Here is a 144,179-nt window from a genome sequence, read left to right on the forward strand (position 1 = left end):
TTAATCAATGCATCCAACAAGAAGGTGAAACAATTGACCAGTATTATGTCAGATTATTAGAATATTTTAATAACCACTGTGGAATGCAGGTTCCCGAAGATCAAACACAAGATTCCTCATATGAACAGCAGTTAAAGAATGCATTTTTAAAAGGCAGTAGCATGCCTATAAGCAGTTTTATTACAAAACACATGGTAGACCATCGTACAAGCAGATTACAATCATTATTTGAATATGCTAGGCATGCTGAAAGGCATTTTAATAGCAACAAGAAAAAGAAAGCTCAAGTATTTTCTTTAGAAGATGGAGCAGAAGTTTATGTAGTACAGTCTGGGAAAAAAAGGCAAGAAAAACACGCAGGGAAACAAACAATCTGATCAATGATCAGAGGACTTTGAAGGGCGGAAGAAAAGGGGAGAGTGTTTTAAATGTGGTAAAAAGGGACATTTGGCAAGGGATTGCAAGTAAAACAAGAAGGCAACAACGGAAGATAAGGAGGGTGAGGACTGACTGTATGGCAGTCATGAATCACTAAAAAGGGCTAGTGAAGAAAGGACAAATGAGAATGTGATAGAAGGAGTAGAGGAAGTGCAGGAAGTAAGTGACAATAAAGAAAATGAGATATTAGATCTAGCTTTATTGAGCTTGGAGCTCTATTTAGCAGACATAAAACCAGAAGTTACACTCTTGGTAGAAGGGAGGGAAGTAAAATTCTTGTGTGACTCAGGGGCATCGCGAACCCTGATACATCCCTCCAAACTACCAGAAGACACAGAGTCACCTGATTATAAACTGGTCAAAGCAGCTAATGGACAGCTGTATCGGGAGCCTCTCTCCCATAACATTGCAATAACTGATCCTGTTTCAGGATTGACACAAAGAAGCAAAATGGCAGTTTCTGCAAAATGTCCAGTAAACCTCTTGAGCAGAGACCTTATTCAGCTATTTGGTATAGCAGTAGTCCCAACCATGCAGGGTATGGAAGCACAGCGACAAATGGATACCTTTGCAGTGCAATCAGAGGGTGAAATGTTTTATTGGTACAGCCAGGACTTGGTTACGACTGGTCCAGGGACTGTGATAAGGAGTTAATGAATGTAGCCATCAGCAAGTTCCCCTCCCTTGACATTGATAAGCAATGTCTGTTGCACTGTACCCTGTATTATTGTAACACACCAGGACCTGATAAAGAATATGAGCAAAAGTTATTTAAGAATCATGCAAACAGATTGATATTATGTAACCTGTACTGGGACACAGAAGGGAACAGTGTAGCCAGCTGTTCATTGCCACAGGAGTTCTCTGCACTCTATAAATCTAATTGATTACCACACATTAGCTTAACCAAAAAGAGAAATATAGAATGGGCAGACCTAGGAGAAAAAGTCACGAGATGGGAGAAACAGACAGAACTAGAGCTGTTAGAACAAGGAATACAAGTACAGAGGTTGAATTGGATAACTCAGACCAACCCAGCTGTACACTTGCAGTCTAGCAAGGACAGCTGATTGACACTCCTATTAAAGGAGGAAGAGAATGCCTTATGAGACATACCAGAGACTCTCTGGTTGTCAGGGAAATCAGATGTAGGACTCATTCATATAGCGGGACCATGGCCGGCCTTAGGCATAGGTGAACTAGGCGACCACCTAGGGTGCCATAAAGGCCGGCCTTGTAAAGGGCGCAATTTTTTACTTTATTTATTTTTTTTTATTTTAATTAATTTACTCTTTTCTTTCTTCTTGGTGCCTGCTTGAGGGCACCAGAACCATAGAGCAAAGGGGGTTGGTGAGTGCCCTCCCACTACTACAGCATTGTGGTTTTAGCGATTTTTCCTTTAATGGGAATCATGCGTATACATGCCAACGTCGATGTAAATTCATTTTGCAGACGCACAAAATTTAATTAGTTTTGTTAAGAGGGGTTTAAGTTCGTGTGTGCTTGTTTGGCCGTTCGGTTTGGAAAGAAGGTAAGTGTATGTGTGTGCAATTTAAACTGTTCACTTCTGTATGCATGAGAAAGCGTGTGTGTGTGTGTGTGTGTGTGTGTGTGTGTGTGTGTGTGTGTGTGTGTGTGTGTGTGTGTGTGTATATGGAATTTAAGTTAGCCATTCTGTTTGAGATAAAGTGCATGTGTGTGTGTTACTGTATGTGAGAGAGAGAGAGTATGTCTGCATGTGTACAATTTAAACTAGTGGTTCCATTCATTTCTGTATGAGAGACAGTGTGTGTGTTGTATGAAAGAGTAGGAGTGTGTGGAATTTGAACTAGCTGTCAGTTGTATGAAAGAGAAAGTATGTGCGTGTTGCTATGAGACAGAGTAGCTGCTTGTCTGTTGCATAACTGGTGTTTTATGTTGATACCTGGATGGTTGGAAAAAGTGGCTGAAATACACAGAAGGTGATACACCTATGGAACAGATGCATGATTTCAGTCTTTACTATCTGATCATAGTTTTATCTGATCATAGTTTTATGTTCCAGTGACTGTTTCTTTTATACCAAACCACCATATAGCCACATTGTTGTGCTGCAATACTTGTAAAATATGAATGATAGTGGCTGTTCGTTTCTGCATGGTGCAATTCAAAGAGCATATTTATTCACAGGTTGCCCTTCAGGAAATTGTCAGTATGATTTTTTGTTAGCCACATTGTTGTGCTGCAGTAGTTGTAAAATATGAATTATAGTGGCTGTTCATTTCTGCATGGTGCAATTCAAAGAGCATATTTATTCACAGGTTGACCTTCAAGAAATTGTCAGTATGATTTTTTTTGTTGGCTTCTGTAGAAAAGAGTATGCATTCTTAAATGGCAAACAGCTAAATGGTGTTTTTATTGAAATAGCTGGTAAGTCTGAAACCAGAACTTACCATAATTAAAAAATTAAAGGGTGCAAGAAAGAAGACCTGTTCTGAGTGAAAGTAAAAGTTATAAATTGTCCAAGTAGACAAGTAATTGGGGAATCTGGAGCATGAATGTAAAGTATCAGAAATATAAAGCATAAGATACTTAATAGTTCATTTGTACAACTTTGTAAGTACCCCCACAGGTCTGCCAAGATCTAGGGAAAGACAAGTGTCATTTACCTGAACACACCTACCATTGTTTTATACATGTGCGATAGGGTAGACTGTTTGTTTAGCAAATTGCTATCTGTGCTTATGCTATTTTATTTCAATACCTGCAATATGCGCACTGATAGGTTTGAACAGTGTTTATGGCAACTGGTGAGAAACAGCCAAGTAATGGAACACTGGAATGGCTAGGGGTAGGGGGTTGCTGCAGGAGGGTCTGTTCGGTGTGATGGTGATCCATTGCCTAGGGCCCTATTTGACCATGATCTAGCTCTGGTATTTAAAGTAGGAATACATACACAAAGGTAGTTAACTCATTTGCACCTAGAGCTCTTAGCCAGTTTGTGCAACAGATTAGCTAATAAGTGTGTTGAGGTATCTTTTCTTCTATGCATTTAAATAATTTTGAAACTGCTCCGGCTCTGCATTATGTAAGTGAAACTGATCCAGTTCTTTTTTATGCACCTGGAACTGCTTCGGCTCTATTTTATGCAACTTAAACTGCTCTGGCTCTGTTTTATGCACCTGGAACTGCTCCGGCTCTGTTTTATGTATCTAAAACTGGTGTGTGTGTGTGTGTGTTATGCAACTGCATGCAGATCTGTTTGTATGCATCTGAAACTGTGTGTGTGTGTGTGTGTGTGTGTGTGTGTGTGTGTGTGTGTGTGTGTATAGATATATATATATATATATATATATATATATATATATATATATATATATATATATATATATATATATATATATATATATATATATATATATATATATATATATATATATATATATATATATATATATATATAAGAAATCTCTGGGACACTGCAACCTCAGTCTTCTGGGATAAAACCTGGTAATCAGTCACTAATGGTTGTACAGTGCATCCGTTATTAGTGTCTTGATAAGCCTGGTACTTTAATGACTCTGCAGTTATGAATGGTAAAGTTTTTAAAAATGCTTCAAATATGTACATAAAAGTCCTTCCCAACACAGGTACACTTCATGTGTATTATTTCTTAGGGGCAGGACATTAAAATCAACAATATAATATCTGTGAACCATTTGATTCCAGAACTTTACGAGGTGGGAAAAATTTACTTTTTAAAGGTTTGTTTCTTGATGAAATTCCACAAAAGAGACCTTATCCTCTAGTGTTGCTGCATGGTCATCCCCCTTGGTGATCTACATCATACATATATCTGAGACTGTACTTGGGAGGCATGTACCCTTTGTGAAAAGTTGTACAAACTCTGTAGTTGTTTATCAGTAAAATGTAACAAAGGAGAAAAATGTGAAAAGCTTTACAAAACTTGTAGATATTATTTCAGTAAATATGCAGCAAAGATGTGAAAGATAATGAAAAAAATTGATGCAGCTAAACTTTGAAAAGTGTTAGTTCCTAAAAAAAGATTGATTACCTTAACTGATTTGGAACTTTCTGGTTATTTAAACCACGGTGCTTTGGATGTTGTTTGGATTCAGAATTTTAAATTTACAGGAAGTGGTATCACTGCCCAGTAGTGTGAACATTGTTTCTAGATGATTATCACTGTTGAAGTGATACCTTTCTCCCATATGGGAAAAAGGGGTTGTGGATGGATAGATGATATCATTTGAAGGTGAGCATCATTCAGTATAAAACAAGCACACACACACACACACACACACACACACACACACTTATCACTAAAATAGGTGTTTTGTAGAAAGTAAGTGTGCTAGGACTTCTCCTCGAGATTTTTTTCAGGTCACATGACTCTGCCCTAAAAGTTCAGTGGAGCAGGCTAGTTCATTGTGCTTTAGGATGGGAAGCATTAAACAAATATTTTCATGAGTTTAGATGAGAGCAGACAATAGTTGTTGCCTAGATCAGTTAATTAACATCTAAACATTTTGCCTGTCAGTCTTTTCAACCACTAAATCGGCAGATAGATTATAGTTAGTAGTATAACCGGCTATCCTGAATATGCAAGAATGGACTGGCAAGTAGCAGTGGTAGAGTGTTACTATAAATGAGGGACGGGATATTGTCATTTAAAGGGTATTGTGGCACTGAAAAGGTATTAACCCACTCGTGGAAATCATTGTGTATATCAATATAGTAGTCTTAAGCAAGACACAGTCACTGCTGGTACAACAGCACTAAAAAGCGTAGGCTGATAGTGAAGTGTGTGAAATCCTGTGAAGCCACTGACCACAGCCTAGATAGTATTCATTTGCTAAATGTTCTTAAGGCCAAGCACATGTAATTTTAGGTAGTAATACAGTTTGTTGGGTTGCCCTGACACACTGCAGACCATTGTTTGAAGATGATGAGGGTGTATGTGAAGCTGCAACAGGTGATGGGATTGTCTCTTCCTTGATCTGGTGTACTGATGGATGATGCACTCCTTCCTTGCCTTCATTTCTAGCAATTTCTTTGAACAACTTCTTACCAGCCAGTGTTCTAATTCAGTACAGATGAAACTGTAAAACAGCCTGCAGGTGTCAGTGTAAACAGGTGGGTCTACTTCAGACATGGTTTTTGCCTTCAGGATCACAGCCCTTAATCAGTCACCTTCTACACCGATGGTGTTTCATCAAACCTGGTAACATCGGTGTTGATGCTGTCAGTGCAAGGCATTTCAGCTGTTCCAGCAGATGGGGTCAGGCTTTCAGGACTAGGATTGGAACCAATCTTGTCAGCTTAGCCCATTGTTATAACATGCAGCATTTTCCATTGTGTTACCTTCCATTATATTACTATTATATCAGTTTGTACCATTGATCTCAGTCTGTGTGACAAATATATTGTACTTTGGTAGCAATTTTAGCTGTTTTATATTTGTCTATAGTGTGATATTCCCTGCTGTTAAGATAGCTTTCCATTTTTAGTTTCTATTTAGTGTTGTGTGATAACTTAAGAATTGTAGTCGTATGTTTGCCATTTCCTACTCCCATGTGGCTTAACTGGGCACTCAGTTATATTATGCAAGAATAGCCATGTGGTGATCTTGGTTCTATTTTAAGAATAGGGAGGCTGGCTCCCTGGTTTTTAGATTGTAGTTGAATACAGTGTTTGAGTCCACATATATACTTTTGGGGGGCAAAGGAACTGAAATTGAATTGTGTATTAACATTATGTATACTTAACAAGCACGGGAGGAACTAAGTCAGTTTTTAAATGTTATAAATCTGATTGCATGGCTTAAACCTCTATAGCTATTACATTTCATTGTGTTGCATGATACAGTACTTGAGTCAATGTGGTAGTTAAGAACTGCCCTTCCAGTGGAACAAGTTGAAAGGTAATCTTATGTCAAATTGTAACTGAGATGCATGATAAATAGAACTGAATCCTAAGTATAAAGAAATATATTTTCATCACACTGATCAGCTTAGATGGACTTTAGTATGCTGCAAGGAAGTGTTCCACCTTCACCACTTTGTTCTACATTGGCAGGTACGGTTGACAACTATGGAGGGTTTTTGACTCTTATTCTTAGGAAAGCAATTTCCATGGACTGCCTTTCTACTGAAATACCACTTTATTGTTTAATGAAGTCGTGTTCCAACCTAAATAGATATGCTGATAAGTTTGTTAGAGGTGATGGACAGCTATTGGCATATGTAAAAGGTGAACATACATGTCCAAACTGTAAAACTGTTGTGTTCAACCATTAGTAAACCTCTTTGCTGTCCCTTATTCTGTCTGACAGAACAGATTGCTGTCAAACTCATGTATTGTAAACTACATTTATGTTATATATTTGATTAAGGTCAGTAAGTGCCCAGTGTCTGTTGTACATGTTGGTCAGTGATGTGCTGGTGTACTGTGGCTGGTGTTTAAAGAATGCCTCCTTTGTTACACTATGACAAAGCATTCACTGATTTTCATGCATTTAAAAAATTGAAAGAAATGACTGGAGTGGCTTTTGTAGGAGTGACCTACATACGGGCGTGGCTCAAGTAGGGGCATTACTTGAGAATGGTGTGGGTGGGGCTTAAGGGGAGCCACAGCACTACTTCACCTAGAGCGCCATTTCACCTAAGGCCGGCCCTGAGCGGGACCAGTTACTATCACGCCAAAATCAGCATTCAGACCACAAAAAAGACAATATCCCTTAAGAAAAGATGCAGAGGCAGGGATAAAACCTATTATAGCAGCCTTACTTAAAGGGGGAATACTGGTAGAATCTCCCGATTCACCATGTAACACACCCTTATTTCCAGTTAAAAAAGCCAACGGAGAATGGCGTATGGTCCAGGACTTACAAGCTGTAAATGATGCAGTAATATCAAGGGCACCCACGGTGCCAGACCCACACACCCTGTTGAATGATTTGAAACCTCAACAAAAGTATTTTTCTGTGGTAGACATCAGCAATGCGTTCTTTTCGATACCGATACACCCTGACAGCCAATATTGATTTGCATTCACATTTCAGGGGAAAAGGTACACATATACGTGACTACCACAGGGATATTGTGAAAGTCCAATGATAATGCTCACAAGAAATGGCAAGCAACTTGGCGGGATTCACCCCACCAAGAGGCAGTCAGATTTTACTTTATGTTGATGACATCTTGCTGGCAGCCCCCACCCAGCAGGATTGTAGAGAAGATACCATAGCACTTCTACGATTTTTAGCTGCTGAAGGACATAAGGTAAATAAAAGTAAACTGCAGCTTTGGAAAAAATCAAGTCAAATACCTGGCATATGTGATATCCAAGGAAGGTGGAATATTAGATGAGGACAGAAAAATAGCAATTTTGCAAGCACCAAAACCCACTTCCAAGAAGGAAATGATGTCCTTCTTGGGTACAACTAATTTTTGCCGGAGCTGGATTCCAAACTATGTCTTGGAATCTGCACCTCTGACTGACCTTATATATCAAAAGCCTATGGCAGCACAGGATTTGTTACAATGGACACCAGAGGCAGAATCTGCCTTCTGTAAATGAAAGCAGTTAATAGTGTCCTCATTAGTTCTGGGATTGCCAAACTACCATAAACGATTTTTTCCAAACTGTAGATTGTAAGCAGGGTTACATGACATCAGTATTAACACAACAACATGGGGATAAGCAATGGCCCATTGTTTACTATTCATCACAACTAGACCCAGTGGCATGGTCCTTACCCCACTGTGTACAAGCAGTAGTTGCAACTGCAATGGCAGTACAAGCTTCGGCCTCAGTATTCTTATTCCACCCTCTCACTTTGAGAGTACCTCATGCAGTCGTGATTATTTTACTACAGGAAAAGGTAGCATATCTTTCCCCTGCTAGGCATCTTTCCTGTATGACTATACTTTTGAGCCAACCTCATATGACAATTGAACAATGTACAACTTTGAACCCTTTTACTCTGCTCCCGATCCCTGCAGATAGCACACCACACAGCTGCTTGCAGGTAATTGAGCAAAAGACACTACCCAGAAAAGATCTCATGGATGTCCCCTTGGATGATGCCGAGGTGACATACTACGTGGATGGTTCGTGCAAAAGGGGTCCTGCAGGACAGAACCTAGTAGGATATGCAGTAGTCTCTGATACTGGGATTATAGAAGCAAAACCTTTACCACAGAACTTATCTGCACAGGCAGCAGAATTGATTGCTCTGACACGGGCATGTACCTTAGCAAAGGGTAAATGTGTAAACATTTTTACTGATAGCCAGTATGCTTTTTCTACTGTACATGTTTTTGCGCAACAGTGGAAAAAATGGGGAATGATAACATCTACTGGCAAACCTATAAATCATGCACAGTTTATTTTAGATCTTTAAGAATCTATTCAGTTACCTCAGAAAATAGCCATTTGTAAATGCACAGCTCACACCAAGCAACAAGATAGAATTTCAAAAGGTAATGCGAGAGCTGATACAGCTGCAAAACAAGCAGCCACAGAAGTATTTATTTTAAATGAGGAATTACAACCCTCTGTGATTTTAGATTTAGAAATGTTAAAAACAATGCAGACACTTACTATGCAAGCTGAAAAACAACGATGGATAAAACGAGGAACAATCCTCGAAAAGGGGCTGTACATCTCTAGAGAGGGAAAACCGATACTACCCTCTAATTTGTTCTGATATGCAGCTTTGTTGAGCCATGGGCAGTGTCATGTCTCAACAGGGGGGATGGTACAGCTGGTGAACCAGGTGTTCACAGCATACGGATTTACAAACTACTCTAAAAAATTTTGTTTGATGTATCAGATTTGTAACAAACATCATGCACAAGGGGCAATAAAGCCCAAACAAGGGAGCTTCCTTGCACCACCATATCCATTTCACTCTATCTGTATGGATTTCATAGAATTGAACAAATGTGAAAATAAGAAGTATTGTCTTGTTATTGTAGATATGTTTTCCAGATGGGTGGAAGCCTTTCCAACCAAAAATCCAGATGCAGTCACAGCGGCAAAAGTTCTTGTCAAAGAAATCATTCCCAGATTCAATATTCCGGAAAGAATCTACAGTGACAATGGTACACATTTTGTAAATCAGCCCATACAACAGTTGAGTAAGCATTTTGGTATTTCTTTAAAAAATCATTGTGCATACCATCCACAATCTGCAGGGCTAGTTGAAAGGCATAATGGTATACTAAAAACAAATTGAGAAAATTAATAGCTGAGACAGGGAAAAACTTGTTATACTGTTTGCCCCTGGCACTGTTGAGCATGAGAACTGTCCCTACAGCAAAAGGATTGACTCCTTTTGGAAAATTATTTGGAAGGGCTTATTACACACCCCAGTGGAAACTTCTCATGTCATCAGACCAGGAAACTGATTTCACACTAGCTGAATATATGAAAAAGTTGTTGAGTTCTAAACATCTGTTGCAGTTAAATTGTTTCAAACAGAAAACAGACCGAGACATCAGAAGTGGCAGTGACACCCGGAGAGTGGGTGCGGATCAAAAACTTCAAGAGGAAGAATTGGTCATCACCAAGGTGGGAAGGTCCCTACCAGGTGCTTCTTTCGACACCCACTGCAGTCAAGATAGCAGAATGAGCTTTGTGGGTACACCTGATGCACTGCAAGCGGGTTAAGAACTTTGAGTTGGACAAAAATCCTACCTCTCCATCGGGGCCCTCAGCACAAAGTCTGGCTACAAAGGGGGGTCAAATCAATAGGATTGATCCATCTCAACCAGAGTGAAGAAACCATTGGTGCTGAAGGTCCTATTAGGGCAGAGAGTAAGAACACGTGTCCAAAGTGAAAATGATGGAATCCAGAAAGATCCAAATACACCTACTTGGAAGAGTCTAAGAAAACAGAAATGCAGAACAACTGTTTCCACAACCGTTTCCACAAAAGTATTGCATAACCATCCTGTTGACTGTATTAGTGACAATAATCTTTTTGTTGTGGCCATTCCTTTTTCCAGCCACACAAACTGAACTAAACAAGCGTGAGTGGCACCCGAACTTTAACACTTACCAGGCAATCAAATATGTGTATGCTGAAACTTTCAACGTTTCGAATTGCTGGATTTGCACAGCTTTACCAACAGCATATGGGGGGTTACTGTTAACTTCAGTTCCCCTAGGAGCCAACAAGACCTGGGAAAACCTAATTCATGATACATTAGACGTCACATCACAAGATAAAGTAGCATTGCACTTGTCTGTTCGACAGAAGGGAACTGTGTGTTTTTACAAAAATCATATGTTTCAGGTGGGTTGGAGCAATTGCAATGTGACTATTCCCTATAGATGCTACACTAAACCTGATAACACCAGATCCTATTGCAACACGAGCTATGATACATTCTTTGAACTGATGCATAGGACAACTGAAGAAGTAAAACATAATGCTGATCTTTATAAGCAACTGTCTATAATTGACAAAAAAATGTTTCATGCAGAGCCAGGGCATAGTAAAGTTACTACTAAAGTAGAAGATTTTTACTTTGTATGCGGCAGAAAGGCATATAAATGGTTACCTGAGAATTGGTCCGGCAGTTGTTTTTTGGGCTACCTGGTTCCGGCCATATGACACACAGCAGTTTTACCTCAAGGGAGAATTCTAAATGTTTGAGAGGTCAAGAAACCTGTCAACCCAGTGGGGAAAATCAATGCACGCTGGAAAAACCATCATGCTGTGGGCAATAGACTGACACACATGGACTTGAGTGATACTGTTATATCGTGGACAGGTGTAATGCCAGCATATGGAGCAACAAAATCAATCTGGGAACTGAGAAAATTGTCTAAGCTTCTCGAAATAATGAGTAATGCAACCTTTTCCGCCCTAGAGTTGGTGACTGATGAACTGAATGCCATGAGAACAGTAGTGCTTCAAAATCGCATGGCTCTTGACCTCACCCTAGTGGCGAGAGGAGGTACGTGCGCTTTAATCCAGGTGGAGTGCTGTTCATATATTCCTGACCACAAACACGAGATAGACAACCATCTCGAGGTGATTCAGCAGGTGGCGGCTATGACCAAACCAGGACCAAATCCATTGACGGACTTTTTCCAGAAATTGTTTGGGGGGTGGGGCAGTGTCTTGATGAACATTCTGATTGCCATCTGTGTAGGAGTAATCCTACTGGTGGTATGTGTGTGCTGTTTTATAGACATTTCAGTTTCAGAAAACTTATACCAAGATGCTGAACTTGAATCGCTAAAAAACTGAAAATGCTTTCATGAGCTTAAACTGAATGACTCTCTTAACTGCAAATCCTGAGCAGGAAGAGGTTAGAGGAAGAGAAAAAAAACTGTTTATGCTTGTCTTGAAAGTAGAATAAAAGTATTAAAAGGGGGAAAATGTTAGAAAAATATGTAATAGTAATATGTATGCTTAGTGCATTTGAGGTTTAAAAGGGTTAATACATTTATTCTGTTCACACTGCATGAATCTGCACAGCTATTAGAAACTTAACAAGAAGCATTTCATTTTTGCTAATGTCATGAAATTTAACAAAGAGATATTCATTTCTGCTTATGCTATGAGAAAGTGTGCAGCTGTTAGAAGCTTTGATAAAGGAAATAATAGACGCTTGAAAGTATAAACCATAGTCAGCACTACTTGCAACAAAGTTAGAAATGTACCTTGAATCTAGACAAAATGTAACACATGTATTAGAACTGCACAATTGAGGAATAGAAAAGTTAAAACAGGCTAAAATAAGCCCAAGGCCAGGTTGTTTTTCTCAAAATGTTTTGCAAGCTAGAAAATAATCTTAACTAGTCAGCAATAAGTCTAGCAACATTTTCTGTAGAACACACAGAAAGCTGTATCCAACTATGTCAGCAATAGAATATTAACATTTTCTGTGAGACATGAAGAGAACTGTATAAGAATAACATACTGATCACCAGAAAATCAAACAAACCTTGTGCCTACATGCTTTGTCTCCTTGCTGTAAGTAATAAAGGGTGCCTTGCTTGAACCTAACGTGTATTGGTCTTTGAAGTTTTTTCCTTTGACATGTACAATCCCATTTTTTTCATTACCTTTTATTCCAGTTTGCGTGATGTGGTGTGGTGCTCAGCTCCGCTGAAAATGATTAATGAATGTAATTGGCAATTACTATGTTTTGTTTAATCCACCTGTTTTAATTAAGAGTTGCGTGGAGTGGTGGGTTAATGAAGTGTGCTGCAGGTGTGATGGGCTCAAGTTTGAAACATGGCAGAGGTGTTTATTTTCTACATGTGTCTTACAATGTTAGAAACACATATAGTCATTATAGCTCTAGCTAGTTGAGATGAGTGAAGCTGCACAACTCGTCGTGTCGTGGAGCTCCGAGATAAAAACATATAAAGAAAAGAAAAAAATGGGAGATAGGAAAGTGGTGAAATGAGGGCAAGCGGGGGAAAAACATGAAAGGTAGGGAGGAATGTGCAGGAAGGGTGTAGGAAAGAACCATAACTATCCATTTCTTGTACAGCAACAACTGCATACTTGTCAACCCATCTGGACCAAACTGCATGTGTCCAGTGTGCATGTGTGTGATGGACAATTTTATTTTATTTTTTTTGAGAAAGGTGTCCTTTTTTTTTTTTTTTTTTAAGGTGAGAGTGGAATATTTGTGGAGGGACATCGGTACATGTGGGGGAGGTAAATTGGGAAGATGAGGATGCATTTGCAAACAGTCAAGACATGGTTGGCATGTGACACATGATGGGGTGAACACCTTGGATAGGGAGGGTGTTGTGGAATTCAAGTCCCATGAGCCTACAGATGGTAGCAGCATGACTCACTTCCCCACCCATGGGACTGTCAACACTGCTGCTTCACTTCCCCATGGGTGGTAGTGCTGGAGGTTGTGCATCAGGGTGAGGCTGCCCCACCAGGTTGGCCAGCATGTCCTCAATCCAGCACAGGTGGCTACCATAGCCATGGAGGACTATCCTGAGCACCAAGTCCAGCAGCTCAGCCAAGTGACAACTCCTTTTCCACCACTGTTCCCAGAGGGGGGCCCAGCCCCATCCTGTAGGGTGGCACCACCCGATGTCATAGGTATTGCAGGGGCAGCAGAGGGGGTCATCACCAGTCTGGGTCCCAGATGTGCTGGGACCTGGTGCCACAGCCAGTTGAGGCAAGGTTACAGGATTAGCTGGATCCAGCCTAACTTAGCATGCTGTGGTAATTGAGGTATAGCAGCAAAGTGATGTTAGCTATGAACAAATCATTGTTAGTATTAACAGCATGGAACATCATAGTAATGAACTCAAATACATAGCAATGTATATTATGTATGACACAACATGAAATAACAGAACAGTCAGTATCTTAACAGCATGCCAGTAACAGGTAAAGCACAAGGTCAACCACAGGGTAAATTTAGCAAGATATGTTAATATGACAGCATAATAACACATAACAATAATAAACTGCATAAGGCCAACAAAACGGTTATTTTAAGAAGATATGTCAGTATGAAAGCATAATACCGCATAACAATAATAAACCACATTTCCCAAAATTTAGCTATTTTAACAAAATATGTTAATAGTAAACCATAATAATGCATAACAATATTAAATACATGCAGGTAAGGGGTGGGGAGAGACAGAAAACAGTCCATTAGTGACATTGCAGATTATATCTCTGAAAACAGTGGTAATATTAACTGTACAGGTGTGTAATATCAGTTTTGTGTACAGTGACTACAAGCCTTCTGTAGGTGATATGGCATGAATATTCATCTCAAGCTGTTTCATGGGACAGTATGGGCCAAGCAATAGCAAATGCAGGTACACAACTTGACAGAACACTTGCAGATCATATGGACTTATATAACTACCAAGGAGATATATAAGCAGGTTTGGTAAGCCTTTGCATTCCAAGTAAAAATGTCTGTGGTAATCTTATGACAGACAGATTATTTATTTTATTTTATTTTACATTTGTTGACCGTGTTAGTCTGACTGAGCCTAGTGGCTCATTTTCAGTGGAGACCTGGGGAGAAAAGCTCCACAATGAAATAAAATTTAATGGTAAATCAGAAATAGGAATTAGGAAGATGGCAATCTGGTAGCAGCACTTCTGTACAGCTCTCTCATCTCACTCCTATTTCTGACAGGAATTTTCTGAAATAAGGAACAAATCAAGGATATTTTTATAGTCAAATGAACATTAATACTTTGGAGTATCTACAGAAGAAATGTTACTGCTCGGCAACAAAATTTTCCTGTCAAAAAAGCTAATAGAAAATCAGCATCATTATCAACTAATTCAGTATGAGTCACCTCAAGAACTCAGCACAGGAACGTTCCTTAAAAAAGGAATTACATTCTCTTATCTCAAACATCCAGGCACTTACAACTAAAATTGACAAGATGGACAACAAAATAGATTCCTTTAAAGAGAAGTGCACACAACAACTAGAACATCTCCAAGAAATGTTCACACAGCAGAAAGGGCAAATTTCAATCATGGAGCAGTCCCTAAATGACATTGATTCCAGACTTTTACAAGAAGAACAACAAACAGAACTTCTACTACAGCAAAATACATATTTGATGGTTAAGTTTGATGATATGGAAAATCATTTAAGAAGGAACAACATCCAGATATATGGTTTGCCAGAAAAAGTTGAAAGGGACAATATAATAAACTTCCTCACTACTTGGATTCCAACTGTACTGAAATTGCCTGAAGCCCTTTCATATGGGATAGAACGTACACACAGATCTCTAACAGTTACAAGAAATGCTACTCTAATCAAAAATAAACCAAGATCAATAATTGTGAGACTCTACTCAACACAAGACAAATAACTTATTCTTAAAAATGCCTGGACAAACTCACCAATCAAATACAATGGTGTATTAATCAGATTTGATAATGACTATTCAGCAAAAGTATTTTCCAAAAGAAAAGAATTTCTGCCAGTTATAAAAATCCTAAAGAAGAAACAATTAAAAGTCCACCTTTTGTTTCCAGCAAGGCTTAAAATCTTCTTACCCGAAGGACCAAAAATATTTGAATCAGTGGACCTAGCAATAAATACCTCTCCAACAAAAACATATTAACACAAGAAGAGTCTATGGACAGGACAAATAGTAATCCAAAAAGAAATGCAGAAATAAATAACTGGAAGGCTATAGAACAGAAGAAGAAGAAGTAGAAAAAAAAACTAAAGGACAAATAAATCTTTTGTGAAACATATTTAAATGTTTTAATTACTGTTATAAGAGCAAAGAATATATTCTGGTAAACAACATACTCCAATAACAGGTACCTTTCTTATTTTTTTTCCTATTAATATACTTGTTCTTTTAAAATATATCTGAACTTAAATCAAAATGAACAAATTACTAATAATCATTACAATCTAAGTAAACATACTATAATAATATGCTTAACTTACTTCATATATTTAACACTCTCCAGTAATGAAATTCATTTGATAAAATATATAAAATATCATCTAATATCAGATATATGAACAAGGCAGACTTGAACATGTATACCTCTTATGCTGTGGGCTTGCCCTGACACAGAGATCTCTGATTTTCGGGTCATTCACATAGTCACATTGCCATAAAACTGTTTTGCTATGGTAATTGAATGTTTGTGTTGATGTACATTACTCAAATTATATGGATGTGTGTTATACATATGTCTTACTCTAAGAATATACACAGTTTATTGGTATGGGGCTCATCCCGTGGCTTTTCACTGTTATAGGAACATGTAACAAACCCCTTACATTGATAGAGTGGTGCATTTTAATAACAATTAAAAAAAAAAAAAAAAAAGAGAGAGATAGAGAAACAGAATCTCTCGGATAACATTGTTGTTCAGGGATTTGTTTAGTCATAGTATTGTAGAAGTCAGATGCATTAAACTAAAGTGTTGTACTTGGATTTAATTGCTGCACTGTGGATTTGTCATGTAGATGGTTGCAGATATGGAGTGTGCATCTGTGAATGTTGTTGCTTGGCAGCACGAGATTTACCATCATCATTAAAGAGAAAACCACTTTATCCTTCCCGCTTCATCCTCCAGGCATTGGACTGGCTCACACAGTTACAGTCGCACAGAAGCACATCAAATTTACATAGTGTACACTCTCAGATTACCACAAAGTCAAGGAAAAGTGACGTTAATTTCAAACATGACTTCTTTACCTAGATTAATACCATAACTACTACACAGCTATAAAACATGGAGAAATGTTCAACACCTAAGTAAATCAAACATTCATATATTAGAAAACATTACATAAGAAATTAGATAATCTATTTAGTCTATGTTGTGGTGTGATGCCTCAGTAGCAAGCACTGCCCAAATCTCACCCACGGCATTTTGTGTTACTCTGAAATATAGAAAATTCATCCGATCTGCCAGTAATGATAATGAATATTTATTTTATAAGTGATACACCACGTTTCTATATAAATAAGTAAATGTTACGTGAATAAACATTTCTGATCGGAAGTTTCATCATCACAAAACTAAAATTAGATAAATAGAAATGCCATACGCCGCATTTGCAACGGCTTATATATCTATCTACATATATATATATATATATATATATATATATATATATATATATATATATATATATCTATGGAACCCTATCACATGGTCGACAGGCCAAATGATCGACTTTCATTTGGTCGACAGTTCATTTGGTCGACAAGCAGTTTTATGTGGGGGGCTTCACCCTCCACACCCAATGTGGGGGCTGTGCCCCACACCCCCTAACTATATATATATCAACTCCAGGGTTGCACAACATTGGGGAGGGGGGCAAATCTGCCTGTCGACCAAATGAATTGTCGACCAAATAAAAGTCGATCAAATGGCTTGTCGACCATCTCAGGTAGACCTATATATATATATATATATATATATATATATATATATATATATATATATATATATATATATATTTATAGGGGGGAACTGACAGTTCATATGCTGCATTTGCAACAGATGCACACAGAATACTCAAACAGCATTTGAAAAGTTGATAACCCTAAGAATCATGCGCCACATTGCATTATATAACGTTAAACATGCACAGTTCCATTATCCCACAAATGCAATATGTTATAGGTGTATAACATTTTCACTCACAGTTACATTGCAATTAGTATATAACATCACTTTTGCACACAGAATACGTGCATGCCTTTGATCAAAATCAGAAACCATGAACGTTGTGCAGGAAAACTCTTTTTGTTCATGATAATGCTGAGCTGAAATGGGGCAGACGTAAAACATAATGATTGCTGAATGGAAAGTTCTCTCATGAAGAATGGTTTTGGAAGTTTACATTTTTGATGAGCATTTTTATTATCATTTGTTCTCCACTTGTTTGTTGGGAAGATCAGCCTAATGCTTATATATGTTTATGTATCCCTAGCTCCTGTGTATGTTGTTTGAGGAGGGTTACTGGGCTTGGGAAACACAATGACTTATGCACTTTAAACAGAGAGATGATAGATTGAATGGATTGTTTAAGACAACTTGCACCTATTACTGCTCCTTGAAACATAGACCATATTAGAGATATACTCGTTTAAAGCTTCACAGCTCTATCAAAGCCACAGTATCAAGTCCTGCCCCAGATCTGCCTCACGCTTAGCATCATGACAGTGTCAATAAACACCCCCAGCCAATTACTCACTAATATACACTATTTACATGAATATTCATCTGAAACCTAGGCAAAGATGCAAGCTGATTAAGTTATGGGCAAATTGCAGTATAATAGAAAAACACAATAAACCAACTTTATTTACACACAGAATGTTATTCTTTCATTATTAATTTCAAAGCCACATAAGTCCTTGACTCAAGTCACAAACCTCAGAAATAATCCTTCCTCTACTACTGTTTACAGAAGAAGTTTGTATTAAAGTAACATAAGTAAATAACAACACTCCATTATATTCTTCTATTGACAACATCATTCACGTTTTGAACAATAAATCTTACTGGATTTATTTACCTTCACTATGAATTTCAGCTAAATTACCAAGATCTTATAATGACAAAAAGCTAGAGTTTCGTCTTGTTTCATTTGAAAGACCATCCATACTATTAGAGATATAACATATAATTCTAAAATAGGAACAGTACTTACATTATACATTGGTTATATGAGATGAGAAAACATTTTGTTAAAGTAAACAAGAAGAAACTATTGGGGCTTATAGTTAAGACTGCTTGTTGGTTTCATGAATAAGTAAGGCACCTGTTAAAAATAGAAGTATCTCATTTCTGAAATGCAGACAGTCATTACTATCATCATAACACAGTAGTGATTTACTATAAAAGATGTTTCGGACAAAGCAGATTAAATAATAAAAAAAAAAGAACAGAGGTGCCTTATAGTTCTGAAATGCTTCAAGGAGCTCTCCATGGCAAAGAAACCTTATAAAATATTACAGACTGAATGTGGTAATCAGCTGCTTCAGAGCTCATAGGCACAGAAAAAATTAATACAAAGTCAATTATATTTGATTAACAATCTGAAATTTGCAATGATGTTGTTGAAGGAAATATGAAACAAATTTGACAACCTATTGTGCAAATGTAATAACCTGATACTTGAAAATTGGATCTCTAGAAATTATTTTAAGTAATATTGTAAAATTGTTTAATGAACATATACAGTACTGTCACTATCTTAGAAATTATCTTAATTGTACAAAGAAACATCACATCATAACCAAATCTGAAGTAAGGTTACAAGACATATTGCACAAAGATAATATGAAATAATATAATTTGAAATTGGGAGGATTACAGTAATATTACATAACATATATACGTTCAGGATTGGTGCTTTTGTTCATAATGATTTCTTGATCTTTAAGAGAAAATTCTTATGTATTAATAACTGAATGGTTAACATGAGTCTTTGAAAACAATTCTAAGAAACATTGCATATTGTTTGCTGTATATTCACTATGTTACTGAATATTTTGAAATATTTTCACTTTAACAAGCAAATATGACATGGAATCTTAAAGAGAAGTCAAGCATAAAAATTCTAAATACTTTGATAGAAATATTAATTAAAATAGAAATACACATCTGTTTCATCTAAGATTTCAGTATGAAAGGAGGACTATTATAAATTATCAAAATGTTTAGCAACCTGTCTTAGAGTTTGAATATCTTTAGATATAAGGTTTTCTAATTATGAATGGAACTAAGTGCAAGTTAATACTTTGGATGAAGAAATAACATGAATACACTAGCCACATAATCATCTTAAGATTACAACAACCATGACATTAAATAATATGTGGCATGTAAAAATTTAACCTAGATCAGATGTATTAAGCACTATGTAATATTTAGACATGTAAATAACTTTACATTTTCTGTTTTATATATATATATATATATATATATATATATATATATATATATACTTATTAGCTGATTATATAGTTTTACTAAGATCTATATGTATTGTTTCATAAAGTTATGAGATCTAGAGAGATGGACTTAAACACTATTCACAGAACAAAAATGTTTGCTTGGGTAGTACAACTACTCAAGCAAAGAGGTATTTTATCTCATAGATATATGAAAGGAGTTTTTCATTTAGAAGTCACACATTTAGCAATTTATTCATTTTTTATTCAATGTTTTGGTATCTATCAGAAATACATAACAGTTCTACTTAAAAAGTATTTAATTTCATATTATACTAATTCTACCAAGAGTCAAAAATGTATTCATATACTATTAAACAAAATCCAACTTAATAGGAAAACATGAAATGTTTATCCATAAATGTTAATGGTCTGAATTATAGTAATAAAAGGAGAAGTCTATTTAAATATATAAATCTATACAAGCCACAATTACTATTCCTACAAGAGACACACTTACTAGATAAAGACATAAATAGCTTAAATATAAATAATTACACAGTTCTAGTAAGCTCCCAATATAAACAGAAAAAAAGAGGAGTAGCTATATTACTCCGTGATATAATTATATCACCCAGAATAATCAAAATACATCAAGACACATCTGGTATGCTTTGTTTGGCATCTATAGAATTAAATAGGAAAATATGTACATTGATTAATTTATACTGGATACCAGGACTAGGAACTGCAACAGTTAAACATCATTTTGAAGACATAATACATTTATCTAAAGGTAGTCTGATAATAGCAGTCAATTTTATTTGTATAACGGAAGATAAATATACAGATTCAAAAAGCAAAAGAAAAAAACAACCTATATCAAAGGCGCTATAAAAGTTTATATATGCAGCATGTATAAAAGATATAAGTTATTATGCAGATCCAGATTTCATTAATTTACTCATGTTATTCCTTCAGACACAAGACTAATTCTAGAATAGATAGGATATATGTATCCAATGATTTAATAACAAAAATTGACAAAATTAAAATTATAAATTGTCCTGTATCAGATCATAACTTACTAGTCTTTGAAATAGAACTTACACCTACATACACAAAACCCATTACAAGAATACCCTCTTATATCACAAAACTAACAGACTTCAAATATTTTTTGAAAAAGAAATTAAAACATTCCTTGAACTGAACATTACAAAAGATATCTCAGAAATATATATATGGGATTCAATAAAAGCATTTATATACGGGAAAATATTATCCTGGTACATAAATAAAAGGAAAATATGGAATAAAAATATGCTAGTATTACAAAACAAAGCAGACAAACTGAAATTAAGGATTCAAAAAGGAGACATTGACCTTGAGCAAGAACTAATACAAACTAACAACAAATATGCAGATATACTACATCATAAGATTATGATTAATTTGGAAACAATAAAATTAAACTCTTATTCCACAAATCCAGCACACCAAAGACAATTAGCCAACAGAACAAAAAAAATCAAATTCAAACAAATAAAAGAATAATATATTCCTAATACTAAGAAAAATGTTACATAACTAGATATTTTAGAAGCATTTAGACTTCAATATAACTCTAATAATTCTACAAACTCTCAAGATGCATCCTCCAAAGATAGAATTAAATATCTAAAAAATAAAATTTCCACTAGACTAAACCAAGAACAAATAGATATTATAAGTAAACCAATTACTATGACAGAACTGAAAACACAAATCAAAAAACTTAAGATGAATAAAGCACCCGGCCCAGACAATATGTTACCAGAAATGTATAAATTAATACCCATTCAAGCTATATCTTTACTCTTGAAAGTATATACCATAGTAAACCAAGATATAATTATCCCACCCTCCTGGAAATACTCATTGATATCTCCAATAATAAAATTAGGCAAAAATGAAAAACAATGCTCATCATATAGACCAATAACTCTAGTAAAATTAGATTATAAAATGTTTATGGCAATATGCACAGGCAGGATCAAATGCATTCTCCCTATGTTAATTCATGAAGACCAGACAGGCTTCATTAAAGGAAGAAGTACGTATGACAATCTTAAAAGAATACTATCACTAATTGATTATAGTAAACATACAAACTCAGATTTAAACATAATCTCCCTAGACATTAACAAAGCCTTTCATTCAGTTAAATGAAACTTCCTAGCACTAGTTTTAAAAGAATATAAATTTCCCACAACTTTTAACACACTCATCCAGACATTATATAAAGACTCTATTGCATATGTCAAATTAGGTTCGCAGAGATCAGGTCCCATACAAATAAAGAAAGGAACTAAACAAGGTTGTCCCCTATCACCACTACTATTTGCATTACTTATCAAACCCTTTGCAAATCAGATAAGATCAGATAATAGTATTAAAGGCATACACATTAATAAAATGTTAAATCTTAAAATACAACTTTTTGTGGATGGCATTCTTCTAACCATTACAGACACTTTGCAAGCTTTGTTCAATGACATAAGCAACTTTCAAAGTGTTTCAGGTTTACAGTTTAATGAAAACAAAACAAAAATCATACTATGTAATGCTAAAAAGAAATATTTGAATAAAAAAATTCTAAATATTTAGCAGTAGATAATAAAGTACAATACCTAGGTATAAATTTATTTGACGATTTAACTGAATCACTTATATACAACTATAAAAAAAATATTGGGTAAAATACAACAAACAATATCTAACTGGAATAAATATTTTCTTACAATGGCAGATAGATTATATCTTATTAAATCAGTTGTATTTCCCAAGATATTATATTAAAACAAAGCTTTTCCATACCGCCTCCCAAATATATCATTAAAAAGTATAACAAAATAATATTAAACTTCTTATGGTATCCAAACAAACCATGGATTGCATTAAATAAACACTTAGGAAACTGGGAGGATGGTGGAATTAATTTACCAGATACTGACACATACATTACATCTTCTTTCATTAAAAATATAACTTTATGGTCAAGTGCCTACTACCTACCTATTTGGAAACAAATACACAAACAGATTTATATAGAAAATAGTCACAGATATATACAAGACCAATTCGCTTTTGTTACATCACCCCTAGTCTGGGTGATAAAGCATCACCTAATGAGGAAGAATAATACTAACAAATTGCCATCAAAATATAAGAGCACTACATTATTAATATGCAAAACATACATAAACAAAGTTCCAAATATAAAATCTTTTTTTTTACTTTTCCCATAGCCTTTACACCTACTATCTTTGATACATTCCAAATTCAAAAAATTAGTTTTTTCAAAAAAGGCTCCATAAGATTTTGTTACCAGTTGACAGAACAAGGGAAAACACTAACTAATGAACAAATAATTAGTAAATATAATTTAAATAGTGATTACTGGGTACTACTGCAGAATTTGAAAGAATATATTTTAAACAATACTGAACAAATGCAATCATCAGTCAGACAGAATGTACCAAATTTTGTCGATTATTTTATTATAATCACAACTCAACTTATCAAGGAGGTGGTTATCTGTCTAAAAGTTATAAAATTATTAAAAAAACAAAAATCTACATTGTAGACACTTACTGGGACTATTACACACAAATAAACAATCATCCACCTACTGAAGCAGAAAAAAAGAGCATTTTAAAATCCCCAAAACAGTCAACACTTTCTTTATACTGGCAACTGTTCACCTGGAGATATTTGCACAGACATTATCATACTCCACACAAACTAGCCAAAATATTTGCTAGTGAGGATCAATGTTGGAGATGTCAGATTAAGACAAGAGCAGACTGGCAACATATATTTTATGAATGTAAATGTCTAACTTTGTATTGGAATAACATCAATTATTTTTTCCAGCTTGTTTTCAATGATAATTATCAATTAACAAAGTCAATGATTTTATTTAATTCTCCCATTCCGGACTGTGTACCTAAAAAAGACTTTGAGATCTTTTGGTCTTTGATGGCAGTAGCACGCAAAATCATCACTATTCACTGGAAAAGTGCAACTTCTCCCACGTTTAAGGAATTTAAAAATATTTCTGTAACAGTTGGACATATGGAAATATCCACATTAAAAAGTAGAACTACCAGACTTACATCATTATACAACTATTGGATGAAAATATTGGAAATGTTTGAGAAAATGGACAAAAATAATGATCAAACATTTCATACTGCACAAAGTGATTAAAAATATTCATTGTTTTCTGCTTTACAGATACCATTATATATAGTTATGCATAGTTTTGTAGTTTATAGGTTATAAAATTGTATATATGTTACATATCTTCTATTCATACAATGTTTATCAAGTTATATTTATAAAAAAATAATAAAATTATTAAATGTAAAAGAAATAGGAAATAGATACAAGTAAAAAACTAGCATTCACCAGCTACATACAAAATGAGTAAAGATTTTACAATGTTGGTTGATAATGAGTATATATATATATATATATATATATATATATATATATATATATAAATATATATATATATATATATATATATATATATATATATATATATATATTTATTTATATAGGTAGTACAATATTTGTGCATACAAAATTTATAAGACATTCAAGCTAATAAGGTTTCAATGAGGGAGAGAGTATAGGGACAAAAGTGAGGAGTATGTGAGATAGTAAAAGGAGGTAGAAAGGCTAATACTAGAATGTAGGTTGTTAGGGAAAGGGGTAGTAAGTTTATGCAAGAAAAGAGGGAAGCTGATAAGTTATACAGGAGGAAAGTAAGAAAGAGGGGAAAGGAGCTAAAAAAAGGACTATGATGTATGGAAAGTAGCTTAGGGAGGATGAGTGCAGTGGCAGGACCAGATAGTTTTCAAATATTCTCTAGATGCTGTTTTGAATTGATAAGGTTGTTTAAGAGATGTAATTTCTAAAGGAAGTTTGTTGCAGGATATGGCAGGGTTGTAACTGTAGAGGGTGCAACCAGTTTTGGTCTTGGGTTTATATATTTGTAACAGATCTTGGTCAGAGCTATGCAGAAGTCTAGTGGGGGATATTTAGAGATAATAGGGGTAAGGCTAGGACAGAAAGAGTGCTGGTAAAGGATTGAGTGAATAATCTGTAGTTGAGATTGTAGGAGCTGATAGGGTAATTCCAGCCTGTCTAGTTGTTTTAGAGAAAGACAATGATGAGACTGTTAAGTAAGGTTTGCAGCAAATTTAGCCACTTTATTGTAGGTAGATTTGAGTTTGGTTAGGAGTGAGGAGTTCAGATTGGTAAAGATTTGACAGCTGTACAATAGACTAGGAAGGTGGTATGCTTGTGATGGGACTGTTATTGCCTTGGAAGTTAAGTACTTTTTATTTTGGTATAGGAGTCCCAGTTTTTGGTGTGTCTTTTTAATATAATTAGAAACATGTAAATCAAACTTAAGTTGGTCATCAATTGTGACACTTAGTAGTTTTGTACTTGGTTCAACAGTGATAGTAGTGTTATTGCTGGAGAGTATAGTAAAAGTAGATTTTAGATTTGAGAGATTTTTGGGGAGAAAGAGTAACAGCTTAGTTTTCTTAAGGTTGAGGATTAGTTTGTTGCTACAGAGCCAGGATTCAACAGAGGAAAAGGATGCTTGGGTTTGAGAGTAGAGATCAGTGGGAGTGTCAGACATGGTGATGACTGTATAGTTGTCAGCATATTGAATAAGTAATAACTGTGGACAGGAGGTATGTAGTACATTAGTGAAAATATTAAATAGTAGTGGACCAAGGATAGATCCCTGGGGGACTCCCATTATTACTGGGAGGGAAGGGGATAAAGCAGAAAGCCATTTGACATATTGAAGGCAGTCAGAGATAGCTGGAAAACCAGTAAATAGTAGAAGATGAGAAATTAAGGTTAGCCAGTTTGGCCAGAAGAAGAGGGTGGGAGACTGTGTCAAAGGCCTTGGAGAGGTCCAGGAATAGACAGGAGACCAGTTTATTGTTATCTTGAGCAAGAGATATGGTGTTTAAGAAAGATATTAGTGCAGTTGTGGTGCTATGTTTGGGGGGAAACCACGTTGTGTGGGTGTAAGTAGGTTTTCCTGAAGTAAGTATTGCATAACTTGTTTATGGATACATTTTTCCAAAATTTTTGAGAGATGGGACAAGATTGCAATTGGCATGAAATTAGAGATGTTGGTGGAGTTACCACTTACCCCCCCCCTTAACACTCCCCTTCCAAAAATCAAATTACCTCCCTTCCTATCTACCACCCCAAATGAAAAATTCAAGCATCTGCTCATCAACTATTCCCCATACATAGATCCTTACTTCTGGCAAGTGATATTCTTCCTAACCCTGCTCCCTGTCTAAAAACACCAATCACAAATACAGCCCCCCCAAAACCCTTCTAACCACACTTCTTTAAAGAAACATATATTCCTCTACTGTCTGAATCTTAGAAGTGTCCTTAATAAGGTTAGTGAATTCCATGCCTGGATAGCACATTACACCCGTGACATAATCACCCTAACAGAAACATGGTTGAAACCACACAACCAAGATAAAGACATCCTCCCATCTGGTTATAATATCCTTAGACTTGATAGACAAAAGAAAAAGGGTGGTGGAGTGGCTATAGTCTATTCTGACCATCTCACTCCCCTAAGCCCAGATAAACCTACTCCCTCATTCGCACCAGCTGAACTCCTATTGGCCATCTTTAAACACAACAACTTTACTACCATTACTGTTGCAGCTATATTCCTCCTGGGAACATCAGCATCCTAGAAAACATTCTCTCCTACCTCTCTCAGACCATCCACAATGAAACTATTCTCTTTGCGGACGTAAATATCGACTGGCTTTCTCTTCAAGCACCCAACTCAACTTCTTTCATTAACTTTTATGGCTTTGAGCAACTCATCTCTTCACCAATTCATACCAGCAAATCCAAACTCCCTACCTTTCTCCTAGACTGGATCTTAGTATTTCACCCCCAAACATACCATTCTCCTGAGACTCTACCAAATACCCTCAGTGATTAATCCCCTACAAGAGTCATCAGACATACACCTCACCTCACCAGGCCCCACAAGTACATAACTTCCCACAAACTTTCCATCTTCTGCCCAGAGACCTTCAAAGACCATCTCTCTAAGATTAACTGTTCACATCTAACCACTCACCCCCTTGACGAAGCTGTCCACTCATTCCATTTTACCTTCCTAAACATACAAAACCTCTCTTGCTCCTCTTTGCACAGTCAGAATAAACTCTAATATATTTCCCTGGCTAACTAACCCTACCCGTACCCTAATGAAAAACAGGAGACAGGATGTGTAAACTATGGACAAAAACTAAAATCCCTACTCATTTACTAAATCATAAAGAGCTCAAAAACCTGGTCAAAAAATATATCCATAAAGACAAAAAGGATTTTACACCCCCCCCCCCCCACCCAAAGGTCTGACCCAAAAAAATTCTGGAATTCTGTCTCATTTTGCACCTGGTAACCCTTCACCTCCTAACCCCTGCCCAAAAAACACTACAGAAGAAACTGTGACCATCTTCAACACCCATTTTATGAAATCTATAACTAAGATGCTTAACTCATTCCCCCCTACAAATTATACAAGCAACTTCTCAAATTCTACTTCTCCACCAAACCCGTCAAACTCTTTTACCTTCAAAACAGTTTCTAAAAACTACATAACATCCTTACTCTCAAAACATAAACCATGCTCTCCTTCAGTAGAAAATCTACCCTCCTATTTCCTACAGATTGCTGCTGAACCCCTAGCTCTCCCAGTATCTATCTTAATCAATCGCTCCAACTCAGAGTCCTATGTCCCCTCTTTATGGAAAGAATTTTACACCCTACCTATACATAATTAAATACAATATTAATTTCAATATGAGGTATTGTGACACTTGAGAGGCATGTTTGTGTACAGTTCATAAACTAAACATATGTCATGCCTTAGTTGCCAGGCATGGGAATATAATCTAATAGCTGTGACTGCAGGGGACATCCGCAAATAATGTAATATGCGAGTGCAGCAACTTAGTACAGACATGCAAGGAATACAGCCATACTGGAAGTAGACAGATTTATTTATGAATCAACAATGCTGGTGAACATGTTATTCTAACTGATTGTAAAACTCTGTAAAATCTAAACACAATATCTGCTCATAACATGGACTACCTCACTCATATACCTTTTGTTCATGAGGAGAGAAACATTATGAGCATTATGTAACTGATAGTGTACTGGAGACAACCTTGAACCATACTATGAGTTGAGCAATACAAGTTACACGACATTCTTTTTGCATTCTAGAACTATTGCAGTGTTATAATTGACTTCACTGACAGTAGAACACACATGTATGGAATACAACCATGCTGCATATATTAAAACTGCTTTACTGTAGTATCAGCAATACTGGTGAACATTTTGTATTGTTATTGCTTTGAAATATATGTGAAGTGCACACACAATATCTGCCCATGGAGTGGGCTACCTCACCCATATACCTTTATTACCTGAAGTAGGAGGAACAGAGAGCATTATGTGACCAAAAGTGGCCTGAAGACAGCCTTGGACAGTACAATGAGTTAACCAATACACTTTGCAAGCCATTAATTTTGCTTTCCACGGTAATTACAGTGTTATACTTGACTGCAGCAACCATACTATAGACAAGCAATGCATGCAGCTCTACTGCTGTTGTTATGACAACACAATCCTGCTGAACACCATTTTGCTTAATGTTATTGGTATTGTTTATTATTTATTGAATATCAGTTGGTATTGTTCATGTATTGCACTACAGCTCTAATTGCCCATTTATTGCACTACAGGTCTACCTGGCCATTTATTGTACTACATTTTTTCTTGTGTATACTTTATTGCAGTAAATGCTTAATATTTCTTGCTTATTGCACTACAGTTAGCATGCTACATCCATACTTACTACACTCACAGTGCAACCTGGCCAGGCACCCATCATGGGATTTGACATTGTGAGCCCTTTCAGCTGCAGCTGTTGGGAGAGAAGCACACCATTATGCATACCAGTTTTGCAGACATTCAGCTTGCATATTAGTAAAATAGAGGAAAAATTACTTACATATTTGCGGGGCATTCCCTGCTCTTGCCTATTAGACCCAGGTGTCCAAGGTTCCCCTCTTCCTCCTTTTCAGGTCATCATAATGGTGATGGCACTGTTCACCTGTGTGGGGTATGCTAGTAACACTGGTGAGTTCCCTGGCCAAATGGTTGTAGGCCTCCACCTTACACTCTGGGCCCTGAAATCCATGCTGCATAAGTCAGGGTTCATGTTTTTTAACAAGAAGCCCAACCATGACCCTGCACTTTTGAATACCACACCTCTGTGCCTCAAAGCACACAGCATCACAAATACCACCAGCCATACCAACAGTTGATTGAACTCCAATGACTGTTGCAGAATTCCTGCCTATTGAACTTAATATAGGCTTTCCCCCCTTTACACGTCATTCACCAATATTCAAAAAAGCACTACACTACTTACCAGCACACAAACCAGATCAGTGAAGCCAAGCAGTGTGAAAACTTGTAGAACTGTGGTTTTAACAAGGCATAGCACCACACAAACATTGTTAACATGTTTATGCGCAGCTTAGCATGAATGGGCAGTGCTTAGCAGAGCACAACAGTGCCAAAATTTACAATAGTTTCATAAAATTAAACAAAAATATTACATTCATTTATAGACATATTCTGTCTGTTATGGACTTGAACCCAGGCCCTATTACACATAAGACCATAACTCTACCCATGTAACTAGATGGATATTGTAAAAGTTAGCGTACCTTCACAATTACTACCAGTCTACCTGTTAGCGTTGCTGAGCACTAGGCCACACCAAGCAAACAAGCTTAAACACACCTATAAATAAATAATTAATTACATCTGGTTTGTATTTTTAGATGTCTGGCAGGTGTCAGCCATGTATGTATAAGCTCCACTTGGCTCTGCTGCACCTTGTGCCACACAAACAAAAAAAAAAAAAAGAAATAAAACAGAAAGAATTTAATTATGATAATTAATTACATCTGGTTCCTATTTTTAGATGTCTGCCAGGTGACAGTTGCCTATATGTGAGCACAGCTTGGCATTGCTGCACTCCATACTACACTGTGCAAACACGCAGTAAAAAAACGTAATTAAAAAAATAACACATCATAAAAATGACATATTATATAGTTTACACACTTGACAACATTACAACAGTGGTGGGGAGCTTTACAGAGAGCCTCACACTCATCTGTATCCATGGGTAGCTGCTGCACCTCTCCCTACACTGATTCAACATCCATGTTCCTTGGCTGTCGGTCAGCAGCGCACCTTCATTAATATGCATGGCGTGCTGCCAAGGGGAAACTGCAGCCATGTCCACAGATGCATTCCATGTAGGTTCTACACTGAGCCTACATGGATTTTATTAAATCCTGGGGATAGTGCAAGTAAACAAATATTTAGTGCTTCAACTAGAATGTGTGCATTTAATCCAACCCTTTATCTATTACCTCTATATCCAAGATTGGGAAGTTTGAGTGTGTGTGTGTGTGTGTGTGTGTGTGTGTGTGTGTGTGTGTGTGTGTGTGTGTGTGTGTGTGTGTGTGTGTGTAGTACAGTTTATGAATTTTCATGTAATATGTCTGTATTTTTATATTTTGATGTAAAATACTAATAACAAAAAAGTAATATACCTTACATCAACTTTTAAACTTGATGTATTAGAACTACTTTGCATAAAAATACACATATGAATGAATGTATAAATAATAAAAGAGATGCAAAACTGTTTAACAGACACTCTATCTTCTATCTGAATTGTCCGTTCTGGGGCATTATTTTCTGCTTTTATTATTACTGCAAAATGTTACATTTCAATGCTTTCCTTTATGTTAATGGTCAAAATACCCATTGCCATGATTATATTTTTGTGTTCCTTTTTCAAACTTCCTCAAATTCAGTTCTCAAGTAGCTCACGTAGGTGCTGAAAAAAATTACATATAGCACAGTTGTCTCTTACACTTCACTTGCCTTCGACCTGACTATTTGTGGCAGTCTGGACATTACCTCATTTTGTTTAATCTGTAGTCTTATTCTGAAAATTCACTACTTATTTTTTCATTTTGGCAAAATTGCTATCTCCTCTACAAGAAGCCATTCAGTATTCAGTGAGTATATATGCTGTGGTACTGGACAGGTAATGGAATTTATTTTTTTTTTTAAGTTAATTTTATGTAGAACTCCCTGCCTTGGTTCATTATTTTGGTAAGTTCATTTTAGCCTTTATTATATTTGTTCCTGTCTACTCTCATATATTCTGTTACTTGTACATATCTGAGAATGAATATTTTACAGCACAATATTATTTCTTTTTCTGTAGTAAAAGAAAAAAAAATAGATAAATAATAAATAAACAAGCTTGTCAACTTTCTCTGGGTTGAAATCATCTCACATACTGTGCCAAAGTGCTTAGTTTCTTCATGTGTCACAATCTCATTTAAATGCAAATAAGAAAGAAACTAAAGAAAGGCACACATCTCCAGGAGAAACAAATGACACTGCTGAACTGCAGTTTGGAAATAAGGTTAGCAGTAACCTACAGGTATGGCATCCAATTTGCCTGCTGATATTAAACTTTTTATTGCTAGGATGAAAAGCTTCAACTCACATAGGACAGACCTGTGTGTGAGCAAATAATTACTACAGCTAACATGTGGAAGTCTTCTTTATACTGGGGTAGAAAACTGCTGTTAAATTTAACTTATCTGTTATTCTTATGGGTAAAGATGTTCTCTCTCAGTGACAAACACAATTCTAAACAGACAGAAGCTATAAAGTTTGTCAGCAATATAAAAAGGATTTAGCCTTGGGATCACTGCAGTTTAGTAAATAAAGTTTTTTTTATCTATGGACGAATTTGCATGAGCCCGATGACTTGCCATCTAAATGATACCAAAGAAATGGTATCAGTAATGTACATATACTTTAGTTTATCATTATAAATAAAAGAAAACATGGAAGAGGATATTTTCATACCACATGTTTTTAATACAATATAATTGATGCAAGAAATTATTGCAATCTGACTCAGTGTTCATCAAAACTGGGTTGGTCATATGATTAATTGTGACAAAACATTTGATTATACACGCATTTAAAAATGGTTTGATAAAGAGTCAAACAGTAAAATTCTGAAATGATCTGTCTTATGAAATGTGATGTTAAGCTGAAAAACGTTATTTGAAGTAACACACTGGGCCGGATTCACGAAATCTCCGTGTAAGACTTAATATGTCTTACTCGGAGGCTGCAGTTGAACGGTATGACGTCAGCGTGCCGTGAATATTCATGAGGGCATGCTCACTCATCCGTAACTCTTACACGGACTGAGTAGGCAAGCAGGGGGCATGTCCGACTGCCGAGCAGTCTAAAAGTCCATGCCCCTGCAAGGTTTTAAAAAGCATAATGTCAACAGACAAGAGCAAGTTCGCTCAAATGTACTTGCACCCAACACTACACTCCCTGACACTGTAAACCCCCATCACAGTTATAAAATGTAAAATATTAATTTAATTTTTTAAAAATCCACGATATAGCTGCCCATATTTGTGCTTGTTTGCACGGGTGTGCCCATTGCTTAACCACAGTTAGCAATTGTGACATTGTAGAGCATATAAGAACTACTTATGCAAATTAATCCAAATAGCAATAGCGTAATGGTAGAGCGTATGCACAAAGAGAAGATATTCACGGTTTGAGTCCCACCACTCCCCTTCTTATTTATGTTTTAAATCAGTATTTGAAATAATACCAGACAAATATGATTAAAATTTTATTAAAAGCAGTGACATGGCCAATGTATCAGTGAACAAAATATATAGATATATAATAGCCTGCCGTTAAGCAATGTTTTACACAGCTAAAGACAGGTGTCCATAGTTTAATAGCGCTATACCCATCTAAACAGAGGTGCCCACAGTTTAATAGCGCTTTATCCAGATAAACAGAGTTGCCCATAGTTTAATAGCACGACACCCAGCTAAACAGAGTTGCCCATAGTGTAATAGCACTTTACCCAGTGCAATAGAGTTGCCCAACATTTAAAAACGCTTTACCCAGCGCAATGTGTTTGTGTGGACATGCGCGCCGAGCCAACCAGGGCACCGTAGGGCACAGGGGAGCAAGTAGAGCTAAGTTGCTTAAACGCAGCCACACCCCCTAGCCTGTCTAGACAGTATTAAAATAAAAGAATAACAAGGCTTGAATCCAGGATGCTTTGCATCATAATCAAAGTACAGAACCACTAAGCCATGACAACATAACGGAAACAGCCACTATTAACATACATAAACTTAGGAATGGTAGGTTAACCATTACTATGCAGGTCTGCAGTCAGCCGAGATGTTTACAAAATGGCCAATCACAAAAAAGTGTGGGAAATGCAGCATATTTAAGCCCCACAGGTGGGAATACACGCCATAACTGACTGTAGCTCACATCTGCAGTCAGAATGTCTGGTGTTGGAGAGGCAGTGCGCTTCCGAGCGCAGAGATGGGGCACCGAGGAGTGCAAATACATTGTTTGGCTCCTAGTCCATCTTCATGAGGCAAGACTCCTGCAGGGCCAGTTCCAAGGGATGGAGTACAAGGCAGAGGCTTGGAACCAGTTAGCTCGTGACCTCACCAGTGCCACAGGCGTTCCCCGGACTGGTGAGCAGGTCCGTCACCACCATGCGGACCAGAAGAGACAAAAGGAGGACCGCCTGAACCAGTGGAAACAGGAGGCCCGTGGGATGTGGGATGCCCCACAATTGAGTATGTAGCCATGGAATGCAGTATGTAAGGATTTAAAATGGAGTATGTATAACGGATAGGAATGTCTCAATATCCCTACATTTGCTTTTCAGTTGCAGGTGAACGTGTTACAAATCAGCAAGCCTATGAAGATAGGCTGTGCCACCAGGCAGGTTAGTGATTATTCTGCATGTATTGTTATATAAAATATGGGAGACAGCATGAAAGAAAGTGTTGTAGTCCAATAATACAGCCATAAAATGGACTGAATAAGTCCTCTGCATGTACTGTCAGATAAAAACGTTAGAGAGGTAGAAAAAGAGTGTAGTAACCCATTAAGAAAGGTAACAGATGTCTGGAATAATATCTCTGCAGGCACTGTCATATAAAATAATATGTAAGTGAGCCTGAAAAAAGAGTGTGCTAACCTATTAATAAAGGTATAATATGTCTTGAACATGTCTGCCATATATACCGTTAAAACAAATAAAGGAGTGAGCCTGTGGAAAAGTGTGTAATGTCATTAATAAAGGTCTAAAACCCAGAGTGTGTCTGTTTCACTTAGTATGAAATGTTGTTGTACCCTTGCATTATACAAATAGTAATGTGTTAGAAAGTGCTGGCAACCCAGAGTTCTGCAGTCCCATCTAAAGTGGGTGATGGAAGTGCTAGTAGCTGTGAAGTAAATATACAGTCCTCAAGTCAGTTACTGGCTGGCATGCATAAGTAAATCTGGCACATGAGTAGCATGCGAATATGTTCCCCAGAAATGTAAGTGTGCTTCAATAAATGCACAATTATAAGTGAAAATGTCATGTGAAAACATCCAGATATGTACATAAAGAAATATAAATGCAACCATGACATATGTAGCAGTAACATCTGCATCCTGGACAGTTAGTATGTGAGATATAGGTCAAGTATAGATTGAACTAGCCAGACCCATTACACAACCTAATGCATGGTGGCAAGTGTAATAATACATGTAGGGAATAGACACCTGCAGTCACTAGGAATGTAGTGTAGAGTAAAAGTGTTTATAAGATGTTAATGGTAGTTTTTTCTACACCCTACTGTTTGTGCATAAACCATGCAATTCCGCACTGCAATGGGTATGTGTAATCTTAAATATTTGTCGGGACATATGTCCTATTGTTCCATAAATATTTGCACCTATGTTGATGCATGTGTCCTGTTCAAACACCATGTTCATGGTGGCCTGTTGCTACCAATCATCCCTGCATGCAGCTGGAATAACCACTGTTGTTCAATATATGCATGTGTTATGTTTGCTGTTCAACTGTTGGAACTGTGGTGTGTTGGGTTAATGGGAATACAGCATGCTGTTACAACTAATCTGGAATGCTGGTGTTTATGTTGTAATGAAACACACCGAATCACAGAATGTATGGGAAGGCCAGTCCCAGCAGAGCCACCTGTCCTTCCTCAGTTGGCGAGTGCACCTGGCACCAGTGGCTCTGGTGCCCAGCCCGGACTCCACTCATCCATTGGTCCTGTGCCACCTTCAGGTGGAAGCGCTGCGGGGGATGGGGTTTGTCCCCCCCGTGCAAGCGTGGGCGGAGAAGGGCCACCCGTCACCCTTCGAAGGATCCGGGCTGTGGTGCGTAGGGAGATCCAGCGTTCAGTCACTGATCCCCTATGCCAGCTTGAGGCGAGAGTGGCGCATCTCACGGGTGAGCCTGCCAGTCCTACTCAGCCCCCAGCACAGCCACCCCCGGGGCTGTGAAGGTGCAGTGGTGACCGCCCATGGGTGGGGATCTCAGTTCCACTGTTACCATCTGTGGGCTCATGGGCTTGCGATTTCCAGACAACCTTCCCTGTCAATTGTGTTCACCCACCCCATGTGTCAAATTTCACCCCTGTATGTGTCTTGTTTGTCTTGTCTGTTTACCTCCCCAACCTACCTCCCCAAATATACCTATTTCCCCTACCTCACTTACCACTCTCACCTGAAAAAAAAAAAAAAAAAGTGCAGTCTGTACCCGAAAAAAAATTACGCTCCATACATAGCTTCCCATTTTGCACACATGTCCATAGGACATGTACACTGATAATTCTAATTGGCAGTGCAACAAACTATGTTGTCCTCACCCCTCTCTCAGGGGTGGAAGGACTCAAAACTCACCCCAAATTTTCAACATATGCACAGCTGTTGCTTTTAAAGAAATGGCCAGCTATGGGCCTTCCCTACACCCTTCCTGCACATCCCGAGCTTGTTTTCCTACTGTCTGTCCCTCTCTGTGCCCCCTTTTTTCACCACTTTCCTATCTCCCCATTTTCTTTTCTTTAAAAGAAATTAGCGCGGGGGTTAGCGGGAGTAAGCACTTTTAAGCAGTAGTTAGGGGGTGCTCGAGTGTGAGCTTGTGTGCGCTTAGCTAAGCATTGCTAAGCATCGCGCAAACCTGCACCAACCCACTTACAACTGCTTAAAAGTGCCTTAGTCACTCTGTATGACAAGGCCCTTGTATTGCTCAGCAGCAAAAAAAAAATACCCTTATCAGTCTTAAACCTGGGACCTTGGACTCACCAGTCTGCATGAAGTACCACTAAACCACAGCAGATAATTGCTGAAAGTAATTTATCTTGCATTACCATGAGCGAATGTAAAGGAAAAATAGGAATGGCAAAACACAAATCTTGTTCTGTGGGCCTTAACCAGCAGGTGTTGTTGAATTGCATGACATGACTGTGAAAAGAGAATCAGCCATGCTAGTAGGGAATAAGGTTACAGTGGCAGCTTACAAACCCCACATAGTATCAGAGCAGGATACACACTGGCATATTAGCATAGGTCACAGGCCAGACCTCCCAACAGTGACTGCTCTACAGTGATGACCCTGATTAGTAAACAAAAGTTAGCTGTGCCCCTCTGATTCCCTGTGAAATGTACTAACAGTAGGTAGAAAGGTGCTGAATCTCACTTAATAACAAATGTCAATAAGTGAGAATAGACACCGCTTGCACATCATAAAAGGTGTAGTAATAGAAATGGTCTGAATCACCCAAAGTCTGAACTGAAAAATGTCAGAACTATATCACAGGTGTATCCCAGTTATATGTACCTTTCCCTGAGGCTGTTGAAATATATACATGAGAGTATCTGAGGCCTGGAAGAGTCAGAAACACACAGGCATATCAGCTTGTCTGCTGTTACACACTCTGCAAATAGCTGTAGAATGAATCCCACAAGCATGCCCTTATGTAGAAGTACAACACAGAAATAGCAAAAGATGTAGCCATGTACTGCTAGCAACCACCTGTGACAATGCCATTGTTCAGGTGCTGAAAAGACTGCTGTGGTGCACAGTCAAAGAATACTAGGCTGACCTCTATCTAGCATCTGGATATGTCCACAGGTGGGAGCTACTCAGACAGACTACAAGCCTTCATAGACTTACAGGTACACAGCAACTCTGCATGTTCAGCAAGATAAACATCACATGATAATAAATAATGCACACTGCAGTTCTGCACCCCTACCCAAAGGTACTATATACCCGTGTAGTCAAGCACAACCAAGGGTGTAGGTAGGCATACACAGTACAGAAATATGTCCAGTCGTCCTGAGCAGACTGTGCTAATGCCAACACAAACAACAAACTGTTCAGATGTGAGTAACGTACTAATGACAGTATAGTAGTTCACAAACAGTGCATGTGCCTGATATTCATAATTGGTAGTACAACATACTTAGATATCATCACCACTCTCTCAGGGGTGGAAGGTTTCAAATATCCCACCTAATGTATTGCATATGCACAGCTGTTGCTGGAAAAGAAATGGGCAGCTATGGACATTCTCCACACCCATCGTGTACATCCCAAGCTAGTTTCCCTACTGTCTTCCCCTCTTTGAGCACCCTTTATCACCACATTCCTATCTCCCCATTTACTTTTCTGTCAAAGACATGGGCACGGGGGTTAGCGGGAGTGAGCACTTATAAACAGTAGTCAGCAGGTTTGCACAAGTGTGCGCATGTGTGCCTAGCTTAGCATTGCTAAGATATGATAAGCTCCGCCAAGCTTAGCTTACTATTGCTAACATAAAGTAAGCTAAGCTAAGATAGCTTAGTATTGCTAAAATACAATAAGCTAAGCTAAGCGTCAAGCAAACCCGCGCCAACTCGCTTACAACTGCTTAAAAGTGCATTTGTCACTCTGTATGACAAGGCCCTTGTATTGCTCAGCAGCAAAATAAAATACCCTTGTCAGTCTCAAACCGCACACCTTGGACTCATCAGTCTGCATGATGTACCACTAAGCCACAGCAGATACACAATAACTTGGTGCTGAAAGAAATATAACATGCCTTACAAGGAGTGCAGTTAAAGGGAAAATAGGAAAGCCATAGGAATACATTGCAATAAAGAAATATGACATGCATTACAAGGACTGAATGTAAAGGGAAAATAGCAAAGCCATAGGAATACATTGCAATAACTACTGTTGTATGCCAGTTAATTCCCTAATTCCAAAAGAAAGTACATACTCCCATGTATCCAGTGTTAGCATTAGGAGGTGTGAGTAAACTTACACACTGAGAAGAGTGTACTGGAAAAAGCAACAGTCAGGTTTCAGTACAACATGCATTTCACTGGCTACAACCCAGCTTCAGATATGAGACATATACCAACCTTCTGACTGACACAACAGTATCCACAGCAGACAAGCATGGTCCCCACCTTGCAAAACTGTAAGGCCTATGCCTACCTAACCTATTATTTTATAGCAGTGTCCTGAAATCACAGTGAGAACTGCAATTACCACACAGCAGGCTGCATGCAATTACTAAATGATGGGCACCAATTAGTGCAGAGGCCATCACATGCACAAGTGCAGATACCTACAAAAGCAGCCTGTACTTGCTGTCCACACATGCAATAATATCATTGCAGCAACTGGAGAGAGAGAGCGAGTGAGAGAGACAGACAGACAGACAGACAGACAAACAAACAAACAGAGGCAGTTGGAGACCAACCCAATAAATAACAACAAACAGAGGCAGTTGGAGAGACCAACCCAAAAAAAAAAAAAAAAAAAAAAAACAGAGGCGGTTGGAGACACCTACCAACCAAAAAAAAAATAAAACAAACAGAGGCAGTAGAAGACACCAACCTAAACAAATAATAAAAAAAAAAAAACATCAACAGGTACAACAGACTGTGGTGAGAATTACAAAGGTAAGGTATGTAACACAAATGTATTTGCTGGCATCCGAATGATGTGTATGTGGTAGCAGTCTGCATCTATATGTATATGTAGATGTGCATAGGGCAAGGGACATACTGCAACTGTTAGTGAAGTCTGGACATATATATGTATTTGAAGGTTGCTATGTGCACATATCTATGTAGGTTGTAGTGTGTGGCATTGAAAACAGCAAGCAGTGCAGGTATATGTCATGTGGTAGTTAAATGCTGTGGGACTGAGTTACAGCCAGTGAGGTCTGCTATGGCTATACGGGCTGAGGACAGCAAAATGCATTCTGCACAACACTGTGCAATATTATTACGTAATTGTATGTCTCACAACTGTTCCATAATTGATACTCCCACCATGAAAGGTGGGCAGTATATGTGCATATATGTGCATGTATATGTACAGCAGTGGCTGTTTACAAGTATGTGTGCATATATATATCTATATATATATATATATATATATATATATCTATATATATAGATATATATATATATATATATATATATAGATATATGTATATATACATATATAGATATATAGATATATACATATATAGATATATATATATATATAGATATATAGATATATACATATATAGATATATATAGAGATATATAGATATATACAGATATATATGGATATATATGAATATATATATATATATATATATATATATATATATATATATATATATATATATATATATATATATATATTTATATACACATATATGTATATAGATATATATAGATATGTATATATAGATATGTATATATAGAGTGATATATAAGTATATATATGTATATAAATATTTTTATATATATATAGTGAGAGAGGGAGACACATGGTCAGACGTATTGCAACAGGTACCTGGTGACCAAGGCATGGACTGAACACCAATGTTGATACTGCAGTGCCATACCCCATTCCAAAACACTTTACCCATTAACTACCAGATAGGTGGTTGCCTGACTAACACTGAAGGTGTCAGAAGGGAACATGGGACACAGGTGGACAGTAGCCTCCCCTTTGATATTCACAGTGCCACACTAGTCTTTTAATCTGTCTACGTGGTACGTGTAATCACAAATGATGTGTCATGTACAGAAATATAGGTCAGTGTTGCCCCATGTGGTATGTACCTCACATGACAACTACAGCAAGTGGAAAGGCCACAAACATACCTCACAAAGGGTAATACTGCACTGAAACACATACTCTATGCAGACTGACCCACATAACCACAGCTACAGTGCGTTGTATACCAGCCACCCAGAGGTTACCTCTGCCAAACATACAGAGGTATGCCACACCCATAGCAGTCAGACAACCACCATGTCAACACCTCACAATCCCACCGGGCAACTCTGCCTAGGTCCCAAGTCCCCACAACCTCACTAAACAGCACATGCTGGAGGGATAGGCTCCTATTGGCAAATATGCCATACTCTGGAGTAAACCACCCAGCATGAACAAACAAGGCTCCTCATTAGCAGATGTCAGACATACCCCTGATGATTGTCTGGGGGATAGGTAACACGCCCTGGGAATCACCTCTGTGTATCCGGTTGACTAGAGGAAGTGAAATCTAATTACATGTGTGTCACAGGCCAGGGTAGCATATGGTTAGGCTGCTGTAGGCCCCAGGGACAATAGCGTACTACCTACTTATGACACAATGCACACAGACATGTACACAGTGCAATACCTGCTATGTGAGGTGGAATGAGTGTGACAGTGAATGTGTGCAAGGTCTGTGATGGTGTGATAGCTAAGTGTGAGGTTGTTTCTGTCATGGTCGTTTGTGTCCTAAGTGTGAGGCCAGAGAAAGATGTGTCAGTTATTGGGATGCAGACATAGTAGGAAGGTATATGTTGTGACATAGTTAATTGTGTATGACTGTGGTGTCCCATCATAGGCTGAAGCAATACATGTATGCTCAGTAAGTGGTATTGCTGATGAATCCAGCCAACATTTGAACTGTTGTACCACCTGAAGCTGTAGGCCTAAACAGCACAGTATGGTGTATGTTCACATTCCCTGGTAACACTGTCTTGTGTGTTTCCTGTAGTCTGCACAGATTACATTCCTCAGGCATAGGTATCTGTAAGTAGGGGCACACAGTACTGTAAGGTACATAGCAAATGCTCATCTGTGTTAGCATACATTTGTGTGTTGTATGAATGTCTGATGTGTATGTAATGATGCCTGTACCATATCCGCAATCACATGCGTAATGCAGGGTTTGCATGTGTACCTAGCAACATGTATACTCTGTTACAGCAGTATGCCAGCTATATTAACAACTGTGCACATATGTTAGGTAGGGGTATGGCATCAACGACTAGGGTGGGTTACTGGTTATACTGTAACTGTACTTCACATTCATTGCAATGGATGACATATTTCTGCATGCATTAGCTTGATATGTACCCCCCTGGCAAGGCTGTGCATTGGATCCCAAACAGTGAGCCGAGTACTGGTGTATACTGGTGTGTCATATGGAGTGTGGCAGGCACTGTCAGCCAGTTGTGGGCTGAGCACTGATATGTGGTTCTGAATGTGTGTCTCCTCTGACAGACTAACAGATGCTATATATGGCAGTTAACTGATATCTGTACTGTATAATGTTAAGTGTGCCGCATGACTTGCTCACACATATCATTTACTTGTCTTCCAGGCTTATGGCTCATTACAGGAACCCCTGCTACACAGCTGCAGAGGAACAGGAAATCCACCACAGCCTGGTTCGTCACTATACCCTGCTGTTTTCAAGGGCCAGCCAGCACCAGCAGGAGCGTAGTGCACATGTGGCAAGAACTTGATCGTCGGGTAAATGACATAGGCATGCATAACCGGACATATGAGCAGGTACGCCATCACTGCAGTGATTTAATTAGACATGTCCCGCGGCATGCGTCTGATATCCACAGACAACAGATTGCCACAGGTGGTGGGGTGGCCATACATACCCCCCTCTCCAGAGTAGAGGAACTGCTGCTAAGTGTGGTGGCTCCTGGCCTACAGCAACAACAACATCACACATGTGTCGTCATGGAGGCCGGAGCCACCCAGCATGGTGACATGGAGCATGCAGGTAACATGCCCTAGCTGTAGACTACTGTTACCTGTATTGTTAGATTATGCATGTGTGAGATGTGTACTGTGTTTAGCAATTGTTCTGCCTGTTGTGTGCAATACTGATAATTTGAATAGTATCTGTACACCTATGCCTGTTGTTCTACTGTAGTTTAGCACACTCACAGTAGCAATGCCACAGTTGTGGCCACTGACAAACTGTGTCATATTCTTGCAGGTCCCTCTGGTGTGACAGCAGGGCAGACGTTACATGCTGGTGAGTGGAGTGTGTTAACACTTTAAACTTGGTATTGAACTGTGCATGTCATAGGTGAGGTGTAGGCCATGTACACATAACACACCTACGCATAATGCATGATGTGCATGTTTGCTGTGAGATGAGAAACATCTCAGTAATGTCAGTAGCTGCCTCAATCACATGCAATGCACAGAGCATCAGACACAAATGTGGCAACACTGTACTCCACATTGGATTGGCATAGTTGACACACATGTACACAACATAACACGTTTGTCATATGCAGTACACTTCAACATGCTACACATAGTGTAACCGGACACCCGCTGCCAGGTCACACTTCAGTATCCCACATGTCATCCATACATCACACATACTATACCTGAGGGGTAGGGGCCTAGCATGGGGCTGTGCAACACTCCTCAACACATAACACAGTCGTGTTAGGCAATGCTCCCTATTGGACACCTCACACACCTTTGTGCAACGTGGCTGTGTAATTGTGAACTTAGCCATGGCACTGCGGTTCAGGTACAGCATGCTAGGCGGTGGTCTAGCACACTTTAGTGGCCTTGAGTGACCACATGATGGATGATGATGATGGCTAATGGTACTACACCCCATACTGTTACAATGGCCATGTCCAGGATTGGTATCCCATCACGTATACATACACCACTCATCCCGTGTGTGTACATAGCATGCATGTGCTACACCTGTATCCACAATTATCTGCTAGAGACACAGACACTGCAATCAGACATGGAAATCCATGTGACACACAGATAACACATGCAGCCATGGTATGTATACCTGTGTGTGATGGTGCACAGGGCATTGCAGAGCTTATAATACTTGCACAGAAATGTTGTGTCCTTGTACACATTGTGTTCCAGGGTGTAGGCAATCACTGAACATGCACACACATGCACCACAGCCATGTACACTGTCATTAACTATGGCTGTCTACACTCACACTGCATGGACTTGATCAACACTTATTCTGCATGCTGACACGTGTGCGTGACTGTTTGCCTTGTGATACTGTCACCCACCTTCAACCAGTATTGAGTATGATTTGGATTTCTGTTGTGTGTGTGTATCTGTTGTAGTGAGGAGTGTGCATGTGTTCCTGTGTGCATGTGTTCCTATGTTCCTGTGTGCCTGTGTGCCTGTGTTCTTGTGTGCATGTGTGCATGTGTGCATCTGCAGACCGTAACGTGTGTTTCCTGTCTTTCTCTCACAGGTGTTGAGATAGGGCTTGGCGAAAGCAGCAGGCGACCTGATGCCACTGCCATGGATAGTGGTGATGATGACACATGTATTTTGGCACAGGGAGATTTGACAGGGTCTGTCGTTGGTCCACCAATCGACAGTACACAGTGTTCAACCCCATCTATGCACACACTCATACTGCCATTACATCCCTCACCACCAATGGCCATAGGGGAGGGACAGCATACAGCTGGCATTGACCAGGAGAGTGTGGTACCCATGGCACGTGCATCAACTCACAGCAGCTATAGCCGTAGACCCAGAACAGTACCACATAGGTGGAGGTCCAGGGGTTCTCGGGGGAGCACCACTGGACATATTGCCCCTGGCAGGCGTGCCCTCACAGGTCTTATGATGACCACTATGTTCCGGGCTGTAATGCAGGCTCAGGCACGTATGGAATGGTACACCAGGCAAGGACTTAGGGCACAGAGGGCACATAACACTGCTATCAATGACAGCATCCGTGACCTTGCCGGTGCCATCTGGACATACACCGAGGTCATTGATAAATGTTGGGGGGGAACAATAGATGCCCTCCACAACATGTCTTCCTTGAACCAGGACAGTGCGGGACGGTTGCCATGTTGACACGAATGCATGCCAGCAACAGCAACAGCAACAGCTGGCTGTGGTCCCGGACAGCCCGCAGCTCACAGCCACTCCTGTAGTGGCAGTACCAGCCCCAGCAATGCTGGGCTGGGCTGGCCTGTCCATTGTCCATCCCAGTAGACCACGTGCACATTGCTCTGGCCAGTCCCAGCAGGGACATCGGTCCAGTCATCATACCTCTGCCTCTGATGACAGTACCCAGTCAGGGTTGGTACCCGATATCGTCCGTAGCACCCCTGCCAGGCACAGGTACTGTGTCCGTGGCCAGAGACAGTGATCTGTACAGCCAAGCAGGTAGAGTCTGTTGCTGTCCCACAAACCACTGTATATGGCAGCCACATGGTGGAGCTGTGTGCATGCAGACACACACACATTAAGCAAACAACTAGGGCTCACACATACACACACATATTACATCGACATTGGTCCATGCTGTACTGTTGTCTCTCACACACACACACACACACACACACACACACACACACACACACACACACACACACACACACACACACACACACAAACACAGACATGTCAATTGGATGGGTTAATGTCAGGCTCTGGCAAACAACAAAACGCCCTGTGCATATGATGATACCTGTGCCGCCTCCTGTCATCTGCATTATTGACGGAGGGACAGGCTAACATGGTGCTGATGCACAGGGTGACACTATAGCAGTATAGCAATAATAGCGAGTTGTCAACAACGAAGTCTAACTACATCCTTGTAGGTATATCTGAGCAGACATTATGCATCAAAGCTCTGATTGTCAATGTAGCATTGTTTACACCACTGTTAGGTCTATGTATGTATTATCCACCCATGTGCCACTTGGCTGATGTGTGATGTGTTGCCAGCATGTATTCGCAAGTGGACAGTACGTATGTGATGTGTGCAGTACAGATTATCAAGTGTACATCTGTGAACATGGTGGGTGCGCACTGTCTGGATGTACGTGCATAGTGAACACATGGGACATGTGGCATACCCTGTCGTACACATTATTAACATCCCATTGCATCTTTCAATGGCCAGTATGCATTCTACTACAGTTATGTACTAACATGGGTAGACGTGTGTATGGCATGGGTTGACACTATGCTGCGGGTGATACCGTTAATATCAGTCAATGATTTGCAGTCTGGTAGTATACACAACCTCAACAGCATGACAATAAGCAATCATTGGATGATGTCCTGACAAATGACACACAGTAGTAGGGAACCCAGTATCAATTGGATCCTTCCGGTGCTACACTATAAGACTAACCAGTGGTGATGACCGCCACCCATTACTGTGACCACACATGTGTGTCATATAGCCCCCTTAGGTACATGCAGACACACTAGGGATGTGTCCATCCAAATCTGGGAATGCATGGAATGGCCTACAATGCATTCCCTGGATGGGATGCATATCCTACACAAGGGTATCATACAGACAGATACCTGTTGTGTGATACATGCTGTATAGCAGTAAGCCAACTATGGCATAGTCATACTCATGTACTATACATACTATCCCATCAGTACCACACAAGTGGTAGCCCTCAACATGTATGTCAGGTACCATTGTGTACATACAGTCCCATGTTATGTAATGTTTCCCTTGGTATCCACATATCCATAGGTATTGTGGAGTCCCAAGGTGTATCACAGACATTAGAGGCCTGAATGCATATCCACAAGGCAGTCGTACACCTATAAAGACTGTCCATTCTTGGAAGACTTTGTTGTGTATGACCATGTCTGATATATACCCCAGGCATATACCCTCACTCACACTACTCTTAAGTAACTGTCATGAGTGTGTGTGCCACAGATGACCTTGGCCACAGAACACGACAGTGGACAGCCGTGTCACAGACATACATATGTGACCTACAATCTGAGTAGCAGCAGCACAACCTGTCAATGGAAATAAATGTATTCATGTAGTACGCAGGCTTCACACCTATGTACTGATTGACGGGACATGTACGCATATATATTTGCCAAGCAGATACCTGATGTCTGCAATGCACTTACTGTTGTCATCATACTATGTCATACCATAGTAAAAGCAAAACCCACACTGTGTTGACCAACAGTGACACACAAGTCAGCATTTGCAGGATTTAAACCCCTACCTAACTATGTTATGATGCTAAGGAGAGGCACATTAACATGGTGCGCTATTTGCTTTACTGGCTGGTTTCTCTTCTCCTGCAGTATTTGTAGGATGGTGACATCATCAGACTTTCCAAAGAGGAATGTACTCTTTCAGTCTCCAAAAAGGGAACTCCTTTCAAAGACAATTGCACTCACAGTTTGCAGGATTCAAACCCCTACCTATGTTATGATACTAGAGAGTGACGCATTAACATGGCACGCTATTTGCTTTACTGGCTGGTTGCCCTTTTCCTGCTGTATTTGTAGGATGGTGACATCATCAGACTTTCCAAAGAGGAATGTACCTCTTTTGGTGTGTTTTCCCAGTCTCCGAAAAGGGAACACCTTTCAAAGTAAACTGCACGCATACACTTTGCAGGATTCAAACCCCTACCTAACTATGTTATGATACTGAAAAGAGACGCATTCACACGGCGTGCTATTTGCTTAACTGGCTGACTTCCCTTCTCCTGCTGTATTTATAGGATGGTGACATCATCAGACTGGACATGGTGATGTGTGTACACTTTGTTTTATGCCATTCTAGGAATGGTCCATGTGGGTCAGCAGGAGTCAACAGCTTGAATATGGCCTCAGTATCCTTACCTTGTGTGATCTATCTGTGGACACATTGACATTCCATCATATGTCAACACATATTTATGCACAGCTTCTTGGTTTTGTGGATACTACATGTGTCTGGGATGTTGATAAAGGGCTATTCAAAGTCTATGTGACACATGCGTAGATCTGTTCATTGATGTATGTCCTGGGTGGCTGCCTTGCAAACAGTCTAGCATGTTTGGGAACCATGATCTGCACATGAACATACCACAGTTGGTAGGGTTGTGTGTGTGTCAGCTTCCAATAGCTGTATTTATGACTGCAACCATGATGGACTCCATGACCTTGTAGATCAGACCTCATAGGTGTACTGGACGGTTTACTATTGAAAATGCGAACGGCACTTGGGCGACAGTCAGATAGTCGAACGTATAAGGTCGTAAACAAGGATGTCGAAGACAAAATAATCAATCTAGGAATGGTTTTAACATGGGTCGAGGTAGGTGTTCACTATTATTCCCTACTACAAACATCTTCCCTACCTTGACCCATGTTAAAACCGTTCCTAGATTGATTATTATGTCTTCGACATCCGTGTTTACGACCTTATACGTTCGACTATCCGACTGTCGCCCAAGTGCCGTTCGCATTTTTAATAGTAAACTGTACTGGACTTGACTTCCCATGGTGTGTTGTGCACCAACACTTGTGGGGAGTGCCATATGTAGCTGTGACACATTCAACGGTTCCACATCCTGTGTAGGGGGTGCGGCTCAGCTGACTGTTCAGGTGCATGATCTGTTTGTTCTGTAGTTTGTGCATGACACATATTGGGAATCAATGTATTCCACCTGCTGCCATGCTTTTGGCATTGGGGGTAGCTGTTCATCCATTCTACATGTGATATCTCCTGGTATGATGATGTGGACTATTGTCAGTGGGGGATGGGTATGTACATATGGGTCTGTCTGTCATGATGTCGGCATTGACACTCAGGTACAGTTGGCCCTATCTCGGGACATATATGGGTGTACATTGATATTTATGACATAGCTGAAGGAGGTGTCATGATTCAGTCTGGACTCCTTCTCAGCTCCTCTTTACGAAACACTAATGAACATGAGCACTAATCCCTGTTATACCCTTTTACATGCTTAACACCCTACTGATCCTTTGTGATCAGGCTACAGAGTATGTCATGATAATATCCTGGCATGTCCAGGGGTCAGTTTTGTGTGTACACTTCAGTCCAGCTGGTGGATATTGTGATATTGTCACAATGTCACATCTGCCTCATGTACACAGACAACCCTCTCCTCCTCCCGACAAACTCAGATATATGTGTGAGATGCACCTATATAGACATACAGGGAGCTGAACTCTCTCGACCCATGACTGGCACAGTCTATCAGGTGGTGAAGGTAACCACACACACCACATATCAGTCTCACATATCCACTAGCAACAGCACTCAAACCACATTAGCACACATTGACATACTCGGATGCTGTAAATGTACTCTACCTAAGCAGCAGAGACCTCCAAAGCAGACACACACACCTGCTACCCCACTACAATACCCACATATCACAAAGGTAACAATGTCAGTGTGCCACACAGTCACTGCCCTTCGGGCTAATCAACACACCTAATACACTTGTGATAGGCGATACTTATGTTCAGACACACTGACATACCACTCACCAGCCCTGACAAGGGAATAGTCACTGTGGGCTGTCTGTTGGGTGCCAGGATCTGCCGCATAACACAGGCAGTCAGGTCACTCCAAAGCAAGTACAAGACTGGTACCATCATTGTCCATGCTGGTGTGTGTAACCTCAGACGTTACTCCCTGGACCACATGACATGATACATGGAGGTACACTCTGATCATGTAGCCCAGGCCAGTATGACCCTGACTTTATCTAGCATCTTACACCCACCAGTTATGATGTCACAGTATACGGACACACATATCATATTTAACAGTTGGCTAACAAATTTGTTTCATTCAAAGGGGATACAGTGTCTGTCAGCATATGGTGACATGCTCAACATGCCACATAGCCTCACTATGGACAGCTTGCACCTGTCACCCTTGGACTTTGGTATGCTGGCTAAGGCTCTTGCTACCACCAGAGTGCCTTTTTTAAGCAGGGCTCAGAAGACAAACCCACCGCCATAGACATTACAGGTTAAATGAAACTAAGGGTAATGCTGCTCAACAACAGTTGTGTTAACCTCATATTGTGGCCACTCAGGACTCTCCTCAGTATGGAGGGGAGCAATATCTGTGCACTGACAGACACCTGATTCAGGCTCACTTATGCACACCAGCACTACCAGGTTATGTTTCATACCATGCTGTATGACAACAAGACTTGGAACAGACAACACAACTAGGGGGAGTATCCATATACATCACAGATACACACACCTCCAGGTTAGTAGCACTGCACAAAGCATCACAGACCATACATATACAACTACCATTGTGCAATACTGCATTTCAGTTTGTTGCCTGCTACAGAACACACTACCAAACTCAGGAACCACACTCGGCTTTTGTGGGAACTATGGAGAATATGAAGATCTCCACAGACACCATTATATTGTGTGACTTCATATACACACATATTGACTGGAGATACTACTCAAGCCCTGACAACCTCACCCAACAGTCACTACAATTTGTGGACTCATATGCTTTGGCACAACCAGTCAGCACAGCCATAAGGGGGAAAACATATTGGACCTGCTCATCACCAACATGGGGAATCTATGTTCCACACCAGCGATATACCTCTCATTGGTAAGATCAGAACATACATGTATCTCACGGGACATATATATACCCTCTACACAGTCATCCTGGGTAATCTTGGTGAACTTCTCATGAGCCAACATCTCACTTCACCGAAGCAAGGTGGTATCCTTCAGAGATACTGAGACAGTGGCATATACGGCTCACACTGCTGCATCCTTTACATACACATTCTATGGACACCTAGTGGACTGCACGGATTGTGCTATCCCAAATAACAACAAGACCCACTACTACAATGGCAGGGGACCTGTCTGGTAGACCCCAGACATTAATAAGCTGTCCAACGTCAGGAGGACGCTACTACATGATAGAGCACAATCCCAGACTGGGAAGGCTTCTGTGATCTGTACTAGCAGACAGCTACAATCACTCATGGACTTTTCTTAGGGCTGCTTCTACCAGACAATTGCACCTGACACGTAGGACTATAACACGGCCTTCTTCAGTTATGTCAGGAACCTGGGTGGACACTCACTGATATGCTGTGAGTTACTGCATACTGACTAAACCTACCCTGAACCCACTGGCATTGCCTACATCCTGGCAAACAGGTTCAGTGCAGATGTTGCCCACCCATCCCCCCTAAGGAGCAACTATCCATCCCAACAGAGTATAACCTCCCTGACATCACACAGTAACAGGTGAGTGCTGCCCTCCCCACAGCGTACATAACAGTATCAGTGTGACCAGATGGTGTCCCACCCTGCATCATACACGAGCATCATGACAAACGCAACCCTCACATTACATCACTGTTCAATATCAGAGTTACCACAGGATATGTACCCAAGGAATGGCATACTGCGACAGTGGTCCTGCTCCACAGAGCTGGTGCCACAATGGACCACAGACAATATTGCCCTATAAGCCTATGTAGCCTGTTCTGCAAAGCTATGGAGCATATTGTCATAGGACTCCTACATATAGACATCGGGAACCTACAGACACTGTGTCCTACTCATTTCAGCATTGTTGTGGGCAGATCGTGCCTCTTGAACCTGTAGATATTCTTTAAATGGCTAACATGTCCATCGATTGGTGTGTTGTCCCCCTTGTGGGAGTGCCATATGTAGCTGTGACACATTCAACGGTTCCAATCCTGTGTGGGGTGGGCTCAGCTGACTGTTCAGGTGCATGATCTGTTTGTTCTGTTTTTTTGCATGACACATATTGGGAATCAATGTATTCCCCCTGCTGCCATGCTTTTGGCATTGGGGTAGCTGTTCATCCATTCTACATGTGATATCTCCTGGTATGATGATGTGGACTATTGTCAGTGGGGATGGGGAAATAGGGGTTTCTGTATGATGGGCATTGACACTCAGGTACAGTTGGCCCTACCCCTTTGGGTGTACATTGATATTTATGACATAGCTGAAGGAGGTGTCATGATTCAGTCTGGACCCCTTTCCAGCTCCTTTTTAAAAAACCCCAATGAACATGAGCACTAATCCCTGTTATACCACTTTAACACCCTACTGATCCTTTGTGATCAGGCTACAGAGTATGTCATGATAATATCCTGGCATGTCCGGGGGTTTTTGTGTACTTTTCAGTCCAGCTGGGGGATATTGTGATATTGCACAATGTCACATCTGCCTCATGTACACAGACAACCCTCCCCTCCCCCCGACAAACTCAGATATATGTGTGAGATGCACCTAAAAGACATACGGGGGAGCTGAACTCCCCGACCCATGACTGGCACAGTCTATCATGGTGAAGGTAACCACACACCCCAATATCAGTCTCACATATCCCTAAACAGCACTCAAACCACATTGAAAATTACTCCGGATGCTGTAAATGTACTCTCCTAAGCAGCAGAGACCTCCAAAGCAGACACACACCCCCACAAAACCCCACTATCACAAAATACAATGTCAGTGTGCCACACAGTCACTCCCCCGGGCAAAACAACACACCTAATACACTTGTATAGGCGACTTATGTTCAGACACACTGCATACCACTCACCAGCCCTGACAAGGGAATAGTCACTTTGGGCTGTCTGTTGGGTGCCAGGATCTCCCCAAACACAGGCAGTCAGGTCACTCCAAAGCAAGTACAAGACTGGCACCATCATTGTCCATGCTGGTGTGTGTAACCTCAGACGTTACTCCCTGGACCACATGACATGATACATGGTACACTCTGATCATGTAGCCCAGGCCAGTATGACCCTGCCCTTTTAGCATCTTACACCCCCCAAATTATGATGTCACAGTATACGGACACACATATCAATTTAACAGTTGGCTAACAAATTTGTTTCATTCAAAGGGGATACAGTGTCTGTCAGCATATGGTGACATGCTCAACATCCCCTTCACTATGGACAGCTTGCACCTGTCACCCTTGGACTTTGGTATGCTGGCTAAGGCTCTTGCTACCACCAAAGTGCCTTTTTTACGCAGGGCTCAAAAGACAAACCCACCTCCATAGACATTACAGGTTAAATGAAACTAAGGGTAATGCTGCTCAACAACAGTTGTGTTAACCTCATATTGTGGCCACTCAGGACTCTCCTCAGTATGGAGGAGCAATATCTGTGCACTGAAAACACCGGGTTCAGGCTCACTTATGCACACCAGCACTACCAGGTTATGTTTCATACCATGCTGTTGACAACAAGATTTGGGAAAAGACAACACAACTAGGGGAGTATCCATATACATCAAAAACACACACCTCCAGGTTAGTAGCACTGCACAAAGCATCACAGACCAAAAAACAACTCCATTGTGTACTGTTTTCAGTTTGTTGCCTGCTACAAAACCCCAAAAAAAAAGGAAACCCAAGGGGGGAACTATGGAGTTTCTAAACACCATTATATTGTGTGACTTCATATTTTGACGGGGATACTACTCAAGCCCTGACCCCCCCAAACAGTCCTACAATTTGTGGACTCATATGCTTTGGCACAACCAGTCAGAAAGCCAAAGGGGAAAACATATTGGCCCTTTCATCACCAACAGGGGGAAATCTATGTTCCACACCAGCGATATCCCCCTCATTGGTAAGTCAGAACATACATGTATCTCACGGACATAAAAACCCCCCACACACCCATCCTGGGTAATCTTGGTGAACTTCTCATGAGCCAACATCTCACTTCAAAGCAAGGTGGTATCCTTCAGAAAACTGAGACAGTGGCATATCGGCTCACACTGCTGCATCCTTTACATACACATTCTATGGACACCTAGTGGACTGCATGGATTGTGCTATCCCAAATAACAAAAAGACCCACTACTACAATAGCAGGGGACCTGTCTGGTAGACCCCAGCATTAATAAGCTGTCCAACTCAGGAGGGCTACTACATGATAGAGCACAATCCCAGACTGGGAAGGCTTGTGATCTGTACTAGCAGACAGCTACAATCACTCATGGACTTTTCTTAGGGCTGCTTCTACCAGACAATTGCACCTGACACGTGGGACAAAACACCCCTTCAGTTATGTCAGGAACCTGGGTGGACACTCACTGATATGCTGTGAGTTACTGCATACTGACAAAACCCTACCCTGAACCCACTGGCATTCCCCCGGCAAACAGGTTCAGTGCAGATGTCCCCCCATCCCCTAAGGAGCAACTATCCATCCCAACAGAGTATAACCCCCCTGACAACACACAGTAACAGGTGAGTGCCGCCCTCCCACAGCGAAAACAGTATCAGGGGACCAGATGGTGTCCCCCCCCATCATGAGCACATGACAGCCCCTCACATTACATCACTGTTCAATATCAGAGTTACCACAGGATATGTACCCAAGGAAGGGCCGGGACAGTGGTCCTGCTCCACAGAGTGGTGCCACAAGGCCCCGACAATATTGCCCTATAACCTAGCCTGTTCTGCAAAGCTATGGAGCATATTGTCAGGGGACCCCTACATAGACATCGGGAACCTACAGACACTGTGTCCTAAAATTTCAGCATTGTTGTGGGCAGATTTTGCCTCTTGAACCTGTAGATATTCTTTAAATGGCTAACAGGTCCATCGACATAGGGGCTATCCACACAGCCTACCTGAACCTTGCAAAACCATTCAACACCCCACTGGGCCATTATGCATAGGCTCACCAGCTTTAATTTGGACACATATCTCACAATGGTTTGTACCTGGATCAGGGATAGCACCCACATGGTCAGAATTGCAGGTGCCATGTCTGACTATACACCAGTTACATGGCATCCCACAGCTTGGTCCTGGGATTTTTTTTTTTGTCTTGCAGCTACACAGGGGAATATGGCTGAACATGTTTGCACTTGACTGCAAACTGGGTGCCATGATCAAATCTCCAGCTGCCACATGCATACTCAATCAGGGTCTCACAGAGATAGATGACTGGTGCCTGAGCCATGGCCAAAGCTAAATGCCATTAGTTGCATAGTCACCCCTTTTGGGGAAAATAACAACATCCCCACACATTACCACATAGGTAGTACTCCATTATATGGAGGAGTTGTTAGGGGTTTGGACATCACTTTTTATTTACCTTTAACATTCACGTTGCCAAAGTGGTTGGACACACCTTCTATTGTGCCACCTTATCCCATATGGTTTCACATCTAGATCTAGTGAGGTCATTGTCCCCTTTAATCATCACATCCATGCTTGCCAATCCACATTTGGGTGTACCTTACCTGACACCTGCAGCAACTGTACGGGCCCCGGAGGTCCTCACCAAGCAGATCTAGGGACTCACACAGATGCCCTGAAAGTTCAGATGCAGTAACTCCAGCTCTACTCAGTCACTTCCCCCTACTCAGATATGATGGGGCCTGTTGGCTATACCCAAACCAGAATTTTTCAGGATATCCAACCCCCTTGGAGCAAAAGGGGACAAAACCTCAGCACAGATGTTAATAGGACTTTGGGGGGGACAGATTCTTATCCCAGAGGCTCCTCACTGGAATGTAATCCCAGTTTCACATAGGCAGAGCCCCCACTGACCACCTACTGGAGACATCTTGATGACTGTATGGGTAATTGTATTTTACCCCTGGGATATCTTCTGTGTCCCTGCTAGACAGGGGCACACTAGCATAAAACATGGGCTATCTTGTGTGACCTACTATTCACACACACAGTGTAGTAATCTGACAGGGTTGCGAATGACAAACGCACTCTGGCTAGGCTTGTACATGCCCTAGGGCAGATGGCCTAGTATCCACCTCTGAACCTATGCTAATGTTCAAGATGCACAATGTTTTTGCTGATACTGTTTGCAGGTCTTTATATCTTTGCTTTACCAGTTTCCATGAAAACTTCAGTATCTGCAGAACATATTTGATTATGACAGGGTTCCACTATATTATACATGTGTCTGTTGTCATATAACTCTGTGCACAGGGTGGATTGCTGTATAGTGACAGATTCCGGGGTTTAAACCCCTGCAACCCAGATATGTGTGGTCCACTGCTGTACTCAGACATGACCTAAGTGTGTGAGCATGCCCAGTTCTGACATTCCATGTTTTGTTGCCTGACATTTGTCTCATTTATTCAAGTGTGTGAGCATGCCCAGTGTGACCTTCAGTATGTTGCTATCTGAGGTCCACTACATTTGTGATGGGGAACATGACTAATATTAACATTTATACTGTGTGTGTTGGAAGTCAGGTTCTGATCTCACTGCAGGACTCACCTTTGTGTCATAACTCAAAAAGGATTATGCTGTGCCTGCAGGGTTTCCATGGAATATTTTGCATAGACTTATCAACATTCCATCATACAGATGGACCACTGCAATACTGCATGGTTTAGTGGTTCAGTACTTTTATAGTGCACAGTATCCTGGGTTAGGCCCATCACTGCTTATATTTTCATACTGAACAGACCAGACTGTTTAAAGGGCCTGTTAAGCAAATATGAGCATGTTGGCTTTTGTTCAGCTATGCCCAAAGACCAGGCTTGTCTGACATTGCTCAATATTCACCAACATTGCTGGACATTGCCCAAAAACTGAACATTGACCACAGTTGTGCTGTTGGGGGGCATTTTGTTTGCATATACTACATGGTGGTAATTGCTTTTTAGCACTGCTTTATATTGCTTAACACATGGCATTCATGCCGGGGGCTCCTTTTCGGATGCACATATACACTCCTGACAGTTTAAAAGCAGGTAGTGTCAACTTAGGCACCCCTTTTTACTTTGTGAGTCGGAGGGTATATTTCCAGAGTTCCTACTGAGCCAGTGTATGTGCTATGCTTGCCTTTTTGCCAAGGCCAAAGCTTTGGGAACCCTCCTTCTGCCTACTGGGGAAGGCTCAGGTTGTTCCTCCCCCAGTCATCTTCCTGTGATGGCCTTGGCAATGGTGGGGGCTTTTTGGGCCCCAGGCCTATGCTCCTGCTGCAGCTGTTTTGGGGATCATATTATGTAGCATAGCACAAATTTTGGGTACATGTAGTTGGTGAGTACTGCAAGGCTCCACCAGATGTGCCAGGCCCCGGAAACCCATGAGAGCAGCCCAAACACATGCTCTATTACATTCGTGTTTGTGGGCCTCATTATGGCGTTCCTGTTCAGGTGTGTGTGCATTTCTGATGGGTGTCATCAGCCACCCCAGTGCATAGCCAGCACCCCCAAAGGTGACCATGTGGGATGTCCCCATTGGCAAATGTCTGGTACAGCTGCATCAGATGCCAGATAGGGGAACTTTTCCCAGGGCAGCCTGCACACACATTCAGTATTATGCCCTGGGCATCACACATCCTGGCAGTTGATGGAAACCCTTGTGGTTGAATAGACCCTACCCGCTCCGGCTGGTGCTTTGATGCATTGTGCGGCAGTCTATTGCACCCACTACCTCAGGGTATTCCGCTATTTGCTGGAAGAGAGTATATTGCTGGCCAATACCTCAGGGGGGGAAAAAAAAAGAATTTTTAAAAAGGAATTGGGGGTTGGGCCCCCCCAAAAAAACCCCCATTTCCTTGGGGGGTTTTTTTTTTTTTTAAAAAATTTTTTTTTGGGGGTTTTTGTTTTCTGTTTGGGGGTGGCCTGCACAGCTCAACAATTTGCTGCAGGGGTCTCTGCCCCCAAAATCCCCTATCTCCAGCTCATGTAGCCCCTGGTAGGTTACCCTGGGTGTACACTTTCTTCTCCTCACTGTGGGTTGTCCAGCAGCATTTCCATTGTCACCACCCTCAGCATGTTGCATATGTCGCCTTATAACAGCAATGGCAGCCCCTAACATTTTTTGTCTCAGAAAAAATTTTCAGTTTTCACTTCTATTAGCTTACTGCAGTTCTTTGGGGAAACATAAAGGGGTTTTTGGGGTTTTTTGGGGTGGGGTGGGCTGGTTTGCCTTTTTTTTTTTTTTTTTTTGGGGGTTTTTTTTTTTTTTGTTTCTTTTTTTCTTTTTTTAAAGGGGGACCCCAAAAAAAAAGCCGCAACTTTCCCCCCAAAAAAAACTTTTTTCTTTAAAAAAAAAGTGCAAAAACCCTTTTAAAACCCCCAACCTTTTGCTTTCATTTTTGGGGGTTTTTTTCCCCGGCCCCCCCTTTTTTTTCCTTTTCCCGCCTACCGTTTACACCTCTTTTCCCCTTTGGGGCCCGCCCCAAATTCCCCTTTTTTAAAACCCCCCTTTCACCTATCTTTTCTTTTTATTTCCTCCTCCCCTTTCTCTTTTTATGTTTAAACCCAAACCCATTCATATCCTAAACTTTTCTCCATTTTAAAATTTTTTTTTTCCCCCTTATTTTTTAAAACCCTTTTAAAAAACTTTGGGGAATAAATTTTTTTAACCCGCGTTTTTAGGAAAAAAAAAAAAAAAATTTTTTTTAATTTTATCGGAAATTTAAAACCGCCTTTATGTTTTTAAAAAAAATTTTTTTTTTATTTAAAAAGTTTAATATAAATTTGTTTTTAAATTTTAAAAAAGGAAAAATTTTTTTGTTTTTAAGGGAAAATTTTTTTAAAAAAAAAGGGAAAAATTTTTTTAAAAACCAAGGTCAGGACTTTATTTTGGAAAAATTTTCCCCTTTTAAAAAGGGGGCCCCCTTTTCTTTTTTTGGGGGAAAAATTTTTTTAAAAAAAAAATGGAAAAAAATTTTTTTAAAAAAAAAAATTTTTTTTAATAAAATTTTTTTTAATAAAAACCCTTTCCCCAAAAAAAAAATCAAAAAAAAAAATTAATGGTTTTTTTATTGTTGATTTTTTGAAAAACCCCCCAACCCAATTAAAAAGGGGGGGTTTTTTTAAATAATTTTTTGGGGAAAAAAAATTTTCCCCTTTTTAAGAAAAAATTTTTAGTTTAATTGGGAAAAACAAAATTTTTAAAAAAGGTAAATTTAAATTTTGGGAAAAAAACCCTTTTTTGGGGGCCTTTTTAAATTTTATTTTTTTAAATTTTTATTTTAAAAAAAATATTTTTTAAAATTTTTTAAAAAAAAATTTTTTTTGGAAAGTTTTGGGGTTTTTTCTTTTAGTTTGAAAGGTGCCGATTTTAAAAAAAACCCCTTTTGGCAAAGTTTAAAAGGTTTTTTTCTTTTAAATAGGAAGGGGTTAAATGGCAAAAATTAAAAAATTTTTTTTTTTTAAAAAAAAAAAGAAAATTTTTTTAAAATTTTTTTTTGAATAAATTTAAATTTTTAAAAAAAGGGGGTTTTTAATTCAGAACTTTTAACATTTTTAAAGTTTTTTTTTCAAAAAATTCAGGAAAATTATTAAAATACAATATGAAAAGTTTCTTTTTAAAAAACAAAAAAGGGCAGTCCCGGGGGGAAAAAAAAGTTTTTTTTTAAATGGGCCAAAAAGGGAAAAGAGGGAGGTTTCAATTGGCATTTGGGGGACCTTTTTTTTATTTTCCCAAAAAAAGGGGTTTTTTAAAACCCCCAAGTGGGCTTTTTAACTGAAAAAAAAAAAATCCAAAATTTGGAAAATTTTTTAAAAAAGGGAAAAAAAATTTTTTTTTTGGGGGGGGGGTTTTTAAAAGTAAAAAAAAGGGGGAAAAAATTTTTTTAATTTAACCCCAAAAAAAGTAATTTTCCCGTTTTTTAAAAAAAATTTTTTTTTTAAAATTTTTTTCAAATTTTTATTTTAAAAACCCCTTTTAAAAAAAATTTTTAAATTTTTTTTTTTTTTGATTTTAATACCCTTATTTTAAAAACTTCTTTTTAAAGTTTTGGGTTTTGAAGGTTAATTTTTAGGAGCAAGTGTCTTATATTCTCTTGTTTATATATTGATTTTAAAAAATTTTTTTTTTTTTTTAAATTGTTTGGCAATTTATTGAAATTAGCTAAACAATGACTGATGTTAAGATATACAATAAAATGAGGCATGTGAAAGGAGGTTTCTTACCTTTTGATAGATATTCTTTCTGGAGTACTTTAATGTAAGCTTGGACAAATAATGTGGAGGGGTGTGTTTATTGATTCATTTAGGAAACAAGCCTTTTCTTAGCTATACTTTGAAAGTAAAGTAATTATGTTTATGATATTGGGCAAAATTACAGAGTAAGAAAATGATTTCTCATTTGTCAGAAAATGTGATTAATAATTTGACAGATGTGAGTGAAAGGAAGTTCCTTTTACAATTAAGAAACACATTATAAAAAAGCCCATTTAATTATGGATCTAAAAGTATACTGCTACAGTTAAGCAAAATAAAGCTAAGGACACTTAGCTGTATGGAAGGGCGGCCATGGTGGTGCAGCTGTTACTGTTGCCACCTCACAGCAAGAGGTTTTCTGGTTCAATCCTTGGCTGGGGTGCCTTGTGTGCAGAGTCTGCATGTCCTCCCTGTGGTCATGTGGGTTTCCTCCCAAAGACATGCTGTAGGTGGATTGGGTACTTTAAACTGGCCCTAGGCATGCATGTGTATGCCTTCTGTGGAAGGCTGGGTGCCAGGCTGGCAACTCGACACCGTAAAGCTCCACTGCCAATCATGAGCACACAAGTGATCTGCTGTGACAACCCCTAACCGGGAAAAAGCTGAAAGAAGAAGACACTTAGCTGTATGGACTGGTTGGTTGGATGGATGGTATATTTTGTGAAAGGGAAAGCTCAGAAATGGTACATATGCCTGTCTGAACTCTGAACTGAAGGAGTACAAATTTGGTGTTTTTCTAATATATAAACAGAAATGTTTGCATTGCTCATTATGCAGAATGACCTGAAAGCTAGATTTGTCTAGAATATTCATATTTAATCTCAGACTCAAAGAACAATATTTAAAATGTATTTATTCTCTTATTATCTGTTTATTTAGTGGATCAACCCAGTGAACACAAATGCCTCATTTCAGGGGTAGTGAAGGAGCACTGTCTAGCTAAGTGTTTTTTTTTTCTGAGTCACAATGTAAGCAAATACATACATACATACATACATGCATACATACAAATACTTCAGGCATGGGGAATCATGCCCTACTAGCTTGTTAATATATCAGAACAGTCATCCCCATAATGAGTGTCCAAGTTGTTCTTAAAAAATATCTAAACTAATCCTTGCTCTAATATAATTTGGTATTCTGTTCCATGCAGCAGTTACTTTCTCAGAAAATGAATTGGAACATCTGTTTGTTTCATTCATGCATAATCTACACTGATTATCTGATTATTCTCTCCTTGTGTTTGTTAACTAGTGGTAGTTGTCTCTAAATGCTAGGACAGCTACAGTGGTGCAGCGGTTAGCATTGTCACCTCACAGCAGGAGGTTCACTGGTTGGGTGCTGTCTGTGCGGAGTCTGCATGTCCTCCCTGTGGTCATGTGGGTTTTCTCCAGGTACGCCAGTTTCCTCCCAAAGACATGCTGTAGGTGTATTGGACATGCTCAATTGGCCTTGAGCATGAGTGTGTGCCTTCTGTGGAAGGTTGGGTGCCAGGCTGGCAACCTGGCACTGTAAAACTCCACTGCCAATCATGAGCAGACAGGTGATCTGCTGTGGTAACCCCTAACTGGGAAAAAGCCAGAAGGTGTCTCTAAATGCCATTTTTAACTGAATAAGATCTCCTCTAAAATGTCTATTTGTGAAACTAAAAAATATCATATATTCTTATCTTTCCTAATAATTTAAACTTTTGAATCCATGGATAAACTTCATATATTTCTACTGTACTCCTCCCAATTTTCTGATGCTAGTTTCCATATTATTATTATTGCCTAAATGAATTTGCGCTTAACGTAACTTACCAACAATGATTTCATCATTCTGATTTCCTAGATTTTATAAATATTTTTATACATCCTATAGTTTTATAATTGTCATTAGTCATATACCCAGGTCCGTAAATAAATCCACAGCTTCAATCTCTGTGTGCTCTATTACATATTCATCCTTTAATCTATGTCTCCCAAATCTCATCTGCCCAAATGTTCAGTTTAGTCAAGTTCTTTTACAAAGATGCCCTGTCTGTAATAGATGTAATTGTGTTTGCCATTTTAAAGCCATTTGCATAAAGACTATAGAACATCTCAGATGAAAAAAATAGACCGGAAAGATGCAACCTAAACAATATGGGGTTGGACACAGCACTCTTGGACTCCCTGACTATATTACTGAATTTGACCTGTGCAATTGCTATATGATAGCTGCCATGTACTATTGTAAGCCATTCAGATACCTGTCATATCAATTACATTAATACCTCATAGTTTTTAGTTACAGATCAGTGTTTTATTTGGGACTCTGTCAAAGGCTGATTATAACTCTACATAAATTACATCACTGCATACATTTTCATTTATGGTTGTACATCTATTTAAAATAGATACATGCTGATATATGATTTCAAGTCTCAAGCTTTCAATTTCTGACAATCATTTATCCAAAATAACATTCTCCATTTTTTTGTACAACAAGAAATTAGAGGTATAGGTCTATGTGATTCTGGGATTATCATATTTCCCTTCCCTTAAAGACTGGTTTAACAAGTACGTCTCCAATCTTGAGAAATTTCTTCATTCTTAGTTGATTTAGAGAATAACAAATGCAATGGTCTTGTAAGTTCATATAGACGTATTCCCAATTCACTATTACCAAATCTATATCCTCTCTGCTTTGCTTGGCTCCATTTTGCATATTACTTTTTCAACATAATCTAATTTAGTTTCAGTATCAGACATTACCTGGATGTTGCTAGCTCCATTTATCTCCCCCTTTGTGGAGCCAAACTTGCATACATTTATGTAAATATATCTACAATCTGTTGTGTTTGAAAATAAATGTTAGAAACTAAGCACAGTTTATGTCTTTATTCCTACCACATCTTATATGTATTTTAAAACGGTTTCTTATTATGCTCAATGACATTTTTATTTTTTTCGTAAAAATGTCCTGATTTCATCTCAGACATTGTTTAGTTTGTCTGTTGAGGGTATATATTTCACGTCTCAAAGTTATAATTGAAATAATTACCTTTCTCTAGAGGCTCAGGGAGAAAAATTCCAGAGCCAGAAACTAATTTTACAGGTATTAGACAGGTCAACAAATGTTGCAGAAATTATACAGCTAGTCAATATAATAAAAATTCTTTACGACATATGATACAAAAATAGAGATGCTTACCAGTGCCGTCATATGAATTCAATGTATAACATAGTGTGAACGTATGAATTATATACATCAATATCCATTCAAGGTTTGATAGGCACTAATGTATTGAGATTCTCTTTGCACAGTTAGGCAAGAATAAGTAAAAGAGATCAGATGAGATTCAAGGAAGTCAAAAAAGTAATGAGAAACATCAGAAACAAAGTAGTCAGGCTGTGTAGTAGGTGCTACGGAGACAGAAGGGGAAACAGTGACAGAGTGGATTAAGCTGTTGGTGGTTGATGTGAGAATTAAACATAAAACCCTAGGTTTTGGTTATCTTGTATTTGAAAATCAGCAGCAGGAGTGAAGGGTGGGATTTATTAAGAAATGGAAAGGGTAAAGATGGGAGTGTGACATTTTACATATGAAAAATAATGGGGAGAAGAAAATGAGATATTATATATGGGAATGGAGCTGGATAGTAAGAGTTATGTAAGCTAAGCAATTTTGTATGAGACATATAGACCAGCACTGATAATGGTATAGTGGAAGGAAGGGAATGGCTAGGTTTTAATATTCAGATTTAGTGCCAATGACAAAGGAGTATAAATCAAAGGAGGGAATAAAGAGTAATGAGGTATAAAGGTTAGAGAGTTTTAGGCCTAAGAGTAGGAGAGAGGATGAAAGCATGCAGGCAAAGGAGTTAGAATTATCCTGGAGTAATGCAAGAGCAATTTATCTTATTTTTAAGTGATTCTTTAGCTTAGAATTGAAGGAGTTGACATTTGGCATTCTTCAGATCGATAAGGGGTTTGCCTTCCATCATTTGACAATACTATCTGCATATAATGAATTTCCTGCCAAGTTGTCAGACTTGACTAATTCAGTACAAATGTATCTTGAGATTGTAAAGCTCTACTTAGGAGATAGCGTTAAAAGACAATGCTGATCACTGGATAGTTTTCAAGCTTATAAATGAGCTTTTAAACTGTTGTAAGTTCTGTGAGGAACAGGTGATGTGGTGATTTCCAACCAATTTACTCCTTGGAAGACTAGATAATAATGTGTTCTATGTTGGTGGTTTGCTGCAAACTTGGCAGTTTTATTATAGCATTGTTGCAGCTTAGTTAACAGTGAGGTTTGAAGATTTGTGAAAATTGGGGCAGCATAGAGTAGGGATGGCTGTTGAAGTGTTAAGTCTATGTGCTTTTGGCTGCATTAGAGTTTGGAGTTTTATTGTTATTACTTGAAACACATGATGACTAAATTTCATCTGGTCATCAATAATGACAGCAAGTAATTTGGTCTGATTCACCAGTTCAATGATAGCATTACTGCTGGAGGTGATATTGAAAGCTGATTTTCTGACTTAATAGTTGTTTATGGGAAATACTATTAATTTAATTTGTTTTGAGGGAAGGTTGAAGGAAGTGAGCATCGTTCAACCATGATTTGATACAGGAAAAGGACAGTTAAGTGAGGTCCTGGAGTCTCAGGAGATTTTTTTACAAAGCAGAGTAAAGTAGAATAGAATTGTCAACGTATTGGACTATCTCAGCATGAACAGCAGCAGGGTGTGAAGATCACTGATGACAAGGTTAAAGAGTAGAGGTTGTAGTCTACATTCTTCTGGGACTCCGATAACAACTGATTGGGAAGTGGAGGAGGAGGAATATTGCCATTTTACTGCTTCTGCCCTTTTTTGTGAAGCTAATGAAGCAATGATTTGGCAGGACCTATAGAGACAAGTTTGTGGAACAGTTTTTGATGTCATAAAGTGTCAAAAGTTTAATCTAGAAATGGTGTATAGACTAAGCTGCCTTCATTCCTGTAAGTGTTAACTGTGTTAACAAAGCTCAGCAGGGCAGTGGTTATACTATGGTTAGGGTGTAAATCATGTTGGATGTCAGAGCGCAGCTGATCTCCTATTAGGTGATTACATAACTGTTTTTTTGCATGCACTGTGCTAATGTCTCAGCTAATGGGATAATATAGCTATAAGCCTGAAGTTTAAATGCTGAGTGGTAGAGCCATCCATGTAAAGAGATATAATATACAATTTTTACATAGTAATGGCACCTTGCTTTCAGCTATGGAATGACTGATTAGAACTGAGATATGCAGTAGCTTCAGATGCGGTTTTAAGGAATGTTCCTGGTAGGTGGTCAGAAGCAATGGTTGTAGGTCTGAGATTTTGCAGAAGTGTTTTGATGATACTTATTCAAAGCAAAAGTGAATATGATGGTCATTAGTTTGGAGTGGTACTTCAGAGACTGGAAAATATGTGCCATTTGTTATGGTCAGCACTGTTTTAATACAATGGATATTAAACTGGTTAGCTAAGCTATTGTTAGTGTTTTGTGTATTTAGGGTTGGCTGTGTTGTCAGATCAGGTTTTAGTAGTTTGTTGTTTGCAGTTAAGAAAAATTTGGGGTTGTTACTATGTAGGGTTTGCTGTGCAGAGTAACAGCTTTCCTTATGTTTGATGTTACAGAACTTTCTATGATTGCACAGCTGCCTGTTGTCTTACATACCTATGACTGCTTTATTTCTAGTCCAAGCTTCCTAGGCTTTATCTCTCTGGTTCATTAATTCTCTTGTATCTTTGCCATGGGGAAGAGCTTGCTTTTACCTTTTAGTTCTAAGGGGAGATAGTAAATTCTGGATATTTAAGAAGGCCTTGTTGAATTATAGTGTTTAAAGGGAGAGTCCACTCAGTGCTGACCACTGTATTTTTCAAATTTCTGCAGCTTTGACTACTGTCAAAGGAAAAGCCTTATATTGGTCTCTTTGTCTGACCAGTTTGGAGCTCAACCTCATGCCTTTACAGGTGCTGACATCTTTAGAAGTGTCAGAACCAAAGTGATGGCAGTAAGTGCAGGACAGAGTTCCAGAGGGTGGGAACCATACCCTCTGAGGTGTGAAATGACCATGCCCAACCCATGCAACCATATAGGGTTATTACCCATGGAAGTGACAGTCAAGTTTGGTTAACTGCATTGAAGCATTCATGTGGAGGTCTGTTTTTTAATGCTTATTAACAACTTAATTTCATATGTGTTTATATGTGTGCTTTCTTACCCACAGTAAGGGTTGACCTGAATTCCACAATTTCATTACAATCATGCATTACTAAGTTATGGTAGTATGAGTTTAGAAATAGTGCTTGAGGTATTGCTTCCATAATTATTATTTTGTATATGAAATGCATTTATAATGTGTAATTGGTATATAACTGTGATTCACAGAGAACAGCTCAGATGAGCTTTATTTATGTAAGAAAAATGTAAATGGACCTGAATTTCCAACAGTAACTGTAGATACACAGTTTTTCACTTTGCTCAGCCCAGTTCAACAGCATTTGCTTTGGGAAAACACAGACTTTTTAAAATAAGCTACAAAACAAGCTTTACACTTATAAATTATTTGTAAGTGATGCAAATTCAGTTTAATAGATAATTTACTTTGTAGAAAATCATTTGTTTTCCTGTAAAGTGAATGTAAGATGCAACTGATGCATGTTGATATCAATAACAGGAACAGTAATGGCAGGAGTTGTGAATTGGAAGGTACATTTATGTAAGGGGAACGACCTGAAAATGTTTCACTCTGTCACAATCAGGTCATGTCTAAAGCATGCTAGTATTAGAAATGATAGATTCTTACAAATCTTTCATCTTTCGGTGATGCTGTATAGGCTACTGGGGATAAAGTTAACAGCACAATAAACAGTTTTGAAGCCTACTTTATCAAGATTCACTAGGGATACTCTTGTATGTTGTTTCAGGTCAACTCACCATGCAGTAGCTGAGATCCAGAGAGAAGAAATACAGTTTAAATGCTGAGGAGATCTCCAATCTCATAGGTGCTCACAGCACATATGGCAATTATCTTTTTGGAAAAAGGGGGGCCAAAACAGAATGATAGAGCAAGGGTGTGGAACCAACTAATTCTGCATATAAATGCTGTTAGGAGGGGAAACCTCATATCAATGCAGTGCAGGAAAAGGGCCAGTGATTTGGTGAGAGATGCCAGAGTGAATACAAGGCAGAGAGTAATTGCCCGTATCAATACTGGTGGGAGACCTACTATACTTATCCTTTTAAAATCCAATGAGAAATACCTCATCTCCATACAGGGAGATGACTATAACATCAATGAGGATGTCACAGGCATAATCTGAGGTGGTGTGGACACTGGCAATTCCCCACCTCAGTAGCAATCAGAGAAATATACTGAATCCACCATGACAAATTCACATAATAAAGATTACTGCGGTAGTTAACTGCTTACATATAACACATGACAATTCCTATCAACCCTCCATTTCTGCCCACCATGAAAGTGCACTGAGTGGGCATGATAAGTATCCTCCACACTAAATTATACAGCATTCATTGTTGTGCTTCAAGGCCTTAGTAATAATGGCATCTATTAATCCTTTACAGGGTCAGCAGTAGAAATGATCATTCTACTGCAGCAGCACAAATGATAGAATTTAAGAGCAAAATGGCTGTTGAAGATGACAGCATAACAGTATGTCTATGAGACAGCCTGAAGACAGTGACACAGAGTCACCAAGACTGATAGCATGATCACACATCCCACAGCAGGAACAAAACTGTGCAGGAAGTGACACAGGATTGCAAAGTCAAGTATATGAGGGGATTACATGGCTGTACAGGGCAAGAACCCATGTCCCTCAAAACCCATTTTTCATCAAACACAGGAACACATTCAGGAGGACAGCATGATTTCCGTTGTGTTTGTGCCCACTTTAACACATGTGCAAAGCTGCAGTGAGTTAGGCCTTCTGCCCTTGCTCTGCTGTTTTGTGCTATGAGACAACAAAAGATAAGTACTTATTTTTAACTATCTGCACTTCTGATTAAAACAATATTTCTTTGCTGCATATCTTTTTAAACTGTGCAAATGTTTTTTCAGCCTAGTGAATTCAGTCCTTACCTCTGTTCTGATCTCCGTCTCCTTTTTGTTTCTCTGTCTGTCCTGTGGATTTTACTTGCTGCTGCACTTGAAAAACACTAGCATAGAGCTGAATATATATTACTGTTTGTGACCTTTGGAGCTTATAGTACAATCTTTTGTCAAGTGAGGCCTAGCTGTTTCTTCGTAGGAGGGATTCAGTCTGGTCTGATCTAGATAGAGATACTTACCAGGCCTCTGTTTTTTTATTGGATAATTTGGCTGGTTCCTGTTTATCTGTCTTAAAAAGTCAGTGTTTAAACCAGTTTGCACTTGTTTGCTTAAAGCTGCAGTGAGTTAGGCCTTCTGCCCTTGCTCTGCTGTTTTATGCTATGAGGCTACAAAAGATAAGCACATATTTCCAACTGTTTCTGCACTTCTGAGTAAAACAATATTTTCTGCATATCTGTTTAAACTGTGTAATTGTTTTAGGACTAGTGAATTCAGTGCTTACCTCTGTTCTGATCTGAGCTTGGTGGATTTTGTGTTGCCCATCTCTACTATAAATTTGATATTGGACACACCCCCAGTCCCATTACATCACTTCATTCTAATGAGTACAGTGAGATCAGTTGTGAACGCCCGCACCTTTAGCTTCTTAATCTTGAATTATCTTTTGTCTCCTCACTTTGTACTGAAAAAAATGTGCCTCTTCCTACTTCATTTTGCTGCTTGTGCTTAGGTGTTTAACTAAATTTAGTTTACAGCATTTGTCACTACTTGTCAGTAGCCTTATACCTTATTTGAGCTTTTTTTACTGTTGTGATTGTAAGCTATTTTATCACATTTGCACTGTTTAAAGCAATTTACTAACTGCATTTCATTACTAATAACTGTATTTTTACATACTGTGAGTTCTATTTTTTGTCTGTAAGTGGTTAATCTGTGCTTTTTTGTGAGTTTTTATGTGTTGTTAACCCTTAAATTGAATAGCATAGTCTGATACAGGTTTGGTGCATCCAGAGCTGAAGCTGAACTGTTTTTAACCCTTTATGAGATATTCCAGCTAAGTAGCACTTGTGTGATCACCTAGGAGTACTACTCTTAGACCTTCCATCCTTTACCCTGTTAGCTCTCTTTGGCCTCTCTCCCTCAGTTTCTGAAAATATGGATGGACAATTTCTTACGCTTTCTCCTGCCAGTCTGGTTGATATGGGCATCCTGAGATAGTGTAACAACTGCCTCATGTACATGGATAACCCTCTACTGCTACCACCTAGGAACACAATTTGTGAGATATGCAATTACATTAAGAGGCTAGAGTCAAAGCTCTCTTCCTTGCAAGCTGGTATATCTGGTATTGAGAAGGTTGTCAACACAAACACCACACCTCAAACATCACCCATACCTACACAATACACACCTGCATATGCAGAGGTCCTGAACAAAAACATAATCAAACAAAATAGATCTCTGAGGCAAAAACATATGCAAACTCCACTGCCCACCACATCACACAACACACATAGTTCACACACCTGTGTCTCACAGCCACTAACGCCTAAACAAAAACACAACATACTAGTCATACAAGATTCCACTGTGAGACATACAGATGTGCCACTCACCAGGCTGGATAAGGAGAAATTCACAGTTAGCTGTTTGTCAGGTGCCAGAATCTGCCATATCACCCATGCACTCAAGTGTCTCAACAAAAGCTACTGTTATGACTCTGTCACAGTCCAAGTTGGTGTCAATGACTTGAGATGTACTTCCCTGGACTATATGAACAGAGACATGATTGGGTTCACTGAATATGTGTCCCAGGCAGATATGTTCTTAGCCTTAAGCAGCATTCTACCATCACGCAGAATGATGCCTCAATACAAACAGAAAATGATTGACTTTAACAATTGGCTTAGTTTCTGGTGTCATTCCAAGGGGATCCAGTACCTGACAGTCTGGAAGACATGATTGACAAACCACATTGCTTTGCCAGAGATGGCTTGCATCTGTTTCCCTTGGGCTTTAGGCTCTTAGCAAAGAATTTTGCCTCCTCCATAGTGCCTTTTTGGGCAAAGCCATGAGGTCAAAACTACCAACATGAAAGTTTTATCAAAACACAAATTAAAGGTCATGCTACTAAATGCTAGGAGTCTAAACATGAAACTACACTCATTGCAAGCATTCTTAACCCTGGAAGATGTTGATATTTGTGCAGTCACAGAAACCTGGTTCAAAGCTACAGAGAGCACCCCAGCCATACCAGGTTACTCATCCTATCATACATTCTGACCACAAACCATGGGCAGCAAAGCAAAAGGAGGTCTAGTAGCAATATATATGGAAGACATATACATCTCCAGGCTGGTCAAACAATATGACACACAGGAGACACTCCAGGTGCAGTTAACCATTGACAGGGCCCCTATTGAAATCATAGCTAGCTACAGGCCCTCAGCTTTGACTCAAGATGCCCAATCCACTTATCTGGACCTCTTTGAATCTATCAAGATTCAACCTTTACCCGGATCCTGAGAGACACTATCCAACCATAGATTGGAAGAACTACTCATGCCAAAACACAAATGCACAGAGATTCCTTGATTTTGTTAATTCAAATGCCTTGGACCAGCTGGTCGACACCCCCACAAAAGGTGAAAATATTTTGGACTTGGTATTAACCAACATGAGTAAACACTGCAGCATCCCTACAGTGTCATCCTCCCTGGTAAGATCCGACCACAAAGTGGTCACTTTCAAAGTCACCATCTCTCTGAACCCCCCTAGATAGGGTCACACAAAAAAACTTCTCCAAAGCTGATTAGAACCTCCTGAGGAAAGGTATAGACAGTTTCACAGCCCCTTCCACTCCATAGGAATAGGCGCATATGCCCAAACTTACACCAAAGTACCATACAGCATTTATATAACTGCATGGAATCAGGAATATCTGACAGGGCAAAATCATCCTCCTCAAGGAAGACTAACCTTGTCTGGTGGACATCTGCAATAAATAAACTCTATAATAAAAGGAAAAAATTTCTTTCCAGGACCAAGAAGAAGTGGGTGCTTAATTGGAAGCAATCTCTCCTTAGCTTGAACAAGCAAATAAGAGCACTAGTGAAATCCTCCAATGCAAACTTTGAGTTCATACTGGCCATGTCTACTAAAGACAATCACAAGGCTTTCTTCTCATATGTCCACAATCTCAAAGGAAGCACCCAGATCTGCTTAGAACTTGTGGTCAATGACACCACATAAACAAATGCTACAGATATAGCAAACCTGCTGGCAGACATGTTCAGTGAAAACTTCACCCCTCTGTCCCCCCAACAATAATTCAGGGCATCCCCAATACCTGCCCCCCTCCTTTTATCTCTAGGAACAAGTCATCACTGCCCTCTCAAAGACATAAAATACAGCCTCCAGGGGACATAACACCCCAGGCTGCATCCTACATGAACTCCAGCAAGAACCTGCAGCACCATTAGGCACCCTATTCAACCAAAGCCTGAGTACCAGCTTCATCTCAGCCAAATGGAGGACAGTCACTGTCATCCCTTTGCACAAAGTTGGAGCATCCACCGATCCAGGAAATTATAGACCCATCAGCCTAACTAGCCTGAACTGCAAGACCATGGAACAGATTATCATGGACCTCGTTAACAGGGACATTGGCATATTCCAAACATTCAATCCCACATGTTTGATTTTGTCAAGGGAAGGTCATGCCTGTTAAATCTGGACGACTTCTTTGAGGCAGTCACCAAAGCCATGAATGAAGAGAAGACAGTGCACACCGTCTACCTTGACCTGGCCATAGCCTTTGATACTATTCCCCACTCAGGTATAATAGATACACTCTTTCAACTTGACATCAATCTTTATGCACCAGATGGGTAGCAAACTGACTCACTTATAGAACCCACCTAGTCAAAATAGGGGAAGCCACCTCAAGCAGTCAACCCGTAATGGGCGGTATACCCCAGGGATCCATCTTTGGGCCTTTGTTGTTTGGGGTATACTTTTTTGAGGTGCAGGCCAAAACCAATGGGCTATGGCTGACCAAGTTTGCAGATGACTGCAGGCTGGGTGCTGTCATCAGTTCCTCTAGTGATGTGGACATTCTCCAAGTGGGTCTCACTCAAACAAAGGACTGGTGCCAGAAACATGTCCTCAAGCTGAATTCCAAAAAATTCATCATCATCCCCTTTGGGGAGAATGACATCCACACAAATTATCACATTAATGATAAGGTCCTAACACATGGTCAGTCGTGAAGGACTTGGGCACACAAGTTGCTAGAAACTGACTTTTGACCGACATATTACCTCAGTTGTATTGAAAGCTTTCCACATGGCACCTTAATAGTAAGTGTATCTCACCCAGGGACAAAGTGGTCATAACATCCCAGTATTCTTCCCTTATAAATCTCATAATTGAGTACAATGCCTCTTTTGGCATGTACCTCACAAAGCACATGCAACAGCTGGAGAGACCACAGAGGTTAATCACCAAGAGAATCCAGGGCCTCAAACATCTACCCTACACAGAGAGGCTAAAGGCCTTGTCCCTCTATTCAATCTCCTACAGACTCTTCAGAGGTGACCTCTGTATGGCATACACCTTGATGGGACTGCTGCATATCCACAAGTCAAGCTCCACTCCAGTAACCCACATGCCTGACTTCAACCTGGTCTGTGACATCAAAAGAACTTCCTGGTGGGAAAGATTTGTGTCCCAGAAACTCCTCCTGTGGAATAGACTTCTGCACCACATCAAGAAGAGTACCTCATTAACCATTTTTAAGCTCAACCTGGATAACTGGATGGGGAACAGAAAATACATTCCTGGGATTCCACCTGTGTCCCTGCTGGACAGGGGCATTGGGTACTGACTTGTCAAAATATGCGCTAAATTCTTGGCTAGGCTTGTAAGGGCCTCAGGACCAAAACCCTCATAACTTCCTATGATCCTATGATCGTATGAGCCTATACAAATGGGTACCAGCCACATGCCACAGCTACCTCCAGAAACATGGAAAGCAGTGACTGCCTTGCAGCAGATGTGCCAGGAAATGGCTCAAGCTTAGTTCACTGCCACAGAAAGTCAGCTGGAGATAGTCAGAGTACTGTATGTGAGAATTTCAAACACTACATGGGAATGCTAGAAAGAAGGGATAATGCCATGGTCAGATTCCAGTTCAGTATGGTATTACATGTTGCAGCCATCTCAGTCTCCATATGTGCACTAGTCAGGACCTAGCAGATCCAAGTAGGAAAAGTACAGTTTTGTACCTACCATAAATGTAGATGTTCGAGGATCCACATTGCTGCAGTCCTAACTATTGGAGATGTCAGAAGACCCTGAAAAGATAAGGCCAAAACCAAAACTCCCAACATATCTGCACCAAAATATATATATACAAAATATACAAAATTAGCAGAATATAACCTCACCTACACAACCACCCCAGCAATGTGGATCCTCGAACATCTACATTTATGGTAGGTACAAAACTGTACTATGTTCTTCATTCCACATTGCTGCAGTCGAATCCCAAAGCAGAGGTAAGGGAGGCTGGCAAATCATAAGGAAGCAGGAGCTGATAACATGCCTTGCAAAATAGCTGTGGCAAAACCAGCCCTAGACTTAGAGTAGGGAGGAAGGTGGTAATGCTTAGAGAAAGTATGCACTGAACTCCAAGTAGCTGCCTCCAAAATATCCTTAGTTGCCACCGTGGCAGTAGCCCTAGTGGAATGAGGCCTAATCCCAGCTGGAATCTCCTTGCCATGATGGGAATAACAAAATGCAATGCAAAACCCAATCCACCTAGAAATAGTTTGTTTTGACACAGGCTTGCCCTGAGAACTCAAAGCAAAAGAAACAAACAACTGCTGAGACTGCCTAAAATCCTGTCCTGCTCTCAAATAATAACGCAAGTGCCTGTGTACATCTAAAGTGTGCAAAATCTTTTCCCCTTTATTTTGGGGATCTGCATAAAACGTAGGCAAATGAATAGTTTGGTTTAAAGCCACACTAGAAACCACTTTAGGCATAAAGGAAGGATTAGTACGTAATGATACCCTATCCTTATGAAAAATCAAAAAAGGCTCAACCGCCATAAGGGCCTGTAACTCAGAAACCCTTCTTGCAGAAGTAATGGCCAACAAAAAAGCAATCTTCCATGACAAGCATTTCAGTTCAGCAGTAGCTGCAGGCTCAAAAGGTTGTAGAGTAAGTTTCTCCAACACAAAATTGAGATCCCAAGCAGGAGTAGGTCTTATATTCTTTGCCCCTCTAAGAAATTGCTTGAACAAAGGATGTGAAAACAATGGTGGGTCACAATCATAGTGAGCTGAAATTGCTGCAGCATGAATCTTAATGGAAGAGAAAGACAAACCTTTGTCCAATAACTCAGTAAGATATTGAAGAGCCACACTCAAATTAGGCAAATCTCCAAATTCTTTGCTGCAGTCCAAAATAAAATCTCTTCCATTTTTACACTTTCCTTGTACTAGGTCTTCTGGCTTCCATAATCACATTTAAAACTTGTTGAGGAAGTTGAGACCTGCTGTCTTTCAAAACAGAATATGCCAGGCTGCTAGATGAAGAGAGTGAAGCTTGACATTGAGCAGACGACCGTCCTTCTGAGACAACAGATGTGGAATCAAGGGTAAAGGCCATGGAGGCTTCTTTACCAGACTCTACCAGTGCTGCCGAGGCCAATCTGGGGCTATTAAAATCATCCTTGGCTTGTCTTGTCTGACTTTTAGAAGCACCTTTGGAAGAAGAGGCAGAGGTGGAAACGCATACACATGAAGATTTTTCCAACTGAAAGAAAGAGCATCCACTTTCCAAGCTGTGTGATGAAACCTCTTGCTGTGCAAAACTTTGGCAGCTGGTGGTTTAGTGGAGAAGCGAACAGATCTATGTCTGGAGTTCCCCAGGACACTGTCAACTTTTGAAATACATGAAGATCCAGTTTCCACTCGTGGGGATCCATGATTTGTCTGCTTAACACATCGCAGAAACCTTGCCTGAAGAGTTAGTTGCAAAGTCTCCCATAAAATCATTGCTTGCCTGCACAATGGGTAAGAATGTGTTCCCCTTGTTTGTTGATGTACGTGTTGTCTGTTAGAATCAACACCTGCCCTGGAAGAGTAACTCCTTGAAAGCCATTAATGCAAACTGGACTGCTAACATCTCCTTCATGTTGATATGTAGATGCTGTAGTCTGGCAGGCCACTTGTCTTGTATCCACTTTCCATTTAGATGAGCTCCCCAAGCAATGTCTGAGGCATCTGTATTATTTGAATGACAGTGTCCAAATCCTGGCAGTGCTGTGTCCATACATTTTGAGATACCATTGTAGCTTCCTCATATGCAGTTTGCACCAGAATACAAGATGCCATGAACCCTAAGGCTTGAAGGACTGTCCTTGCAGTCAGCCCGGACTGAAGAGATAGTTGATGGAAGTAACTGGAAATGTATTCAGTCTCACACCCAGAAAGCACATGTCTTGAGAGGGTACTAGACTTGACATATTCCAAATGCTGTAGAAGGTCTTCCTTTTCTTGAGCCAGAATCAGGCAATCCCGTCAAGTAAAGGATAGATTTTCCTTTTTTTTAGCCTGAAGATAGCTATCACTGGAGCCAGAACCTTTGTGAATACTCTGAGTCTTATATAGGCACAAAGGTAAGCTTGATGATCTAAAAGTTACCCCCAGTGATCCTTGCCCAGCAGAGGTAAAAGCTGTTGTAACGTCAACATTTTGAACTTGGGAATGTCCAGATAAGTGTTGAGGATAGATAAATCATGGCTAAAGAAGAGAAGTAGTACACTTTCCCCCATCTATCACTTTCTTTGCCCTTCAAAACAGGAGGTATAGCTAAAGGCCTGCTGTGGGGTAAAAACAAGAAAATTCCTAAGCCTTTTCCTGGAATCAGAAATCTTGACCTTCCCATTTAAAATGCTCCCTCACAGTGGTGGACAGAGATGAGAATAAGGTACTCTCTGGTGTGAATCTGGTTTATTTGTTTGAGAAAGCCACTAATGCCATGGATAAGGATAAAGCAGAACATTCCACCTACTTTGCCCCGGACAAGGCATTTGATACAATTACCCACTCAGGTATTATAAATAAACTCACAAAACTGGGTTTATATCAGATGGATATCCACTTGGCTCATGAACAGTACACATGTGGTTAAAGTGGGTGAATCCAGATCCAGCAAGAGGCAAATTAGTAATGGTGTACCAGAGGGCTCAGTGGTGGAACCACTCCTGTTTGAAATATATTTATCTGAAGTCAAGGCTAATGTGGAAGTCCTCTGGATGACATAGTCTGCTGCTGACTGCAAGCTACGTGCAGTCATTAAATCCCCCAATGATGCAAATGTCCTTCAGAAGGGTCTAGATCTGACAAATGATTGGAGCCAGAATCATGGCCTAAAACTAAATGTGAAAAATGCATTATCATACTTTTTGGGAAGTCAAACACCACTTCAGATTACAACAACAATAGCATACACCTAAGAGTAGACTCAGAGGTGATAGATCTATGTACACAGATAGATAGTTGCCTGAACTTTGACTGCAGTGTGCCCACAGTGGTGAGAAAGTCATTCTATGTTTCACAACTTATAAGTAAAGGTATGGCATCCAGACCTATGGAAATTATAGTCCCACTGTACTGAGCCCACATTATTGGTCTAATGAAGGCTGTACTCAGCCCTCATTAGACCAATAATCGAGTACAATGCACAATTTGGTATGTACTTGACTAGGCACTTACAGCAGCCAGCGTGACCTCAGAGTTTCCTAACAAAGAAAATACAAGTTGTAAACAACATGTCCTATGCAGCTAGATTAAAATTCCAATCCTTTAATGTATCTTGTACTGAATATTTAAGGGTGACCAATGCTTGACCTACAAGCCACTCAAAAATCCAGCCATGATGGATATGCTACACATCTGCAAGTCAAATAGCATGAAAACCACCCAATCTAGGGATCTAAACTTAATAAGTGACTGAAATGATACATGCAGGAGACACAGGTATTTGTCTCAGAGTTTGCCCTTCTTGGGAACAGGCTCCCTCTTCACACTAAGCAGAGATCTTCCCTGGTCCTCTTTAAATGCAATCTGAGTCAATAGATGGAGAATCACAAATTCACAACTGGAGTAGTGCCTATATCCATCATGAACAGAAGCAATCTGTAAGATACAATCTCATGCTATCTGCTTGCCCCTTGTTGCCATATATTGGGTAAAATTGGGTTATATTGCCTACGCTTGTAAGGGCTCTTAAGCTGTTAGCCTACTAATCTCCTTTCAGCCAATGAACCTATAATGTTTTTCATGTGTCTGCTGTATTAATGAACCAAATTTGTATATGAAGCTTTTGACAGTTTTTCTTGCGCAAGTATTTTTCTATCCTTGAATTTCTCTGTTAATCTCAATATTTTTATCTGGAAATTCTGGGCTTCTTTTAGGATCATAGGAGATTAAAATGCTATCAACCTGGAGTTCATTTCAAGGCTAGCTGTTTCATCCCAATGTATTGACACATAAATGTTACTTAATACCCAAGATTGCATTTAGTAATGACTATCCATGTGCAGAAGGGTTGTGGGCACTATTCCTGGTAAGAATTTATGGTGCCCCATCCACTCATCCAGGCTCTTTTTGAACAGTGTCATAGAGGTGCTCTGTTTCACATGAACAGGTAGCCTATAAGATGCAGCAGTCACTGGGAGATAAATCTGTTCCTTCAGAATGTCCTATTTAAGTTGCAAGCCATATTTAGGACCCTGGAATGAGTTTCCCTACTCCCGTTTGATTTACGGATATTCATCAAGTTCATTAAATTTTGGTGTGAGATTGCTCTGTAAGCCAGGCATAAGTTTCTCCTAAGAAGTCTATATGATACAGAGTAAATACATGCTTCAACATAGGTTCATAGATTAGTACTACGTTAATGCCCTCATGGACCATTTTAACCATAGCTAGCCCCATTCAGAATCAAACCCTGCACCTTTTGTCTATCAGGTAAACTCCTTAAGATTTATGCCAGTAATATATAAATTGTTTCTTATCCTTAATGGTCTACTTTGTCATCCTTATGGCTCTGCTTTGACCTATCAGTTCTTGTGGACTACTACTTCCTTTTACAACAGGGGCCATTTTCCACTGAACATGGCCTATCTCCATTGTAGGAATATTTCCGTGTCTTGAGGATCCTGCACTGCCATTTTTTCTAGGCCTGGCACCAGTTTGCACACTAGAATTGATTCCTTTTTTCTCTTGGGGCTTGTACACCCAGCTATCTTTTTTTTTAATCTAACCTATTTCTTTCCATGATATATACGGTATATGATACAGTCTAAATATCAGTGTTGTTTTGGTGAGATTTTGTGAAAGAAGGGTTCACTATATGAATGTTCTCACCAAGACTTGAAGATGAATTAAGTTGCAGTAATACTACTCTCTTTATAATGCTAATTTCATCATCTCTCTATTTGGACTCCTCATTTTTCATTTGGACCTCTCATACCTTCATTTGGATCCCATACATAAATATTTCCTGTCAGGACTTACTGATGACTTAACATATGAAGGCATAATCATTAAAAACAATGCAGCACATATTACCTATGACAGGTAGATTTCCAATAAGGAACAAATGATAATTCATCATACAATGATTATTGCAGCTTAATTTAGAATAGCTCCAGATTCAGTAGTATTCCAAACAATGGAAGAAATTTCACAGAACCTTAAGATGAGCATGCCTATTTCAGATAACATAATGAATACCAGAAAGACAGAGCATACCAGCTTTAATTTGTGAATGCACCTTGACAGAAATAGCCAATAAAGGTGTCAAAGAATTACAAAGTGGTATACACAGTCATTGCACTTAGGCATAATGTCAGTTTGTGCTGGTGGTGCCTACATGCAGCCACAGCAAGATTTGTAGAGGCCAGCTGAGTTTATAAATAGTAGCCTTAAATGAACTTATGCAAATGGAATAATGACATTAAAACTGAGAAATACTGTAGACCTCCTTATGCTAATTAGCAGTCTTCCTGGCTGTATACTTTTATTGCATTTTCCAGGTGATACAAGCTATCCTCTCAAGCCTTGGTTAATGACTCCTGTACAGAACCTTATGGGGGTCATCAAAAGAAGGTGCAATACTGCTCTGTCCCAGACAAAGGATGGCCTGCTGAAAGCCCATTTCCCTTGCCTGAATGAGTCTGGGTAGAGCCATTCTGCATGACCTTGCTACTGCATGCAGGATGTTGACCACATGTTGCATTATGCAGAACATGATTTGTGCCTGTCTGGTGGCAAAATGACCCATGATGTCATTGCATCTCTGAGTGTAGGTCCTTCCATTGCTGATGAACTGTCAGTAGCCATCCAGCAGCAGTTGTAAGAAATGCAATGTGGCAGGCTTATGCACAGTATATAACTGTGCAGGCAAAAAGCAGCATGTTGTTTGCAGCTATGAACCATGACATTCAGGTTAGTATTACCTTTATTATGAAAAACACACAGTACAATTGGTGCATATGGTGCTATGTGTGGGTCATGTTGTGAATGGAATTGAAGCATGCAAGGAATGTGTAAATTTTGAACTGTATTGCTGCACATGTTTTGTTTAGGGATCATGGTGAAATATGCACATACTGCTTAAGCTGGATTGTTTATATTTGATAATTGCCTTTAAACTACTTGATTTAGAAACTTGAAAAACCTGTATGCATTTAACCATGTACTACTGTTGTATTCTACCTTGCAGTTTTTATGAGGTGCTACCTTTGACAGGAAAGGAAGATTTTTATAACTTTTTTTTGATATGTTCTACATTTTTACATTTCTTTTAGTATGAACGAAGTATAACCAAAGAAAAATCATGTGCTCCCCCTTTGTGCTAATTATGGGATGGTCTATTTTGAAACTATGTGTTTAAGAGTAAGGATACAGCCAGTATTGGATAGTACACCAGTTATTTGGATGATCTGTTTTTAGTATGAGTAGGTTCAGACAGTTTATTAGAAGAAGTTTTTAATTATATTAATGATACTACTGATAGGTCGGCCACGGTGGTCTTGGTGCTGGGCTGGCAACTTGACACCATAAAAAACTCCACTGCCAATCTTGAGCAGACAGGTGAATGATCCGCTGTGTTGTCCCCTAGCCGAGAAAAGCTGAAAGAAGAAGAATTAATGGTACTACTGATTTGGTTAGTTTTACCCACACTTATAACAAAGAAAAACATTTTTATTTGTATGTTGAAGTGTCTATTGATGCAGTGGAGAAAAGTTTAATATCTAGAATTTACAGGAAGCCCACATTTTCAAATTCATATTTGGATTACACCAGTTGCCATCCGCCACACTAAAAAAAGATCTGTGGTAAAGGGACAATTAGTGAGGGCAGCTTGGATGTTTGCCAGAGTGATGAATTCAACATATAAATAAAATGCATACTTGATTTATTTAAAAAGAGGGGTTATCCTGACACATTGTTAAATAATGTTAAGGAAGTGCTGATGAAAAGACAAAAGGGAATTTTCAAACCTATTTTAAGTAGACACACAAATGTAGGTTAATAAAGGAGAAAAAAGAGAGGGGGATGAGATCTTTCCTTCATAACTGTTTATAACAAAGAGCACAGCAATAGTCAATGTGCTAAATAAGAATTGAAACCTATTTTAAATTGATAAATCAGTCATTGGATGTTTTGGTGGTAAAACAACAATAGCTTTTAGATTAGGATTGATCTCTCAAAAATATTTTGGAAAATAAATGTAGTAATGAAATGAGTAAGGGCAATAACAACAAAAAATTGGGCGACTTCAAGAGTGCTGTGTGTAAGCAATTTCTTTTTATACTAACCACCCAGGACAACTTCAGGATGGGAAACTTTAATTTCTACATCTAGAGGCATTTTAACTCTCAATCTAAACATGTTATATACCTTGCTATGTGTTTACAATGTCCTTCTTTTTATATAGGAAAAACATCCAGATGTTTAAGAGAGAGGATGTATGAGCATTTTTTAGATATTAAAAATAGTAAACAAACTAATGCTCTGTGTAGACATATTCAGGTATTTAATGATCATCGTTTTGGTTTCCTAGTTATTCAACAAATTGTCCCTGACTCTCAAGGGAGAGTATTATCTGAACACTTAGAAATATGTGAGTATAAGGGGCAAATGTGTTTGAACACTTTTATAACCCCAGGGCTAAAATTAAAGCATTTAGAAGGGTAGTTAATTAATTAGTTTTAATTGTTTAATGATTCAATTATGTGTAATGTGTTTTTAGTTCTGATGAAGTCCATTTGAAAGAGCATGACGAAAGTGCTTAACTTTGGATAATAAAGTGGTTTTCCAGACTTTCCTTTGGTTGTACTTCGTTTATACTTGGTGGTTTTACAATTTTGGTTACCATTTCTTTTAGTATGTTCTAACATTTCTGTACTTTTTCCCCTGATAATAGAGAACAGAAAAATTATTTCTTATTTAAGGTACTTCACATCAGCTTAACTCATTCTATCATAGACACCAGTCCTTTTATCATCAGATAGCAGATAGCAATCATCATTTGTGCAGTGCTGAGGGGTGAGGTGGTAGCAGTGCTGGTATTGATGGCAGTATTAGTGTTGCTCATGTAATCATTATTTTCCAATGTGTGTGTGTTAGGCTCTTAATAGTGTTCTGTATTTCAGTGTGCTGCACCCCCCCTTTTAATATTTTTTATCACTCTTTTCTGTAACTGTAAGCAATGCCATTACTCCAGTCAAACTTATGCTGCAGAATTTGCCCTTAATAATGTTGTATATTGCAGTCTGCAGATTACCCCTCCCCCATTTTTTAAATTTATTTTATTAGTTGCTGAAAGCATTAGAATTAATCAAGGGACATACATGTAGCTGAGTAGTATACAGGGGTGCACAACATTCAGTAGATTTCCCTCCCTGCCTCCCTTCCTACATTTTTTAACAATTCCTTTGACTTTAACCAGTGACATTAGTTTACAGAAATGCATACTGTTGAGCTGTCACATGTAATATTTTCAATAGCTGCACTGCTAATCTTGACTTACAGTAGGTCAGATGTGTCATACACAACATCTTCTAAGTGTATAATGGGTGATGGTACCTGTGATCATGAAGACATGCTACCTTGTGAGCTTGATGTTGACTTGCTGTGACGATGTGACCTACTGGATCGCAGGTGATCCTACAGATAGTGATCTCACAGTGCTACATGACCAAAACCTCAAATGATAGGTTCTGCTACATGTAGATAAATGTTGATGAGGCCTGCTGACTTCTTTTGTGTCCCTCAACACACAATTTTCTTATTAATTTCCTGAGAATCATGTGGTGAGAGATGTGTTATGCCCTTGACAAAGTAGAATTGGGTCAGGTCCAGTACTTGGAGGTTTCCTATGTCATTTATCAGGTCCATGATTATTCATTCCATGGCCTTACATATAAAACTGGTCAAACTTATGAGTCTGTAATTTCCCCAGACAGTAGATGTTCCCCCATTATGCAGAAGGATGACTGTTGCTGTCTTCCACTCTATCAGGACAAAGCCAATCCGGAGGCTTTGGTTAAATTGAGATCCTAATGGGTCTTATAACTCCAGATGTAAACTGTTTAAGAGACAACCTGGAATATCTTCAGGCCCCACTGAAGCCATGTTTTTAGCTTTAAAATGCAACCTGTTCTTTGGTGATAATTGGTGGTGGAGGGTATTTCTTGGGGGAGACCTTGGGGAGATGAAATATGAGCTGAATTTGTGAGCAAGCAGATTTGCTATATCTTCTAGCGGAGTATGGGTGTTGCTATCTGCAACTAATTCTGCACATTATTGGATGTTGCCCTTAAGATTGCTGACACAACTGAAACATGCCTTATGGTTATTCTTAGCTTTGGATGCTATTTATACCTCAGAGTCTACTTTCAGAGACTTGACAAATTCCCTGATTCACTTGTTTAGATTACTACAGGACTTTTTGCTCTGTTGTGCATAGTCCTTCCTACTTCTCGATAGGATTTTCTTTCTTTTGTTGTACAACCTATTAATAACAGGGGGCCACCAGGTTGGCTTGTTTTTTTACATAGACATAGAAACTTTGGGCCATCTGGCAAAAGAAGCAACAGAGACAATTTAAAAATAAAAATAAAGTCCATAATTTTTGAAAAGTATATAAAAGAAACATGGACATGGTAAATAAAATAGATCTAATATGGTACAATATTTATGCAAAGGAGAAAGCCAAACTAACCAATACAAAAAAGCATCTCCAAGGATATTTGAAAAGAAATACAGGCAAAGACACCCAGATATGACAAATTTCACAACACAATAAATAAAATCACAAGGGGGGGTGCAGAAAAGAAGATCATTATGACAGAAGTCAAACAAATAGTAAGTGAAATTATGGAATACCTGTGAACTGACAGATTTAGTAAAAAAAAGTCCAATACAGGTAATGTCACAGCCTGATGAAACGAGTCCCCAAATTAAGGAGAAGCAGGTGGCTTGGGAGACACCTGAAGACGAAATATGGACTGGGGAAAGAAAAAAGAGATTTATTATAGTTCAATATTTATGCAAAGCGAAAGCAAAACTAATCAATTCAAAAAAAGGAGCACCAAAGATATCTGAAGAATAATACATGCAGAGACATTAAGTTATAGAAGATTTTACAGTACAAAAAATAAGAAAAGAAAGGGGGAAGTTGAAAAGAGGATTAGACAAATAGAAACAGAAGTTACTGATTACCTGCGATGTGAAGGATTTATTGTAGAAAATCCAACTCAGGTAATGTCACAGCATGATGGAACAAAGTGCCTCCACACTACTACTACTACCTCTTTTATATAACATGCTGATTATTTTTACACTATTTCATAAAAATCCTTTATTATGTGTTACATTTCTCCCACTTTAGTAGATTTGCAAAGCTAGACTTGCATACAAAATCAAGTCATCACAAACCACTACACATAAAAATACATATCGCAGTGTCTGCAGAAGCAAACCACTAAGGCAAAACACCATCCGTTCAAACATCTTGTTCACAGGAGACTCCATCATGAGACACACAGATGCCCCACTCAGCGGGTTGGATAAAGAGAGGATTATACTCAGTTGCCTGTCAGGAGCTGAAATTCCTAGGTCATGCAGGAAGTCATATCACTCAACCACAAGTACCAGTATGACTCAATCATAGTCCATGTGGGTGTGAATGACCTGAGAAGTATCTACCTGGACTATATGAAGATAGACATTTTGGATCTGTCTGAATACGTGTCAGAGGCAGGTTTGAACCTCACATTCAGCAACATTCTACCATAATCAAGAATGATATCATGATACAAACAGAAAAAGATTCTCTTCAATAATCAGCTTAGCTACTGGTGTCATTCCAAGGGGATCCAGTGTTTGTCAGCCTGGGATGACATGATCCACAGATCACACTGTCTTGCCAGTGATGGTCTGCATCTGTTGCCAGTAGGCATTAGCCACCCTCATAGCATCTTGTTTAAGCAGTGCCAAACCAGCAGACCAATCAATGTAACAAATTCTTCTAATGCCAAACTGGAGAAATTTCTGCTTAATGCTCGGAGTCTTAACAAGAAATTGGATTCCCTGGAAGCTCTTCCCACCATGCAGAATGCTGACATCTGTGCAGTCACAGAGATGTTGTTCAAGATTGTGGAAAGCACATCAGCAATGCAGGGATACAATGCCTATGATACATTCAGACCACACTCTGAAAGAAAAATAAAAATGAAAGGAGGAGGTGTTTCCATTTACATGAGTCACCCTGATGGTCCTCTGACTTAAATAGATTATACAACAGAAGGAAGAAAATCCCTCATTAGTCTCACCAGGCACCTCTGGGAACTAGTCAAGTCATCAAAAGCTAAATATGAGACCAAAATATCCTCCCAAGCAAAGGATAACCACAAAGCATTTTTAGTTATGTCCTAAGCCTTAAGGGAAACACTCAACAATGTGCTGAGTTGGCTGTAGATGACATTACCTATACTCAGCCAGAAGAAACAGCAAACCTGCTTGACAATAAATTCAGTTCACATTTCACCCCCTCATCACCTCCGGTCACTCTCCATGAAATACCCCCTATGATTCATTTGCCTGTTATCACAAAAGAACAGGTCATCACTGCACTCTCTAAAGCTAGAAACATGGCATCAATGGGCCCTGACGGAATCCCAGGGTACATATTATGTTGCTTGAAACATGACCTAGCAGACTCACTGAAATCACCATTTAACCACAGTATCCAGACAGACTTTGTCCCAGAAGAGTGGAAACAGCAACAATCATCCCTCTGCACAAGGGGGGACCATCAATGGACCAAGGAAACTACCGATCCATATGTCTGACTATCTCCATATGCAAGGGTATCGAAAGGATAATCCTGGACCTTATTAACAAAGACATGGTTAATCTCCAGAATTTAGATCCAACCCAGTTTAGCTTTGTGAAGAGCAGATCCTGGCTGCTTAGTTTGGTAGATTTCTTTGAGAAGGTCACCAAGGCCATGGATGAGGGTACAACAGTGTATATTGCCTACCTTGACCTGGCCAAAGGATTTGACATAATATCCCACTTGTATATTGTAGATAAACTCACAAAATTAGATATAAATCTCTATGTCACCAGATAGATAGCCAAATGGCTTTCCAATAAGGCGCATGTTATTACAGTGGATGAATCCACATCAAATAAGAGGCCAGTCATCAGTGGTGTACCACAGGGCTCAGTACTGGGCCCATTCCTGTTTGGGGTATACTTCTCAGATGTCAAGTCAAATGTAGATGGCCTTTGGCTGCCCAAGTTTGTTAATGGCTGCAAGTTGGGAGCAACCATTTACTCCCCTAATCATGTTGATGTCCTGCAGAAAGGACTGATGCAGACTAATGACTGGTGTCATAGCCATGGCCTCAAACTAAATGCATAGAAATGCATAATAATAATACCCTTCAGGAAATCAGATACCCCTACAAATTACAACATCCTAAGAGTGGACCCAGTGGTAAGAGATCTGGGCACTCAGTTAAAAAGTAATCTGAACTTTGACCACTATATGCCCATGGTGGTGAGGAAATCCTTCTATGTGGCTCAGCTTATAAGAGCATGGCATCCAGATCTAAGGATGTCATAGTACCACTGTACTTACTCGTCATCAGACCAATAATCGAGTACAGTGCACCCTTTGGCATGTAACATATCAGACATGTGCAACATTTGGAGCATCCTCAGAGGTTCCTCACCTAAAAATACAAAGTATAACCAACATATCATATGCTGACCAATTAAATGCCCTATCACTGTATTTGTTTTCCTACTGATTACTGAGACGTGATCTATGCCTGATCTGCAAGGCAGTCTGTAACCCAGCTCTGATGGAAATTTTGCATATTTGCAAAACTAACTGTATGAGGTTTACCCACTCCAAGGGTCTAAACATGATCTCTGGCATGTATAGATTATAGCAGCGAGTCAGATATGTGTCCTAGAATTTACCCATCCTTTGGAATAGGCTTCCTATTCATGTGAAACAGATCCCTCCCCTGACCATCTTTAATTTGGACTAATGGATGACAAATCGCAAATTCACTCCTAGGGTGGTGCTTATTTCCCTTATGGATAGGTGCAGTCTGTAAAAATTGTCAAAACACATCTGTTGACCTTTGTTATCTTTCTCCTATGGATAGAAAATTGGGTAAAATCTGGTAAAACTGGCTAGGCTTGTAAGGGCTCTTGAACCATTAGCCTAGTAATTCTATGTACCTGTGAATATGAATTTCTGTTAATAGTCTTGATTACTGTGTTTATTTGTTTTATCAGACTTCTAACATTTTGGGTCTTATTAACTTTCTGTAACCTATTTCTTTCATTAATCTTAATATGTCAATCCTTCTCTATTAAATCAATCTTCTCTTAAATCATTTTCTTACACACTGACAGCACATTCTTTACTCTGTTTCCTGTGGGCTTTCTCCAGAATGTCTTCCAGTGACACATCCTCTTCAGCTACATCCTGCATCATCTGCTGCTCCTTCATATGGGAACTTATTGGCCCATCACACCACAACATTGGCTGTGTCAGAGTTGCCACTGCTTCCTGCTCCTTTTCTTTCTGTTGCACCTCAGGCTGAATTTTTGTACAGGTTTCCTACTGAAGGATCCAGAGCATCATCATGCGGCATATCAACAGATGCTTCCTGTTCTGCTTGTTTCTCCTTAGTTTACAGACTCACAGTTCCATCATGCTGTGACATTACCTGAGTTGTTATCCTAAGGATAAAAATTCAAAGGAGGATATTCCATGGTGATTCTTTGTTGCCTCTCTTGGTTTGCCTTAGTCTTACTCCATTAAGATATTTACTTAACAGAATAGGTCTTCGCTACAATTTGGCTCCCAGAAAATAATCTTGCTTAAAGACTTCTCATCTACTTTTTGTGGATGACTTAAGACTGTATAGTTCATTAGATTAGAAGATGAAAGCACAACTGTGAGTGGTTAAAATTTAGCAGATTATATAAGAATGACAGTTGGCCTTGATAAAAGTGCACGACCAGTGTTTAAAGCCAGAAATTTGCAGAGTAAAGAAAACATCAGTCTGGGACAAGAATGTGATATGGAGGAACATGAGCAGGAAGGAGTATGTAAATATTTGGGAGTTGATTAAAGATTGGCAATAAAATATGCACAAATGCAAATAAAACAAAGTAAGGAATACTTCAAATGACTTAATCTAATTTTTAAAACGGTTTTGACATCTAGGAATAGAGTCCAAGCTATAAACCAGTTTCCTCTTCCTGTTCTGACTTACAGTTTTGATGTGACTGACTGTCCCCAAAAGGTATTGGATCAGTTGAACAGAAACAAAAGAAAATGCTTATCAAATGATATATACAAATCAGCATGTTCCAGAATTATATATTCCACACTTTCAAGGAGGTTTGGGCTTCCTCAAAAATTACATGTCTATATCTGCAGTCATGGGACTTCATACATATCTGCTCACTACATCAGATCCAAACACAGTGAAAATTTTAAAACATAAGCAGAGGGAGTCTAATATGACCTCTCCACTTACTTTAGCAGAAGCACTTTGGTGTTAAAAAGGAACAGAAATCATACCAGAAGTAAATAAAAACCAGACAGCAAATGAATGTGCCAAAAAAAAAAAGAAAGACTATAAGGAAAAGAACCAGATGAGAAGGAAAGATATGCAGAAGAGCTATAAACACAATTTGACACTGGAATGGTTAAGGAGAGGTGAGTTGAAATTAATAGATGAAAGGTCAGTAGTGGCAGATATTGGATTTCAAAGTCAAAAACAGTAAATATGTGGGAGGAACAGTGAAATGTAGGTCCTGTAAAAATAATTGGAAACTGTCACACACCTTGTTGCTGGGTGTAACATACTCATGGCAGAAGGCTGTTACACTGAAAGGCACAATAATGTGACTAAACTGTTGGGATTTGTGCAAACACTTCAGTACAGAAGTAGATGAAAAGTACCGGAAACATGAACAACAAAACATTATATGGAATGATGACGTGTACATCGCATGGGATTCCTCATTACCAACAGTTCAAAGCTAGATGCAATAAAACTAGTTATAGTAGTCCATGAAAAAAAGCAAAAGTAGCATTGATTATTGAAATTACTATACCTAGCTGTCACGTACAGCGACTCATAAAATATATTTGCAATCAGAATGTGGACGAAAGATACCCAGACAGTTCCAGGAGTAGTAGTAGTAGGAACAACCAGAGTAACATAGAAAATCTAAAGTCATATTTAGATATGCTACCAATACATATAACTCTGTATTAATTCCAGGAGTCATTTCTGGGCACACTGCGTGTGCTGCAAAGAGCACTTTTGAATAACATCAAAGAATGAAACAGTAATTTCATGAACTTTAATTATAGTCTACCTTAGGAGTGAGGTCCATTTCCATCATGGCACTAGAAACCCAAAAGTTTTGGAGAAATTAAACCTAGAAATACCTCAATACTCTTTCTGAAAGATATTTTCTTATGTGACTATAACAAGTTCCAGCTTTCTGTTGCTTGAATTTTCACTGTTTGGCAGGAAAATGTACTAATAATACCAACTTAACGTAATGCCATACATTCAGACTTTGTCAGTTAATGCTGAACCACTTCTTTTAAACATTATGTGTTTTCCTATCATGCTTGATGTTACCCCTTAAATACTCATGCTATAATTTTCTGTGATACACATACTTATAGCAGTATATTTACTCATCCTATGCTCGTGTTTAAACCCTTTTCGCTAATACTCCAGAAAATTGCAGTGTGTGCTAAGTATCAAAGTTAATTTGTAAAAGTCTACATGCTGTGATTTAATTCACTGCATTCTGACATACAGTTTGCTTAATTTACTTTTTTCATGAAAGTATGCAGAACTATTTATAGGTTCACAGATTCATAGGTGTGTACTAGCCTAGCCATGCAGTCCAGATATGACCCACAGGTCTTATGTTTTAGACATTTAAATATGGGGTGATTTTTGATTTTGACATGAATTACTGACTGCCTCTGTTCATCAGGGCCATAGACACCAGACCAGGAGTGAATCTGTAATTTCCCATCCATTGGTTGAAGTTACAATTCAATACAGTAAGTGAAGGACTTTGCTTCAAATGGATGGGGAGCCTATTCAAGAGAATGGGACTATTCTGAAATATATACGTCACAAGTAAACTTTAGGTCTTTGGATCTAGTAGTTCTGATTATTTCTGTTTTGCAGATATGCAAAAGATACATCAGAGCAGGGAGCAAGGATGCTTTATAAGACAGGCACACATTGCCTCTCATTAGTCTATGTGAGACTGAATATAGAGACAGGGTTTGAGGTGATCCACATAGGACATTGTGTTTGCTTCTTGCATTCTTTTGGAAGAAACCTTTGTGAACATTCCAGTTGCAGCATGTGTATGGTCAGATACAACCAAAGGGGCATTGCAGTCTATGCAGGGTTTGATGAGGGCAGAGAACAGTGGTATGATGACTTCCCTGGACCTAGATGCCATGCTCTTACTTATAAATTCAGCAATGTAGAAGGACTTTCTTTCAACCTTGTACACATGTTGGTTGAAGGTTATGTTACTATCTACATGAGTTCCCAGATCTCTAACAAGGGAATCAACCTTTAGGAGTTTGCATTGCATTGCTTTGACTTTAGTAGGTAGAAAAAAGTGCATTTCTGATTGTGCATTTATGTTGTAGGAATGGACTCTACACTGAAATGAAAACAAACATCAGGTGCACAGCAGAGGAAGGCAAAGTATGCCCATCAGGAAGAGGCAGCACAGCTGTCGGCAAGTTTAGCTGCCTTCCTGTCTCAGTAAGTTAAAACCCATTCTGCATAATAGACCATAAACTGTAAACCACTGCACTGTACAGGGCTCCAAATTCAGCCATATAATTGTAACCTGCCTGTGGTAGGCAACACTAAAATATCATGACATACTTTGCATGTAGTAGGCCGTATTCTCACTTTCCATTCATTACTGAAACTTATCATTATTACCATACATGGCACTATATAACTGAACACGTCAAAAGATGAATATAGAAGGGATTCTATTATGGAAGTTCACTGCTCATGCAACAAAGATTTTTCAGGCATGTTACTGCCAGCTTTGCAGTGATTATGTCATGTATAATTTGTCATTGCCTTTCTGTTATGTAGACAACACATTTTGGGAGGAGAGCTGGAGAGCTGTTCATATTATGTGTAATGAGTAAGGTAGCATCAGGTTAGCAACATTTCTGCACTTATTTTACTGAGAATAAATATGTGATTCCTTCAGTCATGTATCGTGCAGCCATATAGTAAGTGGGTTGTTTTTAGCAGCCAAGTCAAAAAGCCTTTGAATTATGTAGTACCTGCAGTGGTTTCAGAAGGAGAGTACAATATTGGGTAAGTTGTTTTTTAGATTGTGAAAAGCTGCAGTAGTCCTATCATCATTCAGAAGTAATATGATTATTTGTTTTAGGCATGTCATGGAACCGCCAGTTCCTGTGCAACAGCAGAGCTGGATGTTGTAGGCATGTCATGGAACCATCAGTGCCTGTGGCAGCAACAGAGCTGGGTGTTGTAGGCATGTCATGGAACCATCAGTGGCTGTGGCAGCAACAGAGCTGGGTGTTGTAGGCACATCATGGAACCATCAGTGCTTGTGCCAGCAGCATAGCTGGGTGTTTTAGGCATTTCATTGAACCATCAGAGCCTGTGACAGCAGAAGAGCTGGGTGTTGTAGGCATGTCATGGAACCGTCTGTGCCTTTGGCAGCAGAAGAGCTGGGTGTTGTAGGCATGTCATGGAACCGTCTGTGCCTTTGGCAGCAGAAGAGCTGGGTGTTATAGGCATGTAATGTAACCTTTCTTTTTAGTCATTGTGATACAGTGAAAGTACCGATGAGAGGACTTGCACAACTGGATGATCCTGGAGAATCACCTGCTTGTCTTCAATGTCCAAACAGCTTTCTTCAGGCTGAACTTGATTCCATCTGGAAGTCCTGAATGAGAGGAGGCCTGCATTACATCTAATAACACCTATGATAGCATTGTTGACATGATCAAGGTGGAGACCAAAGCAGGAATTGATAGAAGAATGTGTGATATCCTCCAGGAAGATGATCTTCAATCAAGTGCAACGATGGAGGTGGACTACGAAAGTACCATACCAGGACATGTGAAACTCACCAAACATTCTAGCACCCATATTGCAGTTTGTAACAGCATGAATGATGCCATAAGAAAAGATTATGACATTAGCTTGTACGAGAGTGGTCATCTTACAAATAAAAACTATCTTGACCATACAGTGGTTCCCACTGAAGGCTTTGAGTTCCCTAAGCATTTCATGGAGTATTATGGAGGCCAGCAAAACAGAACTTTCAGTCCACAGCTTCTGCATGAATTCAAGTTTGTACAGTATTCACACAGTTTGGATGGGGTCTTCTGTGATACATCCTTTTTCTTCAGCACAGCTAGAGAGTGTGTGCTGGTCTCCATACCTATGACATACTGGTCTAATGCAAGGAAGATTCTTAAATGACCTAGCATATTAAAAGACCATGGAAATGCACCTTGCAAAGTTGGAGGCACTTCTAGATGTATGCTCTGGCCAACTGCAAACAGTTTATCAGTTTATTGCACAGAAAGATAAGATGTTTCAGGAAAGCACAGTTTATGCCTTCAGATTAATTCTTCTCTGTGGTAGACAAAATTTGCCACTTCATGGAAAACTGGCTTGCACAGGAAAGTTGAATATGTGGCAGAAGTAGTTTCTGTACTCACTGACCATTCAAGGGATGGTCAGCAAAATACACTGTACACTTTAGCACAAATTCAAAATGAAATTATTAATTTTATTGGGTTACCCAGAGGAGTACTATCAAAGGAATATGTTCACCCCATTCATGGATAATGTCATAGGTGAAACAAAAGACCAACTTATAGAATGCCACCACCTTTAATTGCACAGTATCTGGTGCCAAATATGCTGCATGCTTCGGAAGAAGATGAGAAAGTGGAAGAATTGTACAATGCATACAAAATTGACATATCCAGTCTGCCCAGTTTCAATAATGAGCTTTAGTGGTGGGCGGGCAGATGGAGAGCAGTTGCACAAACTAAGCTGCCAAGCACCATCATTTTATGCATAGAGCAACTTAACCCATCATTTTATCCAAATATAAACAGTGCATTAACAATTCTGGCCATCATGCCAGTGAGTGTTTCCTCTGCAGAGCAGCCATTCACTGCTCTATGACACATTAAGACTTAATTATTGTCACTCATCCTTCACTAAAATAGATGACACGCAGGCTGGGTAGTTCATTTAGATGCTTTATTACATAGAAATACATCAGGATGGATAGTAGCATCATAAAATATAAACAAACTGATTAATAGATAGACCTTACAAACATGCATGCTTACATCTCAACAGCTTACTACAAAATGGCAGTCAGACTCTCACATGCTCAGTATTTATACACTTGTGCAAGCACTTGGATAGCTTCTTAAAGATGCATGCACACACATTGATCTACATCCTCCCTGTTAAAAAGATTGCCCTTGGTAAAAACAACAGAGTTAGACATACATTATTATAGACATTAGAAACAAATACAATATTCATGTCCAAGTTGCCACCTGTTACATGGTCTAGCAATACGACCAGATCTCGTAACATAACAGTCTGAACTGAATTTAGCAACAGGGACAGTCTTCATTTAACAACTCATATCAGGAAATTCTGAATACATTACAGGAATGGGAATATTCTCTGGAACTTCCTCTGGAATTGAAACACTGGACAAGTCACTCTGAGATAAAGAGTCTTACTCACAGGCTATGTGATGTGGTATAGGCTTGGACAACAGTCTATAAATGTATCCAGTTCTGCCTAAATTCTGTTCCTTGTGATTCCACAATGTACGATCTCTGTTCTGGGCAAATAGTCTTCATGACACCAGTCCGATAATAACCTTTGGATGTTTTCATTCTTAACACTTCTCCTTCTCATAATGGATTGAGTGGTTTGCTGGTCTTATTGTAGTGGGACTTCTGGGTTAAACACTTCTTCAGCAGCTTGGTTTTCACTGACCTGTTGTTCTCGATGTATGGAACCAACAACTGACTACTGAGTGGTAATGTGGTTCTGGTTTGTCTCGACAGAAGTCTCTGAGAAGGTGAGCCAAGATGTTTATCATGAGGAATGTTTCTGAGATTCATGAGATTCAGGAAAATATCACTATTGTCTTGTTTTGACTTCTCTAGTAACTGTTTTGCATTTTGAACTGCATGTTCTCCAAACCATTTGACTGTGGGTACTCAGGGCTACTCAAGACATGAGTAAAGTCAAATTCTTCAGCAAATCTTTTGAACTGTTGGCTTGTAAACTTTGTGCCATTGTCAGAAATAACTTTGCGTGGACTACCATGGACTGCAAAATGATGCTTCATTTTAGTAATGACAATCCTGGATGCTATGTTTGGAAGCAGGTCAGTCTCAAACCAATTGGAATAAGAGTCTACTAACACCAAGTAATGACCATTCCACTCAGAAATATCAGTGGCTGTCGACCATGGTAGTTCAGGAATCTGGTTTAGCTGAAGTGGTTCTTTCTGTTGATGTGGCTTAGTACTATTACACATGGAACAAGATAAAAGTACTCTCTCAATGTCTTGTGAATAGGAAGCCAAAGAACTAGTCCTCTCGTCCTTCTTTTGCTAGAGTCTGTTCCTGGGTGACCACGATGCAACATAGTAATGTACTCTTGTTGCCAGGACTTTGAAACAATCACTTTTGGACTTTTCATAATGATACCTTTATCAAAAAACAAAAAAATCATCTCTGTGTGGATTTCTTGAGGTAAACCAGATTGCTTTGATGGCCACACCTGAATGATAAAGTAGTTGAACCTTTGTAAAACTGGATCTGTGGCTGCATGATCTCTTGGGGTATCAAGATCTGTTGAAGAAAATTTTCTCAGTTCCTTGACTTCAAAATTAAGGTTTTCATTCTCATGCTGTTCAGTGGTGTTTCTGGGTGATCTGGATAATGTAGAAAGATAAAGAAGTTTGCCTATCCTGTAATCAAGAGTAAAAATGATACTTTTACAATCTTAACATCATGTGTTGTAATCTGTCTGGAGCTGAATTCATAGGCTTTCTCAATATAGTGACTAGAGGTTGGTGGTCTGTTTTGATCTGGATAGGTCTACCATAAACATAATTGCAGAACTTTGAGCATGAAAACACATTTGCTAAAAACTCTTTCTCTATCTGAGCATACTGCATTTCAATTTAAAAGTTCTTAATGTATAGGTAACAGGTTGATACTCTTGTAGAATGACTGCACCATGACCAAATTTCGAAGCATCACAGGAAAGAGCAATTGGCTTGTAAACATCATAGTAACTTAGAGATGGTGGACTAGCAATTCTCTGTTTCAGGACATCAAATGCTCTTTGGTGCTGGTCTAACCAAGACCAGTATACATCATTACATGTAAGCTCTCTAAGCAGTGCTGGAAGTTGGCTCAAGTCTGGAATGAACTTGCCTAGATACTTAATCATGCCAAGAAAACATTGTTTGGCTTGAACATTGTCTGGAGCTAGCATCTCGAGAATGGCTGTTTGCTTTGAAGGGTCTAGTTGTTGACCTGAAATGGTAAATAAATGACCAACATACGTAACCTTTTCCACAATTATGTTTATGGTAGACCAACCCATCTTGCATTTCTGTAGACTGACCTTAAGAATTACGTGATGTGCCTTTTTCATAATTTTTCTGAGGTTTCTGTCATGCTCAGGCTTCACCATCACCTCCTACTAGTATGTCATCTACTATAATAGCACAAGGATACCCAGAAAACATTTGATCCATTGCATGTTGGAAGAATTCATTTGCAGAATTTATCCCAAATGGCATTCTCTGAAATCTGTACCTTTCAAATGGAGTACTCAAAGTAGTGAGCAATGAGGATTTCTTGTCAAGCTGAATTTGTCAAAATGAACTCTTTGCATCTAAGACAGAAAAAAAACAGTGGCACTGGGCATCAGAGCTACAACTTCTTTGACTGTACGCATTGGATGATGAGGACTTTTTAGTGCTTTATTTAAATCTCATGGATCAATACATATGCTGATGCCATCTGAGCTTTTCTTATGAGCTGCAACCATGGAAGATACCCATTCAGTAGGTTCATCTACTGGAGAAATCACATGTTGTCTCACCATTTTATCTAACTCGGCTTTGACTCTGTCCTGCATGACTATTAGAACATTCTGAGCTGGCCTGATAATTTGGCTGAAATCTGGGTCTAACTTCATGGAGAACACAACTGGAAGCTTCCCTAATTTGTCTATGACGAGACCAGCATAGGTAGAAAAAATGTACTGGGCAGAATGAGAGTAGTGGTCTTTCAAGTTAACATGATGGACTTCCTTATTAAATGAAAGCAGTCCCATTTTTACACTGTCTCTGAGCCCTAATAATGGCTGGACATTCCTCTTGGACACATAAAATAACAAGCCATAGCTTTTTCCAGCAGAGTAACATGAAAGCACTACTAAGCCTGCAGTTTGAATTTCTTCACCACCATAAGCAACAAGCTTCACACACTTTGCCAAATCAAGCCTTTCACCATGGCACACTCTAGCAAATTTTTGTGATGACATAACATTGCACTTGGAAGCTATGTCAACTTTGAGCTCTATGGGCTTTCCATTTATCCAAACAGTTCAACATAGTTCATTCTTTGCCCTTAAATCTACTGCATTGACTGTTTCATGAAGCACTGACACACCATCAATATAAAGAGTAGGAGTGCAGCCTTTTAATTGATCAACTCATTTCTTGAAATGTTCCCTTTTAATGGAAGAATGTGGGCCTTTTGATTTACAAAACATTTGAAATGATTCCATTTATTGCATTTGTGGCACTGTTTACCAATAGCTAAACATTTTCCCTTTTGTATTCATGATTTCCCCCACAATTACAACAATTGGGAAAGAAACATGGTGGGGGGGGCATGCTTTGAGTTTGCTGACTTACTCTTATACTTCACTGAGTCTCTGCAAACTCTGGAATTTACTGGAAAGCTCTGGGGTTTACCAGTGGGTGCTGCAGGGGCTACAGTTGCTGCCATGTGCTTGGGCCTGTTTCTGTTAACCACATACTGCATACTATCAACTTGAGCTTTGTCACTGTGCCTTCTATTTGTAAACATATGTGTGTACTTTTCTGTGAGCTGATATATCTGACAAATCTCAATGGCCTTATCCAAAGTTAAGTCACAAAGCAAAATATTTCTCACAGCATCATCTCATCTTTAATACCACACACAAGTCTGTCCTTTATCAACTCATCCCTTAAATCACCAAATTGGTACATTTTCATAGGTTCATAGGTAGGTACAAGGCTATCGGCCCAAGGGCCTACATAAGCCTAGCCAACAAGGTTCCCTGGCTTACACCATCCAAGAAAGTTATTTTCCTGTGCCACTGTCAAGCAGAGACACAGAAGTGATCCCCGGGGTGTATTTCCTATTTTCCACCCACTCATCAAGATTTTTCTAGAAGAGTGCTAATGGAGAACTTTGCTTGACAAAGATGGGTAGCCAGTGCCAGAGCATGGGAAGTTTCTGGGACAGGAATCTATCTTTCCAGCATGTCCTGTTTATTGTGGTGACAAGGTTTAGGTCCCTAGAGTGTGTAGCTCAGAGGGATTGGGATTACTTTAGGTGTAGCATGTCCAGCAGCTCTGGGCGTGACATAGCTTTATATGTTAGAGATCACCTCGGAGTAGGCGATATGCTATGGAGTAAAGCTGAAGTTTTTTGAGATGGTCAGTGTAGGGCATTTTTTTTAAAGACAGTAATCCTCTTTGTGAGGTACTTCTGTGGCCTTTCCAGCTGCTGCAGATGTCTTGTGAGGTACATTCCAAAAGGGGCGTTGTACTCTATAATGAGTCTAATGAGTGTCGAGTACAGGGGAACAATGACCTCTTTTTTCCTGGATGAGAACCCTTTTATGATGAGGTGTGACATGTAGAAGGACTTCCTGACTACTGTGGCTACCTGACTATCAAAGGAGAGACTACTGTCCACCTGGGTCCCAAGGTCTCTTATTTCACATTCGGTGTTAAGTAGATTGCTACCTATGTGTTAGTTCATGGGTGCAGAGTTTTTACCAAAGGGGATGACACTGCACTTTTTGGCATTGAGCTTGAGGCCATGGCTCTGATACCAGGCATCTGTCTCAGCGAGGCCCTTCTGTAGGATGTCCACATCATTTGGGGAATTGACTATGGTTCCTAGTTTGCAGTCATCTGTGAACTTCATTAGCCAGAGGCCTACTGTTAGCCTGTACTTCAGAGAAGTAGATACCAAACAAGAGAGGTCCCAGGATTGAACCCTGTGGTACTCGACTTGTCACTGGTTTGAGGTCAGATTTGGAGTCCGCAACTTTTACAATGTGGGTTCTGTCAGTGAGCCAGTTGGCAACCCATCTTGTGACATAGGGATTTATACCTAGTTTAGTGAGTTTAGCTATAATTTCAGAATGGGGGATGGTGTCGAAAGCCTTGGCAAGGCCAAGATAGGCTGTGTGAACCACCTTACTCTCATCTATGGCTTTGGTGACTGCCTTAAAGAAGTCAATCAGGTTCAGAAGGCATGATCTGCCTATCAGAAACCCGAACTGGGTTGGATCCAGAGTTTGGAGGTTACCAATGTCTTAGTTCCATGATGATATGTTCCATGGCCTTGCAGACAGGTGCATCAGGCTAATAGGTCGATTGTTCCCGGGATCAGTGGTGGCTCCCCCTTTGTGGAGTGTGATGACTGTTGCTGTGAGCCATTCAGTGGCCACAAAGCTTGATGTGAGGCTATTATTGAACATGGTGCTTAAGTGGGGAGCCAGTTCTTTTTGAAGTTCGTGTAAAACACAGCCTGGGATGTTGTCTGGTCCCATGGATGCTGTGTTTTTGGCTTTAGAGAGTGCAGCTTTTACCTGCGTAGTTCTGATTACAGGGACTCTGCATTCTTCGTGTATAGATATGGGCCCTTTAGGGGTGAGGGGGGGTAAAGTTAGCACTGAACCTATCTGCCAGAATGTTGGCAATATCAGTTGGTTCTGTAATTTTCGTGCCATTGTGCTGTAACTCAGAGCAGATCTGGGTGTTGCCATCAAGAGTCTTGACATAGCTATAGAATGTTTTGTGGTTGTCCTTAGAATTAGTGGCAATTTTATTTTCGTAGCTAGCTTTGGAGGATGTTATAAGGGATCTCAGCTTCTTACTGAGGCTGACCAGGAAGCTCCTCCTCTCATGGAATTTTACTCTCTTTTGCAACAGTTTCTTCCTTCTGTTGTACAGTTTGTTTATGGCAGGGGGTCACCAGATTGGCTTCCTTTTTTTGGAGGTTAGCGTCTTGGTTCTGTTGTGGATAGCATGATCCATACACTCGTGCTTTAGCCTTATTTCTCAAGTCAATTATATATGCTTCAAAAGTTTCACCAGGCTTTTGATCCCTTGTATAAAATAAGTGCCTTTTCATTGTAACATTTGTCTGTGGGTTACACATTTCTCTAAATTTACATTTTAAGCACACAGGGTCCTCCCTTGACTCAGACGGTACAATATGATGGTTTTCCCCTTCTCCTGCTTAATTAGCAGGTGCATACACAAATGAACATTCTCTTTCAATGGCTTCTGACAGAGCAAAATTAATCAGAATAAATGCCTTTGTGCAGTCGTCTTTATCAGAAAATGCAGCCTGTATAAAAATGTCATACTCTTGCTCAAACACTCTGCAATTCTCTGCAATATTATTGCCAAACACAAGTGCACTGGGCTTTTGAAATTCATCTGCCATGCCCATAAGGCATGCACAAACACACTGAAAATATGGCCCGTGTAATTATGTATGAACAAACTGTTCTGTGAGCTTGTAATAACATTCAAATTTACTATAAACTCTTTGAAATATTACACTTTGCAAAATATGTTCTGTAATGGCTGTATTCTGTGAAATAACTTTACTATAATATGCATAAACATGCGAACACTTTATACACTTCTGATAACTTGGATATCTTTAATTAATATGAAAAATACGTGCTTAGTGAAAATACAATTGTTTCCTCTTATTTTATTTGTTTTATACAATCCAGACTTTATTTAAAACATTTTCCATAGTAATTTGAATATTTTTATCAATATCGGACATATTGATTTATTTGAATATCGTTTAAAGCATTCTGTATACCTCATTTCATATTTTGCGAATAAGAAACAGTTTTGAGCAAGTTTTAATATCTGAAATTTGTTTCTGACCTGTTTTGTGAATTATGCATCAGTAGGGATGATTCACTCCTCTATTTTCCTCCAATGCCACCCGGGTGCCTCTTGGACTTAAGTGGAAGAAACTGGAACTCTTTCTGGCAACAAATCATTTTGGCCATGCTTCTTCTAACATCATGCCCCTTTAGACATGTCGGTTCTGACAGCATGTTGCTCGTCCCTCTCTAACATAGGTGAAAGCAGGTGGGGTAGCTCATTTAAATGCTTTATTACAACAGAAAAACATCAGGATAGATAGCAGCATCATAAAATATAAACAAACCGATACAGACAGACCTTACATACATACTGTACATGCTTACATCTTAGCAGCTTACTACAAAGTGGCAGTCAGGCTTGCATGTGCTCAGTATATATACACTTGTACAAGCCCTTGGATAGCTTCTTAAAGATACATACACACACATTGATCTACAGTTACAAAACACAGTGTCTGACGTATGCTTAAATGGGTTGGTCTTGATGCACATATACGATGACAATGATGCTAACATCACACTGGTGCTGAAAGCCTCTGATCCATGTAATGATCATCAGTTTAATGTCTTTCCAAGGTGATACAGTAGCCCATCAGGATACTGTACTGATGGGTACTCATGGCTAGTTATACATTGTCATGTGTTCATGGCATGCTATGGCTGAGTGGCTTTCCTTTTTTATTGGCTATTGTCCTGCTTGGTGTAAATGTTTTAGGCCACAATTGCCAAATGACAAGAAAACCAGAGCAGTCAATAGCTCAGCTCAGCTGACTTCCCTTTGGACTAGATCATGGGTTTCTTACTGCAAATGATTTAGGCTGCTTTTATTAAATGCACCAAAACCCAGAGCAGTCAACAACTCTGAGCACCAGTTAGGTCTTACTGTCCACTGTGTGTGGGAAGTTTTGTGTGAATGGGGCACTCTGTGGTACTGACCATCTTGTGGTAAAGGGGTTTGTTATAGTGAATGGCTCGGGCTGGTTTCCCTTTTGACTGGGTTGTGGACTGCTTCTTGCCATAGCTCTCAACCTTCCATGTCAAAAATGAGGAACACTAGCGCTCATAATGTGGAACAAATGGGCAAAATTTGGAACACATACTAATGGTTTACTAACATCTTCAACTAGGAAGGTCATAGGGTGGTTAAAATATGCTGATTTTACATATAAAAAAGATCTTTTAATGAATTAATATAATTAATTTCTATTTACAATGGATTTCACTTAAAAAATTCCTAACACTGAATGTGTGACAAAGTCGTTCAATGTGGAACTTTGAGGAACTTCGAGGAACATGAACTTTTTAAGACCCCAAATGAGGTATATTCCTCGTAATGAGGTACACTTGAGAGGTATGCTTCTTGCAAATGGCTTAGGCTGCTATGAAATGTTCCTAAACTAGAGTAGCTAACAGCCCATCCAGCTGGCTTCTATTTGGACTGGACTGTGGGCTGCTTATTACAAATTGTTTAAACAGCATTTTTTAAGGAAGTGAAACTAAAGCAGTTAGCAGCCCTGGTGTGTGTGTGTGTGTGTGTGTGTGTGTGTGTGTGTGTGTGTGTGTGTGTGTGTGTGTGTGTGTGGTGCATGCGGTTGATGTGTGTGTTTGTCTGGGGTGTGACTGAACCACTGTTTACTGACTGCTTTGATGTGGTAGAGAGGCTTGTTGCAGTGAATCACTGCTACTAAATGCCAATTAAGAGTGATCGTGGACATTTCAAAAGTCTGAATTTTGGCGGAAATGCATGGATGCATTGGGGGTGGGGCAGCATGGATGCACAGGGGGCAGGGCAGCATGGATGCGTAGAGGATAGCAGTACCAGACCTTAGAGCACAAACTGAAAAAAAAAAAAAAAACTGACTGCATCCCTGTTGTGGCTGAAAAGCAAAATCAAGTCCAATAAAAAAAATATATGCCTTAATCTATCACCTTCTACACTACTGATATTTTTTTATATTATAAAACCAGTCTAAGGATTGCCTAGGTATGGATAGCATGTTCTAGCAAATTACATTCCTAGCTTAAGCCACCATAAACTGATTAAAAAAAAGAAAAAAAAATTGCTGAGTATGTTGATCTAGCAATAAATACAAAGAAAGAGAGTCACAACTTTCTGGACCCGATTCCTGGCCGCTTCGTGTACCTTCCTCAGATCAGCCTATGTGAGTTAGGTCTACATTCATGTCCTGATTACTATAGCTGAGAGTTTCAGTGTTAGATGTGTTCATCTAAAACAAGTTAAATATTGCTAAAGATTCTGACTGATTTAGTGCCCTGTGGGTGACAGGAAGCTTGCTTGGTAGTTATTTAGCCAAATAAGAGATACCCTTGTTTGGGCTGTTGGGGTTATAACTTTAATCTCTTTTCTTTCTTTTTTATAAAAACTAATCCACACATATAAACAGACACACACACATATATATCTATATCTTTCTATATATACGTATAGACATATACATATAAATACATATACATATACATAAACTCTTGTGGTGGTCCAATTTGCTAAGGTTAGTATGCAGCTAATACAAAATGAGAGAGTCCGGCCTGGTGATTTTCCTGCTCTCAGTCGAATCTGCCATTATAATTCCTTCTTCTCTACTCTGTCATTTCTGTTGCAATCCAGGTCTTCATAGTAAATCCTGTCAATAACGTGAAAAGTAAAGGTGTTCTGTCCAATGTTTTCCTTAGCATACTTGGGTAAGGAGTTAGTAGGAATAGTTTGATGTATGTCTGTGCAGTGATGTGCTAACCCATTTTTTAACGTATTGATAGTCTTTCCCACATAAAAAGCCAGACAAAGCTTGCATTGTGCTCTGTATAGAATTGTGTCAGAGTAGCAGTTAATGTATCCTGTGCTCTGAAATTTCTTCTGGTTGTTCAGACAAAGGAAAGTGTCCTGGTTGCTCATTAATCTCCAGTAAATGCAGAAAGGCAGGTTGCATTGATAGGTGCCTTTCCTAAGTTACAAGTTTTCTACTGGCACTCTTCTTTCTACATAGTACTTTATGTTCTTGTTTTTTATGGATGTAAAGGCTTGTTTTGTGGAAAGGCTCCTATTCAATGTCATGTTCTCACTAATAATGAACCAGTTTTTCTCAACTAATCTCTTGAGTTCATTAAAATTCAACAAATTGTCATCCCTGTGTTTGGGTTACTGAGATAGCTGTCAGTCTGGATAAAGGAAGGTTCCAAGCTTGGGAGATAGCAGTGGGGGTCTTAGTGAGGAAGTAGGATAGATAGGTAGGTAGGTGTATTTATGTATGTGCATGTGTGTAGGGCTGAATGGATGAGTGTATCTGTGAGTGTGTTTGGGTTTTTAGGGCACTGTTTTTGTGTGTGTGTGTGTGTGTGTGTGTGTGTGTGTGTGTGTGTGTGTGTGTGTGTGTGTGTGTGTGTTAGGGTGTCTGTCATACTTCCATACACCCCTAGACTAGTAATCAGAACATGCAACATCAGGTCAGGGGGAACCACTACCCACCAGGCATAAGCATTTAGCTGTATGTCTTTAAGGCATATAGGGACTGGTGGAACACTACATACCAAGGATTACTATGCATATCTTGCCTGAAAGGCATTTAAATACAACAAGGGTTCAAGTGGGGGGATACTAGACACTAGACAGAACCATTTTATGTCTCATGCTGCAATGGCACATAAACATAATGAGAATAGAGGGAAACATTACACACTCAGGATAACTCAGATGATGAGGATTGGAGAACTTTAGACACAAGGGATACTGTATAGGATGTATCTTAAAGGCACATATTAAAAAAATAAAATAAAATACAGTGCAGAGAACCTCTAGTCATACTGGATAAGTACCATGCCCTAAAATACACTAAAAGAGATTCTAAATCTTTGCCTTCACTCTAAGGATTTTTGTCCTTTGTACTACCACTAGAGACTAGAGATGTCCTATTGAAAAAAAACATAAGTGAGAAAAAAATCAAATGCAAAGGGATCTGAACCTGGCACCCTTCGCAAACAAGACTACAGCATTATCCCGCTATTTTAACTGATAAGATAGTGCAACATATAGTGCAACATATTTTAACGGGTCTACCATACACAATGAATCAGTGTTGGCACACAGACATCAATAAATTTGGGGGTGAAACGTGACAGAGGGGGCAATGCCAATCCACACAATCTTCAAAACTAACTTCTGTAGCAAACTGATATCTTCAGAAATTACAGTGTTATACATGGTCTATACTCTTCTACACTTTTATATTGTGATTCTGTGAAAAGAGGTTTCAGCCAAATAGGTTTTCAGTCAATTGGGATTTCATTCAAGATGGGTTTCAGTCAAATTGGATTAACTATCTGAGTGTCATCCAACTGCAGTTCTATCAAATGATAGTAAACCCTTTCCTCTTTGCAACTAACATGTCTCTGAATCACAAACCAATACATGGCAGTAACAAAGCTTTCTTACTGCAGGCATTAGTATGAGTGGTGATGCTCTCTATGAATCCCCAGGCATACTATCATATGTTGTGTTTAGGATGTAGTTATTTAATTAGCATGACAAGTAGTGGTAGCCATTTGTGCTCAGAACTCACCCTTTAGATCTACTGCAATGATCAGGCTTTGATTATTTTTCCTAAAGATTACATGGTATGTATGCTATGTCTGTGGTGTGAGATGCATGGGGGAAGATTATCTTTTCAGCAGTGTTTTTTTTTTTTTGGGGGGGGGTACCTGCATTATCCTACAGCTCTCCTAGTCATTGCCTCACATCCACACTGGGCCTATTAACTGCTCTTAAACCCCAGACTTTCTCCAATGGTAGCTTGACCTGGTCATGGAAGCTAAGGGTATCCTGGGCATCTTGGCCATTGCCTTGCTACTGTTTTTTGGTTTGTTCTGCACTGCTTGCTACTCCATCTCTCAGTAGAACATAGTAACAGTCAAAGGGAAGGCATGCAATGGGGGCTTACATTGTATTGCCCCATCTGCATGGCAACTCAGCCATGCCCTCCACTCTTTTCTCTCTCTTTGAGCTACACACCCTTCAACAGGGATCACCACAGAGGAACACAAATTTATGAGCTACCACCACCCCAGCATGGAAATGCCCAACCCTCCTCTGCCACTCTGTCAGATGTCTGAGCCTGTAATGTATCCCAGATTGACTGGACTGTAGTCAGGGCTTTATCCCCCTACTCTACCAGAACAGCACTGTCCTTTTGGTAGTGTTGGGAGATGGGAATGTTCCTGTAGAGTATAGAGTTAGAATGGAGATTTCATTAATTCAGTGTATTTTAATCATTGCAGAGCTGCATCTTTTGAAACAGGTATTTACATAACACCTGAAGTATGCTGCTTTATTTTCAACAAACTATGTTCAGTAAATGTTGTTTTATAAATCCAAATTTTAATTATGAAACCATGATTCAGTTTACAATATGTGAGGCAATGTGTACCTTACTTGTTTCCTTATTTAGTAAAGACGAGTAATTTGTTTTTGTTCTTATAAACATGAAGAAAACAAGAATCTGCATTTCCGTTTTATTTCATCATTATGCCAGTTTTAAAAAAGCTATTTCTGACATTAAAAAGCATAATTATCTCACTTTAAATAAGGAGATGTGTTGTACATTGTTATATAAATAACAATGTACAAGTAAATCTAAAATCCTAATATTTCTCCCCTCCAAGGTTCTCTCCTTTGACAAAAACACTTTCAAGGTACAAAGCAAATCATCCACTGCAATAGAAGTAGTCCCCTCAGCAAAACTCTTTGGCATTACCATAGATGAACACCCCAAATTTGATCTTCACATACTACAAAACATAAAGAAAACCCACCAAAAGATAGGCATGCTATACAGGAACAATCAATTTCTCTCCAACTACTCTAGGCACACCCTGGCAATAACCTACCTTCTACCCTCTCTTCTTTATGGAGCCCCTCTTCTAACCAATCTGTCCACATCCATCTCCTCTAAACTTGAAGCTTGCTATAATAAGATCTCCAAATTCGCCACAAAATCCAAAACTTCAACTCACCACTGCCTCTGCCTCCAATCTCTGAACTGGTTAGAACTCCCTAACCACTTAGCCTATCTCCAGCTAACCAATGCTCATAAGCTAATATTCTCCCCTGATAAATGCCCAGCCTTAAAGAATATTCTTCCCCCCTACATCCCAAACAGATCTTTGAGATCTGAACACCAAAACCTAATCTCTATTCATAAACCCAAACGGCCTGCTGGTCAGCTTCTACTCTCCTTCTCCCTGGGTAAAAAATGGAACTCTCTTCCTTCTTCATTTAGGACTATCCCCAATACTGAATCCTTCAAAAACCAACTCTTCCTTCACCTATCCTCCAAATGGAAATGCTCATGCTTTCACCCTACATAAACTTTCCCTCCAAGCTCTACTTGCTCTACTTACTCTTGCTCTATTATACTGTCAAGCTTAATCCCATCTATCCAAAGAGCCTGTACTAGCAGATGTCAAATTAACTACTACCCTGTGAATATATTAAAAAAAAAAAAAAAGTCTCATCATGTATATTAAATTTGAATTATTTTTTTTTTCATTTTTTGAATTTATAACCTACATTTTGTAACTTTTTTGTTTTTCTTTTGTATTTTGTACTTCTTCTACAACATTTTGTAACCTTTGTATTTTGAAACCTACACTGTATTGTATTGCACATGGAGCTTTTCTCCCCGGGCCTCCACTGAAAATGGGCACTTCTTGGCCCAGTGGACTTCCCTGGTAATCAAACTGAAATAAATAAAATAAATATAAATTAACTGCAGAAATTGTTGACTGTTTACATTTTAAAATATTTCTTATTTATTTTTGAAAATATTTTGTAATACTGGGTTTAAAGCATTGTATAAACACGGCAGTCTCTGGAACACTTCTCATTTTTTATCAGCCCTTTCTGTGTTGTGTGTGTTTATGATGATCAGAATTATCATATTCAGTTTCTGTCTCATTATATGGTAAGGGAGAAATTAAAATATTTTGATTAATGGGCAGTGCTTTATTTTAATTATCTGCACTGTGCTTAAGTACAGAACTCAGAAACAATACTCTTGATTCTTGTATGTTTTTTTTGTAATATGCAACACTATCTCATGCGCATGAAAACATGTTTTATACCATGCTAAATTTGTTCAATTACTCACCCTCTGTGCATCAAATAAAAAACTGAAAATGTTCGCATGGTTATTTAAAATACATTAGTACAGCTTTTTCATTTATTCCATTTTGAAAAGTAATTACTTGCAAAATGTCATTTTTTGGTGTAATGTCCTCTTTTCTATTTTATAATAAAATAAAATAAATAATATCTATTTTTCCATTTCCATCCTTTAGTTTAGTTAATGAAATTAAATTCTACTTCATCAAAATCTGTGCTTTTATTAGGTTGTCTAGTGGCTAGTTATTCAATTTTATTGCATTATACAATATTGGCACATATTTTGGCTTGGTATTCTTTGTTAGCAACATGTTGATTTGATTTATTCCAGAATAAAATAAAAAATGCATAGATTTAAGGCAAATAAAGCAGTATTCTTCTGCTTTAGTAGTAACGATTATGAGACTGACTTGAAAGTACCCATTCGGGACGTGCAGTAGAGAAAAGCATCATAAAACTATGCAGTGGGCTAACAGCATTTAAAGTGGTGAACACAGTAGAGATGAACGTGTTTGGTGCAGTATTTATGAAAAAGGAGACTATGAAGTAAAAATGCAAAGATATTTTCAGGAGAAGCAGAAGAATACTTGGAGAATGTGGTGATTAAAAGTACGAGGGATGCTGCACTCCCTTCATTTTTGTACTGCTATTTAGCTTGAGAGTACACATCACCTATCAGTGAACATGTAGCCCCTAATGTGGCATACAGTACATAAAGAGTCTTATGGTCATCCATATGGCTGGTAAAGCAAAAAAACAAAACAAAAACAAACAAAAAAAACCTTAATATGGGTACTGTAGTAATCTATAAACAGCTGAGTAAAGTTGCAGTAAACTTTACTTACAGAAATTTCTGTCAAAGTATATATATTTTGAACGGATTATATTGTATCATCCGCACATTTGATGGTAAACCTATATGTATATAATATCACTCCAGAGAAGAATTTGAAACCATCTCAAGAAATACATGATAAACAGGAAAAATTCACCTCAGTAATACATTGTTAGCAGATATGACCACTGCAAAAGAACAAAGAAGATATTCCCAGCTCAAAGTGCCGGTCCATATTTAATTATTCAAGGTATACTAAGCTGATGATGACAATAAATAAGGAAAATGAGTATATAGATAAAGCAAATAGCTTTGGAAACAAAGATTTAGAAGATAGTTCCAACTCCAGTGGTGACCTCCCTCTGCATTTCGTAGGCTCATAGGTTCATAGGTGTATAACTAGGCTAATAACCACCAGGGACCTTATAAGCCTAGCTGCATAACCCAACTGTGTTCCTATGTATCATTGCATTTATTAGGAGTGGTTATATTAGTTAAAAAGTTTCTAAAGGTTATGTAGGGTGGATATGTTAGTTTAGGCATACTTACTATCTGCCTTTGTCTACAAGAGATATCAGGGCCAGTCCAGAGGTGAATTTGCGATTTCCCATCTGTTGATTAAGGTTATGATTAAATAGGTTTAGAAGTGAACTCTGCTTCACATGAATGGGGAATCTCTTCCAGCACATGGGGATCCTCTCAGACATAAATCTGTTTTACCAACATGTCTTATTTATATCACATTAATAAACCTCTGGTCCCAAGGATTAGCACTTCTGAACTGTCTCTATAGCCAGCTTGGTTGAAATGGGCATTACGAGAAAATTTAGCAATTGTCTCAAGTTTACTGACAACCTAATGCTTAAATAAACTGACAAAGTATGTGTGAAAGAGGTAGTTATACAATTTAATGGAGGTAAAGCTCTCACATGCAGCCACTGCAGACAGTAAGCAAGGTTTCAGTAGCACATAGCACTATGCTATGCATATCACACATGACTGAGGACAACCACATTGACCAACAAGTGCTGTGGGTCTTAAAAGTAACCTACCTAAACCACAAAAGCCTCCTAAAAGTTACATAAAAGGTGCTCTCAGCAATCTCATAAACACTAAACTCAGGTGGCACCCACCATAAACATGCATCTATAACTCACAGAGTCTCATCTGAAAAGTCCACAAGGCAAATCTCTACAAAATTCAACATCCTAGTCATAGGTGTCTCCACAATGAAACACACTGTTGCACCACTTAGTAGGATGAGCCAACAGAGAGAACCACAGTTGGTGGCCTATCCTGGGCTAGGTTTTGCCATGCCACTCCTGAACTAAAGTCTTTACAGCAAAAATACACATATAGCACAATCATAGTACACATGGGAGTAAATGACCTGAAAAATACCTCCGTTGACTATATGAAAAGTAACATGATGGAGTTCTCAGAATATGTGCTCGAGACCAGTAAAAACATCCCCTTGAGCAGCATTTTATCTTTATTACAAATGATGTCACATTGGAGAGATCAAGATGGCTGCCATCCTGTAAACAGTGTTGGATCATAGCTCAGCACTATATCAATAAATATTACCTTTGAGTAACATCAGAGAATTAACTTACTTGGAAAATAACCTTACTTTGGAATAAAGGAACTCTTTTTCTTACCACATACTGGATCAAGAACAAGGAAGAACTGTAATTCAGTGAGGATTGCAGCTGATTTTTTCCTTCTCTTCCCTACATGTGCTATCCATGAGATCTGAGATTTCTCAGCCTGTAATCTCCTAATCAGGTAAAACAAAAACATCATCTATGTCATAGGATTCTATACACATGGACACTCAACTATAAAAGCAAAATACTCTACAATTGCATCTCCGGAAAAAGAAACACTACCCAAAAGGGCAAGAACAGAAAAACAACAGGAAAATGCAAAACCTGCTGGCAAAATGAAAACAGACCCAACTAATATGGATGAATTAAAATTGGCATTGCAACCTATACAATCTGCAATACAAAACTTTTCCACTCAACTACAAACCTTTGGGGATTCCATAGATAGAATACTTAAAAGAATTGACAATACTGAAGAAAAGATTTATGGATAATGAAATTAAAATAGAGCAGTTACAAAAAGATCATAATTCCAATGCCAAAACTATGCTGGATATGCAACAGAAACTTCTGGACCTTGAAGCCAGATCCAGGCACAACAATATCATAGTAAGGGGTATTCCTGAATGGATTAAACATAACAGTCTTCCAGAAACCATTATCAATATATTTGCTTTATTCCTGGACAATGCTCCCTTTATAGACCAGATAATAGTCAAAAGAGCTCATTGGGCTCTCAGACCATCTTTGGACCAAAAAAATCCTAGAATTGTTTATGCCAAAATTCTAAACTACCAGCACGTTAACAAAATTTTACTTGTAGCTAAAACAAAAAAAATATAATTTGGAATGGAGCCAGAATATACCTAGCATCAGACCTTACTGCGCAGATAAAAATGGAGAGGCAAAAGTTGGCATCCTTCTGTGCATATTTAATACAAAAACAAATAAAATTTCAGATAAAGTACCCAAACACTCTGATTTTTCAACACCAAGGATGCAAATTATCAGCAGTAAACAGTAAGGAAGCCACTTCGGTATTCTTTAAAGCATTTAATGAATCTCCAGATCTAGCACAACAAAATCGCTGACTTACTTCAGTATGTTTCTCCTTTTTGTATGTTCTACCCACTCCTGAATGATGGCGCTGGACCTTGGGGGGTGTTTTCAATTCTTTTCATGATCCGCCATAGTCTCCTGGATTTCCTCTTGTCTGATTGCTGGCTGGGGGGCAGGCCTCTCTACCTCATGGATCCAGGTTTCTATCTAGGTTCTACAACTTCCACTTCCACCACGAACTTTAGCTCCGTGACACTCCTTGACCCTTGCTCTCCCATAGTTCCATGATGCCTTAAAGAAACAGGCACCTAAAAATTAAGATACATATCGAGGAGGAACGTCACAAATTATTTAAAGGGACAGCCTTGCTTCATCTCCTCGTCATACAACAGGGGGACTGCCGTAACAGTGATTAAGATTTTAGAATGTAACTACATGCCTTTTGAGGGACAGGTTTGTGAACATATTACATTTCCTATGCAGATGGGCAGAAGGGAAGCCTTCGAGAAATCTCGGCTGTAATAACAGATCCAAGAGCAAACCATTTACATTACCTGGGCAAGGCTTGGTCCTATGATGGAAAAGAGTACAGGTATAGTTCATGAAGTCCTGTGTAGAAGAGGACCAACCAGTTTTTGATTCTTAATGCCGGCAAGTTCTATGTGCAGGATTTATTGGGGGTAGCTTGTGTACAAAATTTAAGCAATGCTTGTGATTAACGGGTAGTATTGAACTATACATTCTGGTATATATACAAACTGCCTTTTCTCTACCTTGCTTACCCATGGGTTTAATAGTTATAGTGATACCCCGGGCAACATTGTATGAATACTCATGACAGGATTTATAACGAATGTCATTTTCTCTGTGTGGGTTTTTTTTTTTTTAAATAGCTGTTGATATAAGCTGGTTAATGGCATAGTCAAAAAAAGTTTTACATATATAACTAACTGTTGGTAAAATGCAATTCACAATGTGAAGACAGTTATTTGACTAACAACATGGGGATTGTATTAACTTTGTATTTAATGAGACTGGAATTGAAAAATATATCTCTATAATGTTTTAACCTAGTTTGTACTCAAAACATTGCATGTACGCTGAACATAACACAACATTTTTAGACTTGAGTCTTCCTGGTGCTTTGGAAAATCTAGGCTGCAATTCTGGGTTACTACTTCGAATCTGAGATGCCTCACATCTAATTTTTAAATATTTACACTAAAACCACTCACAAGCATCTAAGGGGAAACTCTACCTTAACACCAATAACAATTACTTAATGAACAGGGTTATAGTTTCTTTCAAAAAAAAGAAAAATAAAGAAAAAAAAGAAATAGCATACTCATTATGAGAATTTCTCTCATTTAATAGAATTTGGTGCTATGCATATATGCATGGATATAGTTAATACTTACATACATATATAATTAAACTCTCTGATTAAACTTAAGTTTGCTGAGCTATGAGTCTGGTTTTCTAATCTGTTTGGGATTGTTACGCATTGTAGATTCTGTAGATATTGTTGGTTCATGTTGGGATATTTTAGTCTCACTTTAATAGTTTCACTTCAAGTCTTATGTAATTTGGATTTCTTTACGGCTACAACACCTAATATCTCAGTCTCTTCTGGGCTAGAAGGGTGGTGGTTAGGCACGGGTTTTGAGCAGGAAGGGTTTCTTATCTTTGCCCAAACATACTGGTTTACCATTTATCTATACTCAGATAATCCTACATTCTCCACCTATAGCGTTTTATTTAATAAATAATAAAATCACAAATGCTGAAATTGGAGTCATGGAACATTAAAGGGTTACAAGCAATTAAGAAAAGAAAACTTCTTATGCATCTGGTGTTTAAATCTATATCAAGCATAATTTTCATCCAAGAAACTCATCTATCTAATGATCAGTGGGAAGAGGATCGAGGGAAGTGATGGATTGAAACTATTATTGCATCAGGTACAAAAACTAATAGTGTGGGGGTTGCTATAATTATCAAAAATTCATTCCAACAAGACATACTTAACTACGACTCTGATGAAGAGAGTAGATGGTGTTATTTCACTACTCGGTATACATACCCAGATAAACCTATCCTATTTATTAATATTTATGCTCAATGCACCAGACAAAAACACTTCCTTATGATAATTTATAAAATACTGTCATATTTTCCTAACCATTACTACATAGAGGGAGGGGAATGGAATTCTATACAAGATCCAATGACAGATAGGTCCAATATTAATGCTAAATATAATAAATGCGCTACCTTAACTATTTCTGAACTTAAGGAGGATTTCAGCTTATTTGATCCTTACATCTATCAAAACGGCCCCTCAAATAACAAATTCACTTTCTTTTCTAGCTGTCACAAGAGTTGGTCTAGGTTGGACTTCTTCCTAATTTCCTCAATACTTAATAACTTTGACATCTCATTTAATACTGATCCCAGATTTCTCTCAGACCACTCAAAAAGTTCCCTCTCTATTCACTGGTCTTCCAAAACACTTTCAAATACCAAAACCATTTGCTGGCAGGTAAATTCTAACCTTCTAAAGAAGGCAGATATACTTTCAGAAATTGAGTCCTACCTAGATCAATTCCTTCAGTCTTTAAATTCTGATTCATCTTCCATAGTCTATTCCTGGGCAGCCACTAAGGCAATGATTAGAGGAATGCTTATAAACAAGCATCATACTACAAAAAACTTTACAACAAGAATGAATCATCCATATCAGATAAAATAACTAAGTTAGAAGCCGAAATCCAAACAAACTACTCTCCCCAACCTGAGAAGGAAATAATTCAACTACAAGAGGAACTTCTATCTCTTCATGCTGAAAATCTTTCCTTTCAGGAAATAAAAACCTTAGACAATTATTCTGAATGGATCCAATTTCCTTCTAAGTTTCTAGCCAGAATCTTAAATCAAAACAAACCATCTCCCTCTATATCAGAAATTCACTATCAGGGGATAAGGTATCAGACTACACAAGAAATACTTAAACTCTTTGAATCAATATATTCCCAACTATATAGTCCTCTGGAAAGTCCTATAGACAAAGCAGAGCTTCAAAGCTTCTTAAACAAGTTAACGTTCCCCAAGCTTACTAAAGATCAACAAGGCATCCTAGCCAGGGAAATTACATAACAAGAAATTACCTACGCTATCAACAACCTGAAACTTAACAAAGCCCCTGGCCCAGATGGCTTCACAGCCAAATTCTATAAATGCTTTATATCTAAAATCTCCAATGCCCTGCTTCAGCTTTTTAATCATATTATCCACTTTGGAATAAAAGACGTTCATCTAAATGCATCAAGAACTATTTTTATTCCAACACCTAATTCTGATACAAAAAAAACCCTGGATGTATAGGCCTATTTCTATCGTTAACTTAGATATGAAGATCTTGGCTACAATCCTAGCTAATAGACTTAAAACTGTCATTCTTAGTATTGTATCACTTGAACAATCAGGCTTTATTCTTCATAGACAGACTGTTGATCACACTCTTATACTAGACACCTTGATATCGCTCTCTACTCTCCCTAAAATCCCTATTTACACCCTCGCCATACATGCATCCAAAGCCTTTGACCGAATCAGCACGGACTTTCTGTTTGATACTCTCCCTCACTTCAGTATACCATACTTATACATTAACATCATTAAAATTCTTTATTCTAATGCATACACTGTTTTACAAATTAATAAACAAGTATCATCCAGGATCGACATTAGAAATGGTGCAAGGCAAGGATACCCCCTTTCTCCCCTTCTATTTAAACTTTTCATTGAACCTTTATTTCTATTAATCAAACAGAAAACCTTTCATTACATTCCTTTGTTATACAACACAAACATCTCCTTATCAGCTTATGCTGATGACTTAAACATCTATTTTACCTTACCTAATTCTGACCTTGAGAAAATTATGTCTTCCATTGATACCTTCTCCAAAATGGCAAACTACAAATTAAATAAAGACAAATCCTTAATCTTCCCTATTAATATGTCCATTCAATACCCAAGTATATTCCCATCTAAAGGTATAAACATTAAACAACATTTCCATTATCTATGAATCTCATTCTTTCAGGACTCTACAGCATTTTACCAGGGTAATATTATTAGATTATGGTTGAATGTGCAAAATGATTTAAACAGATGGGCCAACCATAAACTACCCTTTCTTGCAAGAGTAGCAATCATTAAAATTAATATACTCCCCAGATTTCTTTATATTTTCAATGCAACAAATATTATCTTACAGAACAAATTCTTCAAAAATATATATACTCATCCCGTTCGAAATTTATATGGTCCCCTAAATCTGTTAGGATTAGCTACTCTAAACTTTTAAACCCAAAATAACAAGGATGTCTAGGACTGCCAGATTTTAAATTATATTACGAAATTATACATTGCAGTAGGATAATTGACATAGTTACATTCAACAGGGATTCCAACATATGGCATCCAGTGTGGGTCATACTCTATAACAATTATATTAAATCACTGAATTTTAACCCCTTAGCTTTTTCTTTCCTAAATAAAGAAAATTTGGGCAAAGTCAGGATACATAGCAACATAAAAAACAAAATAGGAACACTACAAAAACTTTTTCACTCCCTAAAGTTGACCCCTGCCTTTAATATTTTACAACCACTACATCTTAATCCTTATCTAAAAATGAATGGGATTATGCTAAACTTAGCTCAATTCCCCCTTCTGAAGGATAAAAATATTATATATCTCCTCCCCTTTAAGCACCACTCTATCTCAGATATAAGAACTAAGATGAATCTTCCCAAAAAGTATACAATTATACTAAGACAAATCATGGAATTATCCCATGAATTCTTAGACCACCCTCTGCTATCAGATAAAGATATCTCCTCCTGAAAAGTAATTTGGAACCTTCTCCTCCTCAAAAAGAAAATGTTTTCAAGCACCTACAAAATCATTATGTCCTTTAAAACACAAAAGGAGCCTATATACTCTAACTACTGGCTGAAACAGGATCTCTCTATCTCCCACAATCAAATATTGAATGCCATCAAGGCTGGCTCCAATCTCATACCCCTAAAAAAGATTCAGTTAAACCTAGCTTATGTTACTGAACAATGCCTATCTCACCCCTAACATAATTAATAAAATTTACCCTAACTCTTCTCCTCAGTGCCAATTCTGCCAAAATTCGGTTAGTAGTAACGGAATGGCATATCTGGATACTTTTATCACCCATGATGAAAAATAATTTAAATCTCGTATTTATAGAAAAAGTACATTTTCCAATGATTATTTACAGTATACGAGTAATCATCCAAGAAAACAATTGTATAATATATACAAAGGGCAGTGTATAAGGGCAGACCGTATGACTTCAAGGTACGAGGAAATGGCGGAAGAATTAGAATGCATAACTAGACTGTTAAATGAAAGAGGTTATAGTAAGGAAATGATGACAGATGTTAAGCAGTATGTCATTCAGGAGTGGAGAAACAAATACCCACCATTATTAGGAAAATATGAAGGAATGAAAAGACCGATTGATAATAAGAAATGGAAAGATACAGGAGGGAAATACCAACGTGCATGTGTATTGGAGTATGGTCCCTATGTACATCCGAGTAAGAGAATAATGGAAGATAACTGGAAAATATTATTGGTGGATGATGAGTTGGTAGAGTTAATAGGTAACAAACCACATTTTGTGTATAAGATGGGAAGTAATCTCAAGAGACTGTTAGAACACAAAGGGATGACTAAAGAGATAAACACAATTAATTACAACAAATCGACCGGAAGGTGTGGGAAATGCAAACAGTGTTGTGTAATAATGGAAGATAATGAAATTGTGTTGGATAATACAAATAACACCAAAATAAGATTTAAACAAGGCAATTGCAATACTAATTATGTAGTCTATATGGCAAAGTGTAGTGCATGTTCTGGATACTATATAGGGAAGACAGAAATTTTTTTTAAAAAGCGGATATATGATCACCTATATAGTATCAAGAAGAAAGATAGTAACAATGCACTATACAGACACATAGATAAATATGGAGAAACACATAACTTTAGATTTGCCATATTAGAACATATTAAATATAATCCAAAAGGAGGTAATAGGAAAGAAATCTTGGGGTTTAGAGAAGTGTGGTGGCAACTGTTTACAGATGCATCAAATCCACCAGGTATGAATGACTATATATCTATTAAACCTATATTATTCAGTAGACTATAAATGTATGCATAAAGTATGGAATATTAGTGTTACGCGGAATGTATTAATATTATTAGTAAGGAACACAGAATGTTAAGAGTATATATTAAGAAAACAGTAATGACCACAAGTGGCATTTATTAAGAAGGTTTGGTATGAGTGATTGTCGATACATATTTTATAATAATATATAGTCAGTAAGTGTATAAGTAGTTTTTATATACATTAATTTTACAAAACATACACACTTATATTTTATAGATTCGTTCAACATTTTATTTATATACAAAAATGTTTTTGGTCAATAAGTTAGTACATGGAGTATAATATTATAGATTTTGAGTGTGCATAAGCACAGAGAATATACATATAGGGATTTTATAGCGTGTATAATATATGTCAAATTTGTAGATAGAATTATTTTATTTTAGTTATTAAGTATAGCCCATATTTAGGTTACAGTACACATAAGAGTTTTTAATGTTTTTAAAGCATTATACTGCTTATTATACGGAGAAAAGCAATTGGAACTCCCTCCCCCCTCCATTCGTACCACTGCTAACCTTCCAGCTTTTAAAAAATTTCTACACACACACTTAACATCTTCCTGGGAATGCTCCTGCTCTCATCCTTCCTAGTCTAGCATGCTTCCTACAGGCACCACATCATATATACCAGAAACTATACATTAGCTAAAGCAATACACCCTAATAATTCTTAAACTCTAGTATTCCATTCTAAATACTACATATTTTTCTACAACAATGCAATGCTAATCTTATATAGCATAACCAAAGATTCTTTGCTTGTAATCACCTATTCCTCTGTTTTTTGTCTTGAACACACATTTATCTATTTTGTCAACCACTGTTAAAGTTTTTTACCACTGTTTTTGTCAATTTGTATTAATTTGACTGAATGTGTTAATGTGTAAACTTCTGTAATGTTTTGTATCTTTATTCAGGAGTTTTTCTCCCCAGGACTCCATTGAAAACGGGTACTTCAGGCCCAATGGACAATCCTGGTAAATCAACTGTAAATAAATAAATAAAATAAATAATAAATAAAACTTGAGTGATATCACTTTAAGGGCAACCCATCATTTTTGAAATTTTTGGCGCCTAAAAATTATTTAAATGTATGTGCACAATATTATTAATATTGTTCTGAAGAAGCCCACATGTAGTGGGTGAAAGTGCTAAACCATTTTCAGTGTGCTTTAACTGTTCGCTTTACAATAAAAGGAAAATATTTCAGGTATTTATACAGTAATACCTCTGTGTTCATAACGTAATTACGAAGAAGTTAGAGACATCTGTTGAGTTCAACGTTATATCTATTCTATCATTTCTGCCAAAATCAAAAAGATGATCTCCTACACATATTTTGGAGCTGTAAATGCTCATACAAACGTTGGTGTGCCCTAAGAGCCCAGTTAGAAAAAATAGGCTATGAAAAATCAACTTTGTCTTGGAAATTTACACTGTTACATATCCCCCCTCCTGGACTATCAAAGGTACAACTCAGAATTTTAATTTACATATTCATGTTAGTAAAGTATTACATCACCTTAACTGGAAAACAGGCACTCATTATTATGGGAAGGGTTTAAGATACTAACAATTAAACATCTTAAGGCTCATAGATATCTATTTCACAAACCAAATCAGAAAGCTTATCTTAAAGAATATTGGAGGATGTTTTTTGAATATATTCTGAAATTATTGTAACATAACCAAGATTCACTTGTGATATTTTTGGGCATTGTATAAGTGTACATAATTAAGCTTGTATATAGTTCATGTTGCTTTGTTTTACTGTCTTTGGATGTCTAATACTCTTATAAACAAATAAAAATAATTAAAAAAAAAAAATGATGTCACACTATAAACAAAAGATATTGACTATAATAATTGGCTTAGTTTCTGGTATCATTCATAGGGGTGTCCAATATATATCAGCCTGGCAGAAAATGGTAAATAGTCCTAACTGCTTTGGCAAAAAAAAAAAAAAAAACAACAAGTCCACCCTTATAGCAACTGTTTTACACAACATTAATCTTTTACACAACATTAATCTTCAAAAGCTCGCAGCATAAGAAAACAGAATTTTTATAATATAAAGGCATTTCTGCTCAATGCAAGGAGCTTTAACAAAAAAAAAAAAAACCCTCTACTCCCTACAGGCACCCTTACCCTGGAATGCATTGATATATGCATCATCACATAGACCTGGTTCAAGACCATTAACAGCATCCAGTTATTCCAAGATTTCAATACCTACAATGCATTCAAGCCCAGGTCTATATCACCACATCGAATGGTGATACATTCGAATGTCTTTTGTTTGAACCGAAAAGTACAAAAGCCTTAAACCGCGAAGTTACACAACATCGATTTTTTTTCCCAGGGAAAAAAATCGGTGGCCCGTCCTTGGGGCTTTGCTATTTCTTCCACTGTAGTGCGATCTTGGAGTTGATATATTTAAGTAGGGGGGGGTGTGGGGGCACAGTTTTTTTAAAGTTGTGTTTTTTTTTTTTCACAGAGCAACGATTTTTTCCCTGGGAAAAAGATTGCTGTTACGTGTGTTCACTATTTAGGGTTTTCGGACTTTTAGGTTCGTACAAAGGGCATTCAAACTTATCACCATTTGATGTGGTGATATAGACCCTTCAAGCCCACCACAATAGATAAAGGCACTAAAGGTGGTGATATCTCTGTATTCATAAAACAACATTTCAGCTCTAGACTCATTAGACTGAATAACAACATGGAATTAATCCATATCCATCTTACCATTGACAATACATCTTATCACAACATAGCTAAGTATAGGACCCCCTTCAGCTTGAGCCACACTTCCTACCTGATTAGGATGGAGTGCCAATATTTTCAGCAAAACATTAGTCTACTAAGGGAATTCAACTACCTTCTGTCAGCTAGGAGATTTATACATCCCCTAACATGTATGTCCAAAAATATTTGGACGTCATAAATATAAACTTGCTGGATCAATTATTTCTCAACCCAAGTAGACGTGACAAATACGAATATGGGACAACTCTACTTATCATTTGTAATTTTGCCACTAGTCAAATCAGCCATAAATCAAGTCACATTCACCACAAGACTGAAGGTGGATGTATCCTCCAATAACCCAGTATTCAGAGTTTATATTAAAGCTAGTCTACTAAAACTGAGTGATTTCCTGGCTAAATTCAGCATCCTCTTCCAACCTGATTACCCCTCGGTTTATGTGGAATCATTTACTGCCATATACTATGCACATATAAATAGCTGCATGGATGCAGCTGTCCCTCTCCATAGTAAATACAATTGCAAATTTAAAAATAAACCCCTATGACGGAACCCAAACATAAATACAGGTGGTGCAATAAAAGAAAGAAAAGCTCATTACATGTAAAAATAAATATAACTTTCTAGTTACCAAACACACTCTGGTTAAACTTAAAAGGATCTATGGTCACTGATCAAATAAACCAAAGCAAAATATGAGGTAAAATAGCCACCCAGCTTAAAAACAGCCACAAAGCCTTCTTTAACCATATTAGAAATCTCATAAATAATGTTCAGTGCACAGAGCTAAGAGTAAATGATATCATGTACTCAAACCAACATGGCATAGTCAATCGTCTAGCAGGTACACATATATCTAACTTTAAACCTCCCCCCAGCGTTCCTAGACCACATTCAGGCATTCCCACTCTCTCAAATCTCCCAAGGGCAAGTTCTCAAGGCACTGTCCAAGGCCAGGAAACACTGTTTCTATGGCTCCAGATAACATACCAGGATGCCTAAAGGCAAGCCTGAAACATAACCTGTCAAACCCCCTTCAGAGGCTGTGTAGGCTTTCAAGGACTGACACTGTTCATTACTGGGCAGATAAGAGCATATGACAGAAGCTATTCTTTTTCTGTAAAATAATAATTTTAAAAGCTGGGGAAAAGTGTTTTTGTTTTTCATCACATGATGTTTAATTACTTATAAACTGGAGCATCACTTTTTTACTTTTGTTGTAAAAAATGTTTAGATTTATTTTAACTACTTTTTCTTAGGCAAAGTTTGTTTAACTTACTTTCATGACTAGGTTAAGTGTATAAATTACATTTCACTGTGTTTTTATGGGGGTAAAGTTCCTCTTGTCTTCCTTCTTCCAGCCATAAAAAGAAGAAAATTACTGTATAACGTTTGGCACCACAGCAAGCAGCTAAAGTGCCTCAGCCACAGATGGGTGACCGCTGTGGCCAAAACCAGTTACTCCAATCACTTATCTTTTCCCCTGGTGCCCACTAGTATTGTCATTATAACCACTATGGGCTGAGAGTTAGACACAACTTTTGTGGCTGTTAGAGTGCTGTTGCTTGGCAAGGGAGAGTCATTTTTGTTAGTCTCAGGCAAAGTGGCAGAGAATTCCACTCTGCCAAACTAGAAAGCTAAGCTCATCCCTAGGGAAGTTTTTCCTTGCAAAAGTGGATCTTTTTCTTCAGAAATTCTAATAAAAAAGAACTTAGACATATGTCTTCTACTGCTTCAATTATGCTGGATTCTAGTAATTTATTTGGGTTTAACTCAGGGTTTAATTCATACCCTTGACCCTTCCTGTATGCTTATTTCTGGTAAAATATAAAGGGGTTCATCATTTTATGAAGAGATTCAAGAGCTTCAACCTCAAAATGACTGTGAAGGGACAGATTTTGTTTTGTCGCCACAAATGTAATACCTTGATTCTGAGGGGAGTGTGGCTTCAGACAGCCCCTTGAAGGATTCTTTTTCTATGAAACTATTTCCAGAATGAATCTATTGTTTCAGTGGAGCAGTGATATTTCTCAGTCCCATAGAAAGTATTCTGATTAGTTACAACTGGAATTTCAGGAACCTACCCATTTTCTTCCTGTTGCTTCTGTTTTGGAGGATGCTTTTGTCGCAGCCTGTAACTTGCCTGAGAACCAGCCTGCTGCCCCTAAGAAAGGCTATATAAGTTCTTCAGGTTTTTGAGTTTTTATACACGCATCCCAGATCAGATTCAACAGCTACAGCTTTACTGATTCCAGCAACTGTTAGATGTATCTTGGTTAATAGCAATCCCTTTTCCTTCTGACAAGGATGGGAAGGCTTCTGATAAATTTGGAGAATGATCAGCCCTTCCACAGAAGCACCCTTCCAGCCATTGCAATGTCCCATCACTTGGCTATTTCTCCCTACTTAACATAATCATTGTTCAAACCTGTCAGTGTGCATACTGTTTTCTTCTTTACCTCTACAATGATTAGAGATGTTTAAAACTTTTATTTCAAATTTTATAGCACAAACACTAATAGCAAATTGTCAAGCAAAACAATACAGTCTCACAAAGAATTAGCATAAGCAGTAAGCTTCTTTGCCCTTGAAACAAATCACATTCATTTAAATAGCATTGAAACCCACATTCAAAGAAAATGCATCTGGCCAGTGGGGTTAAGTTGACATCTGTGCTGTTTTCAAACCACAAGCCCCTTGCACTCATTTTTAAGAACACACATACATGCATGTGTTCTTTGATGCACAATCTTGATTATATTAAATTATATTCATTATATAATACATCACCACTTCTTCGTGTGTGTTTTAAATTTGTAGGTTTGAACATTTTTTCCAGTAAGTAAAAAAACAGAACATATGAACCAATACTGACAAAACTACCCATTATGGAACATTTTGACCACAAAAGGCCACTCAAACTTCTGTCATTACAATCCATCAAAATCAATGTACACAATCTCTGCAGAAGTAAACGTCATTTCAATAATTCCACATTAAACAGATCTATAAGAAGTGAAGAGGATGCTGCTGGCAAGTGTTTCTTGTACAAATTCAATGCCTGCTGCCCTTGAAGAATAAATTCCCCATATTACATATAACAAAAAGTTGATAAGCTGGTAATATTGTAAAAGGAGATGGCTGTCAAACCAGTACCAGATACATAGTTACTAGGCATCTCATACAAAGAAAGACACACTGAGGAGTGCAATATCCCATTCCCCACTGAAAGTCACCGAAATATCAACACTCCATCAGCACAGTGTGGGGGCAGATCCCACAACCGTCTACATCAAAGGTAGGTATGCATTCTATTGTGCTACTGGCATTGCTTTCAAGTTTTGTAGCACAAACACTGATGATAGTCATTTGATAAATAAAACATTTGCACATTAAAAATAGACTTGGCATGAGCAAGAGTAAACTTCTATTCCCTTGAAACTCAGCATTCGTTAAATATGCACACAAAGTCAACATTCTATAAAAAAGTACAGAAACTCAACATTTGTGGAAAATACAAAGAAACTGAACAGTCTGTGAAAATGCATTGGACTCGACAGTCCTTGAAAATATACCTGCTGCTGATAGTTTGGTAGCTGGTGGAGAAGATTCAGGCTGTATTATCCTGTAAGGAATGTACAGGGTTTGATCCTTAATAAGTTGACCCACTTGCCATCGCTAATTGGAGCATTCACACACACACACACACACACACACACACACACACACACACACACACACACACACACTCAAGCAAATGTTCCACCACTTGTATTTCTCCATAAAAATCCTCTAGAACACCAACTCTCAATTCTCCATAACTGCTCTAATGTGTGCACATACAAACAGAAACTCTTCATAACTGCTCTAATGTGTGTATGAATGAATGGAAACTCTCCATAAGTACTCTAATGTGTGTGAGCATGCACAGGTGCTCTACAGACTTGCTATGTCTGTGTTCTTAAAGGAGAAATGTAACACACACAGGGTTTTCTTCAAGAAGAAATGTAAATGTTGCTGCAGTGGGTCCCCCCAAGTCAGCGATACCCCCCCAAACTACTGGGCTCAAGGCAACTGGCTAGGTTGCCTAGTGCTGGATCCAGCTCTGTCAAGCTCATATGCTGACATTTATGCTTGTCTCTTGTGAGAATATGAGGAATGTTTGGCCATCAACTTTTTCTTAGGAGAAATCTTCTTTGTTTACCTTGGTTGCAAAATGGAATGGAAGGCCCTTGTTCACTAAACCACAGCCTGAAAATGCAGAAGGAAGGTTGTAAACTGATTAATGGATAAATGCCCAACAATGTTTTTTTTTTATGTGGGTGGCACTTCTATAGGAAAGACAATTCTGAAGCTAAGATAGTCCTTCCTTTCTGTGAAACAACCATAAGAGAGTACTGGTTTTCATAAGTAGGATGTTCACGTGGATTAGTCCAAACATACAACCAAATATGGAATAATAGTATAGCCTTACACTTTGAATATGACTATTAAGATGTGCCCAATTCTGCAGATAGTGCTTGATTTTAAAATCAGACAAGTTTGATGAGTGTTTACTTTCTTTTCATGGCAGCTATCTCAGGGATTTTTTTAGACAGATTAATGGAAGAAGCAACTGGATGCTTACACAAAGCACACCAAAATAAATAAACAAATAAATAAATAAATATTTTTTTCTGGTGTGGTTTTAATGACACTGTGACAGTACCACAATTTATTGCTCATTTTGTATTGAAAAGTTGTCACATAATGTGTTATGTGTGCTCCATAGATTAAACTAAAAATGCTGTTCATATTTAAATTGCATGGTTTGCCACGATGGTAGATATCTAGACAAAACAAAAGGATTGCCTTTTTTCATAGCAGACGGGTATTATATTCTCCTTAAAACAGCTAAAGCAGTTGTGTTATTTAAAATGGAATATAAATAAGCAAAAGACAACTTGCAAAGAATCTGAGAAAAGACGTTCAGAAACTAGAAAATTAATGCACTGTCCATTGACATTAGGAAAGTCACATAAAACTGTTTAATGCTACTAAAAAGATCTAACTAAAGCATAATTTTGTAGAATAAGGCTACATCTGCCATGCATGAATGCAAAGTGTAAAAAAACATATACTCTTGCCATCCTAACAAAAGCTGAAGTGGGCTTCAGGATGTGCAAAGATAGTGTCTGATCATGTGGAAAGCAAAATGGGATGGCAGGCCTTGTTCACTAAACCACATCCCATCCACACTGTGCTACTGAGGTCTGATTGCTTTCATTTGACACTTCATACATGTCAGATGTTATACCGTACCTCTGTTAGACACTTCATATATGTTGGGTGTTATACATTAACGCTGTTAAACACTTCATATATGTTGGGTGTTACACCATAGCTTTGTTAGACACTTCATATGCATTGGGTGTTATATCATAGCTCTGTTAGACACTTAATATGCATTGGGTGTTATGTCATAGCTCTGTTAGACACTTCATATATGTTGGGTGTTATACCATAGTCTTGTAGAAAGCTGACAGTATAGATTAGAAATGGGGAATGATGGAGGGTGGGAAGGGGATACAATATGTGTTTTGTCACTGTATAGGCTGGTGTGCATGGAGCTGAGAAAGTAGTTAGTGGTTACATATATGGACATGAGGTTAAGAAGTCATCTCTAGATATAATCCTAATGAGATGGAGGGAGAAATTTGTGAGATTTATTCAAGTGCTATTTGGTAGGATTAAGAGAAAGACTAGAAGTACTATTTGTTGACTGGAGTTGAAGAAGATACTTCTATCACTTGCTGAACTGGTTGGAGGGAGCTGGAACTCGAATCATGAATGAGATATGGGGAGCAGTAGTGCTTTCTGATGGTTCACTTGTTAGAGCAGAATGAGTGACCAGGATATGGTTCAGGAGCTCTATCTGCTTTTAGTGTAAGTGTGTATGTGTGTGTGTGTGTCTGTGTGTGTGTGTGTGTGTGTGTGTGTGTGTGTGTGTGTGTGTGTGTGTGTGTGTGTGTGTGTGTGTGTGTGTGTGTGTGTGTGTGTGTGTGTGTGTGTGTGTGTGTTTGTGTGTTTATACCTGTATGTGTATAAGCGACTGTGTGGCTTTCTTTGAATATGTATGTAGTGGGTTCGCTGTTGGGGGGCCTGACTAGCGTGCCACACACACACACACACACACACACACACACACACACACACACACACACACACACACACACACACACACACACACACTGTTTGTTGAGCCAAGAAATGGAATATGAAGTGGTTATCACTTATTGTGGATGTGTTTTTGAAAATTAGAGAGCATATGCAACTGATATTAGACAGGTCTATCAACAATTGTTATTATTTCTTTCACAATAATCTACACAGTTTGCTATCAGTCAATTGGTGTGTGAATTCACCACCCTAAAGTGTCACTTATATTTCAGAGTACTTTGCTTACAATTAATGAAACAATCATGGAAGTGTGCATAATCCAGGTACTGTCAATTACATGAAATCCTGCATGATAATCCATGGCCTGGCAGTTGATGCAAGCTTTCTGGCACATTTGAAAGGAGATCTTGAATCCTTTCCTAATTGCTTTAGTGTCATTTGATTTCTATATTTTTCTCAAACATTTCTTTTTCAAATATTATTTCTAAAACTTTACCTGATAGAGTGCTCTTTCTATTTAAAACATATTTTAATATGCTGTATGATTGCTTCATGGCACAGTACCTTCTGTGAAGAGTTTGCATTTCCTCCATGTATCCGGGTCGTTTTCACCAGGTGCTCCAGATCCCTCCCACATGACCCAAAAACATACCTTAATATAAATCAGGGCTGATAAGCTGCTCGCAGGTGTGAGTGCATGAATGTGTAATATGGAAGAAAGATCTTGCAATCTACTTCAATTTTCCCTTTTGTCTCTAAATTTCGTAGATAGTGGTGGCTGTCTGCAGAGTCACTACAGGCATTCGGTTCAACTTGTAAGAGCAAGTGAGCCAGGTTAATTAGACTTTTGCTTTTAAAGGAAAACATAAATATTCCAGATTAATTGTACACACGATAAGTAAGTACTATGATGCACTACTTGTTTATGAAGTGCTGAGAAACCAGCATGACACTGTATACTGTACGTAAAAATCCATACATTTGTTTAATTAGCAGCACAGATTCATCATATGTGATTTTTTAAACAAGTGTGGAGAAGTATGAAAGGTAAAATAAGCACAATACCAACTGCAGTTTGTGTTACATTTCATACTTAACATGGAAGCACAACTGCAGTTTGTGTTACATTTCATACATAACATGGAAGCACAATACCAACTGCAGTTTGTGTTACATTTCATACATAACATGGAAGCACAATACCAACTGCAGTTTGTGTTACATTTCATACATAACATGGAAGCACAATACCAACTGCAGTTTGTGTTACATTTCATACTTAACATGGAAGCACAATACCAACTGCAGATTCACCACCTAATTCTCTTTTATGGCAATTGACATTATAAGAGGTAACAAACACAATAAAACAGGTTGGCATTCACTTTTAAATTCCAAAGAAAAGAAGTGGATTGTGAAATTAGGTGGATTATTTCCACCAGGTCTTAATGAACAATTCTAGGCTAAACCAATCAAGTGGTTACAAAGTATATTTAAACTACAACATAGGGATGATGGGATGATTGAATTTGCACTGAGGAAGGCTGTGTTTCTAATGCCAGCCGAAACCGGTCTGTTTGTCTTTTTGTTGTTTCAATAAAATTTGCTTCAGGCAACAGTTTGCTGGCTCATTTATACTTTTTTCTTCATTTTTATCCTTGAGCCATGCAATTGCACTCATGCAGGAGGTTTGGTTTTGATGTTACACATGTTTCCACATCCTGCTGGGAGCCTGTTTGCCTGACACAGACTGCAGATTTTTTCTACAGTCAGCGTTTTCATATATTCTTCACTTTTGGTTTGCCTGGTTCATCTTTTGGGATTATCGTTTTGGTGCCAACCTGTTTGCTATGTCAATTTGGCATGTTTGTGCAAGTATTATCGTTTTAAGGGAATATATGTACTTTTTGCAGCACTCTTGCTTGCTCGTGATTTGTGAATGCCATTTTTGCTTTGCACAGCAAAACGGAGGAAAACGGAACTCTATGGTGCTAATTTACAGTCGTTTTTGCAACTACACGATCAAGCTCACTCTCCAATTTGTTCTTTCCTAACAACTCAGGATTTTGGAGTGTATTACAGCCATTTGGGCCATTGGACTAGTTTGTTTTTCGAACGTTTTTCTTTTGGGACTCTTAAATCAAGGTGCTGTTTTCTCCTTTTTATGCTTGGGCCGGCTTTAAGCTGACAGTACAAAGCAAGTCGCCTGGTGTTGATTTTTAATAGCCTATGGGGACAAATACTTTCAGCAAGTGCTAATTCTACAAGATTATTTTTTGTGAAGACTGTGGTCTTTTCCGTTATTCTCATTATCCATATTGGACTATGGGTGTCGTTTTTCTATGTGGACATTGTGTTGTCTAAATATGATTTAGATGTTGACTTTTCTTTTTTGTTTTGGCCATTTGAATGTTTATTATTCACATTAGCTGTGTCTTTGTGAGCAATAGTTTTGGTGGGAACAATATTATTCTACAGGATGAAGTGAAGTTTTATTTATTGGTGTTATGATCCACACACGTAGGTATATTTATATGTACAATTAGTTAGGAAACTGTTGTTCTTTTCTATCAAGGTTCTTGGTGGCATATAGTTTTGTGTCACCAACAGTTTGACTTGTTCATGTCCTATGGGACGATGATTATGCTACCACAACAAGTTTAGAAATTGCAATACAATTGTTTTCTACCTAATTTTTTTGTTTCTAATTTTGAGACTCTTGATTTTTTTATATTGTTATATCAGAATGTGTTGGAACATGTTTACCATATGATTATTTGTTCAGTTTTCATTATTTGGAAACTCTTTTGATATTCAATGTAACTTTAGGGTTTACCTTTGTCCCCTTTGGTATAAATATTTATACTATTGCACTAGGCCAGGATTGATTCTGCCCACAAATATATGAATCAGCTACATAAATATTTTGTAGTTTTCTATGCATACTACATTTATATTTAGCTGGTTTATTTCTAGTTAGCTAATGTTCTTGTGTATTTTGGGTCTTAGCAGATTGTTGCTGGTCTTTTCCTAGTGCTTATATTTTTCAAACTGTATTTTTCAGTTTGAGTTCAACACATTTGTTCACTACTTGGACATATTGGTCCCTTTTTTATACACAGGGTTTATACCTATTTAGAGTGTAACACTAGGTATTCATTTATCTAGGTCCTGTTTTTTCCACCTTGTTTTTATACAAATTACTGACCAAGTTTCAACACTGTATTTCTTCCAGTTTCAGGTCAGTTGCCCATTGTTGGGTTTTCTCCTCTTCTATTTACCACCGGGTTGTGATTTATTCAGTTCTCTAGTACAGTAGGTGTACCCTTTCACTTGGACAATTTGTATCATATTTTTATCATTGACAGTTTAACAAAAAATTTTCTTGTCAATTTTTACCATTTTTGCATTAGCGAGACATAGCATTTTGTACACCCAGGTACCAAATGTTGGTTTAACTGCTATTATTGTCTCCTTTGTTTGATATTGGGTGTTGCACTTTTGACGTAGCTTTGTTTTTTGGCTATTATTGTCTGTTTTTGGCATCACCTTTTTCTTTTTTTGCTTCTGGTCATTTTGGGTGTTCTATTTTAGATTATATTTGAGATGGATCTCTTAAGTTTGGTCTCTGGTTTGTCAGCAGATTGTGAAGATCTGGGGGATTTTGGACTTGGTTCCTGTACTGTGGATGTTAATACAGGTGAACCATTGGGTCCGGAGGCCATTTGTGGTATAGCTTTTGACCAACTACATAAACATCTCAGATCTCTGAGATCAAATGTTTGGCACTCAAAATTATTTAAGGCTTACATTGCCAAAAACATTACTCCTAGAGGACTGAGAGTAAGAATACAGCGTCTTGTGGAGAAACAGATGAGGAGCTTAACAATGAATGGGCAGTTATTCAGCAACAAGCTACTATGTCTTTTGTCAAAGCACTTGCCAAATTTCACGATTGAGTAATTGATCGGGAAATTAATACAGTGTTGAAACTGGTCAATGATATACAACCATTTGAGGGGAAAACATTTTTTTGTAAACAATTAACGAAAGTAGCTACAGATCTCAACAATCTGGAAGAACAATTAAAATTGAAAAAAATCAAGAAATTCAATAGGGACCAAATGGACTACCAAGGCGCAAATCCTTTTAGTAACACCAATAAACATGTTAGATTTCTTCCACATCAAACTCGTACCCCTAAAAGGAAAAGACCTAGGTCAATATTAAGAAATCGCACCCCAGAAACTGGGTCATCCACAGATGACCCTTCTTCGTGTACTGATAATGATTTGCAGGCTGCATCAGGCTCACCGTCTCCCAAAAGAACACCAACTATTATCCCTTTATGTCTAGGTACCAGCGAGGGGGTAGAAAACACAAGAAAAATAAACAGCATTCAGAGTTTACTGAAGTTAACAATGCAGAAATAAATGTGACCTCCAATGAGAATGTTTTAAATCTATCTGATTTTGTGTTAACACCCACACAATTGTCTTCTTAATAAAGGTCTCACATTTATACCGGGTTTCTTTGTATCTGAAGATGTTTTTGCACAAGACGTTGGTTATTTTTTGGTGATAATGACAATGAATACATTCAAGAAAAATTTGCTTATCATAAATCACATTTTTCTCCTTCTATGCATCCCATTGTACACCAATTCCAAAACAATATCCTCAAAGATCTGCATTTCTCTAGGTCAGAAACACGGTTTAAAGCCAACAATATTATACAGGCTGAACAAAAATCTATCAAGGAATTGCAGAATAATAATAATATAGTTATTATTTCAGCTGACAAGGGTGGGGCAGTTGTCGTTTTGAATTGGTCGGATTATGACAATGAGGCAAAAAGACAACTTTCGGATAATAAATATTATTCTGAAATGGCAATTAATCCCACCTTCAGGTTCAAGAAACAAATTAATGACTTTTTGTTGTGCGTTAGGGATGCGGGCATTATTGATACTGAGGTTATGCATCAGCTTATGATTCAGGATCCAGCCAATCGATATATATACTTTCTACCCAAGATACATAAGGATCCGATCAATCCCCCAGGGAGATCCATTGTGTCAGGGAAGGGCTATATCACAGAACCCTTGTCCTTATATCTTACCAAACAATTTAAGCCTTTACTATCATTGGTACATTCACAATTAAAGGATACCACTATTTTTTTACAGATCATCTCAGAAACACAGCTAGAACCAGATTGGCTAATGAGTACACTCGATGTAAGCGCCCTCTACACTAACATTCCTCATCAAGGAGGTTTGGAGGCTTTGGCTTACTGGTTGGAGGTGGCTGGCTTATATCAATCTGAGTACAATGAATTTCTGGTTGGCCTTGCAGAACATGTCCTCACCAATAATGTCTTCTTTTATCAAGAGACTTGCTATTGGCAAACAAAGGGCACAGCTATGGGGGCATCATTTGCCCCCATCTATGCGGATTTCTTCATGGCATTTGTTGAAAAGGATATCATTTATGACAGTCACAACAACATTTATTTGAACTACATGGATATTTGGAGACGTTATTTGGATGATTGTTGGTTGGTATGGAAAGGTGGGACCAATGAATTGTTTGAATTTTTGTTGTATTTGAAAAACAACAAATGGGGTCTTCATTTTACAGTACACTATGACATCAATACCATCACTTTCTTGGGTGTACTGATAAACAGATTACCAGATCACACATTAGATACCAAGGTAATCAGGAAACATCCGGAATATAACACCATCCTACATGCCACCAGCTTTCATCCACCACATATTGCTAGGAATATCCCCAAATCACAATTTATCAGAATGAAACATATATGTTTCGATGAATCTTCCTTTCAGGAACATAGAAAAGACCTTATCAACAGATTCAGATCTAGGGAATATAAGATGGGATATGTTCTGCATGCAAGCAATCTGGTCAACAAATTCAAGTGGGATGATCTGTTATGGTATAAAGAACATACCACCATGGCATCACAACCTGTAAGGTTTACTATGACTTTTGGTAGGAATACAGATACTTTAATACAAAGTGTACACAGACATTGGAATATTTTACGATATGATTTGGAATTATCTAACATCATACCAGACAGATGTCTGTTTTCATTCCGAAAGGGCAAGAATTTGGGTGGTTGTTTCAATCATTATAAACACCCACATGTCAACAGGTTATCTCAATACATAAAGACTACACTAACAGGGGGACCTTTGATTGGATGTTTTCCATGTGGCCATTGCAGCAATTGTGATAAAGTAAGTAAAAGCAAACAATTTACCAGTCGGAACTCTGCTGCAGTTTATGATATTAATTTTTTGTTAACTGCGGCACTGACTGGTTGGTATATTTGGCCACGTGTACATGTGGATGTTTTTATGTTGGGCAAACCTCATGTCCCTTCAGACTCAGGATCTCTGAACACATTAGTACTATTAAAAACCATAAGGTCCATAATGCTTTATACAAACATCATTTAATACATAAAACTGCAAAATTCTCTTTTATGGCAATTGACATTATAAGAGGTAACAAACACAATAAAACAGGTTGGCATTCACTTTTAAATTCCAAAGAAAAGAAGTGGATTGTGAAATTAGGTGGATTATTTCCACTGGGTCTTAATGAACAATTCTAGGCTAAACCAATCAAGTGGTTACAAAGTATATTTAAACTACAACATTGGGATGATTGAATTTGCACTGAGGAAGGCTGTGTTTCTAATGCCAGCCGAAACCGGTCTGTTTGTCTTTTTGTTGTTTCCATAAAATTTGCTTCAGGCAACAGTTTGCTGGCTCATTTATACATTTCATACTTAACATGGAAGCACAATACCAACTGCAGTTTGTGTTACATTTCATACTTAACATGGAAGCACAATACCAACTGCAGTTTGTGTTACATTTCATACTTAACATGGACACACAATACCAACTGCAGTTTTTGTTATATTTCATACTTAACATAAAAGCACAATACAAACTGCAATTTGTGTTACATTTCATACTTAACATGGAAGCACAATACCAACTGCAGTTTGTGTTACATTTCATAGGTTCATAGGTTCATAGGTTCAAACTAGGCTATCTGCCCTAGAGCATTTATAAGCCTAGCCAGAGTGTGTTTGGCTTTCGCCACCCATTTTAAATTAATTTTGCTATGCCCTTTTTCGAGGTTAGTATACTGAGCCTCTGTCTAACAGTGACACAGAAGTGATACCCGGGGTAAACCTACAATCCTCCATCCACTCATCAAGATTCCTCTTGAAGAGAGTCAATGAGGGACTCTGCCTAACCTGGACTGGGATTTTATTCCAGAGTGATGGGAGCCTCTGGGTTATGAATCTGTCCCTCCAGCATGTCCTATTTATTTCTGTGCTGAGGTTCAAGTCTCTTGAGCACGTAGCTCGATGGGATTTGGATTTTCTGAGGTGCAGCATGTCTATTAATTCCGGGTTGGACATGGCTTTATATGTCAGGCACAGATCGCCTCTGAGCAGTCGGTATGCCACTGAGTAGAGCTGGAGTTTCTTTAACCGGGCAGCATATGGCATCTGTTTGAGCCCTTTGATCCTCTTGGTGAGGTACTTTTGGGGTCTTTCCAGTTGCTGCAGGTGTCTGCTATGGTACATCCCAAAAGGGGCATTGTACTCAATTATGGGCCTGATGAGGGATGAGTAAAGAGGCACAATGACCTCCCCTGATCTAGATGTGAATCCCTTCATGATTATGTGGGCTATATAAAATGTTTTTCTAACCACTTTGGCCACGTAGTTGTGAAATGAGAGATTGCTATCAACTTGGGTCCCCAGGTCCCTAATTACTTCTTCCGTACTTAATGGATTACCACTTATGTGGTAATTTGTGGGCACTTTGTTTTTGCCAAAGGGGATGACTATACACTTTTTGGCGTTTAGCTTGAGGCCATGGCTCTGGCACCAGTTGTCTGTTTCTATGAGGCCCTTTTGGAGGATGCTTGTGTCGGCTGGAGAGTCGATTATGGTGCCCAGTTTGCAGTCATCTGCGAACTTGGTCAGCCACAGTCCTTCCGTGTTGGCCTGTACCTCTGAGAAATATATACCGAACAAGAGAGGTCCCAGGACTGAGCCTTGTGGGTCACCACTTGTAACTGGTTTGGAGTCTGACATGGCTCCAGCAATTCTAACCATGTGGGTTCTGTCCTTGAGCCAGTTTGCAACCTATCCAGTGACATAGGGGTTTATATTTAAGCTTATCTATAATGCCCGAGTGGGGTATTGTATCGAAGGCTTTTGCGAGGTCCAGGTAGGCTGTGTGGACCACCTTCCCCACGTCAATGGTCTTGGTGACTGTTTCAAAGAAATCAACCAGGTTTAAGAGGCAGGATCTGCCCCTAACAAAGCTGAACTGGGTAGGATCCAGTGTCTGTAGGTCCCCAATATCTTTATTTATAAGGTCCATGATGATGCTTTCCATAGCTTTGCAGACCAAGCTAGTCAGGCTTATGGGGCGATAGTTTCCAGGATCCGTTGAGGCACCACCTTTGTGGAGAGGGAACACCTTTACTGTATGCCACTCTTTGGGAACATATCCTGTAGTAAGGCTGAGATTGAACAGTAGTTTTATGTTTGGGTTTAGCTCTTCTTGGAGTTCATGTAGGATGCAGCCCGGGACACCATCTGGTCCCATTGATGCTGTGTTTTTTGTTTTGGAGAGGGTGGCTCATCTGAAATGTCAGGGGGGCAGCACTCTGCTGGGATAGATATTTGCCCTTTTGGTGGGGGGGGGGATGTTTTGCTGAACCTGTCAGCTAGGATGTTGGCAATGTCTGTGGGTTCGGTGCATTTTTTGTCATTTTGGACTAATTCTGAGCATATCTGGGAATTCCCACCCAGGTTCCTAACATAACTAAAGAAAGCCTTGTGATTATCCTTAGTGTCCTGTGCAATTTTTCTCTCAAAGTTGGCCTTAGATGATTTTATGAGTGCCCGTAGTTTTTTGCTAATACTGATCAGAGATGCCTTCCCTTTTTGGGATTTTGCTCTATCATGTAGTAGCTTCCTCCTTCTATTGTACAGTTTGTTTATGGCTGGGGTCCACCAGACAGGACGTCTGCCTTTGGAGGATTGGGTCTTGGTTTTTTTTGGGATTGCATGATCCATGCATTCCTGAAGGTGTTCATAGAATGCGTTTATAAAGGATTCTGTGGTCTGGGCTGTATTTTCCACAGGCCCAGGGGCTTTGAAGGATTCCACCTCGGTTTTGAGGAGTGTGAAATTTGCTTTAGAGAAGTTTTTCACTGTGGTTTTCTGGGCAGGGGGTGGGGTCGGGATGTGAATATCCAATGAGATTAGTTTATGGTTTGATCTTACCAGTGAGGGATACACTTCTGATCTGGAGCATAGAGTCCCCATGTTGGTGATGATCAGGTCCAGTATGTTTTCCCCTCTTGTGGGAGTGATAACAAGTTGATCCATAGCATTTGAGTTTATAAATTCTAGGAACCTTTGGACTAGGGTGTTGGAGCTAGAGTAATGCTCCAAGTCTATGTTTGGGTAGTTGAAGTCGCCCAATATAATGGTGTTTGGAGAGACCTTCATATTTTCCAGTGTTCTCAGGAAGGCCAAGTGGAGTTCCTGAGTTTGGGAGGGTGGTCTGTAGCAGGCTATAAACTGGAAGGCAGTTTTACCCACTGTTAGTTGCACATTGATAGTCTCTGATGCTTCGTGCTGTGCCACCAACCTGGAGGTGTGGGTATCTTTGACAAATATTGATACTTCCCCTCCTTTTGTGGATCGGTCCAGGTTTTGGAGCCGAAAAGCATGGTATGAGGTATAACCTGGTAGTGCTGGGGTGCTCTCAGGAGCCTTGAACCAGGTTTCTGTTACTGCACAGATATCGATGTTCTCCATGCTAAGGAGAGTTTCGACTGCATGCATCTTGAGGTTTAGACTTCTGGCATTGAGTAGCACTACTCTTAGTTTCTTATCCCTTGTGATACCTATGGAGGTGGGTTTGTCTTTTGAGCCTTGCCTAAAAAAGGCACTATGGGGGTAGCAAGAGCCTTTGCCAATATCCGAAAGCCCAGTGATGATAGGTGCAAGCCTTCCCTAGTGAAGCATCGTGGCTTGTCGAGCATGTCATCCCAGGCTGACAGGCAGTGGATCTCCTTTGAATGACACCAATACTTAAGCCAATTGTTGAAATTGATCATCTTGTCTTCATATTGTGGCATATTTCTTGGTGAGGGTAAGATGCTACTCAAGGTCAGGGTCATACCGGCCAGGGTTACATGCTCAGAGAGCTCCTCTATGTCTCTTTTCATGTAGTCCAGGGAGGTACATCTCAGGTCATTCACACCAGCATGGACAATGACTGAGTCATATTTGTACTTGCCTTGGAGTGACCTGAGTGCTTGTGTTATGTGGCGGATCCTAGCGCCCGACAGGCAGCTCACCGTGACCTTTTCCTTGTTCAGCCTAGTGAGTGGGACGTCAGTGTGCCTGACGATAGAGTCACCTATTACAAGTGTATCAGGTGTGTTGTTTAGCCTTAAGGGCTGTGACTGTTCAGCACACTGGCTTTGTGAGCTATTTGTTGCACGTGTTTTGTTTTGGGGTAGCGGTTGCTTGGGTGTCTGCTTTGGAGGTCTCTGCTGCTTAGGCAGATTTTTATTTAGAGCCTCCGAGTATGTTTTTGTGTGTTTATGTGTTTGATTTGCTGTCGTGGTAGGTCTATGTGAGACTGGAATTGTAGTGAGTGTGGTTTCCTTTTCCTCCTGACTGGTTATGCCAGTACTGAGTTGAGAGAGCTTAGCCTCCAGTTTGGCTATATGGTTGCATCTCTCACATGTGTTGGAATTTGTTGGGAGGAGGAGATGGTTGTCTGTGTACATGAGGCAGCTGTAACATTGCCTCAAGACTCCCAGATTCACCAGCTGGACCAGAGAGGAGATTGACAACTGACCTTTGGACATGCTAGAATAGTACTGGGAATTCCTTTATAATTGAAAAAAAGGGCCAATGGGGAACAAGGTACTCAAGGGGAGTTTGTGAGGGTGTAGTGCTTTTAATTTTTTAGTGCTGACTTATATAATTGCTTTAGTGAGCAAGTGCCAGGTAACTTAAATTCAATATGCTACAGGTAACTTAAATGCAAAAACAACAAACAGTAACTTTCATTCAAGTGAAACAAGTAAATAAGTACAGTAAGCAATGTAGATATCACTAGGGATCCACAGAAGCACTGAAAAGCAGCATTTTAGGTGGAATTAGCATTTCAGGGAAATAACAAGCAAACAAACAACAAGCATACAAACAAAGCTAGATTCAGCAGGCCTGGATCTAGTCTATGCTACAGCAAACAAGGTGTACCAATTTCAGTAAGAAACAGTTCAAATATGCAGGCACTATAAGCCTTTAACCAGAAATTCCCAGCTCCGAAGGGCAGAGTCCAGCCTCTCCTCCCACAAGAGTGCAGACCACAAACCTTCTTAATGTAAAATAACTGGCCTGAAGTACAAGTGCTTAAACCAGAACTAATACACTTTTAGAATAACAGACATTGAGCCCTCAATCAGCAGTTCCCAACTTAGAAGGATGTAAGCTACCTGGCCTGCCACCACAGTGCAGGCCACAATCCTTCTTAATGTAAAACAACTGGTCTGAAGCCCAAGTGCTTAATCCAAAAGACTTAGAATGATAGCTACACTTTAATCAAGTTACTACCAAGCAGTAATAAATACAATTGAATACTTTAAAGAATGCCTGGATTAGTGCTCAAGTTATACAAACAAAGCTAGATTCAGCAGGCCTGGATCTAGTCTATTTCATACTTAACATGGACGCACAATACCAACTGCAGTTTGTGTAACATTTCATACTTAACATAGAAACACAAAACCAACTACAGTTTGTGTTACATTTCATACTTAACATGGAAGCACAATACCAACTGCAGTTTGTGTAACATTTCTTACTTAACATGGAAACACAATACCAACTGCAGTTTGTGTAACATTTCTTACTTAACATGGAAACACAATACCAACTGTAGTTTGTGTTACATTTCATACTTAACATGGAAACACAATACCAATTGCAGTTTGTGTAACATTTCTTACTTAACATGGAAACACAATACCAACTGTAGTTTGTGTCACATTTCATACTTAACATGGAAACACAATACCAACTGCAGTTTGTGTTACATTTCATACTTAACATGGAAACACAATACCAACTGCAATTTGTGTAACATTTCTTTCTTAACATGGAAACACAATACCAACTGTAGTTTGTGTCACATTTCATACTTAACATGGAAACACAATACCAACTGCAGTTTGTGTTACATTTCATACTTAACATGGAAACACAATACCAGCTGCAGCTTGTGTAACATTTCTTACTTGACATGGAAACACAATGCCAACTGCAGTTTGTGTTACATTTCATACTTAACCTGAAAGCACAATACCAACTGCAGTTTGTGTAACATTTCTTACTTAACATGGAAACACAATACCAACTGCAGTTTGTGTTACATTTCATACTTAACATGGAAACACAATACCTGCTGCAGTTTGTGTTACATTTCGTACTTAACATGGAAGCACAATACCAATTGCAGTTCGTGTTACATTTCAGCATTGCTGATCGTTTTTTCTCCACTCTCTCCTTCACTTGTCTCTGACTTTTTTCTTTAAGCCCTTAACATATCCTCTACCTGTCCTCATCTATCTCTAGGCTCTTATTTACTTCTTTCTGTCTGCCTCTCCTACATCACTTACCTTTAGTACCTTCTGCATCCCTCCCTGAATGAACGATCATTAGTCTCAATAGGTGTGGCTTGTATCCTGCCCCTCCTGCCTCTACCTAATGCATACCTCATCCCCTCCCCTCTCTGCCTCTTATCCACTGGGATATTATTTATACCCATAGTTCTGTGAGGTGCCATTTTTAATCTGTTACTCTTCTTGACTATTCCCTGGCTGCTGTCTGCTCCTGCCCAAGCTCCTTTTGCCTCTGGTAAGTGATTTGTTTTTGCAATCTGTTTTTGCAATTTAGTAGCCTTGTCTAATACAGAGGTTCATCTGTTAATTGAATGCTGACTACGTGTAACTCATGACTGTGTATCTGTATGTTTTCTTTTTTTAGTATTCTCTCCTGTGAGTAACTGCTGTCTGCTATATCGTATTTTAAGTACCTGGAATTTGAATGCTTTTTTTAGATAGCATTAGAATGTTATCTTTATTATTTCTCTTCTGTACTTTATTGCAGTCTGCGCTATTGTAATTTAAGCAACTGTGAGCTTAACTGCTTAACTGTTGTCTGCGATATTGTATTTTAAGCAACTGTGAATTGAATGCTTTTTATTAGATAGCATTAGAATGTTATCCTTGTTACTATTTCTCTCCTGTGCTTTACTGCAGTCTGCGATATTGTAATTTAAGCAACTGTGAGCTGACTGCATTATTCATATAACAGTCCGGCTCCTTTTTCTGGGCTATATATCTAAATGTTTACACTTTCCGTAGCAGACGAAGCTATTGTTTTTCTTCATAACTGGCTTCCAAGCCTGTAACGAGTAAAGCAACTACGCCACCCGAGTGGACCCTACATATGCTGCCATTGCTTAGTCACCTCTCTACAAGCCGGAATCAGCTGCCTTAAACTGCTGTTGCTCCTATTATCTCATTTATGGGGGAAACGGCTGCTATTTATATCTTATTTTTTGTGTTATGCTTGAAACTTTTTAGGTAAAAGAATTCCACTCCCGTGGAGCTACATTTCAATGTACTGTCCATTTTAGTCCTGGAATGAACCATTTTTAATCAGCGACTCCCATTTTGGGCTGATCTGGGAGAACTCACATTGTAAAAGTCCATTCTCTGCCTGGAACGGCGATATATAGTTGCGCCACCCACGTGGAGCAAGTCTCGGCGTTCTTTCCCACTTTGAACTGATATAGGAGCACTCACATTGTAAAGGTCCATTCTCTGCCTGGAACGGCTCTTATTTAGCTGCGCCACCCACGTGGAGTAAGTCTCAGCATTCTTATGATATCAGTTGTCCGTATTTAGTAAGGAACATCTTATTTTGAGTGCCCCACCCTCACAGAGTTAATCTAGGTATACTAATGGTATTATTTCCCCTCCAGCTATTTTACTACATATGATTTGATGAACCGAGTGTTTCTTTATTTTTAGCATCTCAGCTTTCAAACTACACCATACACTTGGCTCCTTTGCTTTAATGGTACTAGTATAAAGCATGTAAGGCTGATCTTTATTGCCCTAGTGAACAGATATACAAATTTGCTTAGGATTGAGTTACTTATATAGTACACTCCAATAACTGCAGTCTATGTATGCACTATACCTTTAGTTTGCATTCAATGTGTGTACTATAACCTAAAGTCAACATATGGGTAGCTGTCCTAACAGTGCCTTTGCTACTCTATAACTCTTACAGTACTACTGCCTTACAATTGAGTTCTGCAACCTCTCTCTGAAATAAGTGAATATATAGAAGCTAATTTTATTAATTATGTCCTTTTGCAAGCTAATTATTTCTTTATTACTGTTACTGAGCAACATGTGCTAACCTTTTTCTCCTCTATATTTATCTTCTCTTTCTATCCAAAGTTCCCTGTGTTCCTCTGTGCTGCTCCTGAGTTAGCCGCTAACTGCCTACCTACCTGGTGACATAGGACCCTATCCAATTTCTGTGGCCTCATCTAAACTGCCTTTTTTTTGCGCTGCACCCTTTCCCAAGGAAGCAAGGAAGTATGTGGTTGACTAAGTCCTGTTTTTATAACTGAAAACTGTCTGCTAATTGCTTCAGGGGTTATAAAGTAAGGTACAAGCCTGAACAGCCAGCAGCCTTTACTACCCCCTCCTATCTACCCTGAATCTAACTAACCTCCTCTACTTCATGTACACCCCCCTCTGACGTGCTATTCACTCCACCCCTGGGTCTAAACCAGTTTGCTCCCTACAGATCTACCTGCAATACTGGATCTCCCCACTAGGTGGCAGCCTCTATCCCTTTAATTATCTCAAGCTTCAATTGTTCTGTGGTTTTCCTCTGTTTTCACACAAATTACCCCTTAGGTAGTAGACCTGCTACTTTTTTGCCCTTACCCCTTACTTTAATTGCATACACTTACCTGTTCTTTCTCTAATCTAACAAGACTACTGATATACCTCTGATCTTTCCCACTCCTGTCTCACCTACTTACCTTCGCTTATCAGCATTGCTGATAGTTTTTTTCTCCACTCTCTCCTTCACTTATTTCTTCCTGCTCCATTCGCCCTGCGGGCTCACTCCGCTCTCCTCCCTACCCCCAATTCCCACCCACCCCAGGGGTCCTACACTTATACCAACTAACCAAACCCTCTCCCTCTCACACTAATCATATCCCCTGCCATTGCTAATTACCACCTGTTTTCCTTACTTTCAATTACCTCTACCATTTTCTCCTACCCCACCCTACACCTATTATCCTTCCACACTTAGCATACCTCCAAACCAACAACTACAACCTAACAACTTACCCTCCCAGATGCATTTAGCACCCTACTCAACCCTCTTACGGAGGCTACTCATACTCATACGTCTACCACCCCTAACTTTAACTTACCTGCTAACCTTCTATGAACACCCAATAAATCCACAAACACTCCACCCCAACACACTATCTACCTCTCCTACTTTACCTACTCCCATTAACCATATTAACATAACATCCATTCCTATCTATCTACCAGCAAATTTCTATAGGATTACCCACATTAAATATGACTCTCCCAAACCAAGAAAATCTCTCACTCTATATACTAAATTCCCAGATCTTAAACTTCTGTCTCTACAACTCTTAGTGAAAGATGGTGACATTCATCCCAACCCAGGCCCTGTTACTACTACTACTACTACTACTACTCAACTCCATAACCCCAACCTCCATCCTATCCACTCCTTTACTAAACCACTTAACTCACTGTTATTAGCTCACCTCAACATACGTAGCCTTAACAACAAAGTTACCCAACTCCATGCTCTTCTGGATATCTACTCCTTCGACATTCTTTGTTTAACAGAAACTTGGTTAAAACCCTCAACTAAAGACAATGAAATCATCCCAGCTGGTTATAATATTTTACGACTTGACCGTAAAACCAAAAAAGGTGGCGGCGTAGCAATCCATTTTAAATCCAGCCTACAGATTACTGCCTACAACTTGTTACCACTTCAAGTCTCCAACACTGAAATTCTTATTACCAATCTCCAACTTAACAAAGTCAAATCCATTTTTATTATCTGTACCTATCTCCCTCCAGGTAATAATATTGAAACAATAGAAAATATCCTCTGTTACCTATCTCATAACTTACCTCAAGAAACCATTATCCTAGGTGATTTTAACAATAATTGGAAATGTTTTAGCAGTCTAAACCCTACAAGCCATATAAATCTTTTTGGTTTTTCACAAAGCATTACTACCACTACCAGGATACACAAGCCTAATAATAAAGAAAGTATCTTAGACTGGATACTCACAAATAGTCATCTCCAGACATATGAATCTGGTACCCTCCCAGATGATGTAAGTGACCACTCACTAACATACATCATCAGGCATAAAACCAACCTACCCAACCCAACCATATCTAGAACAATTAGAACCAAGAAAAATGTTAACCCCAACCTGTTCCAAAGGGAACTCAGAACATGCAACTGGTCTCCCTTAAAATACCTCCCACTGGAGGAAGCTGTCAATTACTTTGACTCTAACTTCTTATCCATTCTAGACTCAACTCGCTCTATAAGAATGAGAACTAAATCTGATCCATGGCTTTCAAAAGAAACCAGGCAAAAAATCAAACTCAGAAATAAATACTGGAACAAATCAAGATCAACTAAAAACCCAGTAGATCAACAAAACTTCAGACAGCTAAGAAATGAAACTAAATAAGCAGTGCAGTCTGACAAAAGAAACTACTATTTACAATTCCAACAGACCCACCATAATCAACCACAAAAGCTCTGGGCAAGTATTAATCAATTATTACACCCAGGTAAATCCATCACACCACACCCACAAGACATAGACCAAGATAATCCGAAACAGACAGCTAATACCTTTAATACCTATTTCAATGAGGCCATACAAAATCTTACTAATCAGCTATCTATTCAGGACATACCTATATCCAACTACACCACTAACTCACCCCCTCCTTTTCTCTTCCAACCTGTACCAACTACATACATTGTAGCCCTCATCCAAAAGCTCAAACCATGTACCCCTTCAGCTGACAAGATTCCCGCTGAATACTTACAAAAGGCAGCCAATTCTATTGCATACCTCATTTCCATTCTTATTAATAGAACTATCACTGAAAGACACATCCCAAGCATATGGAAGGTCTCCCATATTATTCCCCTTCATAAGGGAGGTAACTCCACTGAACTATCCAACTACCGTCCCATTGCCCTTCTGTCTCCCCTAGCTAAAATTATGGAAAAATGTATCCATAAACAATTGCTAGACCACCTAAACCAATATAACCTACTTTCCAACTCACAACATGGTTTCAGACCCTCACACAGCACTACTACTGCCCTTTCAGGCCCTCACACAGCACTACTACTGCCCTTTCAGACCCTCACACAGCACTACTACTGCCCTTTCAGGCCCTCACACAGCACTACTACTGCCCTTTCAGACCCTCACACAGCACTACTACTGCCCTTTCAGACCCTCACACAGCACTACTACTGCCCTTTCAGACCCTCACACAGCACTACTGCTGCCCTTTCAGACCCTCAAACAGCACTACTACTGCCCTTTCAGACCCTCACACTGCACTACTACTGCCCTTTCAGGCCCTCACACAGCACTACTACTGCCCTTTCAGGCCCTCACACAGCACTACTACTGCCCTTTCAGGCCCTCACACAGCACTACTACTGCCCTTTCAGGCCCTCACACAGCACTACTACTGCCCTTTCAGACCCTCACACAGCACTACTACTGCCCTTTCAGACCCTCACACAGCACTACTGCTGCCCTTCTTTCCTTCACTCTCTGTACCTTAATATGCTTTCCTCTGCACTGTTTATAGATCTGTCTAAGGCATTCGATATGGTAAATCACCAAATACTTATAAATATCCTCAAATCTCTGTCACTAGATGCATCTGCTATAAAATGGTTCCAATCCTATCTAGAAAACAGACAACAGGCAGTGCTTTGGCATAATATTTTTTCTACCCATCTACCCATTAACATAGGGGTCCCCCAAGGGTCCATGTTAGGACCCATACTATTGTCTATATTTGACCTTCACCTAGCAATCCCCCAAGCAACATGCATACAATATGCGAATGATTCAACACTTATATGCTCAGCCACATCCATACCTGAGCTTTACTCCCTTACCCAAAAGGTCTTTAACACAGTTGAACTATGGCTTGCTCAACGCTGTCTCCTTTTAAACCCTAAAAAAGCTAAACTCCTCCTTTTCATTCCTACTAGTAAGTCCCCCCCAATAAACCTCACAGTAACATCCAGTAACAACACTCTTATATCCCCAGACTCAACTACCAAACTACTTGGTATCACCATAGATAACAACCTTAACTTTGACACCCACATTAATAATACCTTAAAATCTGTTGACAGAAAACTGGGATCTCTCTACAGAATCAAACCCATTCTCTCTCCTGCAGCAAGAATAACTATTGCTCACACTCACCTAATTTCTACTCTCCTCTATGCCTCACCCATATATACTAACCTCTCTAAAATCAACCTTAATAAAATGGAAAGTGCCTACAATAGCATAGCCAGATTTGCCACAGGAAACCCTTTCAGAACCAACCACTGTATTAACCTAAAGCAACTAGGATGGCTTGAAGTACAAAATCAGCTTAAATTCCACCAACTTACCATTGTCCACAAAACCCTCTACCATCCTATGAATACCTCTATGCTATCCACCCTCATTGTCCCATACAACAATCTTAAGACCCTACGTTCATCACAAAGACTGCTGGTAAATATTTGTAAATCTAACAACAGGCTGGAGACTCTCTCTTCTGTAATACTGTTGGAAAATCCTGGAACCTTCTTCCTACTGAACTTTCCTCTGTTCCCTCAATATCACTCT

The sequence above is a fragment of the Protopterus annectens genome, chromosome 1.part0 (genome assembly GCF_019279795.1).
Source record: "Protopterus annectens isolate FY-2018-M chromosome 1.part0, PAN1.0, whole genome shotgun sequence".
NCBI classification, from domain to species: domain Eukaryota; kingdom Metazoa; phylum Chordata; order Ceratodontiformes; family Protopteridae; genus Protopterus; species Protopterus annectens.